The sequence below is a fragment of the Suncus etruscus genome, chromosome 19 (genome assembly GCF_024139225.1).
Source record: "Suncus etruscus isolate mSunEtr1 chromosome 19, mSunEtr1.pri.cur, whole genome shotgun sequence".
NCBI classification, from domain to species: Eukaryota; Metazoa; Chordata; class Mammalia; order Eulipotyphla; family Soricidae; genus Suncus; species Suncus etruscus.
In genome coordinates this window covers 8,382,191-8,526,369 of record NC_064866.1, presented here as the reverse complement: position 1 = coordinate 8,526,369, position 144,179 = coordinate 8,382,191, and the positions used below count along the sequence as shown (strand labels likewise).

The following is a 144,179-nucleotide window of genomic DNA, read 5'->3' as shown; positions in this document are numbered from 1 at the left end:
GTACTATCCATTTTTCTCCCTCTGATTATGAGGCTGATCAAGGTGATTCCAGTAATGTGGCTCTATTGGAGATCTAAGAAGGGATATTGGAAGAGTCTGTCTAGGTGCTATAAGTATTCCTTTGGAAGAAGAAAGGGGAAAGAAGAAAAAAGTAACAAAACAAAATACAACAAGACAAGACAAGACAAAAAACAAACCAAAGCAAATCAAAAACCCAATAAGGGAGTAACAAAAAAAGTACAAAAAAGATTGAGAAAAAAAACCGAGTAAACCAAAAACCAAAACCATCTGCTATGAAGAAACAAACCAAAAAAAAAAAAAAAATCAAAAACAAAAATGAAAAAAAAAAAAAGACCAGCAACTTCTTAAAAGGGTTGTTTGTTTCTTCCTTCCTTCCTTCCTTTCTTCCTTCCTTCCTTCCTTCCTTCCTTCCTTCCTTCCTTCCTTCCTTCCTTCCTTCTTTTCTTCCTTCCTTCCTTCCTTCCTTCCTCCCTCCCTCCCTCCACTCTCCCTCCCTCCTTCTCTTTCTTTTTCTTTCTTTCTTCCTTTCTTCCTTCCTTCCTTCCTTCCTTCCCTTCCTTCCTTCTTCTTCCTTCCTTCCTTCCTTCCTTTTTCTTCTCTTTCTTTCTTTCCTTTCTTTCTTTCTTTCTTTCTTTCTTTCTTTCTTTCTTTCTTTCTTTCTTTCTTTCTTTCTCTTTCTTTCTTTCTTTCTTTCTTTCTTTCTTTCTTTCTTTCTTTCTTTCTTTCTTTCTTTCTTTCTTTCTTTCTTTCTTTCTTTCTTTCTTTCTTTCTTTCTTTCTTTCTTTCTTTCTTTCTTTCTTTCTTTCTTTCTTTCTTTATCTTCTTTCTTTCTTTCTTTCTCTTTCTTTCTTTCTTTCTTTCTTTCTTTCTTTCTTTCTTTCTTTCTCTCTTTCTTTCTTTCTTTTTGCATAGGCACAAGATCTAGACCAGTGGCCAGAGCGAGTACAGCTATAGAGCATTTGCCTTGCACGTGGCTGACCCATGATGGACCTCGGCTCAATCCCCCGGCATCTCATATGGTCCCCCATGCCAGGAGCGATTTCTGAGCACATAGCCAGGAGTGACCCCTGAGTATCACCGGGTGTGGCCTGACCTCCCTCCCCCAAAAATGATCTAGACTACCACAAGCCTCCTTGTGGAATGCACATTCTATTTATATTATATTTTATATTCTATTTACTTTATTCTATTTTATTCTATTTATATTTTATTCTATTTATGACTGCACAGATTTTAGTGAATAAGTGTATTGCTATCTCTCTTTGAATTCAAGGGCAATTAACATCTGTCTTTCTAAACTATATTCTATTTATAATCCTTTCTTAATAGATTAATGTTCTTCTTAGAAGCAGACCTATCATTTCTGTTGCTTCTTTGATAGTGGCAATTTTTTAAAATCTTTCCTCCATTTTTGCTGAGAGTTATCTAGTTTTCTTTTGGGAATATGGAAGACCATTTCAACCCCTGAATGATTTGAATCAAATATGGGAGAAGTATTAATACGTTGAGGTTATAAATTTGAATATATTTGGCTTGAATAATCTAGAAGAATTGACCTTTAATACATTTATTGAGACCAATGAGGCTTGGTTAAAATTTTAGGGTTTCAAGGGAAGGATTTATTTGTTTTGGGGCCCTACTTGGCAATATTTAGGGATTACTCCTGGTTCTCTTGGCAGCTCTTGGGGGATCATGTGAGATGCAAACCATCAAAAACCCAGTTTGCCAGGCAAACACACTTCAGATTATGTTATGACTTTGGCCCCAAGTCAAAAGTTTTGTGCTTTTAGGGGCCAGAGAGCTAGCAAAGCTGTAGGGCATTTGCCTTGCATTTGGCTGACCCAGGACTGATGGTGGTTCAATTTCCAGCATCCCATATGGTCCTCTGAGCCTGCCAAGGGCAATTTCTGAGCACAGAGCCAGGAGTAACTCCTGAGCTTTGCTGAGCATGACCCAAATCCCCCCAAAAAGTTTTGTGTTTTTAAACACTTGAAAGAACCAAAGAAGCACCATCTTTATTATCTGAGCTTATCAAAGGTATGAGAAAAAAATTTTAGTTGATTTATTCATAAAAAAATCCAGTGTGCTTAATTCAAAACAACAAAAATACTCATTCACAGAGCAAAGTGAGGATACTTTGTTCCACCATCACCTGAAAAGGGAACCAGGAGGATCTTCACTCACCTGAGTGACATGTAATAAGCCTCTGTCCCATCTGTGAACTCTGCAGAGATCAGTGAAATATCTCCAGTCTCTCTTGGCTACAGTTTGTGAAAACACTGTCTTTTGCAATAACCCGAAGATGAGAGGGCCTTTGTGGAAGTCTAAGTTTCTAGGGAAAAGTTCCAGAGCCCAGTTTTAGAAAAAATATATTAATTTGGACACATTGGGGCTCATAAATAAGACTGCTTAACTACTAACATTACTCCCCTCCCACCACTACCACCTAGAGCAGCACAGCTTAGGTTCAAGAGGTCGTACTGGGCTGTAATTTTTCTTATGAGAAAAAGGAATAGGGAGTGATGACCTAACTTTAACAGTTGTATGAAAGTCTGACTGTGGGCTCATTTTTATTTTGCTCCATACAGAGTCCTGAATTGTCAGTGGGTTTAACTGGGGAGATGGAGGGTGGCTGATAAGGCAGAGAGAGATGATATGGTACTTACTGAGGACAGAAGCCTCTGGCAATGTTATCATAATCCCTACAAACACTCAGCATTTGATGTGCCTTATCCATAGGTCAATCTATAAGTCAACTTCCTATGCATGATTTTGCCTACAGCATGAACAGATAAACCCTGAACTCCACCCAAGATGGCCGCCAAACAAACAGAAACAAAAATGAAACAACACCAACAAAACACAAGAGATAATATCTTTTTTAAAATTAATATCTCTATTTAAACACCTTGATTACAAACATGATTGCGTTTGGGTTTCAGTCATGTAAAGAACACCCCCCTTCATCGGTGCCACATTCCCATCACCAATGTCCCAAATCTCCCTCCTCCCCACCCCACCCCCTCCTGTACTCTAGGCAGGTTTTCTACTTCCCTCATTCATTTGCATTGCTATGATAGTTCACAATGTAGTTATTTCTCTAACTGCACTCATCACTCTTTGTGGTTAGCTTCATGTAGTGAGCTGGACCTTCCAGCCCTCCTCTCATTTGTCTTTGAAAATTATTGCAAGAATGTCTTTTATTTTTCTTAAAACCCATAGATGAGGGAGACTATTCTGTCTCTCTGTCTCTCTCTGTCTCTCTCTGTCTCTCTCTGTCTCTCTCTGTCTCTCTCTGTCTCTGTCTCTGTCTCTCTCTCTGTCTCTCTCTCTCTCTCTCTCTCTCTCTCTCTCTCTCTCTGGCTTATTTCAGTCAGCATAAGATTCCATGAACATCCATGTATAGGAAAATTTCATGACTTCAAGGAGAGATAATATCTTAATGCTACTTGCTAACTCTGGTAGTTAAAGGAAAAAGAGACAGTTCTGATCCATGTATGGCCTGGGAATCATGTGAAGATATGGGGGTCTGGATGAAACCTGCCATGAGGAATTTCAACCTAAAATTTTGCCAAATGCGAAATCAGCAAAGTGAAGACCTTGTCCACCCATTGCATTCTTTTACCAAGAACCTCCTGCAGGAGCAGATGAGCCAGTATCCAGTGATTGAGGGAGAAATCGCTTGGAAAGATGACAAGTTGTCACTGCTAAGAGATGCATTTGTGAATTCCAAAAACCCAATGTCTCCTCTGCAGATGCAAAATGCTGGGGTAAATCAGGAATCAAAGGAGTTCAGACTGCCAAAAGGTCATCACTTAGAAATGATAAACTTTGTTGTTGTTGTTGTTTGTTTGTTTGGGGGCCACACCCGGTGGCTCTATAGGGGTTACTCCTGGCTCTGAGCTCAGAAATCGCTCCTAGCAGGCTCAGTGGAACATATGGGATGCCCAGGATCAAACCCAGGTCTGCCCTAGATCAGAGCATGCAAGGCAAATACCCTATCATTGTGCTATTACTCTGGCCCCTGAAATGAAGATTATTAAGCCCATTCCCAAAGTAAATTTCCATTGTAGAAGCATTGATGCTTTTTAATTATCATAGAATTTATCCAGAGACATGGACAGCTGAGAAAACAGCAGAAGAATAAGAGCAGAAACATTTAAATTAGCTTCTCAAGTACTTTGTTTCTTCAGAAGTCAACATTTTCTCAGCTAAAAACAAGAAAGCAATATAATCAAAATGAAGAAATTCATAAAATTAATAGTTTTGTATACTCTTCATTCTTTACCCCTTTTTCTTGGTTTTAGGGTGTTATATTGATTACAGAATGTTTATTATGTTCTCTTCTTTTTAAGAGCAAACTATTATTGATCTTGTTGATTTTTCTATCTTGTTTTGAGCTTCCATTAAGGGATTTGGGAACAATGTAGTATCAGCATGTCTAGTTACATATTTATTATAAACAAAGGAGTTATTGTGCTATTTAGGGAAAATATGTCAAAGGTTATCTTCTGGTTTAGCTTATTAATTACTTTTTCTTTTTTTCTAAAACGAAAAGTTTATTTATTAATTGGTTTTGGGGCCACACCCAGCAATGCTCAGGGGCTACTCCTGACTGTGCACTCAGAAATCACCCCTGGCAAGCTTGGGAGACCGTATGGGATGCCAGGAATCAAACTGAGTTCGTCCTGGGTCAGACACATGCAAGGCAAATGCCTTACTGATGTGCTATCACTCCAGCCCCTTATTACTTACTTTTTTCTTTAGAAGTGAAAGCAAGAACTTCTCTGACTGGAATTTGGAATATTTGTTCTAAGGCAAAGGGGAAATTTGATGGGAAAACTAAGTGTTTTGTGTTTTTATATAAAGGCAGGCAGAGTTAATACCAGATTAATAGGAAATACATTGCTTTTATTCCAGTATGTTGCAATTAGGATTTTGTTTTGAATTGATACTGTATGTGAGATGACAGCCTTAACATTATAAAAAGTAGACAATACTGTTTATGAATTTATGGCACTAAATAATTTGATAAGATGGCAAAGAGAAGCTTTCAGAGGCAGGTAGTGGGATATCTCTGAATGGGTGAGAGGAGGAAAACTAGCCTTTTCTGAACTTTTTTTATTTTATATTGTAAAATGTAAAAAGAAAATTTAAGAATTTAAAGGAAGGAATCACATGAAATGATATGATTATATATGTGTATTAATTTAAATGCTTATGAGAGAAAAGGAAAATTAACAATCAAATATAGAAAATGTAATCAGGGATAGGAGCAATAGCACAGTTGATAGGGCATTTGCCTTGCATATGGCAGGCCCGGGTTCAATCCCTGGCATCTCATATGGTCCTCTGCACCTACCAGGAGTGATTTCTGAGCACAGATAATGGAGTAATCTCTGAATGCAGCTGGATGTGTCCCAAAGTCCAAAAGAAAGAAGAAAAACCAAAAGAGAAAATGTGATCATTAGAAGGAAAACCAAGAAAGAAAATGTGATCATTAGAAGGAACCTGAGAAATTGTTGGCTCATCCATTTAACACACCTAGTGAGGGCCTCAGTTCAATGGACTGGAGAACATGGAAAGCTGGGTTTGATCTCTGGCATCACATGATCCCTGGACACAGACAGGAGCTACTTTTCAGCAAAAACCCAAGAGTGGCCCTGAGCTGAGTAACACCAAATGCAACCAAAACAAGAAAAAAATTTATTTACTGGTATTGGAATTTAAGTGGGACTGTAAATTTAGTTTTGCCATATTAACACTTGGGTAGATTGCATAACCTCATAGTAAATTTTTTTGCTTGTTTGTTTGTTTTGGGTCACACCCAGCAGCACTCAGGGGTTACTCCTGGTGCCATGCTCAGAAATCGCTCCTGGCAGGCTCAGGGGACCATATGGGATGCCAGGATTCGAACCATTATCCTTCTGCATGCAAGGCAAATGCGCTACCTCCATGCTATCTCTCCGGCCCCCTAATCGTGAATTTTTAATGTACAATGAGTTAATGCTGTCTTAATGAACTCCGAGTCAAACTGAAGATGTTAACAGGCCTACATAGAAGTAAACAAATACTTTTTGCAGCATAGACCAGGGACAGATTTATAACCTATTATAAGATTAGTTTATATTTATAGTAGCAAGTTCCAAAATAAGAGGTTTTCAAAAGCCAACTGTTCTGTCTTTTTCTGCAATATCTAAAAGAGGTCTGCCACAAAAGTGCAAGTAAGTCTAAGTTGTAAGAATTTGGGACAACCTAGGAAGAAATAGTCAGGTTCTCATTGCCTTTCTGATTAAAAATAGCACCACAAACCCCTAGGGAAAACGATTAGGGATTAATCAGAATGCAGAGAGTATACAGTTGTGAAAAAGAAGTTGAGGTAGGAAATATTTTAACTTGCTAGATGAGTTTGTTATGTGAATAGGCACATTTTATATCAGGTTATACACAGTAGTCCTTTTAAGAAAATAATGGAAAGGTACACTTTCACACTACAAGTAAGCTATCAAAATTTGACCTTTATCATATAAAAGTCATTAAAACTGCTATTTCTGGGCCATTTTCCTTATAAATATCTACACTGGTTAAGCAGGTTTAATTATGGCTGTTCTATGATGTCTTGACAAAATAAAGTGTTTACCATTAAAAAAAAATACAATACCAAAAGTGACAAAACTTGCATCAAAAACATGAAGAGGGGAGGACTAAAAGTGCAGTTTTTTTTTTAATAATAAATGTATTTATTTAAAGAAAATGCATCACATAGTTGACATAATTAATCATAGTACATTTGTTTCAGAATGACAGAAAGTGAAGTTATTAAAAAATAGAAATCAATGAGAAGATCTAAAAATAAAAAAAAGAATTGGAAAAAGAAGAGGAGAGTTCATTAGCAGTTATATTCTTGAAAAATTGTTATATCACCAATAAAATCATTAATACAATTGCATAAGATTTCTCTTTTTTTTTTTAAAGATATGAGATACCCTAGAAATGATGTGCGTTTGTGGCAGTTATTGTTGTTTGCATAGGCACAGCAAAATATGGAAGAAATTGGGAGGAAAAAACCTTTGGCCTAAAAACAGGGAGACCTTAACCCTGAAGAATTTTGGCATAAAACCAATTCTAGGATTCAGGCAGACTATAGGTTGTCCAACCCCTTAGTGTTTCTCTGTGGTCCCAGAAACAGTTCTTCACCATCACAGTTGTTGCTGTCAGATTTCTGTTGTTATAGATCCAGGTTTCTGTACAGGTCCTATGTCAAAATTTTCAGGTTTCATCTTACTATTAGGTAGCATTGGAGAGAATTTTGCCTTGAAAGCAGACTATTGCTGTTCCTAGGTTGTCAGGGTGTCTTAAGGACAGTCTTTGGAGTAAGTCAGTACCATGGTGTTGTGGGGTCTTACTTGATAGAATTTTTATTCCTGATGATGGTGCAGGAGACCCTGTTTGTTCATGTTGATGGTATCCATGGTTCAGGGGTGAATGGTCAATGTGCCATAAACAGAAATCTAAGTTTCTATGCCAAATGTTCAAATGGAAGAGCTCACTGCAGTATTGAATGTTGTGTTCTTATCTCTATTAGGTAAAAACTTGTTTGTATATGTAAAGGGGCAGAGTTTTGTATGAAATTGGATTTGGTACCAGTATGAAATAGATGTATATATCAATAGATGTTGTGTTTTATTTAAAAAAAACTTTTTATTTATTGATTGCTTAATTGATTGGTCACACTTGGTGCCGCTCAGGGGTTACTCCTGGCTCTGCACTCAGAATTCACCCCTGGCAGGCTGGGGAACCATATGAGATGTCAGGAATTGAATTGAGTCCCTCCTAGATCACTGCATGCAAGACAAACACCCTACTGCTGTGCTATCTCTGCGGCCCCTCAATAGATGTTTTATATAAGTTATAAATAATAAGCATAAGATGTTTCATCTATTTTGTTTCTGGTATATCTCTACTTACTCAGTGCCTGGCAACCGATACATTTTAGTGAATAAAAATTTAACGATGTTCATAATTTAAACTTAAAAATATGTAAGAACTGGAATATTAGCAATTAATTTTACTGAATTAAATGTTATTTATCTTCAAAGAGATAAAGTTCTGGACAGTCTTTCCAGGATACAGAAATCACATTCATGTTACCTCAAAAGAATAAAAGATAAGCTCTCCCCCGCTGGGATTATTGTAATCAAAACAAATCTTAGGTTCTTGCCTTCATTCATGTTTTCCCTGTTCATAAAGAATTCTCTACATACTGAAAACTCACAGCTAGGAAGGGATAATTATATAATTATATATATTAATTATATAATTAATAATATTTGCTAGATGACCCAAATATTACATGATGATCAACTGCTCTATGTTAGAACTGATTTCCTAGCACATAAAACTGAGAGAAATCACAAATCAATAAATGTGAACCTTTGAAGTATTTATGAAAGTGGTTTATGTGGTTTTGAACAGCTACTCTCTTTATATATATATAAATATATATATATATATAAATTGAGATGCAAAATGGAGTATCTAGAGATAAGTAACTCAAGAGACATGTTCAAAAACATATATTCAGTTTTAGGAAAACAGAAATCGTTTCTTAGATATTTCTTCTTTTCAATTTATTTTTACTTAATATATTCCTTATGTCAAAATCAAAGTATATTTGGGGATATCAAAATCAAAGTATATTTGGGGATAACATATGCTAACTTATTTCACCAGTGCTAACATAACCACTTCTTTGGCTATTGAGACCCAGAGAAACACAACTATAGTCACCCCTAGAAGCAGAAGAGGTTGTAAAATTGTTTCAGGTTTTCAGACATAATAATTAATCTCCAGGGACTGGAGAAAGAGTACAGGGTTAAGGCACTAACCTTGTGTGCAGCTGACCCTGGTTCAAATCCCCAGTCCCACATTTGGTCCCAAGCCTCCATCAAGAGTCACTCCTTAAGCAGGAAATCCTAAATGGAGCAGGGAAAGCCTCTTCAACAAGTGGTGTTGGCACAATTGGATAGCCACTTGCAAAAAATCAAACTTAGACCCCCAGCTAACATCATGTACAAAGGTAAAATCCAAATGGATTAAAGACCTCGATATCAGCCCCAAAACCATAAGATATATAGAACAGCACATAGGCAAAACACTACAGGACATTACAGGCATCTTCAAGGAGGAAACTGCACTCTCCAAGCAAGTGAAAGCAGAGATTAACAGATGGGAATATATTAAGCTGAGAAGCTTCTGCACCTCAAAGGAAATAGTGCCCAGGATACAAGAGCCACCCACTGAGTGGGAGAAACTATTCACCCAATACCCATCAGATAAGGGGCTAATCTCCAAAATATACAAGGCACTGACAGAACTTTACAAGAAAAAAACATCTAACCCCATCAAAAAATGGGGAGAAGAAATGAACAGACACTTTGACAAAGAAGAAATACGCATGGCCAAAAGACACATGAAAAAATGTTCCACATCACTAATCATCAGGGAGATGCAAATCAAAACAACGATGAGATACCACCTCACACCCCAGAGAATGGCACACATCACAAAGAATGAGAATAAACAGTGTTGGCGGGGATGTGGAGAGAAAGGAACTCTTATCCACTGCTGGTGGGAATGCTGTCTAGTTCAACCTTTATGGAAAGCGATATGGAGATTCCTCCAAAAACTGGAAATCGAGCTCCCATACGATCCAGCTATACCACTCCTAGGAATATACCCTAGGAACACAAAAATACAATACAAAAACCCCTTCCTTACACCCATATTCATTGCAGCTCTATTTACCATAGCAAGACTCTGGAAACAACCAAGATGCCCTTCAACAGACGAATGGCTAAAGAAACTGTGGTACATATACACAATGGAATATTATGCAGCTGTCAGGAGAGATGAAGTCATGAAATTTTCCTATACATGGATGTACATGGAATCTATTATGCTGAGTGAAATAAGTCAGAGAGAGAGAGAAAAACGCAGAATGGTCTCACTCATCTATGGGTTTTAAGAAAAATGAAAGACACCCTTGTAATAATAATTTTCAGACACAAAAGAGAAAAGAGCTGGAAGTTCCAGCTCACCTCAGGAAGCTCACCACAAAGAGTGATGAGTTTAGTTAGAGAAATAACTACATTTTGAACTGTCCTAATATTGAGAATGTATGAGGGAAATGTAGAGCCTGTTTAGGGTACAGGCGGGGGTTGGGTGGGGAGGAGGGAGATTTGGGACTTGGGTGATGGGAATGTTGCACTGGTGATGGGTGGTGTTCCTTTTATGACTGAAACCCAAACACAATCATGTATGTAATCAAGGTGTTTAAATAAAAAAAAATTATGCATAAAAAAATATATGGTAAGTGATAGGGGAAAAAAAAAAAAAAGAGTCACTCCTTAGCAGAGAGACAAGAATAGACCCTGAGTACTGCTGTCTGTGGCCCAAAATTTATCTCCAGAATTTATACAGAGGGCTGGAGCAATAGTACAGCTGATAAGGTGCTTGCCAACCTGGGTTATATCCCTGGCATCTCATATGGTCCCTGAGCTTACCAGGAGGGAATCTTCAGCGCAGAGTCAGGAATATAAACCCTGAGCACTGCCAGATGTGATCCAAAACCCCAAAATAAATTTATATAGATGTCTACTCTTAAATTAGTGATTAAGATTTCTTAGAACTGCTTGAAAGAGCTATGAGGAAAGCCAGTCCTGAACTGCTGGAGGAGGCAGAACCAGAGAAACACTGGTAATTAATGTTTATTAATATTAGTGTGGAAGGAGGTTTGTAACAGTTTGTACATGTTCAATATGTACAAATAGTTGTACATGATTTTGATGATGATTTCACCAAAACCATGTTTTGTTCACATTGCAGAATTAGAGACAGGAGACATGTTTTGTAAGTAAGTGTAGGTTGAGACATGGCTTGGTTGGTCTTCAAGGAGCTCCTGTAACTATGTGGAAATATATACATTCAATAAGTCAATTATGAATTTAGCACTCCATTTGGTGAACTGAAACAAGCCCTACCAGTTATCTTCTTCTATGACAACCCAACTCTTGGTCACTGTATTGTCAACACAAATTTTCTTGTGTGACTCTAGTTTTTTAGGTTCTACTTCATCGAATCTTTGGGTCTGAGCCTGTCTGTCTCCCTTGCCTCTGCTCTTCCTCATTTTCATCTCCTTGCCTCTGCTCTTTTGTTTGAGTAAGCAAATAAACTCAGAAAGCAATGTTTAAGAGGCAAAATTCTAAAAAACAACCAAACAAACAAAAAAACCAGCTGCTACAGTTTAAAGCTCATTAATGCCTGAAGGAAAAAACTGCTGAGTGTAAAATACAGTTCAGTGACATTTTTGGAAGGGAATTTGGCACTATCTATCTTAACATTTAAAGTCTGAACACCCTTTGATGTAGCAGTTCCATTTTGGAGAATTTATTCTGTAGATAAACTTGCACAAATGCACAAGTGTGATTGTGTGTGTGTGGACATTTATCATTGCAACTTAAAAAGATGTTGAGGATCAAAATATGTCTCAGCAGTGAAGCATATGACTTACATGTGTCCAATCCTTGGGTTTGATCCCTAACACCCCAAAAGTTAAAAAGGATACTGAGATCAGCATCGGAAGAGCAGTAAATTAACAAGCCATAAATCCCTGTAATTATGGCCTCCTGAAATAAATTAAGGTCCATTCATATTCTAGATTAATATAGAGCATTACAATTAACAAAATAGTGATATCTGTACAGATTTAGGGTGCATACCTGGTGTTGCTGGGGGTTATTCCTGACTTTACATTGAGGAATTGCTCCGCTAGAGTTCAGAGAACCATGTGGGATGTGGAATATCAAACCTGCGTTATGACCATGCATAAGGTAAATACCTCATCCACTGTAGTTTTACTCTGGTCCCACGTACATATTTTAAAAGATGTCTAAGGTGTTATTTTAGATAAATCAAGTTTAGAAAGGTAAAATTTGTTCCTTTGGAATTTTAAATTCTTGAGGGTTGTATGTGTGTGAACTCACTTTTCTAAACAAATCTAAGACTAATAGCTTAATAGTTCTTGTCTATTGAACTATGAAACAAATGCTTAATAGCCATTGTCTTTGGGAGTCATAATGGATGATTGGGGTATGAAAGATGATAAAGATTAATTTTTCACTTTATAAACATTAGAAATCACTTTCTAGTTCTAAAAAAACTTGCCATCACAGTCATAATTCATATTTAATTTTAAAAATTTAACTATAAAATATAAAATTGATTTACCAACACTGTATAGAACATCTTTCCAGGTTATGTATTTGTCATAATGTTTAACTAATTATAATTTCATCTACTCTTGTCAGTTTGGACAGGAGGGACTATCATACATAAATACTGAGAGCTCACAGTATAGTTGAAGACTGGCTTCTAGGCCAGAATTATGGAAACAACTACTTGAGTGACAAAACTGCGATGATAGAAGCAACCTGTCATTGTCCCATGGCCATACCTTATCCAAAGTGAAACTCATTCCGAACCAAATCTTGCTCAGTTAGATCTTATTTGGGCAATTCAAATCACATATATGGCCTATAGCAACAAATAATATAAAAAGAATAAACATTTTTTTAATTTACTCCTTGGAAAGACAGAATTAAAAGTGTGGGAAATCCTGAAATAGAAAAAAAGGTGCTATTTAAATGATGGAAACAGTTGTAAAAGGAAGATGATCACTGTACGGTTTTATAGGTCACCTATGTAGAAAGTCTACTCGATTAAATATTTTGGTAGTTCGGTGCTGACAGTCTGACTAATCTGAGGAAATTTACTGCCCTTACCTAAACAATCTATGAGTGGAAAAGAGGAGAAATATGAAGTTGAACATTTTAGCAGAAAAGGAAAAAAGCATATTCTAAATTTTGTTTGTGTCAGTTTGGAAAATGAATACTAGCAGTAGTTTGGACTATTCTTTTTACCAAGTAGGTGCAAACAGAAGCAATTGCTTTAAAAAATAAAAGTCTTGTAACATCCAAGTAAATGCTCCAATTTGATGATTTTCTCAGATTATCATTTTTCAGCATTGTTAAAAAAATGGCTCTGAAAAATTATCACTGTGATCAACACCTTATTTCTGAAAGTGTTATTTAGGATTCAGCCAGAAAATCAGAATCTGTGGAGATACAATAAGATCTGTAATTCAAAGAAATTTGCTTATACAGTTGTAAGGACTGACGATGTAAGTCTGAACTTCAGAAAGCAAGACATCAGGAAAGGCAAGCTGGAACTCTTGGAAAAAGAGTCAAAGCTTCTATATACATGTGGAATTTCTTCAGAGAACTCTCAGATCTACTCCAAAATCTCTCAAATGGTGTTTTACCACTTTTGGTCTTCCTCTAGCTGCCATTTTGCATCCAGTTTGTGTGTATACATAATTTCACTTGTCTACCTGGAATCCCAAGGCCCCAAGAGCATCAACCTCTGGAAAGCCGCCATTTTTCTCTAATCAAATTTTTCCTCACTGAAGGTTTCCTGTTTTTCTACATGAAAGAAAAATTATGAATCAAGAGAAACTTGGGCATAAGTGTGAGATATTTGGAAGAGATTGCAACTAGAAAGAATATGATTCATAGACTAAGTAAAGCAGATGACAGAAAGCCTCTTCTCTTTCTCTGTCTGTCTCTATCTCTCTCTGTCTCTCTGTCTCTCTCTCTTTCTCTCTCTCTCTCTTAAAGTTAGGGACAAATGCTAGTTTGAGGGTTGAAAGGTTCTTATACAACTACTCTGATGTTCAGACACCTCAAGCTATGAATGGTTTCATTTCTACAGGCCATAGTGAAACAGAGCAACTTGACAGAAATACTATCTAACATCCTAATCAGTTTGGTGTTGACAGTCTGATTAGTCGGAGGAAATTCACCACCCCTAGCCAATCTATGAGTAGAGAAAGGCAAAAGTTGAAGTTGAATATTTTGTGGAAAATTTTGATGAGACTTCCAAGAATGAAACAAAAACAGAATCCAATCAGCTCTTAAAGAAAAAAAAATACTTGAAAAAATTACTGAAAAAAGGCTATTATTTTATATTATGACTCCTCCTTTTAAGGTAATGTTTAAAAATGATTCTAATAAGATCTCTGATCAGAACTGAAATGGTTCTGACAATATCTTGTATTTTTTAAGTTGAAAACGATTAAAGTTGAGTATCGAAATTCTTCAGTATTTGCTTGTACAGAACTCATTCTTTGAAGCTAAAAATAGCTCCTTTTTAATAATAATTACTTTATTTAAGCACCGTGCAGTTGTGCTTTTTGAAGCCTGTGAATAAAGGTGTAAATAAAGGTAAATGAAATTCTATATTAAAAAAGCAAGTCCCGTTGAGCCAATTAGCTGTAGATTACAAAACTACACATATGCTAACAGGGTCACACCTGTTAGATTGTGGCACTCACACACTCAGGTCTGATGCTTGCCAGGGACAACATGCACTGAGTTGTATACAACTCATGCACTACAGTGTATACAAACATTCTATGCATGATGCTCATTGGGATTTATTGCAGTGCTCAGAGGGGATCACACTTCTCTCCATGGTACTTGTACATCTTTAGTGATCAGAACATTAGTTATTAGTTCATCTTTAGCATCAGAAATCATTAGTAAAAGAAAAAGAAAAAGGAAGAAAGAAATCATTAGTAGTATCACCGAGAGTCCCAGATTCATAGGAACCGTACCAGGTATTTGTGGGTAATACTGTGGATAAAAATCATGACTTCCACTTGCAACACAGATCATTTAAATCACTGAGCTGTACCCAGACTGTCTTTTTAATTTTCTTTCTCCTCCTTTTAATTTTCATTTATTCTTCAAAATGCCTTGGACTTCATATCTGCAGCTTCCTCATCACTGGAATGCCATAAGTTATAAATGGTTGCCTCTCAAATGATTTCTGCCATTCAAATGATAAATGAAACAGAAAAATATCAACTTTTTTGCTTTCTATAGAAAATATTTGTTAATCATTTAAACCTAAGATTGAGTTAGCTTTCTTGATCGTCCCAATAATTGATAAAGTATATTAATCTTGTATGCAAACCAAAAGTTCATGTTTATTAACTTCAAATTTTTAACTACTTTTTATAGTTAAACACTTTGTTTTAAAACTATGTTTTTTTATTTAAAACTATGTTTTATAAACTATGTTTAAAATCTATGTTTTATGCCTGTCTTTTTTACGACCATAAAATAGTATGGTGTGTCCTGGACAAGAAATCAATGAGAAGAGAAAAGCAACTCAAAGTAGCTTTTGTATTTACTTTTATTTAACAATAAAAAAAATCATATTGTCCTTTGTAAAATGAATAAGCTGAGACAACCAGCTGCAGAAGTTTCCAAAAGACAAAAGATATATAAAGAAAAAAAAAGAAAAGAAAAGATTTGACTGACTTAGTCTAGGAAACGGATTAATGCAGACAAGAGTCGTTTGAAAGTTTTAAAATGAATTCCTGAACCACCCAATTAAACTATTGGAAGGACACAAGAACTGGCACTGTATTTTTCAAACTAAACAAAGCTGAATTTTGAACATTAGGCATTTATGTTATGTATCATGAGGAATTGAATGACATAGGGAGCTACTTGTTTTAGCAGCTGGTTGCTGATGATTACACAAAGACAATGAAATCATATGTAAATGGAGCAGATCCATTTTTATACACCAAAATAGCACTAACCTCACCTGATATTGCTGAGTTGGACACATCAAGCTGAGTGAATTAGGCTTGCTTACTAATCTGTCTGCACAGGAAGACTCTGGGCAGCCCATCAAGCTCTCTCTTACTCTATCTTTTTAAGTACAGAGTTAGAGTAAGTTAAGTTGTAAGAGTAAGAGTAAGGTAAGTTGGCAAATTCCATTCAAATCATCTAAATATTCTGAGAGAGAAAATATGTGCAAAAGGTAGAAAGTTACTTTGATATTGTGGCTCTGTGTTCACTATACTGGAACAATGACTCACTGGTAATTTTATCTCATTAAGAAAGCACACAATCTACTAATGTTTTTACATTAGGGCTAAAGTACTGTCAATTCTAATGGTTATTTAATACATTCTTTGCGAAAAAATTCAAAGGCCAGCATATTACCTTGAAGGGCCTTCAGAAAAAGAAAAAAGAAAAAAATGCTATAGTGCTATTTTGGAACATATTTCTTACATTACTAAGAGCTATTGCTTTTCGACCATCCACTACTTTTGATTAAATTCAACATGATTGGGCAATTGCATACATTAATCATACTCTGGTAGCCTCATTTCTTCTCTCCATCTCTTTGATCATTGCTCTGTAAATTTACTCAACAAATATTTAATGATTGCTTATTATGTATCAGTTCTAGATATAGAAAGATACAGAAAAAATAATGTATGGTAACTGGCCTCAAGGGCTACATCAAAGAGACTATTTCAGACAAGTAAATGAATTACCATAATACAAAATTCTCTGATCAGCCTATTCCAGTTTTTACTAGATCCTAGGTCCCAATAAATAATAATTTCTCTTGTACCTTCCAAATATTTATTTATCCTACCTACTGATGAAACCATTTGTTCAAACAGGAGCAAATTTCCAGTTATAAATACAAAGGGAGATTTTGTGAAACTAGCAAAAAGAAATTTTAAAATGCATATTTTGGTGATATGACTAAATTCTATATCTTTTATTTTAAGTACGTACCCATATAATTATCATCCATACAATACCATTTATTTTTTAATGTTTGAGATTTTATTTATTTAAAAAAATAAATCGCATAGTTGACATAGTTGATCATAATACATTTGTTTCCAGATAAATGAAAGCAAAGTTATTGAAATAAAAATGGAAAGAAAACTAAATATAAAATGGAAGAGAAGAAAAAGAAAGAGAAAGAAAAAAGAAAGAAAAATGAAAGAAAGGAGAAAGGAAGGAAGGAAGGAAGGAAGGAAGGAAGGAAGGAAGGAAGGAAGGAAGGAAGGAAGGAAGGAAGGAAGGAAGGAAGGAAGGAAGTAAAGTGGCAAGCTCATATGTGAAAATTATTGTATCACAAATAAAGTCATTAATACAATGGCAGAAAGTCTGCCATTTAAAGTCTGCTAAATTGGAGTGTTCCTTTAGGAATGACAGCATCAAACAAATAAAGTTGTCCAGAAATTCAAAACCACAATACTAAGAATTTTATGGGTATATATACTCAGCTGCCAGGCTTCCTGGATGAAAGCCAGGTTTAAACATGGTGACATGTTTGTGGGTGTGGTTACAGCTGGTAGGCTTTCCGAGAAGATATAGGGGAGGATGCCCACCAGTCGCTCCAAATAAAAAGCCCTGGTGATATCAACGCAACAAGCTGCATATCTGAAGTGTGGTCAGATTGGCATTTCCTCAGGGAATCATAGAGGATCCATGATTGGGAAACAGTGATTTTGGATGATGGAGGCAGTAAGCATGGCTTTGGTAGTGTTGGGGTTTGGCCCACCATCTCCTCCCAAGATGGCCAACTTTCTTTAGTTTTGGACCGGTATAGTCATAATATTTCATGGCTCTGTTTACCATTTGTTTGAGAAAAGAGTGCGTCTATGAAGCTGGCTTGTTTTGAACATGGCCTACAATACCATTTCTAAGGAGAAAGGCAATGTTACCTGGATGAGAAAACAGGATTACAAGCATATGCTAGAACTATTCTAGGGAAAAAAAAAAAGGAACAAGTGTTCAGTACAATTTGATAGCAGAACATAGAAAGAGTTTGGATACGAGCTGCTGAAAGACTGTGATGAGAGGAAAAAATGGAAGAGAAGATCCAAAGATCAAAACCTTCTGTGTCAGCCTGTCATCAGTGGTCAACTGTTAAATTATAAAGATATTCCTAGGAACATGGAGGATGGTTAACATAGGCCCATCTTCAAGTTCACCTCTCTGGTATGAGTACATGAGGAGCAGATGAATGGCCAAGCCAGAATATGATTTGGAAGTATTTGTGTGAAAAGGATGCTATGAAGTCCTCAGGCATTCTGGTGAGGAATATTTGAAACAGCCTGTGAGCCAGAAAGAGCTACAGGTCAGAAGGGGAGGTGAGGCAGGTTGCAAACTTCACTCCTTTCCCAAATTTGTCTAAAGCGAGAAAGCCATGGTAGAACAGACTATGAGTCCTGGAGGAAAGTTATGATGGATAATCAGTTAATAGTAAAAAGAGTAGATAAGATAGACTGAAGAATCTTTTAAATAAACACCACAGAATTATGTTCCCAAGAGAAATTAAGAAATCAGAGTTCTTTTCTGCCTAGCATGTAAAAATTTATAGTTGTGTCCCCACAACTTCTGAATATGTTGAGGATATGTGAGCAGGAAATTCCTTTGAGGCCATGCTTCTAAAAATTTCTTATAGAGTCCCTTTGGGGGAAAGCAGAGAATTTTTACCCAGGAAGATAAATTATTGAAGCAAATCTCTACTGACTCCAATTTTGTATAAGGGGGTGGTGGTGAGGATCCAGCCCATGTGAGGGATCCTCACACATGTCATTGAATGCTCCCTTATTGAACTCCCGTCCAAGCTCTACTTAACTCCATTTTAACTGTTAAATCTTGCAAATTTTTATCAGCAAACCTGAACTATCTTGCAAACCTCCCAAGTCTTGTCATTTGAATCCACTCTAGCGTTGTGTCTAGACCTGAGCTCTGTAGTTAGCACCTGGGGTTTTCAGCAAGAGAGTTATTGTTTAGGAAACCCCTCCTGTGATTTTCTGAAATCAGAGTACCCAAGAACCACTTACACTTCTATCTTTTCCACTCTGCTTACTGTCTACATAATGTGGAATTTGGGGTTCCCTATGAGATTACCAGTAACCAGGCACTTCTTCTATGCATTGCTAAACCTCATCTGTTTTTCTCAGCAAGACTGGTCACCAAGCACACTTCTGTAAGCAGCACATTTCATGCACTTGTTTTTACAAGCCCTTTGGCATTTCTAGGCTTTTCTTTGCTTTCACTCAGTCCACAAACCAAAGCGTGTATCTCTTAAGACTTCCCTAGATCACTCACTATTCAAGGAAAGGAACTACTTGATATTAATGGTTATAGCAGAACATCTTGACTAATAATTAAAAATAATACAATAATGATAATAATAATTCAAAACAAGTGAGGTCGCAGTGCCTGAGACTGAAGAAAAAGCAAAATGGTCTAAGCACATTTTTTTTTGCCTGTAGAGGTCCAGGGTTAGATTTCCAGCAGCACTCAGCCTCTAAGCACAGAATAGAAGTAACCCTGAGCTTCGGGGTTACTCCCCAAAGAAAACAAACAAAACTATCCTCGCAATAGAGGTTTCACACACCCCTTATTTATAGTTATTGATTCATGAGATAATTCATTCATGTCTCATTCATTCATTTATTCTTCTTCTAAAAATCCTTGAATGTACCTTCTCACTAGATTTTTCACTTCTAAGGATTATTTTTTATTTAAATTCCATCATCAAGTTTCACTTTTCTTGAGAGAGTTGTCAAGGGTGAGGCTCGGAAGAGACAAAGCGAACTTGGCTGTCAAAGTGTCTGTTATAGCTGGGGGTGAGGAGGTGGAAAGGTTGACATCCTGTAGTTGGAAACATCTGGCAGAGAAGCAAATCTGATGATGAATCTCACCTAAAGAACTTGGCTTTTTGCCTAAGCCTCCATAAGTATGTTCCCTAGCACCATCATGGACTAAAGAGATTTCAACATGTGTGTTCAGAAAACTAATAAGACCTTTGTTTAAGAAACTATTAGTTCACCTTCTGTTTGGGGGTTGGCGTGTTGGCTTTTTTGTTGTTGTTTATTTTGTCCTCTTTTTTGTTTTTTGTTTTGTTTTGTTTTGTTTTTTTTCTGGGGAGGGTCACATCTGGTGACACTCAGGGGTTACTCCTATCTCTGAGCTCAGAAATTGCTCCTTGCTAGGGGAACCATATGGAAGGTGGGGGATTAAACCGCAGTCCATCCTAGGTTAGCGTGTGCAAGGCAAACACCCTACCACTTGTGCCACCACCCCAGCCCCTGTTTTGTCCTTTTAAAATTCTTATTACGCTACAACCAATCATTAAGCATTTAGTTTTTATTATAACCTTACAGTTGTTTTGGTTCCTGAAAAATTGATGGTATATAATTATTTAGTCTCCTATACATCTGAAGATCTCTTTAAAATGCTTTTGGGGATTAGTTTCTCAGTAAAATGTTTCACTGAGCTTGGAAAAGGAGTCAGATTAAACTTCTTTACAGAGGCCTCAGTCAGTTCTTTGGTTGAGAGCCCCTGTTCTTGGCAACTTTGATATTAGTTGGATAGTTTCAGTTTTCAACTTGTTTGTTTAAAAGATGTGGTAGAACTACTAGAATACAAAAAACACCATACAAAAATGCTCTCTGCATTCCTATATTCATAGCAGCACTATTTATAGTAACCAAAATCTGAAAACAACCCAGATGCCTGACAACAGATGACTGGCTAAAGGAACTTCGGTACATCTACGCAATGGAATACTATGCAGCCGCTAGGAAAAATGAAGCCATGCAATTTGTCTATACATGGATGAACATGGAGACTATTATATTGAGTAAAATGAGTATGAGGGCGACAGACAGACACAGAATACCTCACTTATCAGTGGGATTTAAGCAAAATAAAAGTCAGTATGGTAATAATATTCAGAGACAATGAAAATGAGGGCTCAAAGGACCAACCCATGATATGAATCTCACCACAAAATGTGGCAAGCACAGTTAGAGAAATTATTGCACTAACAACTGCCTTGACAATAATAGTGAGACAAAGCATTCAAACCTTCCTCCTGCTATTGCTCAGGAAAGACTCCAGCCAAATAAGGGGTGGGTTTTCCATAAAGGGTTTAATTGAACAAAACAGGTAGGTGGAGGCCAGAGAGATAGCATGAAAGTAAAGCGTTTGCCATGCATGCAGAAGGTCAGTGAGTCAAATCCTGGCATCCCATATGGTCCCCTGAGCCTGCCAGGAGCGATTTCTGAATGTAGAGTCAGGAGTAACCCCTGAGCACTGCTGGGTGTGACCCAAAATCCAAAAAAAAAAAAAAAAAAGAAAAAAGAAAAAAGAAAACCCTAAAAACAAACAAACAGAAATAAACCCAAAAAACACGTAGGTGGGGGCAGTGTCTTACAGCAATTCTGTTCAGAAACTCCTACCTAAATCCCTCCAACCAATAACTCTGTCCACTTACAACTCTCCAATCAACTCTCCTCCAACTCTACCCCCACAGTATTCCAGCAAGAGTTCTTATGCTCCCAGGACAATTACCTCTCAATTTGACACAGTTCTTAACTGAGAGGACAACTTCATTTTTAAAATGACTGATCCCTTTTTTGGGATTGATCTCCATGAGTGAGAGAGAGAAGTAGAATGCCTGTCCTGAAGACAGCAAGGGGTGGGGAAGGAGGGAAATGGGGGACATTGGTGGCGGGAAAGTTACACTGGTGAAGGATGGTGTACATTCAACAACTGAAACCCTACAGTGAACATTTTTGTAGCTATGTTGATTAAATAAAGAAATTATTTTATTTTATTTTTTATTTTGGGGCCAAACCCTGTGATGCTCAGGGGTTACTACTGGCTATGCGCTTAGAAATCACTCCCGGCTTTTGGGACCATATGGGTTGCCGGAGGCTCATAGTGCGGTCTTTCCTAGCCCTACCTCTTGCGCCATCATTCCGGCCCCAAGACATTATTTAATTTATTTATTTTTAAGAAATTATTTTAAATAAATACTTTTCAAGTTCCTTTTAAAAAGATGTGGTAAAATCTCACAAGGATTTCTGAGAAGGTGGCGAAGAGAGGAAAGTGCATTATACACAGCACACCACCCTCTTATCTGTTTTAGGAAGTGCCTGCTGCTATAACAAAATTGCATAGACTAGCCATTTTATTAACAACAGATGGCTACTTTTCCTGGTTCAAAAGACAATAAATTTAAAATAAGGGGGTCATGATGAAATGAGAGTGCTCTTCTGACTCTCCATGGGGCATGAGGTTGCTTCTCATATGCTCCTAACCTGACCCGATTTCCATCGAGGCACAATTTGGCAAAACTTCTGTAATAGTTTACATAACTGTTTGTGGTGTGTGAATGACTATTCTGATCTTGTGCCAGCTTTTGTTTCTTGCAATATATAATCTCTGTTTAAACCAAACACTAGAATAAAGGCATATCAGGAATTTATAATTCCTTGATTCTTTTTTGGGTTGACAGACTCACGAACCTTGGAACCAGGTGTCATAGTTGCCTGACAAGTGTCATACTTGTCAGGATTCAGTACAGATTGTATGCAACCAGCACACTGGAAGGTGGTGGTGGTATGACAATTCATATACTACTGATGCATGGTACCCAGTGGCCAATCTCTTGGTGCCTTGGGCACCTCTCCAGGCATGGCTGATGGTAGACAACTCCCAGGCCATTCTGGAGAAAGGCTTGGCCTCTGAGAGGGCAAGCTGGATTCTAAGGTAGACACTAGGTTGTCTTCTCCTGTTGCCAGCAGCAGGTTTTGGGCCATACTGAGACAGAGGAAGTTAATCCCGAGACACTATAGCTCAAAGCAGAAATCCTGGGCAGAAGATTCCTGTGACAGGACCCAACTTTCAAGACACTAGTACTGGAGACCGAGGTCTCAAGACCTCCTGGGATAGGAGGATAAAGACCACACACTTCACCAAGCTAATCTGGTAGTTTTGCAGAGGATGAAGCAGACATAGCCTTTACCTTAGGTCCTGGGGGTCAGTATCAATGGGGATCTCCCCCACAGATAACAGCACACCACAGATCGCCCCTATACTAGAAGACTTGTGAAAGCATTTCAGATAAATAGTAGAGGAACCCTTAGTCTGGCCTTTATACTTAAGGGACCTGGGGATAGATGGATGGTTTTCACCTACTCTGGGGGTGAAAAAGAGGATGGGGGTTACTCTGCAGCTATCTTTGAGGCAGAGGTTACAGAATAGTTCACTAAGGCTAAGCTGGGTGATGGCTGCTATTAGTTTGGTGTAGGAGACAGCAAGAAACCTTCATGAGAATATGAATAAATGACAGTTCTACACAGATCACTGGTACAGGTGGGTGCCAAGCTGTCAATATGTCAGGCCACATTTATCTCTAATTTATGTTCATATTATAATCATTTTAGCAGCTGTGAGAGCCACTCATTTGCACAGTGTTCCACTGCCTCCTGGCGCTCCCAAGAGGGCTGTGCTCATGCTCTATATGGAATACCTCCTTTATAAAGCAATCACCATGCTCACCAGTCCAGATGAGGTAAAAAGCTTCTTCCTAGAGTAGCCCATTGGCTGCAGAAATGGGGGTTTCCTCAGCAGCCACTCATGACCAGATGTAGGCTGACCTGCTGGCAGCTAGTAGAGACTGCGTCAATACACACAGGAAGCCAAACACTACTGTTGTAGTCGCTACTTGACAGCATCTGGCTGAGAAACAAAATCCCAGGGTGGGTGTCAAAGGAGGGGACATCGATTTAAAGATCCAGTTAGCGAAGCAGGCCAACCACAAGCTTGGGGATTACTTGATAAGCTGAGAAGGGGGGGTTACCTCCCAAAGGACACATCAGATAGATGATGGATGGGCACCAGTGGTCACATGTGAAGGTAGCGTCAATATACAGTAATACTTGACTTACTGGACTTTGGATGGAGTGCACTCTTTTTTTATTTTAAATCTAAAGTTTCAAAGTCCTGTATCATCTGTCACTGGGGAAAAGGGAAAGAAGTTCAGTGATGACCCATCCACACGCTCCTGGTGATGGTCTGCCAGAGAGAATATATCATATATGTGTCTCCCATCCCAAAGTATATTTGTAGGGAAGTTTCATGAGTTTGGGTTGAATACCACACATGGCAAATTGCTGCTGTGGGCCGGAGCAATAAACACCTTGCAACCAGCCTCCAAGTCATCTGAGCATCCCCAGCAGTAAGCAGTACTGGCTGCCTAAAGACAAAAGATATAACTGCACCTATAGGAGAGCTAGAGAAGGTGGGGAGTGAGCACCAGGTACACACAGTCCTTACAAATCTAAATCCTGTGTGGCATATCTTTAGCTGGCATGAATGACATTGGGCTTCCAGTAGCTTAATAGGGTGATGCCGCCATAATATTCAACAGTCATGTCAGTGCATGACCTCATAGACATGTGAAACATGAGATGGGCACCATCCACTTCATGACCAAGCTGGTGAACTCTTTCTTTTTTGTTGTTGTTGTTGTTGCTGTTGGTTTTTTGGGGGTCACACCCGGTGACGCTCAGGGTTTACTCCTGGCTATGCACTCAGAAATCGTTCCTGGTTTGGGGGACCATATGGGATGCTGGGAGATGGAACCATGGTCCATTCTAGGTTAGCACCAGCAAGGCAGACACCTTACCACTCTGCGCCACTGCTCTGGCCCTGGTGAACACTTTCTTGACTGTTAAGATCACTCAGGGAGTACCACCTCACACCACAGAGACTGGCACACATCACAAAGAATGAGAACAAGCAGTGTTGGTGGGGATGCGGTGAGACAGGAACTCTTATCCACTGCTGTTGGGAATGCCAACTAGTTCAACCTTTCTGGAGCGCGATATGGAGATTCCTTCAAAAACTGGAAATTGAGCTCCCATATGATCCAGTTATACCACTCCTAGGAATATACCCTAGGGACACAAAAATACAATACAAAAACCCCTTCCTTACACCTATATTTATTGCAGCACTATTTACCATAGCAAAACTCTGAAACAACCAAGATGCCCTTCAACAGATGAATGGCTAAAGAAACTGTGGAACATATACACAATGGAATACTATGCAGCCGTCAGGAGAGATGAAGTCATGAAATTTTCCTATACATGGATGTACATGGAATCTATTATGCTGAGTAAAATAAGTCAGAGAGAAAGAGCAATGGTCTCACTCATCTATGGGTTTTAAGAAAAATGGAAGACATTTCTCAACAATTTTCAGAGACAAAAGAGAGGAGGGCTGGATGTTACAGCTGACCTCATGAATCTCACCACAAAGAGTGATGAGTTTAGTTAGAGAAATAACCACATTGTGAACTATCCTAACAATGAGAATATATGAGGGAAGTGGAAAGCCTGTCTAGAGTACAGGTAGGGGCAGGGAGGAGAGGAAGGATATTTGGGTCATTGGTGATGGGAATGTTGCACTGGTGATGGAGGGGTGTCATCTGATATGACTGAAACCCAACTACAATCATGTTTGTAACCAAGGTGTTTAAATAAAAAATATTATTAAAAAAGTGAATTTACTCAGAGTGATGGCATGAATAGGAGGGAATGCAATAAAAAAAAATCACTCAGGGCCAGAACCAATTCACCTTTTACCTTCACATGAGAAGGACAACAGTAGATCTTCCTAATGTTGCCCCAGGACTACTTACCTAGCCCAATGCTTTCTATAAGAGGTTAATGAAGTTGGAATTTGCTAACTGAAAGTGGCTCAGCATTGTCATAATATTATATTCATAATTTTTTCTAAACTAGTGATTCTTTTATAGCTTTAGAGAGTTCCTTTCTTATTCACATATATGACAGCATGCTGATGGAGTCAAGGACCACAAGTTCAAGAGATATGGCCTGTCTCTTAAGTCCTTAAGGACTGATTGGTCAGGTAAAACTATACTAAACTTCCCTATTCTCTGCGTAACATGGTGGCAGCCAGTATATGTATCTTCATTAAGTGCTGCTGTAATATATTGTTGTGGTCTCTGTATGAAGTGCTCCATCCTCTATAGCAAAGGAAAACATCAGGAGAGAGGAGACATGTAGATTGTGGAGCAAGCACCATAATTGGGTATAATCTGAGGCATATGGCCAGAGCTAGTTGCTATTGTGCTAACTGCCAATCAGGCCAGACTTCTGGCCAAACTTGACTCAACAAAACTTATGTTAGAGAAGCATCAAAGGTGGAAGAGGAATGTGTATCCTGGCCCTCCTAGGACTTTGTTCCCTCCCACATAATGTCCTCCAGACTCAATAAAAGCCTGACAAACATTCTGGTAGCTCCTTACTTCTCTCTCAGGCTGATTCTACTGAATGGAGAACCTTGGTGACTAGCACAGAGCAGGCACCCAACACTTATACACTTATGATTATAGCTTCTCCTAGAAGAAAGGGTGCAGGTGCTTACATAGGCATCTTTCATAAGGTCATATGTCACCTATGAGACGTCACCTAAGACCTAGGGAATTCAGATATTAACATATATATTTTTTATTTTTATTTTGATCATATTGGCTTACATATCTTTCACAGTAGTATTTTAGGTACATATAAACATTGAATCAGGGGAATTTCCATCACCAAATTAGTCCTCCCCCCACCCCCATTCTCTTCCTGCAACTCATATCCCCCATCATCACCCCCCAGGCTGCTAGAGTAAGTGGTCCCCTCTGTGTCTAGCTTACTGTTAGTGATCATATATCTGTTTGGTCCTGGTACCCTCACTTGTTTCCCCCTCTATTTGAGAGGCGGAGCTAGATAGTTCGAGTTATGTGGTTTTGTTTGAAGGAAAAAAAAGCAATAGAATGGGGTAAAAAAAAATCAAATAAGTTGAAAATGGGTGGAGTCCTTCTAGAGGCTTTCAACCTCAATTTGAGAGAGGACAGAAAAAGGTAACTGAAACACCACAACAATACAGAAAGAAATATCAAATAAAATATCCAGTGAGAACTACAGCAATAAAGACAAGCACCACACAATAGTCTCAGTCCTGAAATCAAACCATGCCGGAGTGCAAAAAGATAGAGAAAGATAAAATAAAATAAAATTGGAGACATCAACTTCAATATCTACACCAAAATAAAGTCAAAAAAATCAATCAATAAACATATATGTGGATAAAAGGATTATTTTGTGCTTGTTTTTCTCTTCCCCCCCCCCCCCCCGCATAGGCCAGTAACTATTGGGGACATTCTAGAGGGAATTCCCTTGGCCTAGGAGATACAGGGTTTCTCTACCCCTGAAGTGTACTGTCATGGGATTAACTATAGATTCCTTGCATGATCATTTACTCTCCCCTTGGTGCTTTAGTGGTGTATGGAAGACTTCTGCTTCGTCATGGATGGTAACATTAGACCTCTTTATCTAGAGATCTTGGTGTCTGTATCAACATATTACCCAAATATTCAGAGCATAGCATGGCCTAACTTTTTTTCTTAACAGATTCATATCCTTTGGGGCGAGTCACACTTTGCTATGTGTATTTCCAGGGAAAGAAGGAAAGAAGGAAAAGAAAGAAGACAGCATGTATGTGCTTATATGTGTGTGTAAGAGACAGATATGTGCGTTTGCTGGAGGATGTAGTATATATCTATGAGTGGTTTCATAGCATTTTAAGCCCATATTCAGTACCCACTTACCACCCATAGTAGGGATGGGTAAGAATGGTGTCTTACTGTTGATGTGGTTCTGTGAAATATTCAGAGAACTGATCACTTTAATGTAGATGGAGAAGTGTGATTTCATCTGGGTTAAAAGAAGATGGCAGTGACAAATTTCAAGTGGGATATGGAGACGCTAGCTAGCAACAGAACCTGTGTACTTTAGCTCCCTCCCCAGAACGATAAACAGGATTAGAGAATATTTATAAGATTCTGCACAAGCTTCATCCCTAACACTGCAGATATCCTTGTCTGTCTATTGTTGGGACCTGCATTCTGAACAAGGAGAGACGCCATTTTGTAAAAACCACATGGCAGACTACTTCTTAGGTTCTGAGCAGGGAGAGGCGCCATTTTGTAAGGACCACATGGTGTGAACCACATGATGGGGTTTCAGAATCTTATTTCCATAGATCCGCCCCCAATCTACCTGGCCATACCAGGTAGCCTATCAAAGAAGGACAAGGGCGCAATAAGAAGGTACCCCTAGGCAAGAGCCAATCATTTTAAGGATCATCAGAAAGCTGGAACCTCCCTGTACCCCTTCCCTATATAATGACTTTGAATGGGGTTCATCTCCTTTGGGGGATGGCCCTGGCTGACCGTTGGGGGGGGTCTTATTGGCAGACGGATTAAAGTATTAAACTTTATTCCAGTTGTGTGGTCTCGTCCTTCTACTCTGGAACCCTACATTTATAATGTTGTGTCCATGAGTGTACTCTTGGACCTTCATTCCTTCTGCTACCATGCACCTAGTGTAAATCTAAGATCAGGAGATTTTTCCTTCCTACTCCTTGAGAATCTGGCAGCCTCAGCTGACTGTGGCAAGGCAAGACTGAGTTCTCTGGGCCTGTAGCCTGTGCTATCTTTCACGCCTTGTGCTTAGAGATTCTGTGCATGGCCCAGTGGTCTCCTGGAGTCATCTTGAAGTACTTCATGCTTTCTGTTTAACAAAAGGCCCACACATTATGCTGTCAGTCAAGTTTGCAGTGTCAGGAAAATGCTTCTGACCCTGAGAATATTCGAGCAGGGTGACTTCCTGACCTCGTTTCCTGAAGCCTGAGTATCTGTTGCTCATCATCTGTTGCCTCTTTCTACTCTTTTTTACTTAAAAAAAAAAAAAAAGGCAAAGAAACAGCACAGTAGAATTTCTCCTGTAGCATTTCTGGTCATCTGGGGTCGTATCGAGGGAAATTGTGATTGTTTCTAAAATTGTGATTGTGTGACTAAGAAGAACTTGATCAGGGACAGTGACAAAAATATTGCTCCAAATAAGATTGAAGCAGGGATCAGAGAGATAGCACAGCAGTAGGGTGTTTGCTTTGCACACAGTCGATTCAGAGCGGACAGTGGTTCAACTCCCAGCATCCCATATGGTCCCCCGAGCCTGCGAGGAGTGATTTCTGAGCCAAGAGTAACACCTGAGCGTCGCTGGCTGTGACTCAAAAACCAAAAATAAATAAATATATAAATAAAGAAGTAAAAACCGAAGCCCAGGGACAAGCGCTGCTCCAAGTCTGGCTACAAATTACATGAGCTTCCGTCAGCCCCACATTAACCAGCAAGCTTTTTCCACTGATCTGGAACAGGGAAACCAGACTCAGAAACCTCCAATGGCTCATCTTTAGCTGGATTAAAAGTAAATATGAGGTGTTTAGAAGGACGGTGCCTCCATCTGTTGATACAGCACATGAACTGAGATCTTACTCCCTCCTTTCATTCCTCCCTGCTCTAGCCCCATCCTGCCCTCTCAGCTGAAGCTCTGGGTGTGAGCATTCAAGAGCAGAGTGACTTTTTTCAAAATGTCCAGCATGATAGACCAGTACCTAGCATGTCATGCTGGCCACTTCACCCCCAGAGAGAAGTAGTCTCACCATGCAGCGGTGATCTCCGTGTTTTTTTGTTTTTGTTTTTGTTTTTTTTTTTTTTTTTTGGTATCAGGTCAACATTATATACTGTATTTATTGCAAGTTAGACAAGAGGACATTCTTACTTTGAGTTTTCATCAGATTGATTATATCATCACTTTGTGGATGATGAAACTAGTGTTCAGGGATGCTATGAAACTATCTAAGGTTGACAATATTCCTATTTAAGCTAGAATTTTGACAATGGAAACCAGGCTTTTCCACCCATGGCATTTTATTATCTTTGTACTGTCAATATGTTTCACTGGGCTTTTGTGTCTAATCTGACTCATTACAGGCAAAAAATCTGTTGGCCCCACTCTTTCCTTGTCCTTCACTGGCACATGTAAATGGATGGTGCAGGAAGCCCAATAATTATTTATCTCTAATCTTGAGAAAATCTTAAGAAATCTTAAGAAAATCTGTAATCTTAAGAAAATCTCTTTGCCTTTTCAAAGGATGCATCTACTCATTGTGTAAGGCTCTTTAGCATACCTGGTCAGTGAGAACCATTGATGGTGAGAGCAATGGTGGCAGCAAATGTTTACTAAGCACACTTCACCAGCATGGACTCATTCAATGCACACAGGAAACCTGAGAGTTACACATTATCATTACTTTCACTTTCCGATGATGAAATGATGGTCCCTGGCAAGTCATGAGATCATTTATTGAGTCATATGGCAAACAATCTGTAAGCACCTGTCATATGTCAAACCTAGTGCAAGAAACAACAGTGAGCAAAGTGCAACACAAACCCAGTGTCAGACACAAATCAGGACTATTCAAGGAATAACCAGGAATGAACAAAGGAAAGATGGTTGAAAGGAAGAACATGAAGGTGCAGTGTATGGTGTGATGAGACCTGGCCTGTTTAAGGAATTGTCATAAAATAAAGTCAGTGAGCAGAAGTGAATGTGAGAAGAGCATGGGTCCAAAGAACCTGAATAAGAGAGAATAAAAGAGTGTGATCACCGTCGGTACAAGGCAGATGTGTAAAAATGCCACATCTGAAATGTGAACCTTTCAGCCTGTACCATAACTAAAAGATGTGTAAACGGTGTGGTCATGAGTGAGACCTCCAATGACCATGCTTGAGTACTACTGCGACCCCCAACATGGACTCGAACCAGAAAGGGAAATGAATGGTAGATGCCAATTTGAGGGGGCCAGAGAGATAGCACAGTGGTAGGGAGTTTGTCTTATCACAGCCGAACCAGGACAGACAGTAGTTCAAATGCCAGCATTCCATATGGTCCCCCATGCCTGCCAGGAGCAATTTCTGAGCGCAGAACTAGGAGTAACCCTTGAGTGCCGCCACCGCCAGGTATGACCCCAAAACAAAACAAAGAAAGAAATAAAAGTAAAGTATTTTCTTTCTAATTCCATCACCTGGAAAACACACTCAGAATATTTTAGCAAGCACCAAAGTACAATGCCCCCTCCTTTCCTTGACGCCATCATTGCAATACCAAGAAAGGAAGGGAAATGTGACTAGAGAGAGAAACTAAACAACTTGCCCAAATTGCTTAACTTGAACTAGTGGCTTGAAATTTGAATTCAGAACGCCTGACTCCAGACCATACATTTTAACACTAGAATGAATGAACGAACGAGTTATTGAATAAGTAATTGAGTGAATGAAATTACTAAGCGAGTTAAGATCTTTACTCTCTCCTTTTTTCATTCCTCCCTGCTCTAACCCCATTCTGCCCTTTCTCCCAGCTGAAGCTCTGAGAGTGAGACTTTAAGACCTGGGTAACTTTTTTCCAAATTTCCCAAACTCCTGAAGAATCACTGTCCTTGGTTTTTTTGGGGTGCTCCTCATTGCCCTGGGCCTCCCAGGAGCTGTCAATGTTTAGATACAGGATTTTCTCCCTTCCTGTCACATTGATGGATTTGGCATCATTTGCCTTTTCAACATCTTGGGGCAAGGGAAAGAGTGGAGGAAGCAGCAGGTTTTATGCATCAAGGAAGGTTATTATTTATCAACGTATTAGTTTCTGTTATTTTTTTCTGTCCTCTAGTGTATAATCAGAGCTCATAAAAGTGCTACTGTGTGGGAGGTCTACATTTCCTCTCGATGAAGCGTCCCCAGATGGTCATATATTCTGACACTTCATGCCTCCCTGCCTGTTTCAGCTATTCTTTTAGCCTCTCTCTTCCTTTTCACTCCAGGTCCACAGCCCTTCACGATCTACCTTGAGTTTATCATCCCCAACACTGTAACTCTGACACCCGCCTCGAAGTCTGTTTTCTCCTTGACGTGGCTTCATGTCTGCTCTCTGCTTTGATTCAAAAATCCCTCTTTACTGAAAACCTGACTCCCAATGGCTGCTGGATTTTCTTGCTTTGTGGAAGTCCCTGATACCTACCACTCCCTTCTCCAATACTCACGTTACATATTCTGACCTCACTATGAGATCTGGGAATAATAAGCATCTCATTGTGTTTCAATTAACCAACTTACTATTTCAGAAGATGTGGGATAAAAAGAAAAAATATGATCCTAGACACAGCAGTCTACTACTACACAGCAGTACTACTACTACACACCAGAGACCATCACTGCAATCCTAATTGGAATTGGAGCATTCCTTCTTTCCCCCCATACTACCACCTCCTATCAGGACCAGCTCCTTGGATTAGTAATTCTGTCCTGAAGACATTGGCTTTGTAGAATGACTTTGCATACCTCAGACTTGGCAGAAGTGGGATCATATGCTCTCTCAGTCTTGAGTCAGATATGTGATCTCGAGAAAATCCTTCAAATTTGGAGACTGTTCTTTTCTCATCCCTCCGATGAGAACAATAAAAACAAAGACCCTTTTTACAAAACTATTGTGAAAATTCACTGGATGTGCATGTATAACTATGCATAGAACCAAATAGTCTTACATTAAAACATAGATGAATCTCTTTAATGTAGAATAGATATTCTCCTTTCATTTCACTTCATTGCTATGAAAGGCATACATTCTCTTGGCTAAGGAAACCTGTGTCTAAACCCAAGACTCATTATTTCTCAACATAAAAAAGGGTTTGGTTTGTCCTTGCCTTGTTCTTTTCCAAGACAACATGAACAAGAAATCCAGTGTCAATTTTTTTAACTGTTGTGTTATTTAAATATTTTATTGTGAACATTTTAAATTAATCATAACAAGAGTAATAGCTTAAACAATCTATCAGCCAGTTTCAATTTTTAGAATGTTTCATCTTGTATATTATATGTAGATGCATACAGTCATCCACACAAATTTCTGTATGTGTGAAATATTACTGACATAAAAACCCTTCATCCCAAACTAGTTCAATCAACATTTCCAGAAGTCATTCTTCTCCATTATACCAAAAACAATAGACACTGGCCAAATGAATTATTTTCTACTAACATTTAGTACTTAATTCACATTGAAATTTTCCCAATTATTCCCCAAACACATCTTGCAATGAGTTTGTTGGAATTTGGAAACTATCAGATGCATTTGGTGGTTCAGTCTCTTAAATCTTTCAAAACCTAGAATAGACCATATTTCCATTTACTCCCCTAAACATGAGAAATCAGTCAAAAGTGCTAAGAGATTGGCCTGACAGATCTCTCTAGTAGGGTACAGTTTCCCCTTCTGTGATTCTCAAGTTATGGAGCAAAGGGAGCACCTGACTGTTCTTTCCTATTTCCCTATTACCTTTGCTCTTCTGGTGTTGTGCCACAAAGAATCTTCATAGTTCTCCATGGTCAACTTTGAACCTCTAACCAAATTACAAGTTCAGAGAACTAGAGAAATTTCTGTCTCCTAAGAGATGAAAGGAGCATTCACAGATCAGGTGGCATCTACACTAGCTCTTAATGGCTGCCTTAAATAGGCAGAATAGAGAAGTATATGAAAGATTTTGAGTAGTGGCAACAGCATAAGCAAAGATACAGAAGTCAGAAAACTAAAGATAGGTACAAGAAATTATGAGTCATTCTGTTCAACTACAGACTATCTAAGCCCTGTGCATGCACCCCACAGTTGTGGAAATACATAATGTGTGGTCCTTTTACAGAAAGACCCAACCATCAACTCTAATTACACTCAAGGTCCAGAACAAAGGTTTACATTCAAGAGTCAAAACAAACATCTCTTGACTGTTCCCCCTTATACTCTGTTAATTAGCTCACAGGGAATAGCCTTTATTCTTCCTCCTTGATCCCATAGGGCTGATCTCACTGCCTCTTCTCTTTACCACTGCTGCCAAGAACAGGTCTCCTAGCCTGTTCTCTGAGGATAGACCCTTGGAAGTAAAACAATTCTTCCTCCTAAATGATTAGCCTCTTATAAACTTAAAAAAGTATTATACTGGAACCGAAGTGATGGCACAGCAGTAGGGTGTTTGCCTTGCAATCAGCTGACCCAGGACAGACCACGGTTTGATCCCCCAGCATCCCATATAGTCCCCCAAGCCAGGAACAATTTCTGAGCACATAGCCAGGAGTAACCTCTGAGCATCACCGGGAGTGGCCCCCAAACGAAAACAATTATAATAATAAAATAAGTATTATACTAAAATACACCAAGGATAAAGACACTTAGAGGAGAGGGGAGGGTGGAATCTCGATCTCTATACTTATAGTTGATCATAAACTAGGTGGTAGTAACTAGATAGGAATTTAGTCATTAGTTTCTCAGCAAGAAAGAACATTCTTAAAGCTCTACAAATGCTTCAATCTTGAACTACAGCAAAAAGTAGGTTTAGAGAACACTAATGTAAGGGCAAATGATTTTGGTGAAAATACCAGCTTATAGATAGCAGTTGACTGTAAAATATAGATGCTTTTTCCTGAAATGAATATTGAGACCAGATGAAGAGATAATGCAGGCAGTAGGATGCTCGCTTTGCACACAGTAGACCCAGGTTTGATGCCTGACATTGCATATGGTGTTCCGAGAATCACCAGAAGTAATTCTTGAGTACAGAGCAAGGAATAACTTCTAAACCATTCGAGGTGTGACCCCCAAACAAAACTAAACAAAGAAAAATATTTAAATAGAGGAAATTAACACCAAGAATAACTCCTTGGGTAACCTTCAAGGCTGGGAAGCAAAAAGAAATTCATGAGAATTGTCCTCCCTCCACCTCCGCTCCCATCCTGCCTTCCATTGCCTCCACCCTCAGCCCCGGGGCTGCTAGAATGAGGACAATTCAGTGGTGGGATTTCCCCTGATTTAATGTTAATATGTACCTAAAATATTGCTGTGAACGATATGTAAGCCACTATAATTAAAATAAAAAATATAATTAAAAAAAAGTAAAAAATATTTCATGAGAAGACAGAAGGTATTTGTTCTGAGAAGGAGGAAGAGAACCAGTCCAACTCTATGTAACAGAAATCAGGCATTTTTTTTTTTTCATTTTAAGGTGGGAGAAATATCTGGGCCACACCCAACCATGCTCAGGGCTTACTCTTGGCTCTGTGCTTAGGAGTTACTCCTGGAGGGCTCAGAGAAACCATATGTGATTCTAGGGATTGAAAACAATTGCATAAAAGTCAAGTACTTTATCTGTGTACTATTGCTCTGGCTTCATATCAATACAGAAGGATTGTGGCATTGTGGACCCACTTTTGGGAGGGGGTCACACTCAGCAGTGCTCAGGAGTTACTCCTGGCTCTGCTCTCAGAAATCACTCCTGGTAGGCTCGAGGACCATATGAGATGCTGGGATTCAAACCAGAATCCATCCTGTGTTCGCCGCATGCAAGGCAAAAGCCATACTGCTGTGCTATTGCTCTGGCCCCAGTAGACCCATTTTTACACAGAGATAAAAATTAAGCATGAGACGTTGGACTGAAGCCCAGTACTACCACCAACTTATCTGACCATATCTCTCTTTCCTTGATCCCTCTGCCATCCATAGATCATCTCTCCCTACAGCTCTAGATCCTGTTTTTCTGCTTCCATGGTCCATTGGTATCTTTTATCTCCCTAGTCTCTCAGCCAAGAATATCCTCAAGATATTATTAACAAACACATCTGGATGATGGTGTGGCTCTTCAATAGAGCACATGTTTTGCACATGTGAAGTCCTGGATGTCATTTCTGGTAAAGAAGAAAGAATATACATACACACACACCACACTCAAATACACCTACCAACCTTCTTCTATTGGTGGTAGCACTGGCTTCAGTCCAACATCTCATGCTTAATTTTTAATCTCTGTGTAAAAATGGGTCTACTGTGTGCAGATACTGAGATCTCTAGACACAGAGGTCTGATTGTATCACCCAGGACGGAGCAGAAGTCTTCCAAACACCGCAAAAACACCACCGGGAGAGTAAATGATCCTGAACAGAGTCTATAGTTAATCCCGTGACAATATACTCCAAGAGTGGAGAAACCCCATATCTCTTAGGCCAAGTGAATTCCTTTTCGAATGACCTCAATATTTACTGTGCCAGGGCAGGAGGGAAAAAAAAAAGCAAAAAGCACAAAACATTGTTTATTTTTTATATATTATTTTTTATCTTCATTTATTATTATTTTTTTTATTTACCTATCTATTTTTGGTCGATTTCTTTGTTTGGGTGTGGTTATTGAAGTTGTTGTCCCCAGTTATACTTATTTTTTTCTCTTCTTTTCTTTTCTTTCTTTTTTTTTTTTTTTTTTTTTTTTTTTTTTTTTTTTTTTTTTTTTGGTTTTTTGGGCCACACCCTGTGACGCTCGGGGGTTACTCCTGGCTATGCGCTCAGAAGTTGCTCCTGGCTTCTTGGGGGACCATATGGGACGCCGGGGGATCGAACCCCGGTCCGTCCTAGGCTAGCGCAGGCAAGGCAGGCACCTTACCTCCAGCGCCACCGCCCGGCCCCCTTCTTTTCTTTCTTTATGTGCTATGCCACGTTTCTTATCTCAAGACCATGGCGTTTTTGTTTGTTTGTTTTTTTAAATATGGAACGCTTCACAAATTTGCGTGTCATCCTTGCGCAGGGGCCATGCTAATCTTCTCTGTATTGTTCCAATTTTAGTATATGTGCTGCCGAAGCGAGCACTGTTTTTTGTTTTTTGTTTTTGTTTTTTTGTGGTGCTTATCGTTATAGTTGGAGTCCTCACTGGATATTTGACACTTCTTTCTGTACTGGTGGAGTGCTTCACCTTCTTTTTCTCCTTTGTCTCTCAAACCGATGATGAGAGCCTATAGAAGGATTCCGCCCATTTTTGGCATATTAGACTTTTACCCCAGTTTATTACTTTTCTCTTCTTCAAACAAAACCACGCAACTTGAACTAGCTAGTCCTCCCAGTTAGAGGGGGAAATAAGGGAGGCACCAAGACCAAACAGGTGCAAGATTACTAAGTAGTAGGCTAGGTACAGAGGGGACCACATATTCTAGCAGCCCTGGGGGTGAGGGAAGAGGATATGGGAAGTAGGCCAAAAACGAAGGTGTAGGGAGGACAATTTGGTGATGGGAATCCCCCCTGATTTTATGTAAATATGTACCTAAAATATTATTGTCAACAATATGTAAGCCACTATGATCAAAATAAAAATTATATTAAAAAATGGGTCTACTGGAACAGAGTGATAGCACAGCAGTAAGTGTCCTTTAAATGACTGAAACCCAACTATAATCATATTTGTAATCAAGGTGTTTAAATAAAGATATTAATATTAACAAAAAATAAAACTATCAAAAAAAAAAAGAAATCCGATCATAGGATTCAAGCTCTCGGAATGAGCTCCACTACTTCTATTAATTGCCAGACTTGCTGAGCAAGGCCAGACACTGCATTTAGCTATGATTAAACAGACTGAGTGACAATATGGGCATTTAACAGGAATATGAATTGAAAGATCTTAGAGGGCAAGATAAGAACTTTTGATTTTCAAGTAAGAGAAATGGACATTCTGTATATTTTTTATAAAGGCGTGGTGTGACATCTATATACTAAAGATTATGGAAAATTAGACGTAGCACAAGAACCATCATTGGAGGTTTGCACTTTGACTATTGTACAGATGCAATAACTTTGTACACCAGAAGCTTTCACATTAATACTATCAGAGCTATATTACCTCAATAACCAAAGATACTTTTTGAAAATAAAATACACATGAAAGTTAAAAAAATATATATATATAAATATATATATATTACCACTGTTAAATCAATCAACACCATTAGCTCAACAGATACCTCTTAGATGAAACTTCAGGTATTATTTAATATCTTAGCTGGCTTCCATTATTACTTAATAATTTAATTATTTTCATTTATTGCAATGGCCTCCCACCATGCCTCTGAACTTTTCTTTTTGCTGCTTTTCCTCACCCTCTCTGCACACTCTCTCAGCATTCTCTTCCTCCATATTTGTCTTTGGTGCTGTATTCATTCCATTGCATATGGCACTAGGTGGGGTCCCTCAGGAAAGCTCACCAGCAGTCACCACCATATATATGTTGAAACATATCTTTGTCTTGAATCTGTCTCTTCAGCCCAGACTTTCCTATGAGCTCAAGAACAATATAGGGCTTCTACTTGACTATCAGAAAACTCAATTTTTATGCTATCCTTATCTAAAATGTAGTGGTTCTGCTCTAAATATAACAGAAAGCATTGCAGCATTAGCTGCCCTCTCCAAATCTGAAAAATTGCTTGGCCAAAATGGCGCCCCTTACTTTTCCTTCAAGGCTCCTCATTTTCCTGTTGACCTCGGAGAAGAACAAGTTCTATTCACACAACTGATCCGGCGGGAATTAATGAACTTCTTCTAGACTAATCCATCCTCATGACCCCATTCCTAAACTCTCACTCCAGACACAACTCATCTTCAAGACCTGCTTATTACATTACCCATCACCTCTCTTCTTCCTCCCACCTCTTTCCACTGCCCTTTAGTTCCTGACTTCGACTTTGTGGTATGGGACCTGGTTTCTCTTGAAGTTCTCCTTCCCCTGCTCCAATTTCTCTCAAATTTCTTCTCCACAGGGGCCAGAGCAGTGGCACAAGTGGGAGGTCACTTGCCTTGCATTCGCTAACCTAGGATGGACTTCAGGTTCAATCCCCCAGCATCCCACATGGTCCCCCAATCCAGGAGTGATTTCTGAGTGGATAGCCAGGAGTAACCCCTGAGTGTCACCAGGTGTGCCCCCCCCAAAAAAACCCCCAAAAATTCTTCTCTGTGATATTTTTCTTGAAAGGTCCCCTAACATTTAGATGAACTAATCCAGTTTCTATCTGCACCTCTGCTTTTCTATTTAAATACTTATGTTTCAACACTGTATTCCTGAAACTCGAGCATATATAACTTTGTAATTTACAGCGACTCAGTCTTTTAAAAAAATTAAATGCTTCAATTTCCTCTTATGATTTCAAAGGAATAAAATTTGGAGGTACCAGAAATATGAAGCCAAGATTTTTTTGGGAGGTGTACCTAGGTAACTGAGAGTCACACATCTCTGAGTTATGTTATGTCTTTCTTCCCCATTCGCTCAGTAACTACCATATATGACTTTTGCTTTCAGGAACTTTTTTTCTCACTTAACCCTTGGTAGACCCATGACACACTTTGCATTGATCTAAAATTGCATGTCTCATTTAATCTTTGAATTGCTGACTTATTTTTCAGATTCATCATTGGCATTAACTATTTTAAGATAAGGGTTAGGCATTGTGAAATAATGATTCTCCTATTCTGATTAAGCTTCTATTGAATTAATAGCAGTAATTAAGTAGCATAATAGTTGAAAAATTAAATGTTTAAAAATAAGAATCTATGATGAGAGACAGAAAGATAGTACAGGAGGGCTGGGAGATAGCACAGAAGTAGGGCATTTATGTTATACACAGTCAATCCAGTGGGTCAATGGTGGTTCAAATCCTGGTATTCCATATGGTCCCCTGAACCTGTCAGAAGTGATTTCTGAGTGCAGAGCCAGGAATAACCCCTGAGCACCACCAGGTGTGACCCAAAAAGGAAAAAAAATGTACAGCAAAGTGCTTGCCTTGCATTTGGCTAACTAGGTTCAATTCTTGGCACTGTATGTTGTCCCCCAAGTCTTAATACTAGTGATTTCAGAACATACAAGAGTAAGCCCTGAGCATTGCTGAATGTGGCAAATAATAATAATAACAACAATAAATTAATATCTATAAATGGACAAGAGAAATGGTGCAATAGAGTTGGCACATGCCTTGGATGCTTCCAAACTGAATTTGATGTGAATACCCCATGTGGTCCAAGCACTGCAGGGAATAATCTCAAGCACAGACTCAAGAGTAAGCCCTGAGCTCCTCTGGGTGTGGCCCCAAAACAAAAAAAAATAACAATTCTCAGGAACTCATGTGATTCAATTCACAATTCAACCATAACATACTGTATAGCATCTGTAACCATAGGGAAATTGCTTAATGTACTATAGCTAATTTCTTATCTATACAATTAGGCAAACATCATTGGGCCACTGTGATTTATTAATTAATGAAGTGACAAAATACCAGCAGAAAATAAATTCTTAATAAATATTAAACTAGTAATCAATTGAGATGCTTGGAAGAACTTAATTAAAATTGTTTTTAATAACTGAAAAATAATTTATGGATTTTAGACTTTCTACTAGTTATCTTACCAGTTGTTACATGCTGAGTTAAACATAACTAGCTATAGAGCAGAATATTAGCATAGTTCTCAATAAAATTGTCAAATTTTTCCCCTGAGAAGAGTTACTTTAATAAACTGGTTGTGCCCTGTTGGAGTCACAGATTCATACAGCTAGAGATATTATCTCTCATGCCAGGAACATGAGGATGTGGTGGAAATGTTGCCTCATGTTTATGCAAATTTCCTAGTCAAAAGTTATGTGATAATTTATAACCCAGTGCTCCATACACTCCTTCACCCTACTTCCAGTATAGACAGTGAGAGTTCTTTCTTCTACGGGTTGAAAAGGACATAGGCATGCAAAGATATCTTCATCACATGAAAGCAACGTCATGAATGCTCTTGGACACTTAAGTAGATTGGTTCTCAGACTAACTGCAGAAATCGGAGTGATAATACAGTGGATAAAGTGCTTGCCTTGCATGGAGCCATCCTAAGTTTGAGCCCCTGCATCCTCATATGGTTCCCTGAATCTGCCAGGAGTGATCCCTGAAATTAGAACCAGTGGTAAGCCCTTAATTACCACCAATGGGAGTGGCCCAAATAAAAACCCTCAAAAAAAACAAAGACTAAATAAATGCAATAATTTTGACACTTTTACAGATTAGGAATAACCAAGTGAGAGAAAGCCACTTTGAGCAAAAAGGAAAATAAACAGTGGAATTATTTCCCAAATCTTTCTTGGTCACTGAGGTCTCGTTTCAACAGCCAATATGCTGATACTACAAACCTAATTGACAAACCGCTAAACAGTTCAATTTCTTCTATTAATATGCCTTTACCTGCAGAAACATTTATATTTGGACCCCATCCAGTTGTTGCTGCTACCAGATGGTTTATAGATGCATGCTGAGACACATCTAAAAAGTAACATCTGGAAATCTCTGAATCACAGTCTTCTTACTAAAATATCCCTGTGGGAACAGAGGCCTCAAAAAGAGAAAAATCTAAACTTTTAATGAATATCATTAAGGATGTGAGATATTCATTTTTCTCTCTCAACTGAAACTTCCAGCAAACAAAACAGACATTAGTCTAAAACTTTCATTGAAAAGGAACCTTTCAGATTTTGTTATGAAGATGTCATTTTTTTGAGAGGGGAGTCTGTAATACAAGTTTGTGAAAATGGCCCACTAACCAGAAGGTCTGTCTAGAGAGCCATTTGTCCAAGGTTGGTGACAGATTTGTACTGACCTCTTCATGTATGTCTACTTCAGGGACCTGAAGCCACCAAGCTCCCTGGTTTGCTCCAAAATTTAATAAAATAAGTACATGAAATTGTTTTTAAAATACACATGTAGTAATGTGTCACATTAACACATAGTGAAGCCCTGTTCAAAAAAAATCTATTTGTCCAGAACAATAGTACAGAAAATAATCCAGAAGTAGCAGGTTGTAGAAGGCCTGGGCAGGAGAGAGTTGCACAGGTACATAAAAAAATACAACTCAGCTTTTATTCTCAGTTCTGTGATTAAATGACCAGAATTGATGGGTCAGCTTCTATTACATGGGGATAAGAATGGAGAGACAATTTTAGCTATTTCTGACTCTGGAAATTGTCTATGCAGAATATTGTTATCATTTGTGACTTTTTGAAGTCACAGGTTTATTACAATGAGGAGCCATATCAGAGGGACTAGTCTAGACCTGGACTTCTTAAACTTTCCCCCACTTACAAACTCTTTTTGCCCAATAAATTTTGTGACCCCCCCAAGCATAAAAATAGGTATACAACCTAAAATAGTTGCTGATAATACAACATAACTGTATTTTAAATCTAGTTTTGGTGATCTCCACATTTAGTGATGTGATCCCAATGAGACCATACCCCCAAATTGAACTCTAGGCCATGTGAATTTACTACACCCTATGAGAAAGTTTATTAAGTTAATGGATAGATAAACCAATAATCTATTCTTTCATGTATAAATCATTTCATTCTTTTGGATACAAAATATTTTATATTAGGTAAATAGCATAATATTTCTATTATCTTGTGCTACATAGCAGGTCGCTCCACAATATAATGTCTTTGGCACCAGAGAGATAGCACAGCAGTATATTTTTTGCATGTAGTTAACCTGGGTTTGATCCCTTGCATCTTACATGGTTCTCTAAGTCCTCCAGTGGTAATTCCAGAGTATAGAGCCAAGAGTAACCCAAGAGCACTGTGATCCAAAAACAAAACAAAAAAATCAGTGGCTAAAATCACAAATCACAAAGATTTGTTATTTATAATGATTCTGTTCATTGATGAGAAGTTCTGCTAGTTTTGCCTGATTTCATACTTGGGTTTGCACTCAGCGAATAAATCATTTGGAAGTTGAGGAGATGGACCACCAAAAAGACTTCTCCCTAGCCCCAGGTATTCATCACTATGGAGGGTAGTCCACTTTACCCACGTGGCCACAAGCAAACTTGCAAGAAGGCAAGACACAGTGGGCAAGTGTTTACCAAGTCGTTTCCTGTGTCAAGTGTGCTGATGCTTCCTTGGACACAGCAGGTCTGTTGAGCAAAGGAAGCCAATAGCAGGAAGTAAAAGTTCGAGGTCTGTTTCTTTGTGACCCAATAAAAGAACAACACACAACAGAGTGATTAAATAAATACATTCAAAAGGTTTCATAAGAGCATTGAGTCATAATGTATTCTCAATCACCAGTGTGTCCATTCAAATGTCAGCTCTCCTGGTGAGGTTCCACTCTGTTATTTTTAAGATGTCAGTGTTTTCGAAAGAGATGGGAGCCTCTGCTCTAAATAAATTTAGCATCTCCTTACCTCATATCTAAAATAGTGGATCTGATGCATTTGTTTGGGATGATATCTGACATATCAAAGAAATATTACTTCTTTGTTTATTATGTTTTTCACCAATGTAAGACAGTACCTATTAAATAAAAATTGTTCTAAACATTCATTTTTGTTTCTGGAGAGACAGCATAGGAAGTTAGGCACTTGCCTTGCATATGCTGGCTCCAGTTAGATCTCTGACACTGCATACAGACCACAAAGTAATACCAGAAGTAACTCCTGAGCAGCAAGCCAGAAGTAAGCCATGAGCAGTGTTAGAGGGTGTGGCCCCAACACTAAAAATACTTTACTCTTAGGGTTAGGGGTGCTGTTCAGTGGTAGATCAATTCCTGTCTATGTGTAAGATCCTGGGTTTATTCTGAAGCATCATAAACACAAGCATACACACACACACACACACACACACACACACACACGCACGCACACACACACACACACACACACACTCACTCATTCATACACATACAAGTTTATTCTATAGAGGAATGAGTTGTTTGATCTTTTTCAAGTCAGCCATGCCATCTTAAATGCATCAGTCCTATTTCTGGGTCTTATAGCTAATGTGACAGAAATCAAGGATAAGAATGCAAACCAAAACAGAGGCAATCTTTGATACTACCAGAACAAAAACATGGCTGCTAGAAGTATGGCAGAGTGGAAAAAATTGGTAGAAGCAATCAGTTGTATGGCATTATATGGAAGCTAGATGCTTGGTGACAGGAACAATGTAGTATGCATAGATACTCATCTATGTGTATATACCTGTAATCTATATAATGTTCAAGACCAATATTATTTAGGGGCTAGATGAGAATACATCATGTAGGGCACTTGCCTTTTGCTTCATATACAGCCAATATGACTTTGGCCTTTGGCATCCCATATAGTCCCATGAACCCTACCAGGAATAATCCCTGAGAATAGAGCCAGTAATAAGCTTTGAGCACCAACAGTGTGATACAAAACAACAATAACATTCCTTATTTTTCATAAGAAAAAAAATTCCAAGGTCTCATATGAATTCTTGGAAAGAAAAGCTGTGACTAGAAGATCATTCTGTGGATTCTGGTCTTATCTGGTGGGACCATTTAAGATGGCCAAAGACTATGTAACCTATTCTTATGATTGACTATGTAGCTTCACAAGTTTAGGAGAATAGAGGCTAAATAGTATATAGGTGATAGAAATATAGGATTCTCTTTGATGCAGATGAGTCTCATGTATATATATACATATATATATATCATGTATATATATGTATATATAATTTTATTTAAAGACCATGTACTACATAATTGATCATACTACATTTGTTTCCAGGTGAGAGTGAAGTAAAAATAAAAAGTGAAGTAAAAATAAAAGAAGAGAAAGGAAAAGAAAAATAGTACAAGAAATACAGAGTACAAGAAATAAGAAAATCTGTGAGAATTATTTTATATTGCAATAAGGTCATTAAGTCATTGTCAGAAGCTTTACTAAGAATTTATTGCTAGTTGATCTTCCTGTTACTTCTTTTGTTACTGAACATTAGGTAATTTCAAATACACACTGGCATCTAAATTGGTGTGTTTCTATTGGGATGACAATATTTCAAAAAATTGGAGTTGTGTAGTCGCCTATGTGACTTTGTGGTCCAGGAATTTCAACAAATATGGCAGATACTGCAGCTTTTGTGGGGCACATTTTTAGCTGCCAGATCTTCCTAAGTATGAGAAGATAAGGGGAGGATGTCCACAATCACCTCAATAAGTTCCTGGTGATGTCAGTCCAAATATCAACATACCAGAGGTTTTTTGTTTTTTATTCTTTTTGGTATGTTGTCTCTTTAGAGAGACATGGAGGAGTGGTAAATTTGGGACATTAGCTAAGTGGTGATTGTGAGTGGTGGGTGCAGCTGGTGTGGCTTTGTCAGGGCAGACACTTGGTCTCTCTCTCCTCCCAAGATTGCCGGCTTTCAGCTGCATGGCTGGTGTACTCATAATATTTCACACCTTGGTTTACATCTCTTTCAAGAATAGATTGGGGTCCAGAGTGATAGCTCAGGGTAGGACATTTGCCTTGCATGCGGCCAAACTGGAACTGACTTGGTTTCCATCCTGGACACTCCATATTGTCCCCTGAGTCTGCCCAGAGTGATTTCTGAGTACAGAGTCAGGAGCAATCCCTGAGCACCACTGGGTGTGGGTCAACCCCCCCCCCAAAAAAAAAAAGAATAGATTAACGTTATGACCACTTGGTGACGGCATTGGTGGGGCATATTCTCTGCTGCAAATAACTTATCTATAATGATGCAAATAAATTTTTATTTCAAAATTCAGCAGTATTTTTAACCCTTTACCAAATGTGCCATCTCCTTTTACCTTTTGGTCCCTTAATTTTGTGACGTGGATCCACATATACTGAACTTCCAACAATAGGCCTCTTGGAATATCTCTGAGGCCCACAAGGGGCCATATGGCCTCTAGCTGAGAAACTCTATCATAGATAAATCTTTCTAAATCTTGGCTTAGATTATTTTAACATCTTACAGGTGGACTTATTCATCAATTATCTTATTCATTATATCCAGCAGTGCTCATTACACCCACCCAGTTTGATCCCTGATAGACTTTAGGGGACCACATGTAATGATGGTAAGAATACAAAGTAGGATGGAAGGCAAATTCAAATTGCATGTAAAGCAAAGTCATTAACTACCTGTCCAATCTTCACACAAAATTTTTAATACATGCTATTTGCAGCTTCTGTCAGAGTCATGAATTTACCATTTTAAAAATACTGTGGTATGGATGGTTATTGCCAAGATGTCCCATCATGTTCCTGAAGGAAACAGGTAAACCATTCACAGGAGGCTTGCCCCCACAGAAACTGATTATACTCCCAGGTAGCAACAAGGACCTTTACTTTTTTTCTCAATATTTGTTTCAAGAGAAATTTTGTTGTTCTGCTGTGTATCACAACTAAATTTTTAGATCAAAATTTTCGGAAACATGAAATAATATTATATTGAGGTAATGAAGGAAGTATATTGGATTTAAGCACTGATAATTTCCTTTCCTAAGCTTTTATAGTCAGGGATAGCCTGATTATCGATGGTGGGCATTATTTTTCTTTCAGACACCATCGTTTACAGTACTGGATTCATACTTGCCTGAAAGCCAACAACTTCATAAAGGCAAACTGCCGGTGAAAAACTCAGTAACAGAAAAATTATTTCTATTATTAGCATGAGTGAACTTGTTAAAGTAGTTTACTTAGGACTATTTGTTTAGAATATTGTTCATGTTGTTTTTTCTCACACAGACATATTGGGAAAACCATTCTCTTTCTTCTTAAGTTACTGCTAACTCTGTTGATCAGACTTTACTTTTTTACCTGAACTGAAATAGAAGATGCCAAATTCCCAATGGCATATCTCATCACCACTCCTCAATTCTCAATTCAGAAGTTCTTATAGAATAAACTAATTTACCTTATGTGGTATAATTCTTGGATGGGACAAATAAATTTTTAAGTCTTCTTTATGGGAATATAGTTAAAAGTGGTGACTGAATACAAAAGCAACAAAATTTGAGAGCTATCTAATTCAACTGAGCCATCAAGGGGTTTGGGGTCAAAGTGGACAGGAGGTGGGTGGAGGTTGTTGAGAGAAGAGCCCTGAAACAATAGTGGAGAGAAACAACACTCTGCTAGAGGATGCGGTATTGGAGCATTCTATATTTGAAACCCTGTCATGAACATCATGAAAAATTACAGTGCTTCAACTAATTAATTAATTTATATGCTGACTGTACAGAGAAGAGCTTACTTGGAGCACCATATTAGAGACCATCATTGAACTAGATTTGATTTTTGTTTTTGTTTTGTTTTAAATTGGGGGGATGTTGGGGCACACCTGGTGGTGCTCAGGGTCAATTCTTGGCTCTGCACTCAGAATCACTTCTGGCAGGAGGCAATCTGAGAGACCAGGGATCAAACACAGGCTAGCCACATACAAGGTCAGAGCTCTCCCCACTGTGCTCTGGCTCCTTAATCACATTTGAAAGTAGAGAACATAGATGGAGTTAATTTAGAATAAAAAAAATTGTACAAAACTTGGAAAGAAATATAGAAAAATGTAGGTAGCTTTCTGGCTAGTACACTCTTCTGAATTACCTCTTTTATTGGCTTGCAGGTATGGCACAGTTCTACATGCTGCAGAAATGAGCAATAATTGGATTATTTTCTATTAAAATAAAATTGTGCTTGATAAATGTACAAATTCTCATAGTTCTGTCAATACTGAGTTATTTTGCATAATGTAACAGGTTAAGTTTGGTATTCCTGATAGTTCAGGGAATTAGGCAAAGTAAGATAAGTCAAAATAATAAAGACAAGTATTTGATGATTTCACAGACATGTGAGACATATAAATATTAAATTGATACACATATAAAACAAAATAAAAAACAAGTCAGTGGTCATTGATAACAGAACAGTTTTAATTTATATCATAGAGTTCCTGGCAGATTGGCTCTAACACTTCTTTCTCTTAGAAATATATATACAGCTAAAAACGCAACTGAACAAATTAATAAACTAATATGCAATATTTTGATTATACTTAGACAATCTTGCTAGCTTAGAAAAATAACCTCTAAAGAAGATATACCTCAAGCCATCTTTCCCTGAAGTCCTTTTTTTTATTTTTATTTTTATTTTTTTGCTGAAATTAGCAAAATATTTTTTATAGCTCATTTTCAGCTGAGTAGAATGTCTGATTGAGATTTTAGGAGAGATTATTATATTTTAAGATCTCTGGGTCATACTGGCAGTACTCAGAGGCTACTTTGGGGAGTTGTGGGTTTGCTGTTAGTGGTGGGGTTGCTCTGGGCTGTACCCAGGGAACTATTTGAAACCCGAATGGAACCCTATCCTCCTATATTCAGAATATGTAGTCCAGTGAGCCATCTCCCCACCCAGGACGCTTATTAAACTTTTAATGTGAGGTGGGAGGTTATATGTAGGCTCTTAAGAAGCCACCCCTTTGCCATAAGGGTGCATTTGGGGAATCCATTGCCAGATCCTCTTTTACTATCTAAAAACGGGCACTGAAACTGTTCTTCAGACAAAAAGGGTCTAGAATCCTGCCTTTTTCTAATCCAGTGTGAACAACCAGTAAACTCTGTAGCCTCTCCTCTCTTAGTCCAAGATTTCTTTATCTATGGGGTGAGAAAATTGATATCCACAGACCAGGCTGACAGATAAAGTCTGTAAAACATTGAGCCTGGTGCTGGCAAGGAGTAAAAGGAAGCCATTGTGTGTTATCATCCTGACTTCCTCCCTCTTCAGTCCCAGTAGGGGTTACATTAGCAAGTAAATACTCTGCTTGACCTCAGTTTCTAGACTGATGATATCTTTCCTGGCTGCCTCTGTTCTCCCTGGCCTTTACCTCTGGAAGTCAACAGCCAGGTGTGGATGTACTCCCTGGAAGTGTGTTTTCTGATTCTCCAGGCTTTTGGTGCCCTTGTGGCTAAACCCAACCTGACGATTGGGTTTGGGGAAGCAGTCAGCAGTGGCTCTGGTGTGTTTGAGCAGCAGTGGGTCAGAACAGAGAAACTGGGCTGTGAGACTTGATCTCTATGTGTGAACTCCATTCTGGGCCTCTTTGTTCCAGAAGGAGCAGCCCACCCACTTGGAGAAAGCTTGAGAGGCCTGGAGCCCCAAGTCCCAGTTTAGGCCCTGAAAACTTTTCTGCACCAAATTTACTCTGTGCATTTTTTCCAAATTCATTTTTCTCCAAATTTCATTGGAAGAAGGGAAGGAGAGCTAGAGCCCTGCAGGTGACCCTGACTGGCCAGTGCAGGGGATTGGAGGTCTTTATTGGCAGACGAATCAAAATATTAAACTTTATTCATCCTTCTACTCTGAACTCGAGCATTTCCAGTCTTTCATGCTGAATTTGTGAAGGACAGAAATCTAGTTCTTATGCAGAATCATTTTTTCTTTAGGATTATTTGTCTTCTCTCTAGCTCAGAATGCATTTCACACCTGCATCAGAGACACCTCACTATTCCTGGCTTCCCACTGGGCTTGACCAAAAGGGAGAGTCAAGGAAGAGTTCAAGGCAACAATGTGGAGAGGAAGAGGAAGTGGGTTATTTGCTCCTCACCCCCTCAGCTTTCTCTCTCTAGCTGTTATTTCTCACATTAGATTCCAGTCACAGCCCAGGGTAACATTGACTCTCTGCTTCCTGTCACACTCACAATCAGCAAACAAACATCTTTTTGGGTTTTCCAGAATCCTGGTTATCTTGTTTCATGGACCACCAGATGCCCTTACTTGTCTTTACTTCCTAGCCTCTTTCACAAATATTCCTCTGACCCCACATACTCACAGGCTCAGAAAACAGAGCTCTTTTATGCCAGGCTGGGAACCAGAGAATACTGCCCAGTAGAGCTTTAAGATGACTGCAGGCAAGTGAAGCTAGAGGCCATTGCCAGCTCACACTCTAGAAGTGATTGGGCCCAAGGCACTGAGAGTGAGGAGAAGCGAGAGGGATGGAAGAGGCGTCATCATTGTGCCTTTCTGGAAAGGTGTGTCTGTAAAACCCAGGAGAGCAAGGAAACAATTTGGTTAAGAGGTGAATGTTCAGGAAAATTGAGGTATTATTGGTTCTCCCAGGAAAGGAGGTGCTGCTCTTGAGAGAAAGATCCAGGATACACTGGGTTCTGAGGCACTCAAGAGCTGGATCTGACCTGAAACAAGAGCTTTGTCTCTTGGAGAGCTACTGAGGTATCTGACTTGGAATGGATGGCAAAAAAGATCAGGTCTAATTCACCTCAGCACTACCTCTCACTATGTCTTAAAGATGTCCCAGCACTATTTTCCCAAACAATTGTAGTTCCAGGATCCTTCTACCCTGCCTCTTACTGATAAATTTTGCCTCTTTTGGGCATACCTTTCTTGGGGGTGATTGATAACACCAGAGGAAACATCTGAGTCAGTCTGTGCTCCCTATCTTTCCATACGAAGGACTGGTAGAAATCCTTTTCGTAGCATTTCCTCAACCCAAACTAGATTTAAATAATAAATCCTGCCATAAAGTTTTGTCACTGATGGGGTCATATCGGGAGATGGCGTGTGGGTTTGGCTCCACCTAGTGACTTAGATGTCACATGTCAACCTGTCCATAGTTATGGGAAGCTTTGTTTGTTTGGGGGTGCTCCTGACTGTCTCCTCTTGGAGACAGGGTCACTCTTGGCAGTGCTCCGGGACCATATCGAATTATGAGGATTTAATCGAATACAAGGAAAGGGACCAAGCAACTGTACTCTCTAGATCTATAGCTATACATAGTTTGATGTATATAAAAATCATCTGGGGTATATATTTAAAAATAAGGCTTCCTGGGGCTTGAGTTATAGTACATCAAAAATAGCAAAACTACTTCTTCCTCCTCTTCTTCCTCCTCCTCTTCTTTCTCCTCTTCATCCTTCTCCTCTTCCTCCTTTTCTTCCTTCTTCTTCTTCTCCTCCTCCTTCTCTTCCTCTTCATCCTCCTCCTCTTGCTCCTCTTCCCCCTCCTCCTCTTCCTCCTCCTCTTCCTCCTCCTCTCCTCCTTCTTCTTTTCCTCCTCCTCCTCCTTCTTCTTCTTCTCCTCCTCCTCCTTTTCCTCCTCCTCCTTTTCTTTCTCCTTTTTCTCCTCCTCCTCTTCTTCCTCCTCCTCCTCTTCCTCCTCTTTCTTTTCTTCCTCCTCTTCCTCCTCCTCTTCCTCCTCCTTTTCCTCCTCCTTTTTCTCCTCCTCCTCCTTTTCCTTCTCCTTTTTTCCTCCTCCTCTTCTTCCTCCTCCTCCTCTTCTTCCTCCTCTTTCTTTTCCTCCTCCTCCGCCTCCTCCTCTGTCTCCTCCTCCTCCTCCTCCTCCTCCTCCTCCTCCTCCTCCTCCTCCTCCTCCTCCTCCTCCTCCTCCTCCTTCTTCTTCTTCTTCTTCTTCTTCTTCTTCTTCTTCTTCTTCTTCTTCTTCTTCTTCTTCTTCTTCTTCTTCTTCTTCTTCTTCTTCTTCAGTTCCATATCCCTTTGCCCTCAGCAAGCATCTCAGATAGTTTTAGATCTTTATGTGATGAGTCAAAACTTCATTCCTGAAAGGTCTGGAAAACATTGGTAGTCTTTCCAGCTTGACCTTAACCCTAGAGAAAAATAATATTGCAAGATACCTCTTAGGATCTTTTATATTCTAGTCATGTCCTTCTTTACCACTATTAAGGAATAATAGTGCAATTTCCTGTGGCTAGGCAAGCTCAACCACCGCAGCTAGCGTGATAATTAATCCAACTTTTGTTGCTTCAGAAACATCAAGAATGCAGAACTGACTGAACTATAATCCCAAGTCAGTTCAATGGATGGTAGAATCTCCCTTATAATAAAGACCTGTAGGTCAGCATAGCCTAAAAAAGAGGAGCAGAAAGTAAGCATTTTTTCAATGGAACCACTAGGAATAATATGATAGGTGTCACTTCCTACACAAACTGGGTCTGTGAGTCTTGATTTTGGAAGACCCAGCACCAGATATTGGAGGCTGAGTAAGATTCTATATAACATTCTGAAAAACCTGGCCTCAGCCCTGCACAGGACTGTTGTGACACCCAGTTGTCACTAAAACAGTCTTCAAAAGGACATTTCTGGTTCTAACAAGTCAGTTGGTTTAGGTGAGAAAGAACATGGGAAGCTCAAGAAACTCCATGGGTCTAAATCCACTGCTTCCCTTCCTGCTGGAACAGGAATATATATCTGTTGACTTTGTACTCGAAGACACTGTTCTCTTTCCTACACTTTCATCCTGCCAACTGCAGATCAAAAGGCTAGTACGTTTGCTTAATAATATTAAAAAAAATCCTTATAATTAATGTATATTAGTTAAATATTTTAATGAATCCTATTGAGTGTGTTTCTTTGGAAATCCTTGACTCATACAGATTTTGTATTATCTGACCAAATTCTGGGAGCTGCATATCTATCTGACTTGAAATTTAAAAATCAATTAATACAACACTTTTTCTTACCTTTTGATTCTTAAATGACACCAGCTTTCCAAACTCAGTAAAAAAAAAACAAACAAAAAACAAACAAACAAACAAACAAAAAAACAGTTGGGATTCTTTCTTAAGGCTTTTCTTATCTCCTACTCTCTCTGTCAAAGTTTATTTTGTAGGATTTTTACTTTCTAATTTATGTCCTCTTCTTCCCATCCTTACTGTTATTTGAGTTTAGTTCCTTAAATTTATTCCATAGCAGATAATTAAATAGCTTCCTAACTCGTGTCACTCGTTTTAATGTTTCCTTTTCCTTTATTTTATTTTATTTTATTTTTTTATTTTGTTTTTAGGTTTAATTTCTTTTTTTTTTTAAATTTATTTAAACACCTTAATTACATACATGATTGTGTTTGGGTTTCAGTCATGTAAAGAACACCACCCATCACCAGTGCAACATTCCCATCACCAATGTCCCAAGTCTCCCTCCTCCCCACCCGACCCCCGCCTGTACTCTAGACAGGCTCTCCATTTTCCTCATACATTCTCGTTATTAGGACAGTTCAAAATGTAGTTATTTCCCTAACTAAACTCATCACTCTTTGTGGTGAGCTTCCTGAGGTGAGCTGGAACTTCCAGCTCTTTTCTCTTTTGTGTCTGAAAATTATTATTACAAGGGTGTCTTTCATTTTTCTTAAAACCCATAGATGAGTGAGACCATTCTGCGTTTTTCTCTCTCTCTCTGACTTATTTCACTCAGCATAATAGATTCCGTGTACATCCATGTATAGGAAAATTTCATGACTTCATCTCTCCTGACAGCTGCATAATATTCCATTGTGTATATGTACCACAGTTTCTTTAGCCATTCGTCTGTTGAAGGGCATCTTGGTTGTTTCCAGAGTCTTGCTATGGTAAATAGTGCTGCAATGAATATAGGTGTAAGGAAGGGGTTTTTGTATTGTATTTTATTTTGGTTTGGGCGTCACATCCAGTGACGCTCAGGGGTTACTCTTGGCTATGTGCTCAGAAATCACTCCTGGCTCAGGGGACCATATAGGACCCCAGGGGATCAAACTGCAGTCTGTCCTAGGTCAGCTATGTGCAAGGCAAACACCCTACCACTGCACCACTTCTCCAGCCCCATTTCCATTTCTTTTAATCACCATGTTTGCAAAAATTTTAATACTAGGGTTTCAGTCATAGGATGTACACCACCCTTCACCAATGTGATCTTTCCACCACCCATGTCCACACGTTTCTGTCTCCTACCACAAACCCCTGCCAGCCTCAAAGACAGGTATTCTACCTCTCTCCCTCACTATCACTGTCATGGTAGTTCTCGTTGTGGTAGTGCTCTGGCTGCACTCACTGCTTTTTGGAATAAGCTTCATGTTATGAGCTGGTCCTCCAGCATGCAGCTCTATTTTCTCTGGATATTACTACCATACGGTCTTTATTTTTCTTATATTCTGCAAGGGAGTGAGACTATTCTATGTCTAGCCTGCTCTCTTTGGTTCATTTCACATAGCATAATAGTTTCCATATCTATGCATGTATAGGTAAATTTCATGACTTTATATTTTCTAATAGCTGCATAGTATTCCATTGTGTAAATGTACCACAGTTGCTTTAGCTTCTCATCTGTTGTCTGGCACCTGGGTTGTTTCCAGTTTTTGGCTATTGTAAATAGAGCTGCAATAAACATAGGGGAGCAGAGGGAATTCCTGTGTTTGTTTTTTGTTGAATTAGATGGCATTCCCACCAGCAGTAAATGAGAGTTCCTTTCTCCTTGCATCCACTCCAACAGTGGATTATTTTTTCTTTGTGATGGGTGCCAGTTTCCATGGTGTGAAATGATATCTTGTTGTTTAGATTTACATTTCCCTGATTTTTAGTGATGTGGAGCATTTTTTCATGTGCTTTGACCATCTGGTATTTTTTCTTTGAGGAAATGTCTGTTCATTTCTTCTCCCCATTTTCTGATGGGGTTAGATGTTTTATTTTCTTGTTAAGTTCTGTCAGTACCTATGTATCTTGGATATTAGCCCCTTATCTGATGGGTATTGGGCGAATAGTTTCTCCCATTCATGGATGACCTTGTTACCCTAGTCGTTGTTTCCTTTGAGGTGCAGAAGCTTCTCAGTTTGACGTAACCCCATTTGTTTATCTCTGCTTCCATTTGTTTGGACAGTGATGTTTTTTTCTTGAAGATACCTCTAGTCTTAATGTCATAGAGTTCATAGAGTATTTGCATATGTTTTCTTCTATACACTATATAGTTTCAGGTCTGATATCAAGGTTTTTAATCCATTTTATTTGAGCTTTGTGCATAATGTTAAAGTTCTGAGTTTACTTTTATGCATGTGGCTGACCAGTTGTCCAACACCACTTGGTGAAGAAGCTTTTGCCTCATTTTGCGTTTTTGCCGCTTTATTTATTGTACGTCTGAAGTACATTTCTGAATACTCAATTATACTCCATTGATCTGAGGGTCTGTCTTTATTCCAATACCATTTTGTTTTCTTTTATTGAAACAAATATGAATTCCAAGTTTTTCACAGTTGTATTTCAGGCACAGAATGATTGTGAATTAGAGCTATTTTCACCACCATAGTTTTCATATCTCCTTAGCCCCCTGGACTGCTAGTGTAACAGGTCCATTTTGTGTTTATCTTGTTATAGTTTGGGTCTCTTATTTCTATTGTTGTTGACTTTGGCTTGGGTATCTGACTATTTTTTTTTTTTACTCATTGCTCCAGAGACCACTTGGCCTCTGGGTCCCATACACTTTTTTTTCTCAATTTGTAAGAAGATGTAGAAATATGAGGTAGAACAAGATGACTCATGTTCTAAGGTTCTGTGAGAAAGGTCAGAGCCCCTATCTAGAAGCTATAAATAAAATTAAAATAAGAAATAAAAGAGGGGGCATTTGTTTTGTATTTTTTTTTGTTAGGCACAATAAATGTTGGGGATATTAGAAAGGCAATTCTCTTGTCCTAAAAGATACAGGGTGTCTCCACTCTTGAAGCACACTGTCATAAGACTGACTACAGGCACTGGGAATGTTAGTTGTCAAACTCCAAGGTCTTTCTTTATGGTCCCAGGAAAAGTTCTGCTCAGTCCCAGTTGTCAAAGACAATCTTCTGTAATTAAAGATCTAGGTTTTGTGCACAGATCCTAAGATGGATTGTCTTCCAATTTCATCTCACTATTAGGTAGTGAGGTAGGGCAATCTGCCCTTAGATAAGTTGTTGCTGTTTCCTCTTCATTAGAATGTCATATGAGCCTACTCTGGAGCAAGTCATTGCCAGAACAATATTAGGGCCTCCCCTGGGCCGGGGGGAGAGTTTGATTTCTGGTGCTGGTATAGGAAACGGTACCAGTTCTAAGGTTGGGATCGGGGGTTGGGGTTGGATGGTTGATGTCCAATCAATTGAGGCTGAAGTCAAGTCCCCATGGCAAACGTTCAGGGTGAAAGACACCCCTGAATTATAAACTTTATGGGTTCTTATCTTTATTAGATAAACACTTTTTTCTGCCTAAGATTTTCCTATTTTAGTGTGCCTATTTAAAAGGAAATGATGCCATATTATATTATTGGTGCATATGGGGTTAAAATAGTAAGTGATACAGTCTTTGTGCCCTGGTTTTAAACTAAGCTCTTCTCCAAAGCAAGACTTTTCTACTATCATTTTCTACTAAGCAGATTTGAAAAAGAAAAGGAAAGGATTGGGAGCCTACCTCTACATATGGAAATAACTACCAACAGTTATAACTATAAAGGAAATACATCTACAGAAAACATAAGTATATAAAAGTCTTTTGAGATAGTCTGGGGGGGAATAAGATCCAGGGCACATTTTCATACAACACTGTGGTCTTAAGTAGTATGATAAATAGTTCACACAGTTAGGGATCAGGTAGTATCCTTGAGCTGGGGGTCCCTCTGGAGCGGAATATAGGAGGAAAGCAATGGTCCACATTGAAAGGAGGTGGGAGAAAATGGGTCACATAGAATGAGTCAGTAGGAGTAATAGCTGCAGCTTCTTTTTTGGGGGGGTTTTTGGGCCACACCCAGCATTGCTCAAGGGTTACACCTGGCTGTCTGCTCATAAATAGCTCCTGGCAGGCATGGGGGACCATATGGGACACCGGGATTCGAACCAACCACCTTTGGTCCTGGATCGGCTGCTTGCAAGGCAAACGCTGCTGTGCTATCTCCAGGCCCAGCTGCAGCTTCTTGCTGGGGCAAGAGATGGGGGCTGAGAGGGTGTCCTTTTACTTTGGGAGCCTAGTGGAAGCTTGCTGGGGCAGAGGGAAGGTATCAATTTCTGAAGAGTTAAGAACTGAGGGTAAAGAGGATTAAAGAGGGAGAGATAGTGAATCAGAGTTGCGGGGATGAAAGGATAGAAGGGCTTTTGTAAGGTGGGTGGGAAGAAGGAGGGATAATATATAACAGGGACTATATACAATATAGGCATGGATTATGTAAAATACAGATTAGAAAAACATAGAGGAGTCCACCATATACAAATTTCCACCCTCTTATAGACAGTGGAGAACTATTCATAGGTTGTAGTTGGAGGTCTGGCCCTAATGGGATAGATCAGAGCACTTTAAAAAAAATGATGCCAGCACATGGGGGAAAGGGTTTCCAATTTGTAGGCATTTCATCAATGGTGTGGGTAAGCTTTGCTAAATAAAGCTTTCAGCGTTAGACTGTGCATGGAACATTTTAGGGTAAATAAAATTTTTATGTCTAGAGTACTAAGCAATGTGATAGTGACCCTATAAGAGGAATCTACCCCATGTAGTATCGTCTACCCTGTCTTGTGTATCGAGGTTTCTTTCCTGAAAGAAAACTTACAGCATGATATAATAACTGATATAGTAATTTGCTTGAATTGAAAAAGAAAAAAATTGATAACAATAATTTGCAAAAGCATACTCAATGGGGCCTGTAACAAAAATCTATGGCGTGCATTTGCCTATTTCAGTGGTCTCTATGGACACAAACATTAGATATAATAGCATATGTAATCAAAAGGAAATAAATTGAAGTATTTTGTCAAGACTTTGTCATGATGAGTACTGTATTTGGAGTCTAATATAATAGAGCACTGAAATGCTAAATTATGACAAAAATCTCTATCTACAAGAACCACTATGGACAAAGAAGCTGAAGACTTATTTTATATATAATAAAACATACTGATAGTGAGCTCTTCAGTGGGAGTCTCTGGCTTCCAATTATATGCTGCACCTGTTTCTGTGAATAAAAACATTAGAACAGGGGGCCAAAGAGTTAGCATGGAGGTAGGGTGTTTGCCTTGCATAAAGACATGTGGTGGTTCAAATCCTGGCATTCCATATGGTCTCCCGAGCCTGCCAGGAGCAATTTCTGTGCTTCGAGCCAGGAATAACCCCTGAGCGCTGCCGGGTGTGACCCAAAAACTAAAACCAAACCAAACAAACAAACAAAAAAACAAAACAAAAATAAACATTAGAGCAGGGGCTGGAATGATAGCACAGCAGTAGGGTATTTGCCTTGCATGCAACCAATCCCAGGATGGATAGTGATTTGAATCCAGGCATTCCCTATAGTCCCCTGAGCCTGCCAGGAGCGAGCTCTTAGCACAGAGCCAGGAGTAACCCGTGAGCACTGCTGGGTGTGACCCAAAAACAAACAAACAAACAAAAAATGAACATTATAGGCCTCTGTAGTAAGAGGATGATTGGACACTTGTCATTTGAGTTTTCTTTTTGTGTAGGGGGAAGATAGTACTTTATTTGGTGTTTGTTTTTTGGGCCATACCCAGTGGCACTCAAAGGTTACTCCTGGGTATGTGCTCAGAAATTGCTCCTGGTTTGGGGGACCATATGGGACGCTGGGGGATTGAACCGTGGTCCGTCCTAGGTTAACATATGCAAGGCAAACATCCTACCACTTGCGCCACTGCTCCGGCCCCAAGGAAGATAGTACTTTAAAAAAAAATGTTATATCTTACTTTTCAGTTTTCCTAGTGTAATTGTTGAAGAAACTATCCTTTTCTAGTGCACATTGTCATCATAGTTAATTGTATTTGTGTAGTGTTTCTGTGTAAGTGGGAGTAAAGTTTTAGAGTTGAAGCTTCAGGGGGTATCCCAGGGACCCAGGATGATGTACCTAGAAGTGAGCACAAAGGTTCTCTACTTGCATAAAAGCCTTGAGCTCAGAAACTGACTCTGGGATATGACTTCAGGTGAACAGCCTGGGACCACAGTAGCTTCCAACCTGCAATTTCTGGGGTAATCAGCAATGACCCTACTGGAAAGGTGCAATATCTGTGAACTTATAGGACTTTGAAGTGTTGGTCTGAGAAGAGTAGAGACTATGTGGACAAGAGTGCCATGAACAGTGTCAGGGGACTCAAAAGGTGCCCTTGTTCTGAGTTTTTTGCTCCTATTTTCATGGGAGCCTGGCATTCGCAATGGTAGAGGAAATTCAAACTTTCTCTCAGAGACACCCTGCTCTATCAGAATAGCAGCAGCATCTTTGAGTTTCTAAAGTTGCAGTCTCAAGGAGTCTAAATCCTTGACACAGAAGCTCTTTCCTCAATTCAAGATGTCCTCTAGAAAGGACTAGAGGAAGTGTTGGTTCATATGCTATTGCAATTCCGCCCAATCTAATACATTCTGTTGCTCTATGTACTAGGTTGAGCAGTACCAGTGATTGCATAGTTGTGTGCCTCAGGGACCTTGTTCCATGTTTTCACTGTTAAGGCATGTTCAGGAGAAAATGTGTGGTCACTGCTTTAATGTACAGAGATTTTCTGACCCTCAGAACAAACAAAAATTTAAATTAATTAAAGCATTGTCAATCTTTGACATCATATCTCAGGAGAATCCAACTCACAGTAAAACAATGAAAAATTTATTTAAATTTAAATTTTATTTAATATTTATTTAAATTTAAAATTATTTAAATATAATGAAGAATGTCGTAAAACATACACAGAGGTAGAATGAAGAAAGTGACATACAAAACTACTCTTGTGCTGGGGAGAATGCCCAGCACCATTGTATCTCATGCAGTTGCTTCTCTGCTATAGGGATCAGAGTTGCATCATGCAGCAGGGTCTTCTGGGACCTCTTCCCCGTGTCTGAGGGGTTTTTCAACAGGACTGCACATACGGCAGCCCTATGATCTGGATCCTCCATTGTCATTGGTAACGTTGGAAGAAAATCTGGAGCCCTTTCTGGGGGTGATGCATCGGCAGTGCCTTTTTATTTCTCCACTGCTATCTGGCTTCTTCAGAGGAAGAGAAGATGGAGGAAGAACCAGTTCTAAAGCTGGAGGATCAATATGAAAGAAGAGAAAAGATCATGTGTATGCCTAGCTCAAAAAGCTTCTCTAAGAAACATTCTCAGATCCCAGACTGACATCTACAGGGAAAGTGAGATCATGGACTTCCACGTCATGTCTTCCCCACCATCCTTTCCCAGAAAAGGTCTGAAGCCTAATGTTGATCCACTGAAATACCAGTTCCTGGGACACATCTGGTATGGCAACCCCCTTCTTTCTATTCATATGCTCAGACACATTATCCTGAATTCTCACCTTTATCATTGAGATACTCTGAATCCTGCTTGCAATGCACGATCAGTGTGTTGTATAGTGGGTATTTTCTTATCTCATCAGAAGGCCCAGTTGACCATGATGTTTGGGACATCTCTCCTTGACTCAACCCATCTCACACCACTGCAAGATAGCCACAGTGCTGGCTGGTATTGGAGTAGAAATATTGGGTATCCTCATTGAAGAGTTCCTCTTCTATGTCTGTGTAGTGCTGAAGAGACAAGACCCACAGAGGCTCAGCACAATCACCCTGTAGTTCGTATCAGAGAACATACAAATAGATACCATCATCATTGCTGCTCTACCCCCTTGACTTTACCCTAGACCCATGCAGACGTTCATAGGGGTTTCATGGCTGCGTATGACACACTTTGCGACTAAGTTAAACTTTAGCTTGAAAAATCACCACCCAGGATTCCTGATCAATCATAAGTCTTGGTCCGTGGGTGAACTTGGACCATTGTCCTGTTCAATTTTCCATAGGAAAATGCACACACATAGCCATATACACACATATACACACATACTCTCGAACACAAACACACACACACACTTATGGACACATCATCAGTGTTATGACCTGAGCTTCCAAGTCTGCCTTATCTGTGATGACCTCTTGAACAGAGGCTAGAAGGGTCTGCAGTGATTCCTTACCCGGTTGATTAATTTTTTCACTATCTCCCTCTTAATGCTTTTTGGGCCATGGCCTGAGGATCGAAGCTAAGTTCCTGTACTTAGCCAGCAACTGAGCTAACTGCCATTTTCAAACTGTCTACCTGGGGTCCGGGGTTCCAAGTTCTATTTGACCTCATCAGTAGTGAGGTCACTTCCTGGTCCTCAGACCTGAACTTCCTCTTTCTACGGATCTCTTCCTGTGCTTTGTGTATGGAACCTACTCACCTAAATTCCTGTGTCCTATATGTTGATAGCTAACTGACAACTAACTTCCCTAAAGAAAGCTGGATAAAACCAGGGCAATCGTGTCAAACAGAGCAAGATTTATGCCTGTATCATCATCTACTCAGTGATATGACTGTTGTAATACATAAGATCCTCATTTGAGAGGTTCATTCCTTCATTTCCTCCTGGGGATGTTCTAACTGTGTGAGATAGATGAGAATGAACTTACCAGAGAGCACTATATTTTTGGAGAATTCAACCTTCTGTGTATGAGTCGTTTACAATATCAAGAATATTTCCTTTACCTATGCTCTCCCAAAGCATAAAGAGCCAGCAAATAAAGTGATTTAGTTAATTATTTTTTTATTATTTTTATTTAAGCACCATGATTACAAGCATGTTTGTAGTTGGGTTTTCTTTTATAAAGAAGAAAGTGCTGTATTTGTTGCTTTATTTTTTAAATGTTTCAATATTGCCTAGCTCCTAGAATAAGAGTTTGATGACTTTGTTGTTGTTGTTGTTGTTAAGGGACCAGAGTAGATATTTTAGGCTTTTGAAACTCCTGTACTCTCAATCACAACTACTCATTTAGAACTAACATAAGTAATATATGAAATATAAATATCCATTGGCTTGGGCCAAGTAGAACCAAAAACCAATAGCTTGTTGATGTTAGCAAACTTAAAGAAATCACCCAACATCAAGAACAAGAGAAACACATATAAAATTAACCATGTTTAAGTATCTGTAAAACAACCTAAATAAGATAATATTTGTGTCATTGGGAAGCAGAAGAGTAGTGGAAAATAAATATGTATTTATATGTTAAAGGTAAATGATTATTGTTATTATATCAATGTTTACCTATATATATTTGGTAGGCTTTCTAAATTTAAGAAATGACAACTTATCCAGTGAAATCAAATAGATAAACTCAAATAACAACATGTCTATGTATGTCATAAGCAGATCCTGAACATAAAAAAATTTAGAACAGGCAAATAAAAGCAATATACCTCATATAAGAGAACAATGATTCAAAATATAGTGGGGTTTTCACCAAAAGCATGCAGAATAATTAAACTGAGTCACTATTTAATTCTATACACAGAAATTAATTCTAAATGGATTCAAAGCACAATGCATTTGCTCTTATGTCCATTATAGCTCTACTTACAATAGCTCATGATATGTAAACAATCCAAGTACTCAACAACAGGTAAATGGATAAAAAATGGTGTTTATATACACCATTATATATATAGAATTGTTCACCCATGAGAATAAACAACTTAAATAGAATCATATTCTCCAATAGTATTGTGACAATATGAATTGAATTGGAGGAAATGCAAAGAGAGTTCAGTAGCCTGAGCTAATATTTTGCATGCAAAAGGGCTTAAGCCTTGGTCTCACATATTCTGTGCTTTTCAGGTGATAATCCCAAAACACAGAGCCAAGAGTAGCTCATGAGCAATGCTAGATATGCTCCCCCAAATTAAAAAAAATAGAGAAAAAGAGAATTGAATGGGATTATACCAAGCAAAATAAATCAGGAGAAAAGCAAATATCAGAAGATTTCATTAAGATGTGACACATAAAGACAAAAACAAATCAAAAGAATCTCTTGAACTCTGATTGTAGAACTGAAATTACTAGAGATGAAAGTGGGTGTTAGGGGCAGAATGTCTAATAGACAATAATGGAAAAATATTGGTTTTCTGGTGGTGGGTGAGGTGTACATTAGAAGATACATTAAAAGGGCCCGGAGAGATAGCACAGCGGTGTTTGCCTTGCAAGCAGCCGATCCAGGACCAAAGGTGGTTGGTTCAAATCCTGGTGTCCCATATTGTCCCCCGTGCCTGCCAGGAGCTATTTCTGAGCAGACAGCCAGGAGTAACCCCTGAGCAATGCTGGGTGTGGCCCAAAAACGAAAAACCAAAAAAAAAAAAAAAAAAAGAAGAAGAAGCTACATTAAAAGATGGTGAAACATCGCCTTAACACAGATATAAACCAATATTATAAATCAAAATTACCTCAACTTAAAGAAATAATGACATAAGAAAAATTGCTCCACAAAATGCAGCACCTTAAAGAGCCAGAAATTTAAAAAATGACAACCCAAAATTCTACATTCAGAACTATACTCTTTAGGAGTGTTAGGAAACATAGACATAAACATAGGAAAACTAAGAATTTGTCACATTGGAGTAATGGAGCTTGTCTATTGAATCTGATGTATTTCTGTGAATACCATCCTCATCACCACATACAAGTTCCTGAGCTCTGCCAGGAATGCTCCTTGAGCACAGACAGAGCCAAGAAGAAGTTCTGAGCACTGCCAGATGGGAGAAAAAAAATGAAATTAAGAAAGAATGAATGAATGAAAGAAAGACAGAAAGAAAGAAGAGAAAGAAAAGAAAGGAAGAAGAAGAGAAAGAAGGAAGGAAAATAAGGAAAGAAGAAAGAAAAAAGAATAGGAAGAAACAAAGAAAAGAAAGAAGAAAAAAGAGTGAAGGAAGAGGGAAGAAGGGTGAAAGGGAGAAGAAAATAAGGAAGGAGAAAGAAGGAAGGTAGAAAGAGAAAGGAAAGAGAAAGAAGGAAGGAGAAGGAGGAAGGAAAAGAAAAGAAGGAAAGAACAGAGGATGAAAGAAGAAAAGGAAAAGAAAGAAGGAAGGAAGGAAAGGGAAAAAAGAAGGAAGGGAAGGGAAAGAAAAAAGGAAGGGAAGTAGAAAGGAAGGAAAGAAAGGAGGAAGGAAGGAAGGAATTTAATACAGGTGACTGGAACTTCAGTAATAGTCAATAGTAAATATCTGGGACTATGAAATAATTTCTCCTTATTAGTTCTTTAACATATGCATGAGTGCTGAAAAGACTCATTATAATGGTGGGATTTTTATTGTGAGTAGATAAAATATATGTAAAAATTATTTTTTAATTGGAGCGAAGAAGGGCCTGTGAGTTAATAAAAGTATTAAGTCACCTGTCTTGAACACAGCCACCCCCCAATTCAATGCCCAGGTTTGATCCCTGGCATAGTGGATGAACCCAGAAAGCTGCCAGGAATGAACTTTGAGCACAGAGCAAGAAACTCTGAGCCACTAGGTCTGAATCAAAAAACAAAACAAAACAAAATGTTTTAATTTAAATTAAAAAATACTGGACACAATTAAAACAACAAACATTGTTGATATTTAGAGAACCGGAGACCCAATAGCCATAGCATAATATACTTACTTTCTTTCTATTTTTGTGGGGTGCTCATGGCTTATTCCTGGCTCTGTGATCAGAGGATCACTCCTACTAGAATTGAGGGGACTATATGCAGTACTTAGTATTGAACTGGGGTTGGCTGTGTGTGAGGCAAGTTCTATCTCAAATGTCAGAAATAGAATTCAGGCCATTTTTATGTGTACACTTTTTTTTTTTTTGGTTTTTCGGCCACACCCGTTTGATGCTCAGGGGTTACTCCTGGCTAAGTGCCCAGAAATTGCCCCTGGCTTGGGGGGACCATAGGGGACGCCGGGGGATCTAACCGCGGTCCTTCTTTGGCTAGTGCTTGCAAGGCAGACACCTTACCTCTAGCGCCACCTCTCCTGCCCCATGTGTACACTTTTTCAAAGTACCATTTGCTCTGGAGTGATAGTCCATAAGGTGAAGTGCTTGCCTTGCAGATAGCTAACACCAGTTCAATCTGCAGCACCAATATGGTCCCTAAATATTTCCAAAGGGTTACTCCTGAGCAGAGTCAAACATAGCCTCTAAGCTCAGTTTATCAGCATAAGTCCTCCCCACATACTCACCCCCAGATAAAAAGTTGTTCAAAGTAATTGCACCGACTTCTATTTACTGTCTCTAACAATAAAACTATAACCCGACTCTTAAGTATTATCATTGATGTGCTGTTAATTATAGAATGGTGGTGTGAGATAGTGTTGGGGGGAAAAAACCCTGAAAGCACATCAAACACATGTATATATGTGCCCACACAGATGAATAGTTTTAGCAGAATCAAGACATTTTAAGACTCTTTTAAGTACCTGGATTTTTAGGAAGGGAGAAGGGAGAAAATGAAAGTACAGGGAAGCGTAAGAAACTACCAAATTCAAAGGATAAGTTTGTATGAGTGCGTTAATAGTAAAAAATAAATAAGTAAAAAAAAGGGGGGGGGGTAAATCCTAGAATGCAGCCAATCCTAAAGATCTGATAGAATAAACTGGAGCACCATTCCTAGTGAACAGACCTGAATAAAAGACCCAAACGCTGAGTAAAACACTTAATTTCTTTAGTAAGTGAAGAACAGCTACTGAGTAGTTGTTTATTAGTGTTAAGATTTTTTTGTTTGTTTTTGTTTGGGCAGTCACATCCAGTCATGCTCAGAAGTTACTCCTAGCTCTGTACTCAGGAATCACTCTTGACAGTGTTCAGGAGTTGGGATCCCTGGCTTAGGGGCCAAGAATTGAACCTGGGTCAGTTGCATCATAGGCAAGAGCTGTGCTTGCTTGCTGTACTATTGATCCAGTTCCCTAAGACTTTTCTTTTTTTGTGGGGGGGGGTTTGGGGGCCACACCTGGTGACGCTCAGGGGTTACTCCTGGCTATGTGCTCAGAAATCGCTCCTGGCTTGGGGGACCATATGGGATGCCGGGGATCGAACTGCAGTCCATCCTAGGTTAGCACATACAAGGCAGATGCCCTACCACTTGTGCCACCACTCCGGCCTCCCTAAGACTGTTCTTAATTGATGGTAATTCTGAATAATTTATAGATCCCGCATACATCTAAAGATTTATAGACCCTACATACATCCAAAGGATAAATAATACTATCAAATACTTTAGTCCACCGTGTTCTAGAAAACTTAGATAAAAGAAATTACGTTCTTAAAAGACACCAATTTCCCAATTCTACTTTAGAAGATAATCTAAATATTTCTATATAAGTCAAGAAAATCAAGTTTCAGACTACATCAAGTTTAAATATGCTGATTCTTATAGGTGCTTAGAAATTCCTGAATCCACTAAAAGGCTGCATGCTAATTAAAGAAAATTAATAAAATAAAAACCCACAAGGGCTTCAGAATAATGAAATAAAAAGATCTTCAGAGAACAGAAACAAGAGATTATCTACAAATTACTGACAGTTGAATAGATAACAGTTTACTCAAAGAGGCCAGAAATGTATTTGCTAAGAGAAAAATAACTAGAATTTTATAACAATAAATATATTTCTCAGCTAAAAAAAATAAAATTGATTGAGAGTAGCTTTTGAAGTCATATGGTGATGCTCAGGACTTACTCCTATACTTAAGAACTACTCTTACAGGGCTGGAGAGATATCATGGAGGTAAGGCATTTTCCTTGCATGCAGAAGGACAGTGGTTCGAATCCTGGCATCCCATATGATTCCCCGAGCCTGCCAGGAGCGATTTCTGAGCGTAGAGCCAGGAGGAACCCCTGAGCACTGCTGGGTGTGACACCCCCCCCCCAAAACAAAACAAAACAAAAAAGAGAACTACTTCTAGTGTAGTTTATATGCTAAGGTAGATATCAAACTGGGGCAGACACATGCAGGGAAAGTTTCTAATCCTTGGACTAGCTCTCTAAACATAAAATAACTAAAAAATGCAAAGAATTCACTACAAATTTCTATAGCTAAATGGAATACTAATGACCTTTCTTTAAAAATAGAAAACTATTCCAGAAGAAATATCTAAGATGAGGCAAGGAATAATAAGAAAATAGAACAGTGAAGATCTGAGTAAATATAAGTAATTTTGGCCATTTGGTACAGTCACTACTAATCCCTTCTAAAATAAAAAAGGAGAATGTAAAAGAGTTATAACAAAAGCATATGGTACAAGTTGATAGTCAGTGGTTTAAGATTTTCTTATTAATGGGGAAGATAGTAAACTTTGATTCGTATGCATGTTAAAATTTATAGATAACTTAACTCTGAGAAAAAAGATAATAACTTCTAAGTAGTTGAATGTCCCATTAGAAAATACTATATGAAAATATTTAAATAATTTAGACTAAACAAAGAAAAATATGAAAAATATAAATTTTAAAACAAAATATTAGAAATAAAATCATAGATCAGTAATTATGAGTTATATGAATGCCCTAAAATCTCTAGTTAGAAGATGCCTATTATCAAGCTAAATTCTTAAAATACTCAAACTGTATTATGTAAGAGGAACAGCTGAAATTTAAGACTGCAGAAAGACTTAATATAAAAAAACAGATAAAACACTAGGAAAATATTAGCCCAAAGTAAGTGATATAGATTATATATTAAATTCATCAACAAAGATCTCAAGACAAACATTCTGGATAAACATTTTTTAAGATAGCAATCACCACATAAAGCTAAAATATTTACTTAATCAGAAGAAAATAGAGATTCTAAGTTTACAAGTACTTCATATTCTCTAACTATGAAAGATCAAATAAACAAAACTGCCTATCCAGTTATGTTTATTCAAATAGGCAGAAATGTATCATTCTAGCATAACAGGTTTTTTTTTGTGATTTCTTTTATCAATCAAAGCAACTTGATTGACAAGTGTTAACGTTAAGGTTTCATGGTACAACATTAAGTCCCTAACACCACACTGTTTTCTGCCGAGGTGTTTGTTTCCCTCCATCATTATCTCAGGGTCTCCTCTCAAATCTATCCTGCCCACCCTACCTGAACTCATTGCCCTTTTCCTTTTCTCTTTTCTTTTCTAATAAATAAATTTTTTAACTGAAAAGCAACAAGATACAGTTATAAAGTTGTTCAGGATTAAATTTCAGTCATACATGTATAACACCCTTGACCAGTGCACATTCCCGCCACCAATGTCCCTAGTTTCCCTATCACCTTCCCATCCTTGCCTGCCTTGTGGCAAATTTTTTCTCTCTCTTTCTCTTTTTTTTAGACTCTGTGCTTTGCAATATTGTTGCTGAAGGCATATCATGTATATCCCTTTATTTCCTTTCAGCACCTAGATCTTGTACAAAACAATCATTTCCAACTATCATTGTCATAGTAGTCCCTTTTGGGCCCTTAAAATCAATGTACTTCCCCACTGTTTGTGGCCAACTTTGTACCATGTATACCATGAACTGGTTCTCTTGGCTCTTGTCTCTATTATCTTTGGATAGTATTACCATAGTTATATTTTTATATCCCACAAATGAGTGCAATCATTCGATGTCTATTTGTCTCCCACTGACTCATTTTGCTCAGCATAATTCTCCATATCTCTTCATGTACAGGCAAATTTGATGACTTCATTTTTCCTAACAGTTGTGTAGTATTCAATTGTGTAGATGTACCATAGTTTTTTTTCCATTCTTCTGTTCTTAGGCACTTGGTTTATTTCCAGATTCTAGCTATTGTTAATAGTGTCGCAATGAACAAAGGACCTCAGAGGGCTTTTCTTTGTTGTGTTTTTGGACCCCTAAAGTATATTCCTGGGAGTGTTTCTTAAGCCCAGTTTTGTAAACTAGTTCTCAGTGTCTATTGTCTTTAAACATTTGTCATTCCTAGATTTTGTTTCCTTGTATTCTATGTAGGAGAGAGAGATCATTCTGTATTTGTCTCTCTATTTTAGTTGATTTTTCTCTGCATGATCCCTTCCAGTTCCATCTACACAGCAACATATGCCATATCATGATCGATTATATCATTCATTCTCAGTAATGAATGATTTAACATTTAAGAAAGAAGTAGTACAGAAGGCTTAAACAGCATATTTTTCTCAAACACACATAAAGTTCTAGGTTGACCTTAAAAATTAATGCATCTGGGGCTGAAGAGTTAGCGGTAGGGTGTTTGCCTTGCACATGGCCTACCCAGGACCGACAGTGGTTCGAATCCCTGCATTCCATATGGTCCCCCTAGCCTGTCAGAAGCGACTTCTGAGTGCAGAGCCAGGAGTTGCCCTTGAGCACTGCCGGGTGTGATCCCCCCAAAAAAGAAAAAAATTATGCATCTGAAATTTTAGAGCCACAGTTTAATAATTCATTAAAGAATTAATAATACTAAACATTAGTTATTACTTCTATTTTTGGAGAGTCATGTGTTTTCTTGTATTGTCAATCTCCTCCTTTTTCTTCTTTATCTATCAATCCCCACCCAGCCCAAACTGAATTAACACTGGAATTTTAGTTCCCTCATGGGGTACTGGTGAAGACTAAGGGGATGGGCTTTGTTTCCTGAGCTGCCTATGAAAGTTCTTCTGGTTTCTTTGGACCTATAGGGCAATAAAAAGGTAAATGTCTTGTCTGGTGGAGAAGAGCTATAAAGGCAAGAGAAAGCCTGTCCAAGAAGGGGGCTTTCTATTGATCCAGAAACTCTAGGTTCAAGATTGCCTTGGTTGAAAACCTACCTCTACTACTCACTACTACTACTTTCTTTCAGATTTCTTTTAGATTTCTTTAGTGAGGTGTTTCTTTCTTTGCTCCTATTCTTAGGACTCTCCAGGCATTGAATGAACATAGCTGCTAAGCAACCAATTGCCTTTTCATGGCTCAATGTGAAGATCATAGAACACTTCTCTGCATGTTCCCTTCTTTTTCTTTCACCAGTCACTGCCCAAGGTATGTACATTCCAAACATGTTAATATCCTAACTATGGCTTCAGGCTCTGCCTTCTAAAGAGCCAGGACCCAAAACTTCCAAGAGTGAGTGAGTAATACAAAAATATTAAAATGCTTGGAATGCAATTAAAATTCAGTGAAAGCATTATGCTTTGTAGGTCTATATTAGAAAAGAGAGAATGGCTCAGTAAATTAAAGTTTTCAATGAAATAGTTGGGAAGGCTAATAGAATAAGTCCAAATAAAATATAAAAATGGGATGATAAAATTGAAGAATAAATATTTTTTTTAATGTTAGAGGTCAGTAAACCCAAATGTTTCACGCAATATATGCACACTTAAAAGAACTTATGAATTATCAAGGGTTAAAAAATTCAGAAACTTGACTCTATGTGACACACACACATACACACACACACACACACACACACACACACACACACACACATGAGAAAAAGAACATGGACTTCATTTTAATAACAGGAGAGGGCACTCTTGAATTAAGAAAAGCAGTAAGCCAGTTTTCCTAGCCTGCGTTCTCACAGCAACAGGCTAGCACTCAAAAGCAGATTTGAGGCTTGTTCTCCAGAGTACTAAGTATAAGGAACGACAACAACAAAAAAGTTAAAAGAAAAGATCGAACTGATTATTGCCAAATCACTAGGGCTTCAGATGACTAGAGGAGCCCCTCTGAGTCCATTACCAAATACAGAATTATGAGACTGGGATAGCAGAGAAAAGTATTTAACCTTTGTTTTTACACAGAATTCAATCTGTTGGCTAAAGTGGTTGCGCTAGAGGAAACTTATTTGGATCTCTCTAGGGAAGAATTTATACAGAGCTATAAGTTGCCAAAATCTCCAGCACCAATGTCTCCAGGATCAGCTTTGGCTTTCCATCTGGTTTTGTTCTTCTGGGCCAGCACCCAGAAGCATGTGAGGAACCCGAACCTTGCCAGTTCTGCCCAACATGGGACTCTAATGAGTTTGTTCTTTCCAGCATTTCTTGTTGAGCTCAAGTCTCAAGTCCAATTCTGCTTCTTCCTATTTCCTTTCCCACAGGTCTGATCTCACTGTGGTCTGGATATTTTCCCACCCAGCACTGTCTGGTTTCTTCCCCACTGTCTCTTTTAACCTTTCATAGACCAAATGAACCATAGTTACCACTGCTTCCTGAAAAACTCAGTGGGGTTGTCCTCAGTATTATCTTCCTGGACCTGGCAGATTTGCTCAGGTCTGAGAATGGCCTTTGGGCTCATGTGGACACATGGCCTCTAGGAAAGAAAGGTAAGGAGGAGACAGCAAAGACTGAGTTTGCAGTGGATTTTCATCTGTGCCCAGAAGTCTCCCCAACAATCATGAGTGAGGTGTCTTAAGAACATAGGGCCTTACTTAGAGGAATCTGAGACACCCACCTACTCTTTGCACCATTCAGAAACAGACTAGGCCTATAGGTCCAACCGTCATGGAGTCATCAGTATGTCAACGTTGATACAGAGAACATAGCCAAGCAAGGCGGGATAGACACTGTAGCCAGCGGTGCCTGAGATTGCATTGCTATTCCTCTTTCATCCCTACCAAGTTCCTGGCTTCTCTAGCACAGGAAACAATATAATCACTCTCTTTGTGGAAATCAACTGCTGCGATTTTCTTCAAGCAGTATTTGAGGGGAGGGATGTTCTCTCAACCAGTATTCAGAAGATATGAGACCATGACTAAGACCAAAACCAAGAATTCTTGGATCAAGACCAAGAATCTGGTGATTTTTCACCAGCGGGGCCCATGAATGTATAGGATAACTACTGGGGATTACCAGAGTCATCCCAAAGTGATCAGGAGCTTCCAGGGCCACACCTGGCAGTACTTGGCTTAGGGGACCATGTAATAACAGCTATCAAACTTGGGACAACATGTAAGGCATTTAAATTAGTCTCTGTACTCTCTCTCCAGTCTCTACAAGCAGTATTTTTATGTTCCACATATTTTTCTCAGGAGAAAGATAAGAAAGATATCCTACACTCCTTTCCTGACCCTGCTGCAAACATGCAAACACACACACACACACACACACACACACAAACACACACACACACACGAAGGAAGCAGAAACTGAGATATTCTTAGTACCCCATTATCATCTGCCTTTTTCACTGTATTTTTTAAATAAATCTGAGACAGGAGAGAGATATCATGGTTTTAGGAATTGGTCCTGTGCTCCCTTTTGAGAAGGAATAAGAAAGTACAGGTATTCCTCACTTACTCTTTAGTGAGTAAAGGGAATCTATAGTTTTTTGGGTGGGTTGTTTAGATTTTATGGGCCATAACCTATGGTGCTCAGGGCTTACCCCAGATTCTGTGTCCTGAGTTCATTCCCAACAATGCTCGAAGAACCATATAGGATCAAGGGATCAAAATGGGGCCAGTCATGTGCAAGGCAATCACATTTACCCCCTGAACTATCTCTCCTGGCCTCATTCATTGATTTTAGTTTTGAGGTTTTGGCAGAAATTCCAAGACCATCACCAATGTCACATTCAAGATGGGAATATTTTGGACCTCACTGTACGACATTATATATGTAGATAAAAGCAACAATGAAATATTGTTTTTAATTTGTGAAGCTGGCAAGTCTTAATAAGAGCAAGAGTGATCTGGACTGGACAGGATCTGCAGTCAGTCTGCTATAGGTTGATGAAAATGTCATTGTCTTTTTTTATTTCTTGTCTTTTTATTCTATATGAGAAAATAAAGCTTTTGTACCTGGAAAACAGTGTGCATTTAATCTGATAGGCAATTTATCAGTTAATTTTCAAATATTAGTTTATCTTAAACCTTCAAGCTCAAACTACAAACCATCTTGTCCTATTTATAAATTTAATAATTAAAAAGTCCAGAAACCATTTGGACTAGCTCTTGATCAATATTCAACTAACTTACATTTAACAGATGAAAATCTTAAGCATTCGCTCTACTTATTTTTCAATTAATCGTATTTCCTTAGACATTTAAAAATGCAACACACATTTAATATATTGGATTCTTCCAGGCAATTGAAGCTCCTATGGTGGCAGACATATTGTTCTTAGCAATTATACTAGTTTTGTAAGTAATCAATCAATCTTATAACTGTGGCATTTCAGATTCTCTTGCCTGCATCAAACATCATAAAAATAGAAAGGCAAACCAACCATGCACAAAACAATGGCATGAGCTCAAGTCTTGTTACAACTCCCATAAACTCAAAAGAATTCTGCATGATGTATCTTTTCACAATCTCCTTTCTTATTTGTCTATCTGCCCAGAGTTATAAATTGCTGTCTTTGCCACAGGAAAAACAAACAAAAAAAATACAATCTTAACTGAACAATCCATTCCAAGATACAGGTTGAAGCCTGACACATTTCCATGTCTGGTAGAGATAAATTTTGCTATGTGCATTGCTCTCCATTACTTGCTCCCCTCTTTCATCATCCATGACTTCTAGAATAACGTGCAGACATAGGTAGAAAGGATGAGACTTGCTGTGCCATCCCCCCATCCCTTACCGGTCATATAGGTCAACAGGGCCTGATTCATGCCCACAGGCTGATGAGTTTGCACATCCTCACATTATAGTCTAGTCTGTTCTCCACTTTAAACTGGGGGGAAAGACCACGCCAGCTCACACCTTAGAATGCTCTTCTTATTGAGACTTCCAGAACATACCGTCTTCTCTGTAAAATTTGACTCTTGCTTCAAAAAAGACATCTTTTTAGAATCAACTGAAGCTTGCCAGATAATGGGAAAACTGTCCTTCATGACACTTCTGAAAGCCAATACCTTTCATCCCATCTGGTGATATCAGACTCCTGCTTATCTTCACTTTCTACTAATTTTTCTTATGCTCCTACTTGCCATTTAAAGATTGAGTTGTCTCTGTCTCTCTCTCTTTCCCTCTGACTTATTTCACTCAGCATAATAGATTCCATGTACATCTATAGTCTCACTCATCTATGGGTTTTTAAGAAAAAATTAAGACATTATTGTAATAAGGCTTCAAGACAATAGAGTTAAGGGCTAGAAGGGCCAGAAGGACCGGCTCACAATTTGAAGCTCACCACAAAGAATGGTGAATGTTGTTAGGGAAATAACTACACTAACAACTATGACACTGTTAAAGAATGAGAGAAGTAGAAAGCCTATTGTGAATACAAGCAGGGGTGAAGAGGAGGGGGGCATTGGTGGTGAGAATGTTGCATTGGTGAAGAGGGTATTTTGTTTATGACTGAAACCCAGCTACAAACTTGCTTGTATCACGATGCTTAAATAAATATTAAAAACATAAAAATTAAATAAAGCCAAAAAAAGTAAAAATAAAAAAGAGTTGTCTCTGTTGCCTGGATCCAGGATTGTATTTGGTTCTTGTGAGCAGTGATCTTGTATAGGATCTCTCCACAGCTTAATTCTGCTGCTGCTTCGCTGATCATCCACAGACTTAAGCTTTAGTTTCCCTTGCAAAACACTGCCCCTGATAAAAACCGGCTAACCTTTGCAAAAGCTGGCTCCCTGTGTGTGACACCAGGCGGGGAAAATCCGCGAAAGTACACCGGCCCAGTGGGGCTCAGCTGTGAAAGACTGTGAGTGTGACCTGTCTATGTCTGTCTACTGTCCTCTTGCGTGAAACTCTTGCGAGTGGGGCAAAAAGAGGCTCAGAGGAGCACGGCCGCGTAGCCATTGCAACAAGAAGGAAAAATCACACTAAGAACAGCGCTATATCACAGAAGCAAACATTTCTCTCTGGACTGTCTTCTCTGTTGCATGCTCGGGCCTAAGATTTGACCCAGTGTGAGGCTTCATCCACGGAGGACTCCCCTCCCTTAGAGGCAAGTCAGCCCATCCAGAAAGGGAGGAGCCAGAGGAGTGTGCTGCCTACATCATATAGACAATGAATACCACTACAACACGTAGAAAAACCCACAATACAAGTGTGACAATGGGGAAACAACGCAGGCCAGCATCAGACATAGAGAATGAAGATGACAATTCTGAGGACCAGATAATGACTGAACAACTAATCAACCTCTCAGATAAGGACTTTAGACTAGCAATATGGAAGGTGCTCAACAGACTCCAAGAAACCATGGATCGAGTTGAACAGAACACTAATAAGAACCAAGAAAATATGAAGGCAGAAATGACAAAACTCCAAACTGAAATAACATGTCAACTAACAGGACTGAAAAAGTCAGTAAACGAAGTGAATGACAAAATGGATAAGCTCTGGGACAGGGTATCAGAAGCTGAGAATAGACTTGGTGCTGTGGAAGATGAGATACATAACAATTCCATACAGCAGGAGAGATTGGACAAAAAACTTAAAGCAAATGAGCAGACAATGGAAAAATTAGTCAAAGAATGGGAACAGACGAAAATAGAAGTCTATGATAAGATCAACAGAAACAACTTAAGAATCATTGGAGTCACAGAGACCCAGGAAGAAAATTTCCAGGAAGAATCAATGGTCAAGAACATCATTAAAGAGAAACTTCCAGAGCTAAAGAATATATGTGATCAAATCCTGCATGCCCGAAGAGTACCAACCAAAAGAGACCCCAGAAAAACCACCCCAAGACACATCCTAGTCACAATGACAAATCCCACAGATAGAGACAGAATTCTGAAAACAGCAAGATCAAAAGGGGAAATCATGTTCAAGCAAGCTTCCCTGAGATTTACAGCAGACCTGTCACCAGAAACGCTCAATGCCAGAAAGCAGTGGTGGGATATTGTGACAAGACTGAATGAAATGAATGCTTCACCCAGAATACTATACCCAGCAAAACTCACTTTCCGGTTTGATGGAAGAATACATGGTTTCACAGACAAAAAACAGCTCAGAAACTTCACAGACACAAAACCAGTCTTAAGAGAAAAACTGAAAGACCTAATCTAAGACAAGACTACCCAAAAGACACACCAAATTTTGAAATAAAGATGGCGTTAAATCCCAGGACAATTCTTTCTCTCAACGTCAATGGACTAAATGCACCAGTTAAGAGACACAGAGTGGCTAAATGGATCAAAAAACTCAATCCAACCTTCTGCTGCCTACAAGAAACGCACCTGAATAGTCAGAACAAACATAGACTCAAAATAAAAGGCTGGAGAAAAGTTATCCAAGCAAACAACACCCATAAAAAAGCTGGAGTGGCCATACTAATATCAGATAATGCAAACTTTATACTCAGGAAGGTTGTAAGGGACAAAGACGGACATTTTATATTAATCAAGGGGTACGTAGAGCAGGAAGAATTCACTCTCCTAAACATATATGCACCGAATGAGGGGCCAGCAAAATATTTAATACAACTGTTGACAAATCTGAAAAATAATATCAACAACAACACAATAATTGTGGGGGACCTTAACACGGCTTTGTCAACACTGGACAGGTCAACCAGACTGAAACCCAACAAGAATATACTAGACCTGAGGAGAGAAATGGAAGAAAGAGGCCTAGTGGATATATATAGGACACTCCATCCCCAGAAACCTGGATACACATTCTTCTCCAATGTACATGGGACATTCTCCAGGATAGACTACATGCTGGCACATAAAACATACCTCCATAAGATCAAGAGGATAGAAATTTTGCAGACTACCTTCGCTGACCACAAGGCTCTGAAATTATTTGTGAACTCCAAAGGGACTCAGAAGAAACACTTTAACACCTGGAAGTTAAACAGCCTCATGCTCAATAACCAGTGGGTCCGAGATGAAATCAAGGAGGAAATCAAAAGGTTCCTGGAAACAAATGACAATAAAGACACAAACTCTCAGAACTTATGGGACACAGCAAAAGCAGTACTGAGAGGAAAATTTATAGCTTTGCAAGCACACATCAGGAAGGAAGAAGGAGCTTACCTGAGTAGCTTAATGACACAGCTAATAGAACTAGAAAATGCTCAACAAAAGGACCCAAGAATAGGAAGACAGAAGGAAATAACAAAGCTGAGAGCAGAAATCAACGAAGTGGAAACTCAAAAAACAATCCGAAAGATCAACGAAAGCAGAAGTTGGTTCTTTGAAAAAATAAACAAGATTGATAGACCACTGGCAAACCTAACAAAGAAAGAGAGAGAGAGAAACTTGATAACTCGTATCAGGAATGAAAAAGGAGAGATCACTACTGATATGACAGAGATTCAAAGGGTAATCAGAAACTACTTTGAAAAACTCTACGCCACTAAAAATGAGAACCTGGAAGAAATGGATAAATTCTTGGACTCTTATAATCTTCCACGGTTGAAGGAAGAGGATGTAGCATATCTAAACACCCCCATCACCATTGATGAAATTAAAACAGTAATCAAATGTCTGCCGAAAAACAAAAGCCCAGGTCCAGATGGATTCACTAATGAATTCTATCAAACTTTCCAAGAGGAACTACTGCCAATCTTGGCAAGACTCTTTCATGAAATTGAACAAACAGAAACACTTCCAAATAGCTTTTATGAAGCCAACATCACCTTGATACCTAAACCAGACAGAGACGCTACCAAAAAAGAAAATTACAGACCAATATCACTGATGAATGCAGATGCAAAGATCCTCAACAAAATCCTGGCAAATAGGATTCAATGCCTCGTTAAGAAGATCATCCACTACGATCAAGTAGGTTTCATCCCAGGAATGCAAGGCTGGTTTAACATCCGTAAATCTATCAACATAATACACAACATCAATAACAAGAAAAATAAAAACCACATGATCATATCAATAGATGCAGAGAAAGCATTTGATAAGGTCCAACACCCATTCTTGATCAAAACTCTCAGCAAGATGGGAATGGAGGGAACCTTTCTCAATATAGTGAAGGCCATCTACCACAAGCCAGTGGCAAATATTATCCTCAATGGAGAAAAACTGAAAGCCTTCCCTCTAAATTCTGGCACAAGACAAGGCTGTCCTCTCTCACCACTCCTATTCAACATAGCACTGGAAGTACTTGCTATAGCGATTAGGCAAGAAAAGGATATCAAGGGAATCCAGATAGGAAAGGAAGAAGTCAAGCTCTCACTGTTTGCAGATGACATGATACTCTACTTAGAAAACCCTAAAGACTCTATCAAAAAGCTTCTAGAAACAATAAACTCATATAGCAAGGTGGCAGGCTACAAAATTAACACACAAAAATCAATGGCCTTTCTATATACCAATAGTAATAAGGATGAAATGGACATTAAGAAAACAACCCCATTCACAATAGTACCACACAAACTCAAATATCTTGGAATCAACTTGACTAAATATGTGAAGGACCTATACAAAGAAAACTATAAAACTCTGCTCCAAGAGATAAGAGAGGACACACGGAAATGGAAACACATACCCTGCTCATGGATTGGCAGGATTAACATCATCAAAATGTCAATACTCCCCAAGGCATTATACAGATTTAATGCCATCCCTCTAAAGATACCCATGACATTCTTCAAAGAAGTGGATCAGACACTTTTGAAATTCATTTGGAACAATAAACACCCTCGAATAGCTAAAGCAATCATTGGGAAAAAGAATATGGGAGGAATTACTTTTCCCAACTTTAAACTGTACTACAAAGCAACAGTTATCAAAACAGCATGGTATTGGAATAAGGATAGGTCCTCAGATCAGTGGAATAGGCTTGAATACTCAGAAAATGTTCCCCAGAGATACAACCATCTAATTTTTGATAAAGGAGCAGGAAATCCTAAATGGAGCAGGGAAAGCCTCTTCAACAAGTGGTGTTGGCACAATTGGATAGCCACTTGCAAAAAATTAAACTTAGACCCCCAGCTAACATCATGTACAAAGGTAAAATCCAAATGGATTAAAGACCTCGATATCAGCCCCAAAACCATAAGATATATAGAACAGCACATAGGCAAAACACTACAGGACATTACAGGCATCTTCAAGGAGGAAACTGCACTCTCCAAGCAAGTGAAAGCAGAGATTAACAGATGGGAATATATTAAGCTGAGAAGCTTCTGCACCTCAAAGGAAATAGTGCCCAGGATACAAGAGCCACCCACTGAGTGGGAGAAACTATTCACCCAATACCCATCAGATAAGGGGCTAATCTCCAAAATATACAAGGCACTGACAGAACTTTACAAGAAAAAAACATCTAACCCCATCAAAAAATGGGGAGAAGAAATGAACAGACACTTTGACAAAGAAGAAATACGCATGGCCAAAAGACACATGAAAAAATGTTCCACATCACTAATCATCAGGGAGATGCAAATCAAAACAACGATGAGATACCACCTCACACCCCAGAGAATGGCACACATCACAAAGAATGAGAATAAACAGTGTTGGCGGGGATGTGGAGAGAAAGGAACTCTTATCCACTGCTGGTGGGAATGCTGTCTAGTTCAACCTTTATGGAAAGCGATATGGAGATTCCTCCAAAAACTGGAAATCGAGCTCCCATACGATCCAGCTATACCACTCCTAGGAATATACCCTAGGAACACAAAAATACAATACAAAAACCCCTTCCTTACACCTATATTCATTGCAGCTCTATTTACCATAGCAAGACTCTGGAAACAACCAAGATGCCCTTCAACAGACGAATGGCTAAAGAAACTGTGGTCCATATACACAATGGAATATTATGCAGCTGTCAGGAGAGATGAAGTCATGAAATTTTCCTATACATGGATGTACATGGAATCTATTATGCTGAGTGAAATAAGTCAGAGAGAGAGAGAAAAACGCAGAATGGTCTCACTCATCTATGGGTTTTAAGAAAAATGAAAGACACCCTTGTAATAATAATTTTCAGACACAAAAGAGAAAAGAGCTGGAAGTTCCAGCTCACCTCAGGAAGCTCACCACAAAGAGTGATGAGTTTAGTTAGAGAAATAACTACATTTTGAACTGTCCTAATATTGAGAATGTATGAGGGAAATGTAGAGCCTGTTTAGGGTACAGGCGGGGGTTGGGGGGGGAGGAGGGAGATTTGGGACTTGGGTGATGGGAATGTTGCACTGGTGATGGGTGGTGTTCCTTTTATGACTGAAACCCAAACACAATCATGTATGTAATCAAGGTGTTTAAATAAAAAAAAAAATTAAAAAAAAAAAAAAACACTGCCCTGAAAAACATACCACTGTCCCAACCAAGATCAGTGGTTCCTCAATGGTTACCCATTAGCACAGAGAAAGTTAGTAAATGTTAGAATCTATGCCACCCCCCCACAGACAGATGGGCATGGTAATCTGCAAGTTTGAAAGGCAGTTCTTAGATAGACAGAATTTTGCGATTTATTTCCTTGAACATTCTTGTTTTGGGGCCAACCCAACAGAATGACATCATATTTCCTGCCATAGTGGCAGGTACATAGCCAGGACTCATCAAATTTGATAGCGGGTATTGCCTCTTACGTTTTTGCCAATAACTGTGGGAAGTAACGTATTGAGTTTAGTTTTAATCACATTGACTAAAATGTACTTAAATCTAACACTTCCTGCATTTTTGGCTTGATAAAACCTCTGAATTGGACTGTCATTGTTTTTTGACTTAGTGACTATTTAATGAGTGCACCTCCCCTCAGACACCTTGAAAGGCAACTGCTTCAGTTCTCTCTTGGTTCCTTGAAGTTTCCATCTTGTTGGGACAGACTTAGAAAGGTCATACATCACAAATATTTGGGTAATGTACAAAATCAAACCAAAAACCTCTTGATTCTGTCCAGAGCAGACCAGATACATACACTGATTCTGTGACTACAGAAGATACACACCTAGGTCAAGAGGCAGGTCCTATTAGTGTGTGTGTGTGTGTGTGTGTGTGTGTGTGTGTGTGTCTTTATTTTGTTTGTTTTGAGTTTGGGGTCCTATTTAGAGTGTTCAGGTTTTACTTCTGACTTTGTACTCAGGGATCACTCCTAGTGATGATCATGTGACCATATGGGTTACCGGGGCTCAAACCTGGGTCAGCCACTTTCAAGGCTACTGACTTACTCTTGCACTCTCTTCAGCCTAGAGGCAGGTCTCATTTGAATGACAATCAGTTTGCTTAGGGAAATAAAGCTTTTGGGACTGAGATGGAAAATGAGTCAAAAACTTAGTGGCTAGGAGTCGAGTACTCCTAGTAAGAAAGTGACTGAGGGAACCTATGCTGCAGTGAGGAGGAGTCCATATTTTATTCCTTCCCGCCATCAAGAGCTGAGCCCCATATCTTCCAGAAGGGACCACACTTCCTTCCTTTTACAGCTGCCTTTGTGGGTACGAATCCTAAGGATTTCCCCCTCTCCCTCAGGAAAACAACTGACTGAACTCACATATGTTATTAAGTTTGTGATCTGGCCCAGCTTCTTCATGAACAAAAGAAGTTCCAAGTCAGGGAGTTGCCTCCAACACACTCATTAGAAAGGTGTGGAGCCCAAGTGTGAACTGTCAGAGGATGGCCCTCCTTTCCAGAACCTTCTCCAGATATTCCTACAGTCATCCCTTTCTACCAAAGAAACTATAGTTCCCATCCTCCTCCTCCTACTCCTGCCTCACTCTGCCCCTGATCACCTCCACTCACCTGACCTCACCAATAAAAACTTTGAGTTCCCTCCTTGTTCTCTTGTGGAGAACAAGCCTAAGCAGAGCTGAAACAGGTTGAAACACATCTCAAAGCAACCTACAAGCTGCCTCTTCTCACACTTGCTCCTTCTGTGGGTCTTCTCATCAAAAAGTTGTATCTCTTTCCTGAGGCTCAAATAACTATAGGTCTCCTGGCCTTACCTGCACACATCACATTTTGCTTCCCATGTCCATCCATTTCTGATCCACTTTATATCAGAACTGAATTTCTTCTCTTTCCCTGCACAGTGAGTTTAAGGTCTTCATCATCATGTGAGCTTGTTCTTTGGATCATAACCAGCAGTTCTCAGAAATTATTACTAGCTTTGCACTGAGGGATCACTTCTGCCAGGTTTGGGAGACCATATTTTGTGCCAAGAATCTAATCTTTTGCATGTAAACAAGTGCCTTACCTGCTGTTCTATCTCTCCAGCCCGCTCCTTAGATGTCTAAATCTCCCTCTCTCACTTTTTCAACTCCAAATTAGATAATAATTTGGACAAAGAAGCCTCTTTACTGTCTCCCTTTCCTTCTTTTATTATATTCCTTGATGCACTTACCATCAAGCACTCTCCTGTCTATGACCTTGCCCTAGATTTGAATGTATGCTCTTTGGCGAGACTCCCCAAGCACATAACCAGCTGCATGCTGCCTGATTCCTCCTAGCTGCTCCATAGATATTGGGGCAGGGCTGTAGAAATATTAGGGGGAAGGGTTTCTGTGGTGGTTGCCATATGAGCACTGCAGGTACCTCTTTACAGCCTCAGAACTACTATGCAAGATGGTGCTATTCCTTGCACCTTATGAAAGAATGTACACTCAAAAATAGTTGACATCTCACACCACCAATGTCTTCAAACATCCAATTTTTAAAATTTATATTTTATTAAAACAATTGTGATCTACAGAGTCCTTCACAGTTAAATTTCAGATGTACAATGAATCAGGACCCTTCCCACCATCAATGCCAACCTTCCTCCACTAATGGACCCAGAGTGCGTTCTATACCATCACCCTTTGCCCCCTGGCCTGCCAGTATAAAAGGTTTATTTAAGTTTAGAATGTTAAAGTTTGGGTCCCTTGATTCCATTATCATTGACTTTGGCTTGGATCTTTAGTTCTATTCTTATTTATTTTTGTGCCAATGCATCCAAGACCTCTTGGCCCCTGGACCCCAGCCTTTCTTTATTTCTTCCTTAGTTTTATTGAAAAATGAGAGAAAATGTGGTAAGATAAAGTAATCTGTGTCCCAAGGTTCTATGAAAAAGGTGGGAGCCCCAATTTGGAAGATAAGAGATAAAAATATGTAATAAATTATAAAAAGATGTGTGTGGAAGTTTTTTTAATAGGCACAGCATAATATGGGGAAAATAGAAAGGAAAAACAGGGAGATATTACCTGGGGCAGTTTTTTTTATATAGGAATAGCAAAATATGGGGAAAATAGAAAGGAAAAACCTTTGGCCTAAAAACATGGAGATATTATCAGCATCCTGACATAAGACCAAATACAGACTACGAACATAAGAAAGTGTCTAAGCCCAGTCTTTCTCTGTGATTCCAGTAAAAGCTCTTCACAATCATAGTTGTTGCTGTTAGGCTTCTGTAGTTAGAGATTCTGTTTTTTTGTACAAATCCTACGTCAAAGTCAGGGAGACATGGAGCATCTTCTGTTTTTACCTTACCAATAGGTGGCGATGCAGAGAATCCTGCCCTATGAGCAGGTTGTTGCTGTTACCAAGTAGTCAGGGTGTTACATGAACCCACTCTAGAGTAAGTCAGTGCCCGAGGAGCATTAGGGCTTCCATGGTAGAAGTTCGCTTCCTGGTACTGGTGTAGAAAACCATGCTGTTTCCATAGATGGGACCCAAGGTTCGGGGTGAATTCAACTCTTTTTTTTATAATGTTCTGTTCTCCTTCAGTAAGTCAAAGAGTCGCCATCTTGTTGGGTACTTGTGAGAGTGAAAAGACATGTGTATATGCTGATGCTTACATGTCAGTTGTCACAGGAATCATCTCTGAAACATTTATATAGCTCCACCACAATATCTATAGAGTTGCTAGGAGAGAACCTGTCGCCATGCTCATCTCTATGTGCTGGGGGAGCCTCACCAAAGAGAATAAAAGTAAATAACACACACAGAGTATCTGATATGAGTACACTGGGATCATGTGTGCACTATTGTATACACATGTACACTACTGAAGGGAGAAGTGTTGGCACATGGCATGACTGAAACTCAACCATCAACAACCATCAACTGCATATCTCCTAGTGGTTCAATAAAAAAAAATAGCAAAAAAGAAAACAAATTCCATAGGTAAAAAAATGAAACCAAAGCATTCACGGAGCTAAGGGCTATTCATTTATAAAGTCAAGATTTTTTTTAATATTTTTCTCTTTCTTTAATTAATAATTTTTATTTTGACTGAAGTGGATTACAAATCATTCAAAGTAGTATTTTAAGTACATTGTGGCATTGAATCCTGGCCATTCCCACTACCAAGGTTGTCCTCCCTGCACCCCTCTTCCCAGCACGCATCCCATATCACCTCCCCAATGCCCCCCCCCCCCCGGTTGCTAGTATAAGTGGTCCCTTCTGTGTCTAGCCTGTTGTAGATCGGGTATCGATTCTGTTGTCGCTGGCTTTGGATTTCTGTTTAAATCTGATCATTTTTTATTTCTACTCAATGTTCATATGACTGCTTGATCTTGGTGCCCTCCCTTATTTCCCCCTCAATTTGTGAGACAGAACAAGATGGTTCAAGTTATGTGGTTCTGTTTGAAGGTAAGAAAAAAATGGAAAAGAAAAAGAAAAAAGGGGGAGCAAAAATTAAAATAAGCAGAAAACGGGAGGAGTCCTTCTAGAGACAGTAAAAATCAATTTAAGAAAAGAAAGGGAAAAAGGAAGGAAAGCATAAAAATAATACCAAAAAATTAACCCCCCCAAAGACAAACAAAAAACAGAAACAAAAACAAAGAATTTTAAGCTGTTTCACAGATTCAAAGGGGATATAAAATAGGATTGATAAAACAAGCATCTGACCCTTCTTCAAAACACATACATTTAGTTTTTTAAAATGTAGACACCATGATTTCCTATAAGACAATTATTTTAGGCAGTCAGAAATATAGGAATTTTAAATGATAAGGATATAAACATGGGAAATACTACTGAAATCCCAAAGGTGGGATTTGGGGGAGTCAAATATTAGATTTTCCCAATACGTCACAGTGTTGCTAGCCCTGTATCTATTCCTTGTGATGTGGGGAACCTCCCTGGGCTGACTCCATGCAGCCAACATGGAGGACCATGCCTATTTCTGACAGCATCTCAGGGTTCTGGGGGGGTCATAAGTTGAGCACATGATCTGTACTCAAACCATCCAATCCAAGTTCTGTTATCCACAGCCAACTCAAGGGTTGATAAGAGTATACTCAAAGTCCCCCTCTGAGCCCAGGACACTCCTGATTTGATTCTATTTATTGGGGTGCTGATGAGTTTCAAATAAAGATACATGAGTAAACACTCTATCAAGTGTCCCAGGTGTGCTCTCATTGTTACCTGGTTGGGCTGATTGTGTCTTCCTTGTAGCTAGCTACTTGCATCTTACCAAACATTCACGCTGACAGATGAGATATTTCTCTCCAGACTACTCTGACACCTCCCAGAGCCCGCAGGATTTTTGCTTGTTGTAAAATGAACAATTCCATTGTTGTCTGGCCCGTCCACCCTTTAGGTGTCTTCTCATTTATTTGTCTCTCACCTTGGCTGAGGCAGGGGTCTTTTCTTCTTCCACTGTTCACATTCACATCATTTATTTTGTTTCACATATGTAATGCAGTTGTCTTGAAAGACAGTTTATTTATTTTCTGTCCTTAGTTTCTTCATTCCTGTCCTGACCTTTGGGAAGGCAGAACATAGAGCTGGGAAGGGCATTACAGGTTCAAGAATACCAAGGAAGAAGTCATAATACCAGAGAGAGATCATTATGTTTGAGAAAGGGTAGGGAGGTTACTATTTACTTTATGGAGGGAACGGAGCAACTTAAGAGCACTGGGAAGATCAGGAGTGTAGGTCATAAAGCTGCAGGGAAAGGGTCATCCTTGATACCGAATACTGAATAAGCTGGACTCCCACCACAGTAATTATCCTCCTTCCAGTCCTCTCCCCTACCCTAGAGGCATTTTCTTGCTATGATGCTGCAGAGAGTCACTCAGCAGCTAGATGGATAAATATTAGGGGGAGGGTGCTTTTTAGTCTGTGCCATTCTCTCCACTGATTCTTGCTCCCAAAAGAGCCTTAAATATTTGACTCTCACTCCCCAGGCTGTCTTTATTTTCCACACTCTCTCAGTTCCCAGAGCTTTTAGGTTTTATGCTGGTCTCTGCCCCTATCCCCATGATAGTGAACACATCACATATGCTGCTTGCTTGGAAGTCCAACTTTCATCACTTTTGCATCTAAGAACATCTGTAGGACAAAGCTTCTTACATATAAAAGGGAAAGACCCACCTTTTTTTTTATTAACAATTAAAAAATGAGTTAGTTCAATGATAAGAGGATGAGGCCTCCCTTTGAGATGAAGACAGCTAGAAAGAATGCTGTTCCCACCCACCCTCACAATATGGAAAATCTGGCTATGGTACAAAAGTATAATTTTTATGAAGGCCCATGAGAGTTCACAGGCAAACAAGGAAGATGAATTCCAAAGAGGGACAAAGTTCTTTAAGGCATGTTCTCTCTCTCTCTCTCTCTCTCTCTCTCTCTCTCTCTCTCTCTCTCTCTCTCTCTCTCTCTCTCTCTCTCTCTCTCTCTCTCACCACACACACACACACACACACACACACACACACACACACACACACACACACACACACGTCTCTGCTTGGCAGGACATGGGAGAAAGATACAACAACTGCCAAACAAGTGAGTCAGAGAAGTAAGCTTAAGTTTTTTTTTAAAAAAAAATGTCTGGGAGGCCAAGTGTGGGTCAGTATGTCAGTTTGGAATAGGCGGGGGCCTAGACATAGGGAGAACTTGCTTTTACATGTAAGGCTTTCTTCATGAGTTTGCACTGGGTGATTACAAGAGAGATGGGGAAGGACAAGAGACTGGTGGGAGTTGCTTCCCACACAGGAGCGAGAAGGTAATACATGACCAAAATAACAGTATAAAGTTAAGCTTGATTCTCTAAGTCTCTTCTGCAGAGTAAAAGCATTCAGTCATTAATGGAGAGGAAGAAAACCTTGTATTGGGGTGGGAAGAAGCAAAATAAATCTTTGTCTAGAGAAGGCTGGAAGCTTCTAACCAGATATCAGCAAAGAACCAAAGAGAAGGAAAATAGATGAGGAGGAAAAAAAACCCTAAAAAACTCTAAAAAAATAATAACCAACAAGAATAGAAAAACTCTTGGGCCCAGAATCCTATACTGATATCAAGAAGGATGTTTGTCTCAAAGGGATAAAGCCAAGGCACATAAGAGAATGCTTAGAAATAAACCCATTTGTCAGTATCAGTAATTAAATGATGTTTGACAAAGGACCAAAATATAATAATGGAACAGTCTAACAACACACGGTGCTGAAACAATCATAGGCAAACTGGTGAATATAGTTATAGATCTTAAAGTTCTCAGCAAAACCCACTCAAAATAAATTATATATCCACATGCAAAATTAAAAATTAAAAAATTCTAGAAAATGACACAGAGAATATATGAATGGCCTTAGATGTGACAATACCTTTTTGTTTGTAATATCAAAGTTATGATGCTTTGAAGAAATAATAGATGCTGGACTTAAGTAGATGCTAGAAATTAAAACTTGTACTGAATGAAGGACATTGACAAGTATATAGAAAGACAAGTGACAAACCAGAAGAAAATATTTCATTGGTTGAGTGTCTGGGAGAAATGGTTATATCTGCTATGCTCAGGGCTTACTCCTATTACTGTACTCAAGGATAAATCCTAAGAGGAAACATATGTAGTGATGGGAATCAAACAGAAGCCAGGCACATGCTAGGCAGTGCTTTATACCTATAACTTCTGTTTAGCCCGAGAGAATATTTTAACAAAAAATAAGCAGCTGCTATTCAAAATATAAAATAATGGAAAATTAAACAGTACTAAAAGTTATTTTTAAAACAAAAACCTTATAAGACACACTTCCAAATGAGATATATAAATTGAAAGTAAATATATAAAAAGCCAGAGAGTATAGCAGATAAGATGCTTTCCTTACATTCAGTTGTTCTCAGGTTGAGCCTTGGCAATCAATGTGGTCCTCCAAGTCTTCCAAGACTGAATCCTGAGTTCAGAATAAGGCATTTTCTGGTGTGGCCCAAAACAGAAGAGAAGGATGAGAATGAGAATGAGGATAATGATGAGAAAAAGAAGAAGAAGAAGAAGAAGAAGAAGAAGAAGAAGAAGAAGAAGAAGAAGAAGAAGAAGGAGGAGGAGGAGGAGGAGGAGGAGGAGGAGGAGGAGGAGGAGGAGGAGGAGGAGGAGGAAGAGGAAGAGGAAGAGAAGGAAGAAGAGGAGGAGGTGATGGTGGATGAGGAGAAGAAAGAAGGAGAAGGAGGAGGAGGAGAGGAGAAGGAAGAGAAAAGGATGAAGAAGAGGAGAGGAAGAAAAAGAGAAGAGGAAAGAAAGTATATGGATATATATATACACTGATGTAAAGAAAACATATAAATTGATTTTCTGCATCATTCATCAGGGAAAAACAAAATAAAATAACAAAGAGAGACCTATATGCAGCTCATTAGAATACTGACAATATTAAATATTAAATATTGGTGAAGGAACTCTAGTAAATAGATGGGTGAAAATATAAAATGGCAACACTATAAGACAGTTTAGTTTGAAAGCTTCTAAACAATTTAAAATGTCCTTACCAGGGGCTGGAGAGTTAAAATAGTGGTAGTGCATTTGCCTTGCACATTACCCAACCCAACTGTCTAGTTGTTTGAATCCCAGTATCCCATATGATCCCCCGAGCCTGGCAGGGCCTATTTCTGAGGACAAAGCCAGGAGTAACCCCTGAGAACCGCCAGGTGTAACCCAAACACAAAAACAAACCAAAACAAATTTCCTTATCATATAGCCAACCATTGTACTTACTGGTATTTACTGAAGGATATTTATTACTCATAAATATTTATGGAAACATTATACATTATTTTTTAAACTTGAGGGTGGTCAAGGTGGTCTTTAGTAAATAGCTAGTTAAATAAACTGTCTCATGATATAACTACACAATATAGTAGAATATTGTTCTTTGCTAAAAGAAATGAGATACCAATTCATGAAAACACACGAAGGCAATATCACCGAGTAAAACAAATCAATATGGAAGGGTACATAGGAATGGATCCAACTCTATGACATTCTGGAAAAGGCAAAACTATAGAGACAATAAAAAATGAGGCCAAAAGTGCTGCTGAAGTTGTGAGGAGGGGTGAATTGGCAGTAAAGAGGATTTTAAACATGGGGAAGCTACTGAGAGTAGAGTGGTGGATTTATTATACTCATTTGTCCCAAGTAGTGGAGTGTATAACGCCAAGGATTAATCTCACTATAAAGTATTAAAATTAAGTGACTTTGATGTGTCAGTAAAGACTCATTAATCTTAACAACTATATCACACTGAGGCATGGGCACAGAAGACAGCTCTTGGAGAGGTTCTGCATGTATGGGATATATGAAACATATCTATACCTCCTTCTTAATTTTTCCATACATTTAAAACTGGTCTTTGAAAAATCCTTTGTGACTTCTACATGATGCTCAGAAGACTCAGAATCCCTTCCAGTGATTCTGGTCAAACCAGGCTTCCTATTTTTTAAATAAATATTTATTTAAGTACCATGACTACAAGCATGTTTGTAGTTGGGTTTCCGTTTAAACAGAGCATGCCCTTTAACCAGTGCAACCATTCCCGCTACCAATTTTCCCCCACCTCCTCCCCACCTGTATTCGCAACAGGCATTCTACTTCTCTCATTCTTTAACATCGTTATGTTAGTTGTTAGTGTAGTTATTTCCCTAACAGTGTTCACCAATCTTTCTGGTGGCTTCAAATTGTGAGCTGGTCCTTCTGGCCCTTCCAGCTCTTGACTCTATTGTCTCTGGGCCTTATTAAAATAATGTCTTAAATTTTTCTTAATACCCATAGACGAGTGAGTCTATTCCACGTCTATCTCTCTACCTCTGACTTATTTCACTCAACATAATAGATTTCATGTACATCCACATATAGGAAAATTTCATGACTTCATCTCTCCTGGCAGGTGCATAATATTCCATTGTGTAGATGTACCACGGTTTCTTTAGCCATTCATCTGTTGAAGGGTAACTTGTTTCTGGAGTCTGGCTATTGTAAATAGTGCTGCAATGACTATCGGTGTGAAGAAGGAATTTTTGAATTGTGTTTTTGTGTTACTAGGGTATATCCCTAGGAGTTGTATAGTTGGATCATATGGGAGCTTAATGTCCAGATTTTTGAGGGATCTACATATTATTTTCCATAAAGGCTGGACTAGATGGCATTCCCACCAGCAGTGAATAAGAGTTCCTTTCTCTTCACATCCCTGCCAGCACTGATTGTTCTTGTTCTTTGTGATGTGTAAACCTGGTTTTCTTTTCATGTACTATTCAGGCCTTGTAGTGCCATGGATTACTCAGGTCCCCTGGAAATGCTTGGATACCAGGAGGCTAATTCTTCCATGCTTGGGGGGGATCATGAGGGGTTAAGACCTGAAAAGGGGCTAACTATATGCAAGACCAGCACCTTAACTTATTGACCTTAAATGATATAGAGCCTAAATGTGATAATGTATTGACCTTAAAAGTACCTTTTGTGAAAAAATATCATTAATAAAACAACAATAGATATAAAATAAGGTCATTGGGTAGGAGAGATGGTACAGAAGTAAGGTACTTGCCTTGTATATGATCAATTCCCAGCATAACATATGGTTCCCCTGATCTTTATAAAGAATAATCCCTAAGCATAGAATCAGGACTATGCCCTAAGCACAATATAATATAAAATAATATCTCAAAGATCATATTAATAAAGGCAATAAGAAAAGAAAAATGTAACTGAAAAATAACAAATAAAATAACAAATAGCAATATGAGAGATAAAAGACTGGCCATATTAAAATTTAATTATATTTCAATGACCTCTAGAAGCTCTGCTCTTTTACTAGGATGGAATAACAATAACTACATTTATTCTCTTGTCTTCAAAGAAAAAGCTAGACAAAATTCACAAAGTCATACTTTTCAAGACACTTGACTTTTGACAGCATAGAGTAGTACTTGTGAGAGAAAGGGATTCAATAAGATGATTTCCCAAGCTTACTTTCCTGGGAGAGGACCAGAGGTCAGCAATGGCAAACCTAGGGAAAGCTCATCAGACTACACAAAATAAAGAGATATTTTTGAGTTTATAGAAATAAAGTATCTAGAAATTACAGTAGAAAGTATTAGAAAGAAAATATCAGGAAGAAAAATATCAGAGATTTGCAGGCATTCATTTTCATGAGTTCTCATGAGTGCATGAGAATTAAAAACAATAGAAAACAAAGAATCATACTCAAAGACTATGATATTACCTGGCACTCACACTAACGATAGAGCCTGTGTTTGTAGATGACTTGATACTACATTTAGAAAATCCTAAATACTCTACCAAAAAGCTCTTAGAAACAATGGATTCATATAGAGAAGTGGCAGGCTACAAAATTAATGCATGAAAATCAATGTCCTCCTTATACACAAATAATGATAGAGAAGAAATGGATATTAAATATCCCATTCACAATAACACCACTGAAATTCACATACTGTGGAGTTGATTCAATTAAAGAAGTGAAGTACCTATAGAAAGAAAATTATAAAACACTGCTTGAAGAAGGGACCGGAATGATAGCACAGCGGTAAGGTGTTTGCCTTGCATGCTGCCAAACTGGGACAGACCCAGGTTCAGTTCCCCGTATCCCATATGGTCCCCCAAGCCTGCCAGGAGTGATTTCTGAGCACAGAGCCAGTAGTAACCTCTGAGTGCTGCCAGATGTGGCCCAAAACCTAAAAAAAAATTAAAAATATGTAAAAATATAAATAAAACATTGCTTGAAGTAATAGAAGAGGACACAAGGAAATGGAGACATATATCCTGCTCATGGATTGGGAGGATTAACATAATTAAAATGGCAATACTCCCCAAAGCATTGTATAGATTCAATGCAATTTCTCTAAGTATACCCATGACATTCCTCAAAAAATGTATCAAACACTCCTGAAATTTATATGGAACAATAAGTGCCCAAGAATAGCAAAAGCAATGCTGAGGAAAAGAATATTGGAGGCATCACTTTTCCCAACTTTAAATTGTACTACAAAGCAATAATAATTAAATCAGCATGGTACTAAAATAAAGACAGACCTTCAGACAATGGAATAGACTTGAAGATTCGGCGAATGACCCTCAGACATACAATCATTTAATTTTTAAAAAGGTGTAAGAAATACAAAATGGGGGCCTGGAGAGATAGCACAGCGGCGTTTGCCTTGCAAGCAGCCAATCCAGGACCTAAGGTGGTTGGTTCGAATCCCGGTGTCCCATATGGTCCCCTGTGCCTGCCAGGAGCTATTTCTGAGCAGACAGCCAGGAGGAACCCCTGAGCACTGCTGGGTGTGGCCCCCCAAAAAACAACAACAACAACAAAAAGAAATACAAAATGGAGCAAGGAAAACCTCTTCAACAGGAGGTGTTGGGACAACTGGCTGGCCACATGCAAAAAAGCAAACTCAGACAGACCTTCATCTAATACCATACACAAGGGTCAAATCAAAATATATTAAAGACATTGATATCAAACCTGAAACTAAAGGATATAGAAGAAAATGTAGACAAAACTTTCTATGACATTGAAACTAAAGGCATCTTCAAGGAAGAAGCATTACTGTCCAAACAAGTGGAAGCAGAGATAAACAAATGGGGTTACGTTAAACTGAGAAGTTTCTGCACTTCAGTGGAAACAGTGACTAGGGTAAGAGGCCACCCACAGAATGGGAGAAGCTATTCACCAAACACCCATCAGATCAGGAGTTGATATCTAAGATACACAAAACTTAACAAGAAAAAAAAACATCATACTTCATCAAAAAATGGGGAGAAGAAATGAGCAGACATTTCCTCAAAGAAGAAATGCAGATGACCAAAAGGCACATGAAAAAAATTTTCCACATCACTAATCATCAGGCAGATGCAAATCCAAACACCCATGAGATAGTATCTCACATCACAGAAACTGGCACACATCACAAATAACAAGAACAACCACTATTGGCGTGGATGTGGAACTCTCATTTATTGGTGAATGCTGTCTAGTCCAGCCTTTTTGGAAAACAATATAAATATTGCTTAAAAAACCTGGATATTGAGCTTCCATATGATCCAGCAATACCACTCCTAGGGATGTTCTATAGGACCACATAGACACAATACAATAATGCCCTCTGCACTCCTATATTCATAGCAGCACTATTTACAATAGCCAGAATCTGGAAACAACCCAGATGCCCAACAACAGATGAGTAGCTAAACAAACAGTGGTACATCTATACGATGGAATACTATGCAGCTGTTAGGAAAATATAAAGTCATGGAATTTGCTTATACATAAATGGATTTGGAGACTATTTTGTTGAGTGAAATAAGTCAGAGGGAGAGAGATAGGCACAGTATAGTCTCACTCATCTGTGGCATTTAAGAAAAATAACAGACAATATAATAGTAACACTCAGAGAAAATAGAGATGAGGGCTGGAAGTACCAGTTCATGATAAGAAGCTTATCACAAAGAGTGGTAAGAGCAGTTACAGAACTAACTACACTAACAGCTACCATAATAACGAACGAGAGAGAAATACAATGCCTGTATCAAAGACAGTCAGGGGATGGGGAGAGAAGGGAAATGGTGACAATGGTGGCAGGAAAGTTGCACTAGTGAAGGGGATATGCATTTTATGGCTGAAACCCAATTACAAACATGTTTGAAACCATGGTGCTTAAATAAAAACATTTTTAAGTAAAAAAGAAGAGAGACTATGTAATTTATTGGACATTGAATATTCCTTCAAGGAAGAAATTAGCACTACACTAAGCATGATTCTGGGTCCACATTATCTTAGAAGAAGGGCTAAAAGGATCAGACTACTTTCATATATGTTATCCACAGCCCATAGCAGTTTGAGGATAGTTATAGGATTACAAAGCTACCAGTAACTGATTTTTAAAATAATTTACAATGTCTAGGATCCAATTAAAAATGACTAGGCATGTACAGAGGCAGAAATAACTGAACAAATAAAGGATAAAAATCAATCCCTTTTCAATGACACTAAATCTATAGAGATGGTAAATTTAGCTTAATAAGGATAGCAAAATAGTTATGACTGTATTCCATACGTTAAAAATTTGTGTGAAAACATGAAGAATATAAAAGAAACCTAAGCAAAATTATAAAGATGAAAACTACATTTGAAATATAAAAGGAAACAGAACGGGGACTAAAATTAGACTAGACACCACAGAAGAAAAGATCAATCAATTTGATGGCAATGAATTTATTAACATTATCTTGGGACTTTGTACATTCCCTTGCTTTATTTCTTAAGTACCACATATGAATGAAACCATTTCAGATTTTCTGCCCCAAATTTAATTTACTTCATCTACATCTGAGAAAGACATGTTCACGAAGTATAAAGGCATATTGCAGTGTGGAATTTTAAGGTGACCATTATTTTCTGTACTTTAAAGAGGTTACACCATTGTGTTCATGTCTGTATTCTTTTATTCTTGCCTTTTCTTAAAGTCACAAGCATTTAATTAAACATGGGTATAGCATAACAACAGAGAATCAATCAGCAAATTTCTTGAAGGAATTACCAGGCAAATGTAGATATTTGTATTTCCAAGTCTATGACAACATTATTTATAATATTCAAGATCTGGAAACAATCCAACTGAACAAGATCGAATGAGGGGATAAAACACTCAGGAAATATTAGGAAATATGAAATTGTACAATTTGCTACAACATGAATAAAACTAGAGAGCATTATATTGAATGAAATCGGTCAGTAGAAAAAGGACAAATATAGAATGTTCTCTTGAATATGGGCAAATATAAAGAAGCATAGTAAGGTAACAACCATTGCCAGTGTTAACAGAACATTATATCAGAGTCTGAACAACCTAATAAGGGGGTGAAGTAGGTGTGTGTGAGGAAAATGTGAGACATCAGTGGAGGGTTGCAGAGACTGGGTTGGGTGTGGTGTTGGAACACTCTGTACCCAAAACTATACTATTAACTGTATGGAAACATCACAGCACCTAAATAATAAATAAAAGAAATAAAATTATGAAATTGTAAGATTAGTTTTCATTGTTTCTGATGATGAACGTACTATTCTTCTTGTCTTTGTTCTTCTGAATGTAATGTATCTTTTCTCTGTTGATTATCGCTAGGATTTTTTTTTCTTTGTCACTAGGCATTGAGCAATTTGAATTGAATAGATCTTAAAGCCACTTTCTTTGTCTCTTGTGCTTGGTAGTACTTACATTAAAATATTTTTTATTTTGATTTTTTTTATTTTTAATTATAAGAACAATGATGCAAAGAAAGAGGACAAGGTAAAGTTACAGTGGAAGGACAATCACCCATAAACAGAGTTTTCAGAAGAAATCCCTATTGCTGACGCCTAAATTTTGAACTTACAGAAAAGAACGTTAAGAAAAATAAAACAGAACCCATGTACATTACTTTGTCCACAATTCCCCAGATTGTAGTACATTATGACATTTCTTAGCAGTACACAAAGCAATCTAAAGCCATGAAATTTATGTGATCCTTAAACATTGAAGGCATAGTATTTTTTTACATTTTCATGCACATGCATATTAGTTTAAGTTAACATCAAAAATTTTTTTATATATTTTTAAGGTTTAGAGTCAAAGGAGCATAGTAAAAACGGTTAGAGTGGCAAATATTGTTTGCATAGGCCCACCAAAATATGGGGGACATGGAAAGGAAAAGCCTTGGCCTAAATACAAGGAGACCCTACCCCTGAAGTTTCCTGGCATAAGACCCACTCTAGGCTCCAGGCCAACTAGTTTGTTCAATCCAAATCATTGTCTGTAGTGCCAATACAGTTTTATTTTTTTACGCAGCCTCTACTGTTGGCATCAGGTTTCTGTATTAAAGATCCTGGAATATGCGTATTCTACATTAAAGTCAGGCTGGTGTGGAGCATCCTCTAGTTTCACCTCACAATTAAAGGGCAATGTAGAAAGCCCTGTCCAGTAAGCAGGTCGTTGTTGTTGTTAAGTCTTCTCAGTGTTAAGGGAAGTCTCTTTTGAGTAGGTCGATGTCAGAGCAGTAGTAGGGTCTTCCCTGGTAGATGATTGCTTCCAGGTGATGTTATAGACAACCTTGGATGTTTCGTAGATGGCTTCTCTAGATCAGGGGTGAATGGAGAATGCCCATTCTTCTGAGGCCTGTGCCAGGTCATTATGTCAATGTTCAGGGCGTAAGGTCCCATTGCACTACAAGATTTGTGTGTTCCCATCTCTATTAGATTTATTTGTATGTATAGTATTTTCCCATTTTAATGTGCCTATGCAAACAAGAAATAAAGCCACATGGCATTATCAGTGATATGGGGGCATAAGAACACATCCAACAATACTCGTGACTTGGTTCAAACATAAGCATTAAACTGAGGGACTCTTTCACCAAATTCCCTATTGAACAGTTCACAAAGAGAAGAAAAGATAAAAAATGGAGAAAATCATCACTGTATAAGAAAATATTCAGCAAGAGCTATAGCTGTCAAAGAAAACACACATAAAATGTTGAAAAGACGTATGTATCCATTTTATGCCTTTTGAAATAGTTGGGAGCGGTGTTAATTCCAGTGCACCACTTTGATCTGTGACTGAGGACTCTGCAGTACTGAAGGTAAAATGGGTAAATGTGGAGTAATGATGGTAGAGGGTGAGAGAGTTAAAGAAAAAAAATGAGCTTTTGTAGGGGTGTGTGAAAGGGCAGATAACAAAATGGACATTCTGCATGCACAAAAACATAATTCAAGGATAAGGAGTACTATTAATGTATATTGTGCCCCCGCATGGTTTTAAACATATAGACTGGTAAGAAATTACCAGTGACTGATTTAGTGCAATCAAGCAGCTCTCATCACCACAAGTTAAGCCGAGGGGAACCTTCAAGCTCCTCCAAGGGACCCACCTCGCTGGCTTGCCCAGGCATGTGGCCCAGGGGAAGCCCTGGAGATCTGGAGAAAGGCGGTAGAGGGGTGCTGGGGTCACCCAAGTCCCGCACCCCCCTAGGCCTGGTTAAGAAGGCCTTTGGCATGGCGGAGGCCTGCCAAACCCCATGCTGGAAGAGACTCTACATTCAAAATATTTTAGGCTATACTTGTTCAACGTATTTTCTTTCCCCATTCTGAGGATTTCCTAGTACATATTGATTATACCATTTGAAGCTGTTACAACTTGTTGTTGCTTTTTGTTCTTTTCTTCAGTTAGTGCTTTATTTTAAAATAGTTTCTCTAGCTATATCTTAAGTCTCTTGAATTTTTCTTCTATAATCTCTAATGTTTTAATTGACACCAAATTTTATTTCAAATATATATCTTTCAATGTAATTTTTATTTCTCAGTGTCAGATTTGGGTTTGTTTTGTCTTCATTTCTCTGTTTATAGGATTTAATTTTCCACCAATTTTTTATTCTATGAAATAAAGTTGTGTTGCTGTTTTAATGGTTTTTTTTGTTTTTGTTTTTGTTTTTTGGTTTGGGGGACACAACTGTCAGTGGTCAGAGTTTTTCCTAGCTCTACACTCAGAAATTACTCCTTGTAAGCTCAGGGGACCATAGATGCCAGTAATAGATGCCAGTGATAGAACCCAGGTAGACCATGTGCAAGGTGAATGCCCTACCCACTGTATCATTATGCAGGCCCCTATATCTTTTTTAATAAATTCTATTCTCTTGTCAGTTATAGCGAGTGTGAATTGATAAATATTCTTCCTCATTAGGTCATATGGTTCTACTCTGTATATTTGGCAACTTTTCTAAGTATTTCAACCATTTTTTTTCTTTACTTGGCTGTATGCTAGATATTTGGGAATTCATAAATATGCTATAGTTTCATTCCAGAACATAACATTTTATTGTAAATAGTTTGTTACTCGGTACAATTAAACTCTATTTGGCACAAACAGCAGCATTTTTTCAGGGGGGGGGTTCCCACTGCAAAGACATTTCTTTTCAGTTGCACTACCCAATATTCTATGGCTCACAAAATTTTCTAGCTTTATAAAAAGCACTGTTTTTGTTTATTTGCTGTTGGGCCACCCTGGTGATGATTAGGGCTTAACTCCTGTTTCTGTGTGCAGAGATCGCTCCTGACTGGCTCAGGGAACCATCTGAGAAGCTGGAGATTGAACCCAGACAAGCTGCATGCAATGCAAGTACCTTACCTATTATCACTGTGGTTCTTTCCATGTGTTTTAGATATTGTTCCTACATGTCAGTTCAGAAGTCTTTCTTCACACATATGTGTTCTTATTATGACTCAATCCTAGACTTGATCTTTCTTGAGTTCTCTTTGTTTGTAGCTCTCTGTACTCTGCCCCCATTAAATCCTATCTTCCCTTCTTCAGTGTACGCAGATTTAAATACTTGGATTCTTCCTCCAACCTAGATGCCTGAAAATACATTTTGAGCAACAAATTGTGACCCTGGTAGAAATTGCCTCATTTGTCTCCTGTGTCTCAGGATTCATGATCTCTATTGCCTAATATCCACTTTCTTGATTTCTTTTTTCTTTCTTCTTTCTTTCTTTCTTTCTTTCTTTCTTTCTTTCTTTCTTTCTTTCTTCTTTCTTTCTTTTCTTTCTTTCTTTCTTTCTTTCTTTTTCTTCTTTCTTTCTTTCTTCTTCTTTCTTTCTTTCTTTCTTTCTTTCTTTCTTTCTTTCTTTCTTCTTTCTTTCTTTCTTTCTTTCTCTTTCTTTCTTTCTTTCTTTCTTTCTTTCTTTCTTTCTTTCTTTCTTTCTTTCTTTCTTTCTTTCTTTTTCTTTTCTTCCTTTTTTTTTGGTGGAGATGCCGGGATTTTTTTTTTAATTTTAAACTGGTTCTTTTTAATTAATATCTTTAAATACCTTGATTACAAATATGATTGTTGTTGGGTTTCAGTCATGTAAAAAACACCCCCCTTCACCAGTGCAACATTCCCATCCTTTACGTATTTTGTGTGAATTTAGAATTATTTTGCACAAAAGTATAAAAACTATCTCCGTTACTCTCTAGTAACCCTCCATTATAAAAAAGTATTTCAAACAAATACATACTTGAAAGTTTTATTATTGAACTTAGAGCATAGAATTAGTATGGGATTCTCATAAAATAGTCTGCAAGAGAAAGAAGGGATTTTAATCATAGCCTAAATTTTATTATTTATTGATATTTTTATCTATAGGGGAAAAACCCAAATAACATTGTAACTATTTTTGAAAATGAGAAAAAAAAAGAGCAAAAGAATGAATTGTGCAACAGATCGTTAATCAGAGAAAAAAGGGGGAGAAATCAAGAATGAAAGAACCCTCATCACTATGAGTAGGAGGATGGAAAAGTCCTGTCTCAAAGCAGGAAGAACTGACTTTATCTTCAGCTTCTTGGCCTTAAGGGAAGCTACTCAACCCATCTGAGTTTTTTGTAAAATATAACCACAACGTTGCCAAGAGTATGCCATTAAATAAGACAATACATTCAAAATGTTTATCACAATGCCTAACACATAATAGTGAACACAATAGATAAACCTTGCCTGTGTTTGTTTATATGGCTAAAAACTCAACAAAACTTCTCTAGAAATCCCGTTTTAAAAGGTCTAAATTACACTCAGAAAACTCAAGAACAGAAAGTCCAACAATCCCATCCAAAACAGGAGAGAAGAGATGAACAAACACTTCTACCAAAGAAGACATATAGATGGCCAAAAGCCATATATATAATAAAAGAGCTCATCATCACTCATGTTTAGGGAAATGCAAATTAAAAGAATATTGAGATATTATCTCAAGCCAGTGATGATGGCACATATCAAAAAGTCTGGAAAAAGCCAATGTTATCTGGAACCCTCATCTCCATTGGTGAACAATGCCATCTGGTTTTGCTTCGATATAAAGTAATATGGAGATCTCTCTAAAAATAGAAATAAAGTTCCTATAGTACCTAGCAATATCACTTCTCAATACTAACCCCCAAACACAAAAACATTAATTTGAAAGGATAGGTGTACATGTATGTTCATCACAGTATGTATAACTGCTAAAATATGAAAACAACCCAAATATCCTGATAAAGAGAAATGAGTCAGTAAGCTGTGGTAAATACAGATAATAGAATATCTTGCAACTATAAGCATTGACAGAATCATGCAATTGGTTGGAAAATGGATAGAGCTAGAAGCCATCAGAAGGAAAGGGACAGATCTCTCTCATATGTGGGATGTAAAGATACACAGCAGGGCAGTAACTAAGGGCCAAAGGCAATACAATAGGGAAATCAATTCACAGAATTGAGTTTGTGTATTGGGTGGGTAAAAGGAAGGGTCTTGGAATTCTCAGGGGAAGGGCAATATGTGTGGTGTTGGGTGATGGTTGTGCTATTGAAATTATTATGGACACAGGAAGTTATCTTTAGCAATATTGCAATTCAAAATTTCTCAACCAATAAAGACAAAAATATATAAAATAAAATGCAAATTTTATTATTATTTAGGTATGACAAAGCCAACAGATTAGTAGATAATTGCTATTGAAAAGACAGTTCCCAAGAAAAAGGGTCATTCTCACACACAGAGACCAATGAGCGTCCAATAGGGAAACACTAGGATAGATGAGGGTAGGTGGAGAGACGCATATCTAAAAGTCTTTGTTGTTTCTTGTGAGAAGAAATGGGTGAGGCAGGGCACTGACTACTTTGAGTAATGTCAGCAGCTTCTTGGGTGTAGTGACTGTCTCTGCTTGTCTGGTATCTGCCCCAGGGTGCCATGGGCAGGTGAGAGTGATTTACAGAGATCCTGATAAAGGAGATGGATAGGACATGGAATCTGGATTGGTTTAATTCTACAAGAAGAGCCTATTCCCAACTAGTCCTGCCAAAGGCACACTTCTAAGACCAGCAATACCCCTCAAAATACAAAAATACAAGAAATAAAAAGGCATGGCGGATACAAATCCTGATCTTTCACATCCCTATAGCAGCACTCATGGATATACCATTTGGGACAGGAAAGAGTGGGTCTTCCATGACCCATAGGCCAATGGTTCCCTTCCTGACCTATATCCCCACAGAGCCAGGAGGATGTTGAGCCAAAGCCAGTGCCCAGCAGGCAGCTACACCCTTAGGAAATCATGCCATCTGGTGTTAGTCCAAAGTAATTAGCTTAACATTGGATGTAGGGTGCTATTCAAATGTTTCTCATAAATAGATAATGAATTACTGATGATGACTTCCCAGATTAAAAATATTAAGAAAAAATTTCAGAGCCCATAAGTCATTATTAGCCAATCTAACCTTGACCATGATTGACCCTGAGTGTAATCCCTTGTACTGTCCAGGTTAGAGGAATGGCCTGACAGCACCTAGCAGCCCTAAGGCCATAGGGACTACTGGTGTCTAGTTTAGGCTTTCTGCCTTGAGCTGGTTTTCCTTTCACTGACACTGGCTCCAGAGACACAGGGGTTGGCTGTAGGTCTAGCAGAGTTTTGTTCTGAGATCTGACTGATCTCTGACACTCGACTCCCTCCTAATTCTACATTCTCAGGGGAATGACAGCCACTTGGTCGAGCTAGAGAGTACAAGAGACACCTTTATCCATCCCCACGGATTGTCAATGCATCTTGTTCTATGGGTTGTGGTTCTTTGTGGGCTTGGTGCCTTCACACATTTTCACTTTTGTTCACCTTCTATATTCCAAGACCCAGCAAAAGACTTAACAGAAATGCCCACCCTTTCAAACACTTTCTGAGTTTCTGTATCCTCATCTTAAACTCAGTTCATCAAAGTAACTTACCAAGCACTCTGTCCTAGGAGGACTTTCGGATTCTAAGATCTGTTGAATGGTTTGCAAAATAGTGAGAAATTTATATTTTAATATTGATTTGTTTTTGTTTTTATTTTGAAGTCACACCCTGCAGTATTCAGGGGCTACTCCTGGCTCTGCACTCAGAAATAGCTCCTGGCAGTTTCGGGGGACCATATAGGATGCTAGGATTTGAACCACCTTCTGTCCTGGGTCGGTTGGCTATGTGCAAGTTAAATGCCCTACTGGTATGCTATTTTTCTTGCCCCTATTGATTTATTTTTGGAGGAGTTGGTATATAGATTATTTTGCCTTTAGTATCTTTTATTTTTAATTAATTTTAATTGAATCACCATTTTTAAAATTGTATCATGAGATATAGAGTTGCAAAGTTGTTCATGATTGAGTTCCAGTCATACAATGTTCCAGCACTCATCCTTTAATCAGTGTATATTTTCTACCATCAATGTTGCTGAAGAGGTATCTTCAATATCCCAAGATCAATAAATTATTAGCCAGACTCACAGAGAAAGAGAGAACCCTAATAAATCTATCAAAAATGAAAAGGGACACATCACAACAGACACTACAGAAATTTAAATGATAATCAGAGATTACTTTCGGGACACACATTTTCTGTCGATTCCATCCCAGCTCTATCTGATTCTAGATTCTTTAACCAGCCCTCTTCTCTTGTCTTTATCTTCTGACCACCCAAGATCTTATCTCCTACTCCCAGAGACGTGACCTTGAAGTATTTTGGAGAGGGTTGGGAGAGAAGGGAGAAAGGGAGATTGGGCCATATCCAGTAATGTTCAGGGTCTCTTACTGGTTCACTGCTCAGGAGTGACTTCTAGTGGAGTGTAGAGGACCATAACAGTAACAGGATCAAACTAGAATACAATGCAAGCATCTTAACCTAAGTACCATCTCTTTGGCTAGCCTTGACTTCACCCATATTACACAACCACCAGTAGCTGCACCTATAGAAAGCAAGTACTTCTACCAGTCTCCTCAAACATGTCTTCTTTTATTTCTTCTTTCTTTCTTTCTTTCTTTCTCTTTCTTTCTTTCTTTCTTTCTTTCTTTCTTTCTCTTTCTTTTTTTTCTTTTCTTTCTTTCTTTCTCTTTCTTTCTTTCTTTCTTTCTTTCTTCTTTCTTTCTTTCTTTCTTTTCTTTCTCTTTCTTTCTTTCTTTCTTCTTCTTTCTTTCTTTCTTTCTTTCTTCTTTCTTTCTTTCTTTCTTTCTTTCTTTCTTTCTTTCTTTCTGTCTTTCTTTTTCTTTCTTTCTTTCTTTCTTTCTTTCTTTCTTTCTTTCTTTCTTTTCTTTCTCTTTCTTTCTTTCTTCTTTCTTCTTTTCTTTCTTTTCTTCTTCTTTCTTTCTTTCTTTCTTCTCTTCTTTCTTTTCTTTCTTTCTTTCTTTTCTTTCTTTCTTTCTTTCTTTCTTTTCTTTTTTTTCTTTCTCTTTCTTTCTTCTTTCTTTTTCTTTCTTTCTTCTTTCTTTCTTTCTCTCTCTCTTTCTTTCTTTCCCTTCTTTCTTTCTTTCTTTCTTTTCTTCTTTCTTTCTTTCTTTCTTCTCTTCTTCCTTCCTCTTTCCTTCCTTCCTTCCTTCTTTCTTTCTTTCTCTTTTCTTTCTTTCTTTCTTCTTTTTCTTTCTCTTTTCTTTTCTTTCTTTCTTTCTTTCTTTCTTTCTTTCTTTCTTTCTTTCTTTCTTTCTCTCTTTCTTTCTTTCTTCTTTCTTTCTCTCTCTTTCTCTCTTTCTTCTTTCTTTCTTTCTCTCTTTCTTTCTTTCTTTCTTTCTCTCTCTTTCTTTCTCTCTCTTTCTTCTCTTTCTCTTTCTTTCTTTCTTTCTTTCTTCTATCTTCTATCTTTTTTTCTTTGTTCTTTCTTTCTTTCTCTTTCTTTCTTTCTTTCTTTCTTTTTTTCTTTCTTTCTTTCTTTTTCTCTCTCTTTCTCTCTTTCTTTCTTTCTTTTTCTTTCTTTCTCTCTTTCATTGTTTCTTTCTTTCTTCTTCTTTCTATCTTTCTTTCTTTCTTTCTTTCTTTCTTTCTTTCTTTCTTCTTTCTTTCTTTCTTTTCTTTCTTTCTTTCTTTCTTTCTTTCTTTCTTTCTTTCTTTCTTTCCCTCCCTCCCTCCCTCCTCCTCCCTCCCTCCCTCCCTTCCTTCTTCCTTCCTTCCTTCCTTCCTTCCTTCCTTCCTTCCATCCTTCCTTCCTTCCTTCCTTCCTTCCTTCCTTCCTTCCTTCCTTCCTTCCTTCCTTCCTTCTTTTCTTTTCTTTTTTTTCATTTTTGGTCCACACCTGCTGACACTCAGGAATTACTCCTGGCTACATGCTCAAAAATCACTCCTGGCTTGGGGAACCAGATGGGACACTGGGGGAAATCCAACCACAGTCCATTCTGGGCCAGCCGTGTGCAAAGCAAACGCCCTACCGCTGCACCATCACCCCAGCTCCAAGTCTTCATTTCTTAAATGCTGAACCATCCTCTTATTTCTTCTCCCTGATCTATAAATAGACTTAAGAGTTTCCCATGTTAAAAAAGGAAACAGCGATATCTGTCTCGCCTCCCCAATTCCAGTCTAATCTCTCTCCTTCATATAGCCTGGATTTCCCTATCTGCCTTTGTTCTTTTTCTCTGCTGTTTTGTGCACTACTTGGAATTTTCACAAATTATATTCACCACCACAAGCCCATTTTCTCCTGAATTTTAACCTACACTTTACAAGCTTATGAATTCAGGGTTGGGAGTCTGTAGCCAGTCAGCCTGAATTTGAAGTCTTTCCTGACTTGTTATAGCTGGGTACTCTAGGGCAAGTTAGTAAGCTTAAGTTTTCTTCTCAGGGAAATGGAGTTAATATAGAATTTATGTTGTGAGAAGCAAAATATTTAGCTCAGTTCCTGGCACATAAGAAAACAGTTTAATAAATGTGACCTATTGTTGCTTGACCCTGCAGTAACCCAATGGTCTACATGTCCAAACAGTTTTGGACATAGAGTTTTAAGTCTTATCTATCTAGTCTCCCCAGTTTCATACTCTCTCTCTGCCTTTGCTTCCAGGAAGTCACTCTTGGCAGTCTGCTTGCTTTGACTTCTCTCTATGAAAACCCTGCAAGGAGAGCACAGAGATATCTTAGAGATTGGCATACAAGGGGCTCTGAGTTCATCTCTAGAATCCTCATATATAGCCCAAATACCTCCAGCACCACTAAGTGTGACCCCTAGCAGAATACATTTTGGGGGTTGAGCACCATTGTGTTCCTTGCACAAGCATTGCAACATCATGCCTGGTTGGTCAAGTATTGGGGGAGTCCTTCAATAGTTCTTCCACTGCCTGCCAAATAAAATGCAAGCTTCTCTTCTGCACCTTAAAGGAAATAGTGCCCAGGATACAAGAGCCCCCCACTGAGTGGGAGAAACTATTCACCCAATACCCATCAGATAAGGGGCTAATCTCCAAAATATACAAGGCACTGACAGAACTTTACAAGAAAAAAAAACTAATCCCATCAAAAAATGGGGAGAAGAAATGAACAGACACTTTGACAAAGAAGAAATACACATGGCCAAAAGACACATGAAAAAATGCTCCACATCACTAATCATCAGGGAGATGCAAATCAAAACAATGATGAGATACCACCTCACACCACAGAGAATGGCACACATCACAAAGAATGAGAATAAACAGTGTTGGCAGGATGTGGAGAGAAAGGAACCCTTATCCACTGCTGGTGGGAATGCCATCTAGTACAACCTTTATGGAAAGCGATATGGAGATTCCTCCAAAAACTGGAAATCGAATTCCATACAATCCAGCTATACCACTCCTAGGAATATACCCTAGGAACACAAAAATACAATACAAAAACCCCTTCCTTACACCTATATTCATTGCAGCACTATTTACCATAGCAAGACTCTGGAAACAACCAAGATGCCCTTCAACAGATGAATGGCTAAAGAAACTGTGGTACATATACACAATGGAATATTATGCAGCTGTCAGGAGAGATGAAGTCATGAAATTTTCCTATACATGGATGTACACGGAATCTATTATGCTGAGTGAAATAAGTTAGAGAGAGAGAGAAAAACGCAGAATGGTCTCACTCATCTGTGGGTTTTAAGAAAAATGAAAGACATTCTTGCAATAATAATTTTCAGACACAAAAGAGAAAAGAGCTGGAAGTTCCAGCTCACCTCAGGAAGCTCACCACAAAGAGTGATGAGTTTAGTTAGATAAATAACTACATTTTGAACTGTCCTCATAATGAGAATGTATGAGGGAAATGGAGAGCCTGTCTAGAGTACAGGTGGGGGTCGGGTGGGGAGGAGGGAGACTTGGGACATTGGTGATGGGAATGTTGCACTGGTGATGGGTGGTGTTCTTTACATGACTGAAACCCAAACACAATCATGTATGTAATCAAGGTGTTTAAATAAAATATAAAAAAGAAATGCAAGCTGCTAAGCCCACCATATAAGATGGGTTCTGAGCTCTGAGCTCTTCCACTCATTCCAACTCTGCTCTCTCCAGGCAGGTGCCCTTGGAAATATGCTGTCTCTACTCTCAGCACCCTACTTTCCTTTTGGGAACACCAAGTAGAACCAAATATTCTTATAATCCATTTATATAATCCTGTGCTTGCACCTTTCTACCCTGACACCTACCAAGTTCCCAGCAGGCTGAACTATCAGATACAGCTGTTTCTACTCTGTCACACCTCTGTGCCTTTGCTTACTCTGTCCTTTTCTGTCCAAAGTTTATCCTTCAAGTCAGCTCTCTAGGTCATGATTAAGCAGATTAAGAAGCTGCTTCTGCAGACTGAGATGGTCCTGCTTACCCTCTGCTGCATCACTTCCATCCTGCATTGGTCTCAGATTCCTCCACATGGATTTTCTGGCTAGACAGTACAGTTGAGCAGGAGCAGCTTTTCAGACAGCCAAGCTAGAAGTGGTCTGTGAGCACTAAGTCAATAGTAAATCCTGAGCATTGCTGAATGTGCCCCCAAAACAAAAGCAATAGCAGAAAATACAAGGTTTTCCTAAGTCTACATTCTGCTTTGCAGCCTTATCGCCATTGGGTGCACACACCCCATCTCACCCCTGCCCTTTGGATTTTCTCTCCAGCTAGGCACACTCACTACAAATCTAGCTCATTTGTCCATCTCTTCTTACTAAAATATTACATCCTATTGGGGTGTCTTAAACAGTGTTCAGGATACCCAGATATCACTTCTAACTATACTTTTTTGTTTGTTTGTTTTGGGCCACACCCGTCGGTGCTCAGGGGTTACTCCTGGCTGTCTGCTCAGAAATAGCTCCTGGCAGGCACGGGGGATCATATGGGACACCGGGATTCGAACCAACCACCTTTGGTCCTGGATCGGCTGCTTGCAAGGCAAACGCCGCTGTGCTATCTCTCCGGGCCCTTCTAACTATACTTTACCAGACTGTGAGGTATGGACAAATCATTGCTCTCCGATTAGGCAAGCAGTTGCTCAAGAGGCCATGTGATGATCGTGTTCCACAAACGCAGTCACCATGTCTATATTCAGCCACTACATAGACTAAATATATCCTCAAAAGGGATGTAGACCAAGTCATGAAAAATGATGGGTACCAAGGCTCTGCAGTTGAAAGCTGGCAATCTGGAGAGAGGAAGAAAATGTGTCCGCCCTGCTAAAGCTAACCTGGCTGCTTTGCCAGAATCAGCCACAACGGCTGCTCCACCAATGACCCCACTTCATTATTCGTTTATAATTCTGTGGAAACAGCAATCTGAGAAAAACTCCAGCTATGCCAATATTTGAGCTGACATCTCCAGAACTTCTTTTGAAGTGAATGCAGACACCCTCCCCATACTTTTTGTACTTAGAGAAGCCCTGGAAGCACAAAAAGCCACAGTATCAACAACAGTTGAAATGTGGCACAAAAGCCACAATATCAACAATAGTGCTTGGAATTCCTGGAACATGCAGCTGCGTTCACAGCTGTGCAACAACTCCAATTTTTGCAATGCAGTCCTCTTCGTAGGAATCAATTTAGAATGCCTATGTGTTTTGAAGTCACCTAATGTTCAGAAACCAAAGAAGTAACAGAAAGATCAACTTGCAACAAGAGCTTAATAAGCCTTCTGACAATGACTTACTGACCTCATCACAAGATACAATGATTTTCACAAATTTTCTTGTTGCTATACTCTTTTGTGTGTGTGTGTGTGTGTGTTACACCAGCAGTGTTCAGGGGTCACTCCTGGCTCTATGCTCAGAAATTGCTCCTGGCAGGCTCGGGGGACCATATGGGATGCCGGGATTTGAACCACCATCCTTCTGCATGCAAGGCAAATGCCCTACCTTCATGCTATCTCTCCGTCCCCGCTATACTCTTTTTTTCTTTCTTTTCTTTAATAATTTTATTCATACTTACCTGGAAATAAATGTATTATTATCAATTATGTTAACTAGATCATACTTGGTCTTTAAATAAACTAATTTTTACACACACACGTAGTGCTGAAGATAGAACTTAGGCCCATCACATGCAACAAGTTTCAGCCTCTCCAGCTCAAAATTTTTCCAAGTGCCTTGATACTTGATTCTAAAGTTTTTCCAAGACTAATAGTGTAACCAGGACTTTATAAATACATAATAACTATCTGTTGAGTAAATTGTTAAAAAATCAGAAGAAAAAATTTTAGTGGAATATTTTTCTTTTCCTTTCATTTCTCATTTTAGCTTTTATAGAATAGCTATAATAGTGTTAAACTTTCTGGTATTGATGTACCAAATTCTTTTTTTATTTGTTTGCTTTGTGGGCCACACCCAGTGATGCTCAGGGGTTACTCCTGGCTATGTGCTCAGAAATCATTCCTGACTTGGGGGACCATATGATAAGCTGGAGGATTGAAGCACTGTCCTAGGCTAGCGCCGACAAGGCAAATACCTTACTGCTTGCACCACCGCTCCAGCCCCATGATGTACCAATTTCTTATTCTCCATCACTACCAAAGGGCTATGACCTTCCACTACTGTCTTTATAAAATTCTGGTCTGACCTTCAGAATGCACTACCTCTCCTCACTGTTTGCTAATCACTTGTGTAAACCAAGTCCCAGGTCTTGCCATTGTTTCATATTGTACATTCCCTAGTTGTGTGATACTCAATTTAACTGCATATCCCTAGTGGGCAATACATTATCCTACATCTAGGAGGCACTAAGTCTGCATATTGAATGCATATTTGAATGAGTAGACAAATGAATATTTGATGACATTGCTTGACAGTTTTAAATAGCTTCCTTAAAAACTATTAGATTTGGTTCCGGGCGGTGGCGCTAAAGGTAAGGTGCCTGCCTTGCCTGCGCTAGCCTTGCACGGACCGCGGTTCAATCCCCTGGTGTCCCATATGGTCCCCCAAGCCAGGAGCAACTTCTGAGCGCATAGCCAGGAGTAACCCCTGAGCGTTACCGGGTGTGGCCCAAAAACCAAAACCAAAAACAAAAACAAAAAAAAACCTATTAGATTCACAGTTTCTATCTTCTAATCCTCACTATTTATTTTGAATACACTACATCTCAGTTTTGAGATGTAGTGTATTCACTTGAGCCTATTTTTGCTGAAACTATTGCCATTGTTGGGTCCCATTTACTTCTTTATTGATTGTTTAAGAATTTACAAAGAGCTCCGAGAATGAGAAATTGATTCCCATCCCCTTGTCCCCTTTTGGGGGGAAATCTTGGTAATATTTATCAGCAGTAAATAATCCATACAGACAGGAGGGTTATGGGGTAAAAGGTTGGGCGAAGAGAGTCCTTTGTCAGCCTGCTGCTAGCTCCAAAACACACCCCGAGCCAGCCAGCCAACTCTGGCAAAAGACCCTGAACGCCTGGAACCCAAGCTATTTATTTGGCTCTCAACAGCACCCCCACCTGGAACATCAAGGCAGGACGACAGGTAAAGGAATATCTTATGGAAATATTTTCATATACAGCAGCCAGGACTTGGGCCCATATTTGGTGGAAATACTCAGTACATTCAGCGTGTCAATGCATTGCTTACAGATATGTTTACTGGAGATGAGCTCTTGGGCATTGGGGCTGTGCATCATTTTTAGTTGTAGTGCTTGCAGAGGGGGGGTACATATTGAGTTTCAGTGCTCCCATACACCTGGTTATAGGGCAGCTGGGAAACATTTGCAGCATCGAGAACTGCAGCAGGTTTGTCAGAATTGCACTCAGGCCTTTGCTTGCAGACACTTCAGTTCAGATGCTGAGCTATATGCAACATCCACGGCTTACTGCTCTTTGACCTTAACTCAGCCACTGTTCTTTCCACACCTTGCCCATACTCAAAACTCACATAGATTCAATTATAAAACATTTGTAATAGGCCACTCACTGTTCCAGCCACTGCCTCAAGCTTCATCTGCTCCACCTCTCTTTCTCACTGTGAGGACAAGCAGATCGTCTCTGGAAGCTTCCCCCAACAATCCTCGCCACCATGGCGCCCCAAAACCCATAGCTTAGCAAGTTATCACAGACAATATAAACCAATTAGCAGATTTTGCACATGTGTTAATGTGTCAGATGTCACTTCCAGGAACTGGCGTTGCTTAGCATGTTAAATAATTTAGATGAAAAATTTTCTATTTCTTTTATGCACTCCTCAATTTCCTATGGAGAATATTGTGTGCAAACTGCCCATACAATCAAGAACTTAGGATCCTCCCTATTTCTTGGACGTATGTAGAAGTGTGCAAAGAGCAGAGGTTGGGAAGTTAGGAAGTGAGAGATTTGGCGTGGAACAATCTTCCTGGTGACCCCTTTGCTGTCCCTGGGGGTCTCAGGTTACCTCTTGTCTCCCCTTCAATGTGTTGTCACAGTGGGTTTCAGAATCAGATGATAAGCTTATTAAATATGTTTATAAGCTAAGTCTAAACAGTTTCTATGTGAAGCCATGAGAGATTCTTTTATTTATGAAGCCTGTCTGCTTTAAAGCAGGGGTTTTTATAATCTATTTGCTGATCAAAAGCCTTTCTCACTTAAAGGCCTTTTTAGGGGGTTGGGTCACACCCGATGGTGCTCAAGGGTTACTCCTGACTCTGTGCTCAGAAATCATTCCTGACAGGCACGGAGTACCACATGGAATGCCGGGATTTGAACCACCGAATGCCCTGGATCGACTGTGTGCAAGGCAAACGCCCTACCGCTGTACTATTTCTCCAGCCCCTTAAAGGTCATTTTTTGCAGAGGGTTTTATTCAATTTTCTTCAAAATTGTGCTATTTGGCACACTTAATGTTTTGTATATTTTCATTTGTTATTTAATTATTTTTATATGCAGATACTTGTAACTCTTTTTTTTTTGTTTGTTTTGTTTTTTGTTTTTTTGGGTCACACCCGGCAGCGCTCAGGGGTCACTCCTGGCTCCACACTCAGAAATTGCTCCTGGCAGGCATGGGGAACCATATGGGATGCCGGGATTTGAACCAATGACCTTCTGCATGAAAGGCAAACGCCTTACCGCATGCTATCTCTCCAGCCCCACTTGTAACTCTTTTTACTAAATATATTCCTGCTTAGAAAATTAACTTCCTAAGAGCTAGTGCCATTTTATTTTATAGTTATTTATATACTTGCTAAGTATTCTTTAAAGCTGTTACTACGTGGAAAGAATAATGTAAGAAAAAAAGATATATAAAGCATACAATTGACACATTCTTCAAGAGAAACAAAATGCAAATCACCAATACAAGGTCTAAGAGATTTTGTTTGTTTGTTTGTTTTTGGGGGCCACTCCCGGTGACGCTCAGGGGTTACTGCTGGCTATGTGTTCAGAAATTGCTCCTGGCTTGGGGGACCATATGGGATGCCGGGGGATCGAACCGCGGTCTGTCCTAGATTAGTGTGTGTAAGGCATATGCCCTATCGCTTGTGCCACTGCTCCAGCCCCAACCAATACAAGGTTTAAAAAAATTTAACTGTGGATGGTGTCTGTATGTGAGAACTAGGGAAGGTATTGTGTAAAAGAAGGCATTTGAATTAGATCTGGGTAGGGAGGAAGAATTTTAGAGGATAATTCTAGAATTTGGGGGAGCTGTGGCATGGGGAAAGAAGAGAGAGCACTCTAGATGAATTTTAGGAAAGTAAAATATGCAAAAGTCTTGAGAAAACCTGGGTAAATAGAGACTGTCTTCTCTAGTGACTCCAGGACAAATGCATCTAGGAGACAAAGGGATGGCAGATGGAGCTCACAATATTATATTTATTATTGATTAAGGCCTCACTGGAAAACTTGACTTTTGGCAGAGCTAAGAGCAGTTGCTAGCTGAAGCCTACAATGAATCTGCTGAACATGGGAATCATGCAGGTCCCAGGATTTTCCAACTCTTCTTTCCTTGACTACTTGAGTGAAATGGTTGAATAAAACAGAGAGGGCTGGAGAGTGGAATGGGTAAAGCATTTGCCTTTCATACAACTGACCTGGGTTCAAACCTTCAGTAGTACATTATCATAATTTATTTTGCACTATCTCTCTTTCACACAAAAGCACAGAATGGTAAAGTAAATTAAAATTAAAAGTAAAATAAAAAATATTAAAAGTAAAATAACTTTGCAGAAATTTCTTGGAAGATTGTAACAGCACAAGGGCTATTCAGGGACTCATAACCAGAATGGGAAGTTCCTTATCTTGTAATTTTGAAGGGATTACATATTATTATTATTATTATTCATTATTATTTTTGATTTTGGGGTCACACTAAGATGTGTTCAGGGCTTTTTAGGGGTGTTGGACCACATCCGGCAGCGTTCAGGGATTACTTCTGGCTCTGCACTCAGAGATCGCTCCTGGCAGGCTTGGGGGATCATATGGGATGCTGGGGATCAAACTTTTCTCAGTCTAAGGTCAGCCACTTACAAGACAAATGCCCTACCACTGTGTTATCACTCTGCCCCTAGTAATGAAGGGTTTTTTCCTAGTTCTGCACTCAGAAATCACTCTTGGCAGTGCATGGGGGGCCATAAGGGCTGCTGTGGGATTGAACATTCAAAGCAAGTGCCCTATTGCTGTATTATCACTCAGACCTCTTATTTTTAAAATTGAGTTTTTGGGGTGAATGCTGTTAGGAAAATAACTACACTAACAACTAGCATGATAATGTTAAAGGATGAGCCCTGTCTTGAATACAAGCAGGGGTGGGTAAGGAGGGGGGGCTTTGGTGGTGGGAAGGTTGCACTGGGGAAGGGGGGTGTTCTGTTTATGACTAAAACCATCTACAATCATGCTTGTAATCATGGTGCTTAAATAAAGATTTAAAAATTGAGTTTTTTGTTTTCATTTATTTATTTAAATGTTAAAGCAAGACAAAAGATCTGTAAATTAAAATATAGATCTCTCACCTTAATTCTAAACAAATACAACTTTATACCCTGAACTAAATTATCAGCTTCTAGTACTGAAGAATCCAGGGGGAATAGCTGAAATATGTTCACTGTGATTATTTCTTCATTTCTCACCTTGAGATCACATCTCTTTCCTTCCTGCTGTACTTGGATAGCTCACAGGAAAAAGTTCTTTCTCATCTGTTTTGGTACCACAGACTAACTATGGACTAGTTTCTGTCTTCCTGCAGTTTTCATTTCCCTTCAGAAAGTATGTGAGTTGACTGTTGGCTTAGATCAAGTGTTGCATGTATTCGAGCAAGTATGATGTGGACATAAGGACCTTATTCCTTAGAGATCCTGTCATCAGAGATCTTTAGGGAAGGAAATAGAGGAGATGAAACCATACAATACACTGCATAAAGAAAGCCAGCATCTATTAAATCTAGATAAAAGTAGAAAACTTTCAGGCATGAGAGAGTATACTTGGCTAGAGAAATTGAGTACTTTGAGAACAGTATTGGGTTGACTACAGAATACTCCTTTTAGAAAGTATTTAATTTATGACATCAATCTTCTTAATACAAATCTTTAAAAATCCTCATCTTTAATTTTTTTTCAATCTATTTATTTCTTCAAATGCTCAAAATATCATTATTATTTAGATCAGTATTTTCAAAATGAATGGTGCTGGGGGTAGGTAGTGTGGGCAATAGGTGCCTTAAGTGCATTTGCAGGAATACTTTCTATTTGTATAAAGTTGTAATAATAAAGTCATGTATGGTTTCATAAGTGTTTTAAGGGATCAAATAAATTTGGGAATCTCTGATATACATAAAATAAATGAGTAAGAAAATTGGAAACGTAAATTGGAAAGTCAATGCTAAAACTCCTATTTTTTCTAGAGCTCTGTTGATTTCTAACTTTTTTTTACAAGTTTGAATCATATCTAAAAATGCAAGAAATACCTAATAATTTTATATACTTTAAAACTCAACTGGCCAAACTCCAAGTGGTTTAGGTGACTTAGGAAATCTAGGTTGCTGATTTTTTTCTTTTTTGGCACTGGGGATCTAACTCTGGATTTTCCACAGGAAAAATGTGTGTTCTGCTGCTGATGTATGCTTTACCCATCTAAAGCTAAACTTGCAAAAATAAGAATGAAGAAGACAAAAATCAGTGGCTCAAAATTCAAAATGGTGATAAAAATAATGATAACTATAAAATATATTCACTTCAGTATTGTGGTGCATAAAAAGGGCTTTTTTGTTTTGTTTCATTTTGGGGTCACACCTGGAGGTGCTTTGGACTTACTCCTAGCTCTGTGCTCAGAGTTTACTCATAGCAGGCTCAGGGAACCAGGGATCAAATCAGGGGCACCTATATGCAAAGCAAATGCTCTATTTTTTGTGCTATCTTTCTGGCCTCTAAGAGTTCTAATTAATAAACGACTGATTACTACAGAGTTTTAACCTTAAGATTCTTTTCTGTGTAAAACCAGATTATTAAAATAAACATGGCCAAAGAGTACAGAAGGTAAGTAAGGTGTTTGTCTTTCATACACCTGACCCAGGTTTAATCTCTGGCACCATATATGTTTCCTCAAGCTCGACCAGGAGTGATCCCGAGCACTGCCAGTTGTGGGCCCCCAAGTCCCTGCTGACCTCAAGTCATAAGACCATAAGAATATCCATCACATATTTTATTAAAGAACCAAGGGATGGGGCCGGAGAGATAGCATGGAGGTAAAGCGTTTGCCTTGCATGCAGAAGGACGGTGGTTCGAATCCTGGCATCCCATATGGCTCCCCGAGCCTGCCAGGAGCGATTTCTGAGTGTGGAGCCAGGAGTTGCCGGGTGTGACTCAAAAAACAAAAACAAACAAACAAACAAAAAAAACCAAGGGAAATGCTCTAGCAATAGAGCAAATTCAGTTATACATTTTTTTTTCTGTGCCCATAAATCTACTTTTAAAACACTTTATTTACTGAGAGCCAGAGCAATAGCACAGTAGGTAGGACATTTGCCTGGCTTGGGGCTGAGCCTGGTTGAATCCCTGGCATCCTGTATAATCTCTTAAGTACCACCAGAGATAATTCCAGAATGCAGAGCCAGTAGTAACCCTGAGCATTGCCAAGTTCGGCCCTCAAAAACAAACTTAAAAAGCCATTTTACCAAGCCGGAGTGGTGGTGCAAGCAGTAAGGCGTTTGCCTTGCGCATGCTAACCTAGGACCAACCGAGGTTCAATCCCCGGTGTCCCATATGGTCCCCCAAGCCAGGAGTAATTTTTGAGCACAGAGCCAGGAGTAACCCATGAGCGTCCCCAGGTGTGGCCCAAAAAGCATACACACACACAGACACACACACACACACACACACACACACACACACACACACACAGCCATTTTACCTACTTAACTTATTTTCTCCCCATCCTATCCTCTCTCTGTTGCCTGCTTTTGCAGCAGTGACTGGGGATTAGGTGGTCATCACACACCTGATTATGATGGTCACACATTTTCAGCTCTAATGTCACTGTTGGTTGCACAACAGGTTGTAGTACTACCACATTCAGTCATCAGTTCTGTGGTCCTTTCCTTGCAGTGCTTGCCTTAGGTTGCCCCTCCACTGAGCCACACAAGCCACAACTGTGGTATTCTTTGGTGAATATACTTAGTACCATAAGTATAATGATGGGGCTTCCTAAGGTTTACTGTTGAAGCTTATCCCTATGATTGCCAAAGCTACTTTATCCACAGTGGTGGGCATTTGCCTTGCATGCAGTAAATCCAGGACAAATGGTGGCTCAAATCGCGGAATCCCATATGGTTCCCCATGCCTGCCAGGAACAATTTCTGAGTGTAGAGCCAGGAGTAACCCCTGAGCACTGCCGCTTGTGAGCCCAAAACAAAACAAAGTAACTTCATCCTGACTCTGGTATCTGTACATCTTTTTCTCCTCCTTCTCTTTGAGATGTAGTGCTTATCAGATATCACACTCTTTTTGTAAAGCTTACACACAACCTACTGTAGTGTAACTAGAAATCATTTCCAGTGCCTGGTCTACAGCACAGCAGCAGGTTCAAACAGCAGATCTGCTAGAATTGTATTTAGAGCATATGCAAGGCTGGGCTTTTGAACTTATGATCATATGCTTACAAAGCCAGATTTCTAAGCCACTATATTCTTCCTCTCTGGATTTAAAGGATTACATTTTATTTTATTTTTTAGTTTTTGGGGTACACCTGGTGACACTTAGGGGTTATTCCTGTCTATGCGCTCAGAAATCGATCCTGGCTTGGGGACCATATGGGATGCCGGAAATCGAACTGGGTCCCCCCTGGGCTGGCCGCATGCAAGGCAAATGCCCTACCGCTGTGCTATCACTCTGGCCCCCAGGATTACATTTTAAAGATGAAATGGTTAACTTTTTTTTTAAACGGAGCCCTAAATATCTATACCTGTAGCACGACTTGGGGTGAGTGATGACTATCACTTAAACTTTAAGAACCAGTTTCCCTTCCACAGAACCTACAGATTCAGGAGCTAAGTGTAAGGTTGAGGAGGGAACAGATATCCCTGTCTGCTCTATTGAATATGAAATGACATAAAGTCAGGGACCGAGCACTAGTACAGTGAATGGGGCACTTACCTGGCATGCCGCTGACCCAAGTTCAATCTCCAGGACCCCATAGGGTCTCCCAAGCTCCTCCAGGAGTGATCCCTGAGTTTAGAGTCAGAAATAACCCTAAGCTTGACTACGTGTGGCTCCCAAACCCAACAAGATAATATGATCCCCTCCATGGCAATACAATAATACATGGGAGAGAGAATAGAAGGACTGGGAAAAGGAAATGTGGGAGAAGAATGAAGACTTTGGGGGTGGGGGGGCTAGAGAGTTCCCTTGCTAAAACTAGTTCTAGATGAATGTCTGCTTCCCTGTCCCCACTGCTCTCTGGACTCCATTTTGTAGAGCTTCTATTGGACATCTTTGACTCAGGAACAATTTGGGGTCCCAGGTAGAGTCTACACTTTCCACTAGATGAAAAACATGCACATATTCAAGTAAGAAAATGACTACTATCTATGTCTACTGATATATGTCTGTTGATATATGTTCTATGTCTACTGATGTATATTTTATGTCTACTGATATACGTTCTATGTCTGCTGTTCTGTGTCTCCTGGTCATCACAGCCTACCAAGTTGGCACATTATCTTCTCAGCTTCTCAGACAAGGAAACAAGGTCTGGTTGAGTCGGGCTTGGAACTCGGGGCTCTCACATCTTCAGAGAGACTCTTCTAGCAAGTTCTAGAAGATTGAGTTTGATGATGATTTTATTTAGGGGAGGTAGAAGAACGTTGTGGTGTGTGTGTGTGTGTGTGTGTGTGTGTGTGTGTGTGTGTGTTTTGGGGTCATTTTCTGAACTGCATATGAGTTTTAGTCAAGGCATGAGTAAGTTGGTTCTTGTAACAGGTAAATATGAATATAGGGCGGTGTGTGATAGCTTATTTTGGTAAGCCCTATGCAAATGAGTGGTGCTTTTGTCAAGGCATGCTTGTGAGGGCTTTTTCTTTTCTTTCTTCTTTCTTTCTTTCTTTCTTTCTTTCTTTCTTTCTTTCTTTCTTTCTTTCTTTCTTTCTTTCTTTCTTTATTTCTTTCTTTCTTTATTTCTTTTTTCTTTCTTCTTTCTTTCTTCTTTCTTTCTTTCTTTCTCTTCTTTCTTTCTTTTTCTTTCTTCTTTCTTTCTTTCTTTCTTTCTTTGTCTTTCTTTCTTTCTTTCTTTCTTTCTTTCTTTCTTTCTTTCTTTCTTTCTTTCTTTTTTCTTTCTTTCTTTCTTCTTTCTTTTCTTTCTTTCTTTCTTCTTTCTTTCTTTCTTTCTTTCTTTCTTTCTTTCTTTCTTTCTTTCTTTCTTTCTTTCTTTCTTTCTCTTTCTTTGTGCCTAATTGTGAATAAGGATATCTGTACGCATGAGTTTTGAGCGTGCAAGCTCCAGCTCACACATCTGGGTGTATGATGCGATGCAATGCGATGCTGGGTAGGGGTCCCTACTTCCTGAGTGTAAGTATATGTTTGCATGCGTGCTCATGCCTGCATTCATGTAGTGGAGAATGCCAGGATGTTGGCGAACTGGATAGGGGTCCCTTCTTTCCCACATGCTCGGTGTGAGGGAGCGCTAGCCTCTTCCAGGGGGTGTGTGCCGGGGGTGGCTGCTGGTTGAGGTCCCAGGAAGGTTGCTGGGAGTGACTGCTGTATTGGGGTGCTGGGTGGGGTCCCTTCTTCCCCTGTGTGAGAGTGAGCATCTGCCTCTTCCAGGAGATGTGCTGGGGGTGGCTGCTGGTCTGGGGTCCCTTCTTCCCCACGTGTCCCTTTCGAGAGGGCACGCCAGCTTCTTTCAGGGGGTGTGTCAGGGTGACCACTGGTTTGGGGTCCCAGGGAGTGTGTGCCAGGGATGGCTGCTGGACAGTTGGGGTGCTGAGTGGGGGGTCCCTACTTCCCCACCTGCCCCTTGGAGAGTGAACATCAGCCTCTTCAGGGGGTGTGTCAGGTGGGGTACCAGGGGTGTGTGCCAAGGGTAACTGCGGGTTGGGGTGCTGAGTGGGGCCCCAGGGGGAGGTGTACTGGGGGGGTGGCTGCTGGTCAGTTGGGGTGCTGGATGGGGGGTCCCTTCTTCCCCACGTGTGCTATGTGGAGAGTTTCAGCCTGTTCCAGAGGGTGTGCTGGAGGGTGGTTGTTTGTTGGGGTGCTGAGTGGGGGTTCCAGGGGTGTGTGCCGAGGGTGACTGCTGGTCGGTTGGGGTGCTGTGTGGGGGCCCCTTCTTCCCCACATGCCCCATATAAGAGTGCCTGGTAGCCTCTTCCAGGAGGGTATGCTGGGGTGCCAGCCAATTGGGGTGCTGGGTGTGGATTTCAGGTGATGTGTGCCAGGGTAGTTGCTGGTTGGTCAGAGTGCTGGGTTGGGTTCCCTTCTTCCCCACATGCCCTGTACAAGAGTGCCTGGTAGCCTCTTCCAGGAGGGTATGCTGGGGTGCCAGCCAATTGGGGTGCTGCATGGGGGTTCAGGGTCTGTGTGCCAGGGGTGACTGCTGGTTGGTTGGGGTGCTGGGTGGGACTCCTTACTTTCCCTCATGCCCTGTACAAAAGTGCCTGGTAGTCTCTTCCAGGTGGGTATGCTGGGTTGCCGGCCAATTGGTGTGCTACGTAGAGGTCCTTTGGGGTGCTGGGTAAGACTCCCTTCTCCACATGCCCTGTACAAGAGTGCTGACAGCCTCTTCCACAGGGGGATGCTGGGGTGTGCCAGCCAATTGGGCTGCTGCGTGGGAATTCCAGGGTGTGCGTACCAGGTGTGATCGCTGGTATTTTGGAGTGCCGGGTGGGGGTCCCTCCTTTCCCACATACCCCGTGTAAGTGCCTGGCAGTCTCTTCCAGGGGGGTATGCTGGGGTGTGCCAGCCAATTGCGGTGCTGCGTGGGGGGGGGTTAGGGGGTGACTGCTGGTTAGTCGGGGTACTGAATGGGGGATCCCTTTTTCCCCACATGCCCTTTGCGAGAGGGAGCATCAGTCTCTCCAGGGGGGTGTGCTGGGGCGGCTGCTTTTTGGGGTGCTGGGTGGAAATTCCAGGGGTGTATGCCGGGGCGATCGCTGTTCATTTGGGGTGCTGGGTGGGGCTCCCTTCTTCCCCACATGCCCCGTGGGAGAGGGAACCCCAGCCTCTTCCAGGGGGGTGTGCCCCGCCGGGCAGGTGGGCCGGGCCCGCAGCTCTTGGCTCGCAGCCGCGCGATCCTGCAGGGCTGGGCCGGGACTGCGGGGCGGCGCCGGGACAGGAAGCGGAAAGCGGTTGTGCAGCAGCAGAGAAGCAGCAGAAGCAGCAGAAGCAGCAACAGCAGCCTGTCCCGGAGCCCAGCTGCAGGCCGCAGAGCCGGGGCTTCCTTGCACCGACACCCCAAGTCCCGGAGCGCGCTGGCCCGGCGGGGAGGTGAGTCCCTAGGGGACACCCACTTAGATCTGGGGCGCACCGGGGACCCCGACTCCAATGCTCAGCGCAGGTCCGAGCAGTCCCTCCCCAACATGGGTCTTGCACAAGCCCATCCCCGGGGGTGCAAGCAAAAAGATCAGGCTGCACCCCACTCGGTGGGGGAGCGGCCGAGTCCCCCATTCCCTTTTTGGGGTGCTGGAGGGCCGTGTAAGCCGGGACGCACGGAAAGAGCGCAACAGGCAGGTAGAGTTTACTTTCAAAAAAATCTCAGGGGTGGAGCGGGAGGGTTCTGGGAACCCCAAAAAAGCCCTAGCCTGCTGCACTGCACCCCTATCTCTGTAGCCCGCCTTTCCAGCTCCAATTTTGGAGCTGCCCGCCTGGGAAGTAGGGAAGCCTAATGAAAAATTTTATTTTTATTTATGTATTGATTGATTTATTTTGGTTATTTTTGGGGTCACATCCGGAGGAGCCATTCAGGGGGTTTCCTCCTGGGCTCTGCGCTCAGAAATCATTCCTGGCAGGCTCGGGGTGGGGTGGGGGAACCATAGGAGATGCCAGAAATCGAACCCGGGTCCGTTTGGGGTGGGTTGGCTGGGTGCAAGGCAAAAGCCTCTACTGCTGTGCTGTATCGCTCTGGCCCCAAATTAACTGAATTTCTATTTATTTATTTATTTATTTATTTATTTATTTATTTATTTATTTATTTATTTATTTATTTATTTATTTATTTATGGGTTTGGGGCTTTGGGACTCACCTGGCAGTAATGCTCAGGGGTTCCTCCTGGCTCTGTGCTCAGAAATCGCTCCTGGCAGGTTAGGGGGACTCTATGGGATGCCGGGGATCGAACCCCCGTCAGTCCTGGGTCAGCCCCTTGATCTGAATTTTAAGGCATCTCTGGTGCGGGCTGTTGCGGGGCGGAGTCGTGGCCTGGCGGCAAGGAATAGCAGTTGGTGAGAGCCGGAGCTGAGCATTAACTGTGTGGCTGGCATCTTTTCCACCTTTTCCACCTCTTGTGTCTTGGTGCAATGCCCCAGCCCAGGAGGTGTCGTTGCTGGGGCTTAGCTGCTCTTTCAAAGAGGTGAGTCCTCTATGAAATGAAGATTATATTATCTGGTGTTTTTTTATTATTACAATATAAATTTTATACAGTTGTATGAACATCGAATAGAAATAAAAAACGATCAGACTTAAACATCAAATCCAAAGCCAAGCACAACAGAATCGACACCCATTCTACAACAAGCTAGACACAGAGGGGACCACTTATACTAGCAGCCCAGGGGGTAAAGGAAGAAAATATGGGGTGCATACTGGGAACAGGGGTGGACGGAGGACAACTTTGGTGGTGGCTTTTGTTAAATCCCTTTGAAGGGTCCAGTGGTTGAGAATTTTACTTTTTTTTCCCTTAACTTTATTGATTGATTGATGATTGGTTGGTTGGTTTTTGGGCCACACCTGGCTGCAGAGCTCAGGGGTTACTCCTGGCTCTGCACTCAGAAATCGCTCCTGCCAGGCTCTGGGGCCCATATGGGATGCTGGGAATCGAACCAGGTCCATCCTGGGCTGGCAGCATGCAAGGCAAATGCCCTACCACTTTGCTATCTCTCCTGCAAGTCGTTTTAGACACATATAAGAGCCAGCAGACTCTACAGGATCGGGCACTCTTGCTGATATATCTATTAGGGTTACAGAGTGGCTTGAAAATATTCTTAAGTTGTGTCACCCATCAACCATGCTTAACTACCATTCTCCTTCCCGTGAGTGGGTTTGATTACACGGCTCCCGGCTCTTCAAGTGGGATGGCAGAAACTGTCTGAATCCAGGGGACACGTAATTAGTCATTGTATATAACCATTCATTAGAGTTTGGGAAGTCGAATTAAATCGAGGGGATATCCTTGGGGCTTTGATTGGTGGGAGGAAACTGTTTTTATTCCACATGTCCAAGAAATAACAACTCTATACCTCTCCACGAACTTCGAGCAACCCCCAAAGTTCGGCTTCTCTCAGTGTGATTAGCAAAATATCTAATTGGGGAATTTCAGGGTTATCCTCATGTGATGTAGCTTGCTTGTGACTTGATTGGAAAGAAAAATGGCAGAGTATGGAGAATGGCATGTGGTATGTTGTGAGCTCTGCTTGCCCTGCAGTGTGTTTTTATGGTCCCAAGGCATTTGAGTCACAGGACTGAACTCTGAGTTTCCTTGATGCAACACCAGTTACTCTGGTCTATTGAAACTTAAAAAGCTATTGAGCATGGAAGGCTGTCTCTTTCCCCCAACCCCTTCCTTTCATCCATCCCTGCTCCTTTTCACAGACTTACACCTTAGCTAGGTTATTCTGTCAGATCTGGGTTGGATGTGGGGTGGGGGTGATGACATTGTATTTTAATGATAGTTTGCACCTTGGAGCTGTGAATTCCTGCAGAACCCTGAGCTGGTACCCTGAGCCAAAAGTTCTGGAATTCAGTGCTCAGAATTCACCAGTTCTGGCATTCCCCAGTTATGAAATTTTGGTTTCCTGAGCCATCAGATGAAATCAATAGTGTGTCTCCTCGTTCTGAGGTTAGGTGTGTGATTATACTCAAGTGACTTAACTCAATATTATTCTCTTTGGTACTAGCCTTATCCTCTCTCTCTGTAAAATTCACTAACTATGGGTAGAGGTTGAGTGTTTATACAGCACTCATGGTATGCAGTTGTATGCAGTTGAGTGTGCAGTTGGGGCAGCCTGCTATGGCATTTTTCAGAAAGTAGGCAGTCAGGATTAATTGCATGTGGAGCTAGGCTGGTACTACTGACTACTTAGTCTGGACAGAAGTGGCATGCTCAGGCACTTGCTGGGTTTCTTCTGAGGCTTAACAGCAATCATTAGATTCATATGGCAAAGCCTCTGGGAGAGGTAGTACTTGTATAGCCTTTTTTTTTCCCTAAAGCTTAACTAACAAGGGTTAAATGGGGAAGGGGGGTTGTCACTAGAAAACAAATACATATCATAGAATCCCAGACATGTGAACCATTCACATCAGACATCTGTACCATGGTGCTGGAGATGTTTCAGAGCTAATTAGTGACTTGCTCCCAAGCAGTAATTCTGGGAAGGTAAGTTGAAGTCATTGGCAAGATAGGTAAAAGGCTGTTGATATGTCCTTTCCTTGCAGAGAGTGGCCTGGAATTATTTCTTGGTTAAGAACTCTTTTTTTTGTTTGTTTGTGTTTTTTTGGGTCACACCCAGCAGCTCTCAGGGATCACTCCTGGCTCTAAACTCAGAAATCGCTCCTGGCAGGCTTGGGGGATTCGAACCACTGTCCTCCATGCAAGGCAAATGCCCTATGTCTATGCTTTCTCTTCGGCCTCCAAGAACTCTTTTTTTTTTTTTTTTTTTTTTTTTTTTTTTTTGTGGTTTTTGGGTCACACCCGGCAGTGCTCAGGGGTTATTCCTGGCTCCAGGCTCAGAAATTGCTCCTGGCAGGCACGGGAGGACCATATATGGGACGCCGGGATTCGAACCGATGACCTCCTGCATGAGAGGCAAACGCCTTACCTCCATGCTATCTCTCCGGCCCCAACAAGAACTCTTTTGTACTGAAATGATCATTGGGTTTGTCACAGCTGTTGCCAGCTTTCTCTCTGATCTATCATTGATTTGGGCACCGTGTTACCTTTTATAGACCAAGAGTTCAGAATAAAAATGTCTAGCAGACTTTGACACACTTTTCTACCACACTTCTTCTACTTTCTGAAAGATTGAAAGCACTTCTGAAACCCTGCTAGAATTCACACAGTTTTCTCTGATACTTCTAATCTGGATATCATAAAAGGTATAGAACAAAAATTATTAAATTACTGAGCTAGAGGCCAGAGTGGTAGCACAGTGGGAAGGCATTTGCCTTGCACGTGGCTGACCCAGGACAGATGGGGGTTTGATCCCCAGCTTCCCATAAGGTCCCAAGCCAGAAGTGATTTCTGAGTGCAGAGCCAGGAGTAACCCCCAGCACCACTGGGTGTGCCCCTCCCCCAAAAAATACCCAAGAAAAATTACTTAGCTAGCCTCACTGTTATTCTTTTTTTTTTTTTTTTTTTTGATTTTTGGGTCACACCCAGCGGTGCTCAGGGGTGACTCCTGGCTGTCTGCTCAGAAATAGCTCCTGGCAGGCACGGGGGACCATATGGGACACTGGGATTCGAACCAACCACCTTTGGTCCTGGATCGGCTGCTTGCAAGGCAAACGCCGCTGTGCTATCTCTCCGGGCTCTCACTGTTATTCTTTAAAAGAAGATTGACATAGGGGAACAATAAAAATAATTTCAATGAAAAGAATGTTGATGTTCATTCATGTCTTTCACCAGCCTAAAAGTAAAATAAAACTCTGTTGTTATAGTGAAGGAAACAGGTTTAGAAAGTTTAGGTCCCTTGATTTGATTTGAGGTCACAGACCGGTCAAATGATGGAACCATTTGAGTAGGGTTTGAGTAGGGGTCGTTGAGCTCCCAAGCCTGTATGCACTGTTCTTTGTAGAAGAAAAGTTGACTTACAGCAAAATTATTTAAATTGTCATTTTCCTCTGGAGTGCCATATAATTAGAAGTGGGTACCTTGAGAAAAAGGCTAGCTTCAAAGCATAATAAAAAATTAATTAATGGATTACACTCTTTAGAATTATATGTATGAGGAAAAGTAAAATATTCAAAGTAGAGCAGTTTGTAGAAACACAGTTGTCTAAGAGAGACTGCCTCGAAAGGGGGTGGTGGGCAAGGTCTGATCTGTAAATTCGGTGTGCCCCTCAAAACCACTTTCTCCCCTTCCAAACCTCGTTTCTTCAATTACTTAATAGCTCTAGGCAGAGCAGTTGATGATTTTATAATTTCCTTTTCAGGAAGGTTGGCTTATGTTTACCACTGTCATTACCGTAGCATGTTATTTGCCTCATATGATTTTCTCAGCGCTGTACTTCTCCTGTAAGCAGTAGTCAGCTCTGTTTTATGTGGGTGAGCATGACTTTAGGGGAAGTTTTTGAGGCCACTGATCTTTGCTTTTAATAAAAGGAAGTGAGGGAAGTTTTATTTATTTATTTATTTTTATTTTGTTCCCTGGGAATTCCAGAACTGAAGCTGCCATTTATTTAGGAGGCAGCTCTTGCCTTGTCTCCCCACGCCTTGCTGGCCTTCCAGAGGTATTTTCTGGGGGTTCAGCTATGGCCTAGCATTTGCCTCACTTCCCATCTAAGCATTTCAGGTAGTTCTGAGAGACTGACAGACTTTGGCTCTTAATACTCTGAGCAGCTGCTGGATCTTAGTGTGTCCAAAGATGCACAAACCTGGCTGTTGTTCTTTGAATAACAGGGAGCTTCATGATGCTGACATCACTGCAGAATTGAATCTCTGCACTTTTGCCCTGTAAGAATTATGTGATCTTTTGGGGTGTGTGTGTGTGTTAATATTTGGCTGTTCTCAGGACTTACTTTTGGCTCTGCGTTAGCAATCACTCCTAGTAGTCCTCGGGAACCAAAGTCAGTTTAGCCACATGCCAACAAGTGCCATACCTGTTGTGCTATCTTGCCAATCCCTAAAATTGTGCTTTCTAATGGATTCAAATTTCGAATAGACTGGCTTAAATTTTCCTCCCTGTCAAACAATTTTGGGTCATCACATGTGGAGGGCGGCCACAAAATCCTTTATTCCTTCTGCCTTCCTATATGGGGATAATTTTAGTTTCCAGGAATAGGACAGGAGACATATAAGTAGTTCCTCCTATCCCTGTGGAGTTTACAGGGTGCTACAAAAGGTGTTTGGTTGGGATTGGGATCAGGATTGACTTTTCACATTGACGAACTGAATGTAGGGTAAGAAAGAATGAGACTGGGGAAAAGAAGATTAGGTCTGGAGAGGTTCATAGGGCTCAGAGCAATAAATAAAATGTTTTGTACTTCCCTTGATGTGTCCTGAGACACCTTGGAAGTAATTTAAGTAAGAAACCACACCCGTGTTATGGCTTGAAAGGAACCCATGGTAACTTAAAAGGACCTCAAATTCTTCTCGTGATTGTATTGTCTTCCTGATAGGCTTTCTTCTGACCTTATCTAAGTTCTGTTAATTTGTGTCTTCTTAGGATCTACCTGGTAAATAAACCATTGCTGGACAACACTTCTTTATTTACTTCTGCTGAACTCCACCATGGTCTTAAGGCCTCTTGTTATATATGAATTCACTCTGGATTTTGTCATTTTGCCTCCTCTGGAGGCCACCTCTTCCTCCAGATCTCAGACATGACTCAACAAAAAAACTTTGATAGAACATGGTGACGTAGAAGGAGGCCCATGCTCTGTAGAGGCTGGATTTGATGAGGAAACCTGTAGGCTTAGTCATATTTCAGCTGGAGGATCTGGAGGAAAGGGGGTGCCTGGGAGATTGAGGGGGGCACCAGAGGGCAAGCAGATGTGTAAGAATGAGGGGAGAAAGAAATGTAGAAACAGGCAGAGCAGGGGTCTCTGATATCAGTAGTATAATTGGGTGGCCCTGGAAGAGAATATTGAGAATAATGGCATCCTTGTAAGGGTGACTTTAATCCCAAGTAGACATCAATGCATTACATAGGAAATACCCATTATTGTTTATTCTTCTGGGAAGTGCTTGGTAATTTTTGGTATCTCTGAAGTAAAGGAGTTGGAGTTCTTGTCCAGGGAACTTCTATTCTAGGAAGTCCAAGATAGAGAAAAACTACTGTGTAGATGAATGTTGAGTGTTGAAGGTTAGGTATGGGGCTAGGGAGGAGTTCAAGTTGGACCAGAATGAGGAATGAGCTTGGCCAGTTGGCCCAGGAGGCAGAGATGGGGGGTTGCTGCCATACATAGGCAGAACTTCAGCATTGGTTTGCACGGTGTCTGGAGCTGTTTTCTTCACCAGGAATTGATTGGAGAAGGGCCAGAGCTTCTTTACCACTGAGAACCATCCCCAACCTTTGTACGAGTAGTTGAAAAATTCTGATCTCTAGGAAGAGGACATGGCCTTTGCATTTAGTACAGGGACCTGATTTTATTAGAGTTCAGGGGTGGTGTAGAGGAGGATGGAGGACTCGGGGGCAATTGAGAGAGAGGCAATTTTTTTTTAGGTTCAGAGCAGAGTTGGAATAAAACTGGACAAGGACACTTAAAAGCCCACAAATTCCTTTAAGAAACTTGCCTAGAGTTTTTTTTAATGGATTGTCACAGTTTATTATGAAAAAAGAACCACCTACCAGAGGGTGAGGAAATCAAATTTTGGTTTCCAGGTACCCAACACTTTACCTAGGGAGATGCCAAAATTACTCATCTCAAGAAAGGCAGGAAGACCTTCAGGGACCTCATTGAAGAAGGATGGGGTTAGGGACAGACACTCAGAAAAGCAAAGCCACTCCCTCTGAGCCCAGATCTGTGGACCTACCTCCATTGTCAGAGCCAGAATTAGTCTGAATAAGCTTGAAGTTGGGATTAAAAGGGTAAGCCAGACCTGTTGCTGGAAGGCCTAGAAACATCTAAGGATCATGGTGGTGGTGATAGTAGTGGTGGTGGTGGTGGGAACATGTCAGTTTGGGATTTTGGAAGAGTCTGAGGTTCAGGTCTCTTGGCATACATGAGTCTGCAGAGGACAAGTGAAGGGCTTTCAGGAAAATTGGCGAGCAGGTCAGGCCTGCAGATCTTGGCCCACCTCTCATGTTGGTGCCTGCCAGCTAAGAAGCAGATAATAAAGTCCAGAGCAGAACGGAAGTGAGAAGATAAGGTGCTGAAAGCTCATGGAAATGGCTCACAAAAATGGGGAGGGAAGCGTTGAGAGCAGAGAAGACCGTGCTGAGTTTTCTAGGAAAGCAGAGGTAGGCTCCAAAGCTCAAAAGTGACTTTATTAAATTCCCAGTAACCTCATTAAATACCTGCTATGTTTGCTTTCACATTTCATCTGAACCCTCTCCTATAAATTGGGGGCCCTATTGCCATTTCAGCCAGGAGAGTGAGAAAACTGTTGGATTATCAACTAGTTTGCAAGTCTGAGACTAACAGAAGGCCCTGGCAGGCAGGTGGGGAGCTGGGATGGGAACCGGAGAACAAGCCCAGCTCTGCCCGCCCACCCTGCCCTCCCCTTCCACAGCTTGGCTCTTACTTCCAAGACTGGGAAGGACATCAGGTTTCAGGAACTGTAACTGAAAGCCTGCTGGCCACAATGCTCATTGCTCCAGCTCCACTGGCTGCTGGGAGCTTTCACATTGTTAGCTTTCATGTTATTTGTGTGTTTACCTATGTGCTGTGGATTCAGACATGCTTAGCAATTTGACTGTGGTCACTGCAGGATGGTGAGTCAAGCCTGGGATAGGGCTATGACAAAGGAGGTTCCTAAATTAATGGTTTAGGAAGATCAGTGCCCCTCCAATTGATTACAACCCCGTACCCCAGCCTTTTCTGGAAGAAGGAAAAAGTAAATAATAAGTGGCAGGATTTAGGATGTGGGTGCCAGCCTCAGCTCACAGACCTGGGGGGTGACATGCCTGGCTCCTGGGCAGAGCAAGCGGTTGAAGCAAATAGTACCTTAGAGTGCATTTGACTGATACTGTGGTGTGTGGGATGTGTCTGTGAGTTATATTTTCTTCTGATAAGGTGATGTTACCTGGTTGTTACTAGGCTGTATCTGACTATTGCATTATTAGATGTATTTTTAAAAAAATGTTTTATTAATAGAATCAAGATAACCCAATATACACAGAGGGGACCTAGTATACTAGCAATCCAGAAAGTATATGATGCATGCTGGGAACAGAGGTAGAGGGAAGAGGACACCAGTCGTACTGTGTACTTTAAATATAACTGGAAAAGACTTGTAACTCACATTGGTCACAATAACAAGTATTAGTGTAAAATGTTTTTATATTCTTAATTTTCATATATCGTTTATAAGCATAAACGGTGGAGGGGCATGAAGCAGGTATGCTCTGAATCCAGAAAACTTGCTGGGTGTTTCTGGGGTCCCAGTTCTCCCTGTGGGTGAGGGGTGTGGTATTTTCAGCTCCCTGTTTTTACTTCACACTTATCTAACCAGCTCTGTTTGCAAACTCCAGGGGGGATCTAAAGGGGGGTGGAAAGAAGATCCCTGTGGGGCTACAGCTTGTGGTTCTCTATTTTTTAGGAGTAGAAGATTAACATATGGGGCTGAGGAATGTATTTGGAAATGTCACTGGTTTATTTTTATTGCAAAACAATAGCTTACAAAAATGTGGGTAAGATTCAGAAGCCTGCAACTCACACATCACTATTCTTTGGCTTCCCTAGTGCCCTTTGCATGGATGGATTGATTTTCTTCCCTCTCTATTTGTGAGATGGGGGTAACAGGAAGTTATATGTGACCGACCCCGGGTTCATACCTGGCACTCCATGTGGTTGCCCTCTCCCCCACCCCCTCTCTAGGCACCGTCAGGGGTCATCCCTGAGCACAGCTAGGTGTGGCTCAAACCAAGTCCTTCCAGAATTCTTTTTAAAAAGAAGTGAGTCCCAAAGAATTATTCTTAGGAATTAGCAGTTCTGTGGCTGGAGAGAGCACAGTGGTATAGAGTTTGCCTTGCATACGGCCAACTCAGGATGGAAGGTGGTTTGATTCCTGGCATCCCATATTGTCCCCCGGAGCCTACCAAGGGTGATTTCTGAGTGCAGAACCAGGAGTAACATGAGGTGTGACCTAAAAACCAAAAAAAAAAAAAAAAAAAAAAAGAAGAAGAAGAAGAAGAAGAAAGGAAAAAAAGCAGCTCTAAGAAATAGGGATGAATTTTTCAAAATAGCTTTGATAAGCCAGAGCACTCCCCAACTTTTTGAAGCAATGTCCCATCTCTAAGAGGTAACCCTATAACCAGATTCCTGCCCATGGCGGGTATGGCACTATGTCTGGTTTTGGGGAGAAGCTACCCTTTCTATCTCAAGCCTATGTGGGCAAATTCAAGAAATGGCCTAGCATCAGGTTCAGGTTGGTTTTCCACCCCATTTTTCTGCTGCTCAGCTCCAGCTTCTCATAGACAGCTGGGGATCTTGTTGAGTTTGGGGAGCAGTCAGTATGAAGACGATCAACATTTTTGTTTTTTTTTATTTTTATTTTTTAAATCATGCTCAGCTAGTGAGCTCAGATCTTACTCCTGGCTTTTAGCTCAGAGATCACTTCTGAAGGAATCTAGAGGAGACCACGAAAATGCCCCAGGATGCCCCTACCACTTGCAGAGCATTTGTACCCTCATTTCAGCCTCTCATCTCTTAATTCTTCCACAATGGAGTACAAGAAGAGAAAGGCCAGGTTCAAATGTCTCTCCCAGCTTTGAAGAGTGATGACTTCTCTGTCCCCTTTTCTAGAATTTGTTCCTGTTGAAGAGTGGCTCCCGGGTCCTCAAACTGTGCATCTAGAAGGTGAAATTCTCTACCTCCAGAGAGAAAGAGAGAGCCAGGACCCGCTCTTTCTTTGAGAGCAAGCTCTCCATTGCTATGGATACCGAGTCCACCTACTCTGGATATTCTTACTATTCAAGTCATTCGAAAAAGTCTCACAGACAAGGGTAAGTCCTTTCAATCCTTCCACTTGGCCTTCAGGGGAAGGAACTACAGGTGGGTCTAGCTTCTTGGATTCACTTCCAAAAGTGACTGTTGCCAGGTTCAGGGTGCTGGGAATTTCGTCCACTAATTTCGTGCATGCTTGCATGTGTGTGGGTGTTCCTACACTAAAAGCTGAGAACACAGTAGAGGCAGATGCGTGGGGAGACAGTGCTGCGCTGCCAATTTTCATTTTATAGCCGGCCATTGCAGCTCATGGCCTTCAGTTCTTGCAACTGATTTTAAATCCAAGTTTCTTTCTGCCACAGAACTGTTTTTCCTTTCTAATTTCCTTCTTCAAAGTGTTAGTTTTCCCAGAGTCTTACTAAAGAATGTAAACGAAAGTGTTTTTTTTTTTTAAGTGTTAATTTATTGCTTTGTGCCCAGAGCTGCTGATTCAGTGTCTCTGATGCCTTGGCCTGAGGCTCCACACTGAAGTGGTAGAGTTGGTCTGGCACCTTCTTTCTACCCAGGGTTCCCAGTGCTTAACATTTTAAAAACAAACTGCTGGGTGGTGGGAGCAGCTAAATTCTCTCACCTTGGTGAAAAACAGGTTTGTACTGGCATTGCCAGCGCCTGTTGCTTCTTCTTTTTTATTTTTAATATATTTTTATTTAAACACCTTGATTACATACATGATTGTGTTGTTTGGGTTTCAGTCATGTAAAGAACACCACCCATCACCAGTGCAACATTCCCATCACCAATGTCCCAAGTCTCCCTGTTCCCCACTCTACCCCCGCCTGTACTCCAGACAGGCTTTCTATTTCCTTCATACACTCTCATTATTAGGATAGTTCGAAATGTAGTTATTTCTCTAACAAAACTCATCCCTGTTTGTGGTGAGTTTCATGAGATGAGCTGTAACTTCCAGCTCTTCTCTCTTTTGTGTCTGAAAATTATTATTGCAAGAATGTCTTTCATTTTTCTTAGAACCCATAGATGAGTATGACCATTCTGCATTTCTCTCTCTCTCTCTCTCTCTCTCTCTGACTTATTTCACTCAGCATAATAGATTCCATGTACATCCATGTATAGGAAAATTTCATGACTTCATCTCTCCTAACAGCTGCGTAATATTCCATTGTGTATATGTACCACAGTTTCTTTAGCCATTCGTTTGTTGAAGGGTATCTTGGTTGCTTCCAGAGTATTGCTATGGCAAATAGTGGTGCAATGAATATAGGTGTAAGGAAGGGGTTTTTGTATTGTATTTTTGTGTTCCTAGGGTATATTCCTAGGAGTGGTATAGCTGGATCATATGGGAGCTCGACTTCCAGTTTTGGAGGAATCTCCATATTGCTTTCCATAAAGGTTGAACTAGACGGCATTTCCACCAGCAGTGGATAAGAGTTCCTTTCTCTCCACATCTCCGCCAACACTGTTTATTCTCATTCTTTGTGATATGTGCCATTCTCTGTGCTGTGAGGTGGTACCTCATCGTTGTTTTGACTTGCATCTCCTTGATGATTATTGATGTGGAGCATTTTTTCATGTGTCTTTTGGCCATTTGTATTTCTTCTTTGTCAAAGTGTCTGTTCATTTCTTCTCCCCATTTTTTGATGGGATTAGATGTTTTTTCCTTGTAAAGTTCTGTCAGTGCCTTGTATATTTTGGAGATTAGCCCCTTATCTGATGGGTATTGGGTGAATAGATTATCCCACTCAGTGGGTGACTCTTGTATCCTGGGCACTATTTCCTTTGAGGTGCAGAAGCTTCTCAGCTTAATATATTCCCATCTGTTAATCTCTGCTTTCACTTGCTTGGAGAGTGCAGTTTCCTCCTTGAAGATGCCTGTAGTCTCAATGTCCTGGAGTGTTTTGCCTATGTGTTTTTCTATATATCTTATGGTTTTGGGTCTGATATCAAGGTCTTTAATCCATTTGGATTTTACCTTCGTACATGATGTTAGCTGGGGGTCTAAGTTCAATTTTTTGCAAGTGGCTATCCAATTGTGTCAACACCACTTGTTGAAGAGGCTTTCCCTGCTCCATTTAGGATTTCCTGCTCCTTTATCAAAAATTAGGTGGTTGTATGTCTGGGGAACATTTTCTGAGTATTCAGCCTATTCCACTGATCTGAGGGCCTGTCCTTATTCTAATACCATGCTGTTTTGATAACTATTGCTTTGTAGTATAGTTTAAAGTTGGGGAAAGTAATTCCTCCCATATTCTTTTTCCCAATGATTGCTTTAGCTATTCTAGGGTGTTTATTGTTCCAAACAAATTTCAACAGTGCCTGATCCACTTCTTTGAAGAATGTCATGGGTATCTTTAGAGGGATCGCATTAAATTTGTACAATGCTTTGGGGAGTGTTGCCATTTTAATGATGTTAATCCTGCCAATCCATGAGCAGGGTATGTGTTTCCATTTATGCATGTCCTCTCTTATTTTTTGGAGCAGAGTTTTATAGTTTTCTTTGTATAGGTCGTTCACATTTTTTAGTCAATTTGATTCCAAGATATTTGAGTTTGTGTGGCACTATTGTGAATGGGGTTGTTTCCTTAATGTCCATTTCTTCCTTATTACTATTGGGGTATAGGAAGGCTATTGATTTTTGTGTGTTAATTTTGTAGCCTGTCACCTTGCTATATGAGTGTATTGTTTCTAGAAGCTTTTTGGTAGAGTCTTTAGGGTTTTCTAAGTAGACTATCATGTCATCTGCAAACAGCGAGAGCTTGACTTCTTCCTTTCCTATCTGGATTCCCTTGATATCTTTTTCTTGCCTAATCGCTATAGCAAGTACTTCCAGTGCTATGTAGAATAGGAGTGGTGAGAGAGGACAGCCTTGTCTTGTGCCAGAATTTAGAGGGAAAGCTTTTAGTTTTTCTCCATTGAGGATAACATTTGCCACTGGCTTGTCATAGATGGCCTTAACTATATTGAGAAAGGTTCCTTTCATTCCCATCTTGCTGAGAGTTTTGATCAAGAATGGGTGCTGGACCTTATCAAATGCTTTCTCTGCATCTATTGATATGATCATGTGATTTTTATTTTTCTTGTTGTTGATGTTGTGTATTATGTTGATAGATTTACAGATGTTAAACCATCCTTGCATTCCTGGGATGAAACCTACTTTGTCATTGTGGATGATCTTTTTAATGAGGTATTGAATCCTATTTGCCAGGATTTTATTGAGGATTTTTGTATCTGTGTTCATCAGCGATATTGGTCTGGAATTTTCTTTTTTTGGTAGCATCTCTGTCTGGTTTAGATATCAAGGTGATGTTGGCTTCATAAAAGCTATTTGGAAGTGTTTCCGTTTGTTTGATTTCATGAAAAAGTCTTACCAGGATTAGTAGTAGTTCCTCTTGAAAGGTTTGAAAAAATTCATTAGTGAATCTATCTGGGCCTGGGCTTTTGTTTTGGGCAGACATTTGATTACTGTCTTAATTTCTTCAGTTGTGATGGGGTTGTTTAGATATGCTACATCCTCTTCATTCAACCGTGGAAGACTATAAGAGTCCAAGAATTTATCCATTTCTTCCAGGTTCACATATTTAGTGGCATAAAGTTTCTCAAAGTAGTTTCTGATTACCCTTTGAATCTCTGCCATATCAATAGTGATCGCTCCTTTTTCATTCTTAATACGAGTTATCAAGTTTCTTTCTCTCTCTTTCTTTGTTAGTTTTGCCAGTGGTCTATCAATCTTGTTTATTTTTTTAAAGAACCAACTTCTGCTTTCTTTCATCTTTCGGATTGTTTTTTGGGTTTCCACTTCATTGATTTCTGCTCTCAGCTTTGTTATTTCCTTTTGTCTCCCTATTTTTGGGTCCTTTTGTTGAGCACTTTATAATTCTATGAGTTGCGTCATTAAGCTATTCAGGTATGCCCCTTCTTCTTTCTTGATGTGTGCTTGCAAAGCTATACATTTTCCTCTCAGTACTTCTTTTGCTGTGTCCCGTAAGTTCTGATAGTTTGTGTCTCTATTGTCATTTGTTTCCAGGAAGGTTTTGATTTCCTCTTTGATTTCATCTCGGACCCACTGGTTATTCATTATTAGGCAGTTTAACTTCCAGGTATTAAAGTTTTTCTTCTGTGTCCCTTTGTAGTTCACATATAATTTCAGGGCCTTGTGGTCAGTGAAGGTAGCCTGCAATATTTCTATCCTCTTGATATTATGGAGGTATGTTTTATGTGCTAGCATGTAGTCTATCCTGGAGAATGTCCCATCTACATTAGAGAAGAATGTGTATCCAGGTTTCTGGGGGTGGAGTGTCATATATATATATATATATATATATATATATATATATATATATATATATATATATACACTAGGCCTCTTTCTTCCATTTCTCTTTTCAGGTCTAGTACATTCTTTTTGGGTTTCGGTCTGGTTGACTTATCAAGTGTTGACAATGCCGTGTTGAGGTCTCCCACAATTATTGTGTTGTTATTGATACTATTTTTCAAATTTGTCAACAATTGTATTAATTATTTTGCTGGCCCATCATTCGGTGCATATATGTTTAAGAGAGTGATTTCTTCCTGTTGCACATATCCCTTGATTAGTACATAGTGTCCATCTTTGTCCCTTACAACTTTCCTGAGTATAAAGTTTGGATCATCTGATATTAGTATGGCCACTCCAGCTTTTTTATGGGTATTGTTTGCTTGGATGATTTTCCTCCAGCCTTTTATTTTGAGTCTAAACTTGTTCTGACTATTCATGTGTGTTTCTTGTAGGCAGTAGAAGGTTGGGTTGAGTTTTTTGATCTATTTAGCCACTCTGTCTCTTAACTGGTGCATTTAGTCCATTGACATTGAGAGAAAGAATTGTTCTGGGATTTAGTGCCATTTTTCTATCAAAGTTTGGTGTCTCTGTTGGTCAGTCTTGTCATATAGTAGGTCTTTCAGTTTTTCTTTTAAGACTGGTTTTGAGTCTGTAAAGTTTCTGAGCCATTGTTTGTCTGTGAAACCATGTATTCTTCCTTCAAACCTGAAAGTGAGTTTTTCTGGGTGCAGTATCTAGGCGAAGCATTTATTTCATTGAGTTTTGTCACTATGTCCCACCACTGCCTTCTGGCCTTGAGTGTTTCTTGTGACAGGTCTACGGTAAATCTCAAGGATGTTTCCTTGAATGTAATTTCTTTTTTTGATCTTGCTGCTTTCAGAATTCTGTCTCTATTTATGGGGTTCATCATTGTGACTAGGATGTGTCTTGAGGTGTTTTTTCTGGGGTCTCTTTTATTTGGTACTCTTCGGGCATGCAGGATTTGATTGCATGTATTCTTTAGCTCTGGTAGTTTCTCTTTAATGATGTTCTTGACCGTTGATTCTTCCTGGAGATTTTCTTCCTGGGTCTCTGGGACTCTAATGATTCTTAAGTTGTTTCTGTTGAGCTTATCATAGACTTCTATTTTCATCTGTTCCCATTCTTTGAGTAATTTTTCCTTTGTTTGATCATTTGCTTTATGGCTTTTTTCCGGTCTCTTTTGCTGTATGGAGTTGTTATTCATCTCATCTTCCACTGTACTAATTCTATCCTCAGCTGATGTTAACCCATGGGAAAGCTCATCCATGTTTTTCTTCAATTCATCTACTGAGTTTTTCAGATCTGTTATTTGACCTGAAATTTTAGTTTGGAGTTCTCTGATTTCTATCTTCATATTCTCTTGGTTCTTATTAGTGTTCTCTTCTGTCCTTTCTTTGAGTTCTTTGAACATCTTCCATATTTCGACTCAAAACTCCTTATCTGAGAGACTGACTAGTTGGTTGGCTATGTTCTGGTCATCTGAGTTGCCGTCTTCATTCTCTAGGTCTGGCGCTGGCCTGCGTTGTTTTCCCATCGTTACACTTGTATTGTGGGTTTTTCTACGTGTTGTGGTTGTATTAATTGGCTAAATGATGTGCCTTTCTGGGCATGTAAACTCACCTCTAGGGAAGGCTAGCTGTCCACAGATGAGCCACAGACAGGATGAAATCAGGTCGAAAATGCAGTACAGCACAGAAGACAAGCAGATAGGGGTGCTGGCATCTGAGTTCCAGCAGAGTTCAGCAGATTCCCCCTTCTGGGTGAGTAAACTCACCTCCAGGGAAGGCTAGCCATCCGCAGATGAGCCACACACAGGATGAAATAAGGCCAAAAATGCAGCACAGCACAGAGGACAGGCAGATAGGGGTGCTGGCATCTGAGTTCCAGCAGAGTTTGCGCCTGTTGTTTCTATATGACAGCCCACACAATATTGGCTGAACAGAAGATCAAGTTATGAATGACTAAATGAATGGGCAATACTGTTCTGATGATTGTCAAAATCACAGCATTGCTATTTAGACTCCTCATTTGTGAAATGGGTCTGTGAGACGACTAAGGACAGCTGGAAATTAAAAATTGACATTATGCATATGAAGCATGCATAGAATGTTTGGGAGGAGAACACTCTCCAGTGGCTAGCTCTTGGCATCTGGACCCCACATTCAAAAGTCCCATGTAAGCCATCACCCAGGGAGAGACCCATCTGAGAGACTATCAGGTCTAGGGTGGGGTGGAAATTGGTGGGTACAGCGAGTATTTTCCCTAGAAGCAACTCCATGCAGGCGGTGATTTTGTTTCCCTGACTGCAGTAACATGTATGTATATATAGTTCATTGTTGGATCTGCCTGTTCAGATGAACATACAAACACAGAAAACGTTCTGGAAATAGATGTTGTGGTCCCATCCATGGCACTGGGAAAGGAATGTAAAGCAAGAGTGGCTGGTGGGAATTTTGTGGACTTGTTCAAATTTTTAGAATATGTAGTTTGTGAAATATATTCAGGGGTGATAATACAGTGAATAGGGTGCTTGCCTTGATCACAGCCAATCTGGGTTTGATCCCTGGCATGCAAATGGTCCCCTGACCCTGCCATGATTGATCCCTGAGTGCAGACCCAAGAGTAAATGCCTCCTGAATGCAGCTGGATGTGGCTGCGTTAAAAGAGAGAAAGGAGTGAAAGAAAAAAAGAAAGAAAAAGAAAAGAATATTTCTTTTGTAATGAAAATTATGACTGGAATGAAATTGTGACAAGTGAAATTTTCAAAGATTGTTTAATGATATGAAGAAATGCTCACAAAGCCACATGATAAACAAATTTTAGGGAGTCAGGAGTAGGACAGGGGTTTGTAGCTTTGTAGCTTGCATGCAGGCAGACCTAGCGTAGATCCCTAAGCACTACTGAGTAGGGCCTCCCCAAATGGTAATAAAATAAAATTCAAAAATCAAAATGTGGTGCAGCATGATCTAGGTATATATTCTAGAAGATGCCTATGGTCATGTTGACCACTCTTGCTTCTGGCATAGCAGAGTAGGCATTTGTTTAAAACTTGCATGACTTTCTGACATTTTAGAGATTTTTCTTCTAGTCATAAAAATATGAGATGGGGGAAGGAGAGGCTCTATTTTTTGTTTGTTTGTTTTTAGTTTTTTTTTTTGGGGGGGGGGTCATACCTGGCAGTGTTCAGGGATTACTCCTGGCTCTATGCTCAGAAATCACTCCTGGCAGGCTCGGGGGACCATATGGGATGCCGGGATTTGAACCACCGTCCTTCTGCATCTAAGGCAAACGCCCTACCACCGTGCTCTCTCTCCAGCTCCAAGAAAGGCTCTTATGCTAGAACTCTGACCATCCTTTTTAGTCATCCTGGGAAACGGGATTGTAGGGCAGGAGTTCACCAAGCGTGACTCCCACAGTCTATACCTTGAGAAATTCCATGAACCTCCGGCAATTAAAAAGGCAAGAAATGATTTCTCCTAGTGGGAAAATATATCAAAAATAGTTTTAAAGGATCTAAAATTGTTGCTCAAAATATATCATCTTTTGGGGACCTGAATACTAGTATACCAAAAAAGGTTGCCTTCCTTGTACTTGGTTGACTTGGATTCAATCCCTGGATCCTCTTATGGGCTCTGAGCACAAAGCCAGAAATAAAGTCCTGAGCACCACCCCGAGGTATAGCTCCCCCAAAGAAGAACAAAACAAAAATAGCTTTTCACCTTTTTGAGTCTGTTGAGTCTCTATGCGCACTGGCCCTGTCCATACCCAGTGATGGAAGAAAGAAGTATTTGGGGTCTCTGTTGCGCGAGGAAGAGACACTGCAGTGTCCTAAGCAGGAACCATGTCTGACTTTCTCAGTTTATACTCATGTCATGATTGTCGCATCCTAGGGCCCCCTTGGCTGTTATTTCTCTAGGATACTCCTGAAATTCGTCCTGCAGAACTCTATCCAATAAGTTGTAGAGAGCATAATCGTCCATTCCAACAACTTGCATGGTTTCCTGTGCTCTTTTGTTTGTTGCTCTTGTTTTGGGGCCACACCTGCTGATGCAAAGTGGTTATTCCTGGAGTCACTCCTGGAAGGCTCCAAGTACCACATTAGATGCTAAAGATCAAACATAGGTCTGCTGCATGCAAGGCAAATTGTAACTCCACCCTGTATTTAGGTGTACCTATCTGAGACCCGCCCATTTCTGGGAGGGGTCTTGGAATAGGTAGATAAACCCTGGAGCCAAGGGATTAGGGGTCTGCCCTGCTGAGCGCTCTGGCTTCTGGGTCTCTGCCTCTTTTGGTCTTTGACCAGGATGGAGGTTAAGGGAAGATGGCTGAAAGGAATTAAGATGCAGGGTAGCCTAGAATGGCTGAATGCTTAATTGGTTATGATATTGGCCACACATGTGTGGTGGTCAGGGCATGAATAAAGCTGATGCTTCCTGATGCCTGCCTGTGAGTGAGTGATTCCGCCTTTCACCTGGGCCTGGGACCCGCCGGCTGGATGGGGGTTGCAGAGCCACGTGGCCTGGTATGCCATCCACCTCCATCCAGCCCCATCGTTAATTATTTGATTCTACAGCAAATGACCTACCCATGTAGGGCCCTTTATAGTGCCCTCTTGAACCCATATAGCATGTGACTAATAGTGATATGAGCCAAGACTTCGAAGAACATGGAATGTGACCTAAGGTGCCTGCTCCAAGGAGCTCTCTATGGAGAAGCAAGAGACACAGAGGGATTGAAATAGACTCTTTGTGGGCTCTGTAGGCTCTGTAGGCTTTGGAGAGTGTTTCCAGGATAACCCTGTGAGGTGTTATGCCCATGGGGCAGGGACAGAACCCTACAAGAGTTTGAGTGAGCTGGGAAGTGTTTATCCGGTGGGTGAAGAATAGTTCATGGTACTAACATCCCTGTGTTCAGCCATGAGATTTATAGTATGAGATTCCAACATGAAAGCTGCTCTGCCTAGGGATTTATAGTTAACTTGAACAGAAGAGACACTATTTGGGGTGATATTAAAACCTGCCTCAGATAGGAACAGTTGAAATGTGCTGAATTTGAGATGCTTAAAGATACTAGGATCATTTTTGGGGAGACTGTTTGGGCTCCAAACAAAGGATGAGAGACTCTTTTCTGACAGGTTACAGCTCTAGTTTTTTGGTGTCAGCCATGAGTATAGACTCTAGTGCACCTTACCTGACTTCTGGATTAAAAATTCTTATTCCCTGAGGGAAGAACAGGCAGGAAGTTCATGACTACCCAGGGTATCAGTGTGAACCTTTAGTTTATGATTTTTTGTTTTTATTTTTGTTTTGGGGAAATATACAGTAGTGCTCAGAGATTATTCCAGGTAATATTCAAGAGAATGCTCATTTTTGATGCTGAGAATTGAACTGGAAGGGTAGCGTGCAAGGCAAGTATTTTAACCCCTATACTGTCTCTCTGCAGCCTGACCCTTCATCTTTATCCCTCATCTACACCACATCTCTAAAACATTGGTAGGTAGTACCTACACTTCACTGATAGTGAGATCTAGGGGCAGACAGGCAACATGACGTGCCTCAAGTTTTAAGGTTAACTCCTGAGCCTCTATCTCAAGAACACAAAAATATGCATCAGAAAGGGCATACAAACACCTATGTTCCTTGCAGTACTATTTACAGTCATCAATATCTAATTTACGACTACTTAGTGGCAGGCCCAACATTGGATGAGTAGATAAAGAAATTGTGATGTGAGGTTGGAGCAATTGTATTGTGAATCAGGTGCTTGCCTTGCACATGGCTGACTTGGGTTCAAACCCCATTATCCCCTATGATCCCCTGAGCACTATTAGGAGTAATTCCTGAGTGCAGGGCCAGGAGCATCACTGGGTGTGATCCCAAAACAAAAACAAATAAAAGAGAAATTATAGTGTACACAGTAGTAGGTTGATTGCTGCTCAGTAAGAGACAGGATAAAATCCTGTGACTTGGATGGAATTGTAGGATGCAATGCCAAATGAAGTAAGTGAATAAATAAAACTAGTAGATTATTTCACTCATAGGCCAAAGCAAGAGATTAGATAGTTTCCGATGGGAACAAACCTGAGACATGATCAGTAGAAATGGGAACGAAGGTGAGAGAGAGGTGGAAGGGAAAGGGCCCTTGAACAATGGTGAAGGTTTCTGGACACCGATAGAAAGATTGATGTGGCAACTCTACAACTACAGAGCAATGACTTCCATATAGTCGTACCAATATAGTACCTCAATCAAAAATTGGAAAAAGGGGCCTGGAGAGATAGCACAGCGGTGTTTGCCTTGCAAGCAGCCAATCCAGGACCAAAGGTGATTGGTTCGAATCCCAGTGTCCCATATGGTCCCCCGTGCCTGCCAGGAGCTATTTCTGAGCAGACAGCCAGGAGTAACCCCTGAGCATCGCCGGATGTGGCCCAAAAACAAACAAACAAAAATGGAAAAAAAAAGTTTTAAGAGAATTGATGCTCTAGATCAGCTGGTTGGTCTTCTGGAAATCTAGTTTTTTCTGTCTGTTCTGACCTTAATAGAGAACAGCAGGAATAATCGGGAGGGAGAATGAGGCTAACTCCTGTGATTGATGCACTGAATACAGGGTCTAAAAATGCCTTTTTGAGAGCTTCCTGATCATTAGGGGTGGGAGGGGATGAGGCTTTTGTTCCAAGGCAGGCGGCTGCATAGACCATTGACCTAACACCAGTAGACCTATATGAGTCAGTGACGAGAGGAAGCCACCAGCCAGACTGGCAGTGAGAGAGAGAAAGGACAGGTAGTGGGTGGTGGTAGAGAAGGAAAGGGAGGAGTAACCGGTGCGGCCAGCTTTCCCCAAATAGAAAACAACAGAAATAATCTTCCCAGGGAATGCTGGGTGTATGTGGGAGCTGGGAGGGAATTGATAGAGTTTCTGGCTGGAGCAAAGAAAGGGGTTCCAACAGCCACAAATGGACTGAGCTCTATTACCTGAATAGTGTGTGTTTATAAACACACACACACACACACACACACACACACACACACACACGCAGGGTACAAATACATGCTCAAACTTTCTTCATACTCTTTTTGTTTTGTTTTGTTTTGTTGTGTTGTGTTTTGGGTCACACCCGGCAGTGCTTGGGGGTTACTCCTGGCTCTACACTCAGAAATTGCTCCTGGCAGGCTCGAGGGACCATATGGGATGCTGGGATTTAAACCACTGTCCTTCTACATGCAAGGCAAACGCCTTACCTCCATGCTGTCTCTTCGGCCCTTTCTTCATACTCTTATTTGCACTTCACACACATATATTTACACACATAAACACATCTACTTCTCTTTGGCCAGATGTGTGGGAACGGACTCAAAGATACAGAGACCTGTGCCAGTCACAGCTGCCTTGAAGAGGCACGTATAGGGAGCTGGTGTTCGGGTTCTACAATTTTTTTCTTTTTCTGTTTTTGATTTTTGGGTCACACCCAGTGACGCTCAGGGGTTATTCCTGTCTGTGCACTCAGAAATTTCTCAGGCTTGGGGGACCATATGGGACGCCAGGGGATTGAACCGTAGTCTCTTCTAGGCTAGTGTACACAAGACAGATGCTTTATGCCCCACACCACCACTCTGGCCCCGAAGCACTCCCTCTGAAGTCAGGCACAAAGCACTTATCCTTTTTTTTTTTTTTTGGCCACACCTAATGATGCTCAGGAGTTACTCCTGGCTATGCACTCAGAAATTGCCCCTGGCTTGGGGGACCATATGGGATGCCGGGGGATGGAACTGCCTTCCATCCTATGTTAGTGAGTTCAAGGATAACATCCTACTGCTGTGCCACTGCTCCGGCCCCTCGTTTCAGGGTTCTAAAATGAAGCTTGCCTCCCAGACTGCTTAACTCTAGATCTCAGATGCCCCGATCTACCTTTTTCACTGGGGACACCTCTGCCAAGGGCCCCGATATAGGACAAAGTTTTCTTTGGGGCCACATACTCGAGCTTTGTGCCTATCTGGATTTCTAATGCAGTCCAGTGATTATGTTGTGTGATTCCCAGCTTAGCACACAGGAAGACCCCAAATGACAGTATTTCTGTTGACCTTAAGTGTTCATTTCTGGCTTAAAGTCCTTCCTGGAGCAATAAGCTGTGACTTTATAAATTTGACTTTATAAATTTGTCTTGGTCTGGCAGTAGGGACCAATACAACATGCAGTTGTCATTGAGCTCTTAGTGCATGTGGAAGACTCTTGGCTGTTGTCATCCCTCTGTCATTTATTGTTGCAGCTCCTCAACTGCATGCTCTTTTAGCACATGTTGGCATGTACTATACACACTTGAATGCGGTTTAAGTAACACAAATTGCAGCACCAGCAACAGAGTGTTAAACTTGAAGCTGTCGTGCATTGTAGTTCTGCTCAACTTAGCATTGCTCTTAAGAGTGCCCAGAATGGAGCCCCTGTGCATGAAATCAAGGAATTTTGCAGATGGGTAGGCTTCCATAAAGTCACTCCAATCCCCCTTCCTGTATTTTGATAGGAGAGCTTTGGGGGCTGTGTCATGGGCCAACTGCATCATGTGTGTGGTCCCTGGCATGCAGGAGGGGGTTGTGCACATTCCTGTTGTGTCCTGTCCTGGTGGTGCCAACAGATCTGCACTAAAAAAAGCACTTTGGTGTTTTCTTTGCACACTCTCGTTTGAGAAGCTTTGGTTTAGGATTCTAGGCTTGGAAGATGAGAAAATCTCCCGGGATTGTCAGATTGTTGGTTCTTACTGGATTCCCTGCAGATATTCCCTGAAGAATTGTTAGACAGCCACTTGGACTTCTCCTTTGGGTTTTAGAGGGCCTTTTAAGAGCCAGGAGCATGGCTGGGCCAGAGGCTGCTTCCTGCCTTCCTCCCTGCTTTCCCCACCTGCTTTTGCCCTGGCAGTGTGTTCAGACTCCAGGAATTGGCACTCGGTGAAAGGGTTTGGAGTTTTCAATGGAATTTGTGCTGCCACAGGATTTGACCCGTGAATCTTGTGAGTAGAATAATGTATTATGGGAGCAAATTATGTGGTTGAGGGCTGAGAAAGAGACTAGATTTGGGAGCAGTGGGGTAAAGTAGCAACTAAGATAGAAAAAGTGCTTCCTTGGTTCTGCCAAGGTAGGGAAGAAGGAGGGATCCGTGAATATTCTAGACTTAGTCTAACCTGCTCATTCTGAAAACTGACTGGCATATGGGAAATATGCCATGGCATGGGGAGCCATGGCTCAGTATATCTCACAGCCCATCTTTTTAACATGGTGTCTATAGCAGCACAGAGAGTTGAGCACAGTGCCTTGGGCCTTTCAGAGTCACAATAGAATCTCGAATCCAAGCACAGCTTCAAAGGCCTATTTCAGGGCTCTGAGTGACTCCTCAAGTACAGGGTATAAGTCAGAGCATTAGGCACATTTATGCTGTAAAACCTGCCTTTCAGATGAGTGCCACAGAGTGGGTTCCAGTTAAGACCACTAAGCAGACCTTTATTCTCCCTCTGCACTGCTATTCAGGGGATTGAGAACCTACTTGGCTTTCAGAGGCCTCAATTTCCTTCTCTTCAGATGGGGACAGTAGTACTGTCCTTGCATGTTTATTAGAATTAAATGAAATTCAAAAACATGGGGTGGACTGCTCAACAAATTGGAATGGAGAATGGCCTGACATTAATGGATGGATCTATGGCTGAGGAAAAAAAAGCCATATTTCAAAGCTATTCTCACAGAACCTGATTAAAAGGAAACTCGCGACTTAACCAATGTCCATGCTATAGTTGTGATGTTATTAGAGTTTCTGGTGAAGAAAGCATCTCAGGGCAATGGAAGTCTCACTGGTGTTTGAAAGAGTCAACCAACCCTTAGGTTTGGGAGGAGATTGCTAAGATGCAAGTCTGACCACTGGAAATCAATCCAGTTTTCTTGGATTTGATGTTTATGTTATGTCTTTGTTATGTTATGTTCATGTTCATTTTATGTTTATGAAATTATGTTTGCTCTAGAAGAAGCAGCTTAGGAAACTGAAAAAGATAGTATAGCAGTTAGCGGACTTCCTTGCACATGGCCAACCTGCTTTGATCCCAGATTGATGGTCCTGACCACTGGAAACCAATCCAGTTTTCTGGGATTGTATGTTTATGTTATGCCTTTGTTATGTTATGTTCATGTGTATCTTATGTTTATGAAACTATGTTTGATCTAAAAATAGCATATTAGGAGCCCGAAAGATAGTA

At 39.9% G+C, this 144,179-nt stretch overlaps 1 protein-coding gene and 1 non-coding gene across 2 annotated transcripts; both read right to left on the bottom strand.

Moving 5' to 3' along the window:
• Positions 1-36,313: 36,313 nt before the first annotated feature.
• Positions 36,314-36,420, bottom strand: LOC125997642 (U6 spliceosomal RNA). The gene has a single exon (XR_007491682.1). It is a non-coding gene; the product is annotated as a U6 spliceosomal RNA (small nuclear RNA).
• A 23,160-nt stretch (positions 36,421-59,580) lies between these two features.
• On the bottom strand, positions 59,581-118,671 carry LOC125997602 (uncharacterized). The gene is made up of 3 exons (XM_049766023.1): positions 118,273-118,671; positions 117,291-117,818; positions 59,581-59,676 (listed from the first exon to the last, which is right to left on the bottom strand). The coding sequence occupies exons 1-3, from the start codon at positions 118,669-118,671 to the stop codon at positions 59,581-59,583; spliced, it is 1,023 nt and encodes a 340-aa protein (XP_049621980.1).
• Between the last annotated feature and the right edge of the window lie 25,508 nt (positions 118,672-144,179).

Coding starts and splice junctions, on each gene's coding strand:
- LOC125997602 (XM_049766023.1), bottom strand. CDS start 118,671: ATGTGGGGAAAAAGGGATCCCCCATTCAGTACCCCGACTAACCAGCAG. Junction 117,819..118,272: donor AGAGACTACCAGGCACTTTT/GTACAGGGCATG, acceptor CTCTCCACATAG/CACACGTGGGGAAGAAGGGA. Junction 59,677..117,290: donor CGCTCCCTCACACCGAGCAT/GTGGGAAAGAAG, acceptor TTGTCTCTTCAG/CACTACACAGACATAGAAGA.